The sequence below is a fragment of the Camelus dromedarius genome, chromosome 2 (genome assembly GCF_036321535.1).
Source record: "Camelus dromedarius isolate mCamDro1 chromosome 2, mCamDro1.pat, whole genome shotgun sequence".
Classification (NCBI taxonomy): domain Eukaryota; kingdom Metazoa; phylum Chordata; class Mammalia; order Artiodactyla; family Camelidae; genus Camelus; species Camelus dromedarius.
This window is the reverse complement of record NC_087437.1, coordinates 100264557-100408735: the sequence shown is the minus strand read 5'-3', so window position 1 is coordinate 100408735 and position 144179 is coordinate 100264557. Positions and strand designations below refer to the sequence as shown.

Genomic DNA, 144179 nt, shown 5'->3' with positions numbered 1-144179 from the left:
ACCAGATGTCTAAGACATCTTTTAAATCACACACTCACAGAAACAGAGACCTGAGTTACAATGTAAGCAAACAGGAAGAACCAGAGAAAATACACAGAGAAAAAAATATATATATATTACCATTGATATTTTCATGGAAGTAAGAGAAAATAGTTTCTCTGAAATAAGTATAGCCTGTTGCAAAAAAAAAATCAATACATAAAAATACAAGATATTAGACATTTTAAGGAGATCATCATTCTAAGTAAGCCAGAAAGAGAAAGAAAAATACCATATACTATCACTTGTACGTGGAATCTTAAAAAAGAACACAAGTGAGCTTACTTACAAAACAGAACAGACTCACAGACATAGAAAACAAACTTATGGTTACCAGAGTGGGAAGGGAATGGGAAGGGATAAATTGAGAGTTTAAGATTTGGAGACACTAATTACTATATATAAAATAAATAACAAGTTTATACTGTATAGCACAGGGAACTATATTCAATATCTTGTAGTAACCTATAATAAAAAAGAATATGAAAACAAATATATGTATGTATATGTATGACTGAAACATGATGCTGCATGGCAGACATTGACACAATATTGTAAACTGACTATACTTCAATAAAAAAAGAACAACAAAAAAATTTTAAAAATACAGTGACACAAATGAAAAACTCAATAGAAGCGTTAGAAGATAAAATTAGAGAAAATTCTCAGAAAGCAAAATGAAAAAGAGAGAAAATAATCAGAAAACTACAGAACAAGTTCGTAAGTTCTAAATTCAGATAAAAGGAGTTCTCAAGAAGCAGAACAGAGAAAATGACGGGAGAAAATTATTTAAGAAACATTTCAAGTGTATTTCCCAGAATGGAATGCCATAAGTTTCCAGAATGAAAGGGGATCCAGAGTACCTCAGCAATGGCTGAAAATAAACCACACCAGAGTCACCTCATCATGAAATCTTAAAACACAGGGACAGAGGCAAGCCTGGGGTGGAGACGGGGGATGACCACCTAAAAATACTGAGAATCTGAATCGCTTTGTGTTTTTCAACAGTACACTGGAAGTAGAAGATTGATGCCTTAAAAAATTCTGAAGGAAAATATTTCTCACCATGGATGTCTATAGCCAGCCAAACTATTAATTAAGTATGAGGGAAGAATAAGGACATTTTCAGACATGCAGGGTATCAAAAATTTTACATCACCTGCATCCTCTCTCAGATAGCTGCTTAGAAGCTGTGCTTCACGAAACTAAGTGGATAAGCCAAAAACAAACAAAAAAAACAAAAAAGAAGCCATAAGATCCTGGAGACAAGAACCCTACTGGGGAGAAAGGTGGAGGGAATTTCAGAACCCTGGTCACAAGCAATTCCATGATCACAGCTGTGTGAAGGCTCTAAGAACAGCTTTTCCAGATTAGGGCAGGTTAGCGTGCTTCAGGAAGGAGTGCTTCAGGAATATGCAACATCAGAACACCCTATGTGTCCAAACACATCAAGAGATATTAGCAATTGGTAGAAAGTTTCAATTAAGAATACACAGAAAACTATTTTTTTAATTAAAGGATAATTTTTTTTAATCCAGAGAAAACATATAAATCATTGTATTCTGTTAGGCATAGCTGTGAATAGCATTTATATCATGATAATAATGTAGTAATTTTGCTCTGATCCAAATTATGAAATAACTATACTAAAGAGATGAGAGCAAAAAAGAATGCATGTAGTGGGGTGGATTGAAGGCATGCAGACTAAAGAAAAATCATCATCTTCCAAAATGTGGTATTAATAGATAATGACCAAAACAAAAAATCAAAAATGGAAATATTAGCATATAATTTAGAAAACAGATGATCATATACCAAGAGAAAAAAACAAAACAAATTAAAGAACTGAAAGTGGTTGCTTCTGGGTATTGGGGCTCAAGGAAGGCTGCTCAAAACTTGCAAAAGTGGCACATTATTTTGAATTAAAGTTACTGAAGAAACAGCTGGTGAAAAAAAAAGTGGCATAAAAAACACTCAGACTCCCCTCTTTCCCACAGAAAGTGAGAAACAAATTTTCCATGTGAAGGTGTCCTCCCTATACTAGGAGGACAGAATGCATCCTTATCACTACAGTTAGGGAATTCAAGGCTAAGAAAGCTGCCTGAACAAACTGTTACTTTTCATTAGTTTGCTATCCCAAGTACAAGCCCTTTTTTTGTTAGATCTTCACAAATAATTGTTTCTTTGTCTAAAAATGGTATATTAATGATGATGTAAAATGATGTGACAGCCTGCTTTGGTCGCTTCAGGGGTCCTACTTCTATGAGACCTCTGTACAAATTTTTCTCCTGTTAACCTATCTTGTGTCAATTTAATTACTAGACAAGCCAAAAGAACTCAAGAAGGCTGGAGGAAAATTTTCCCCCTCCCCAGCAGCTGGCCAAGATACTGGCTGAACCCTACTCCATGCCACCTTTGAGGCTAGTCCAGCTGAGAAACCCCTGAATCTCTGGCAAAGACTGGCAGGAGGTAAGATTTCTTACCACATCAGCCCCCCAGATCTCTGCCTCCTGGACTAACAGGAGAAAATATTTATGGAACTGGTTTCTTGGACAAAGAAAATCTGGTAATAAGTATTGATCCTTATCTTCCCAAAGACAGTTGCTCTTTTTCTTTGTGTCTGTCTTGCACGTCATTTGTCATAAAGAGAAAAACCCATAGCTCAGAATGTAGGAATAAGCCCTAGACTATAAGCCTGCTGTTTGAGCCAGCCTCACAGATCCAAGGTCATGGTTCTCACCAGACTGGCAACTGTTTAGCCAAACTTTCCTGTGGGTCCCCTATGTAAAAACCAGGTGATGTTTCCCTTCCATCTTGTTCTACGCCCTGAGAGCTTGGCTTTGTCACCAGTGAGGATGTTCTCTCTGGTGTCTGCCATCCAGAGGGTGCACTCACTGAGGTGCACCTTGGTGACTAGTTGCACAGACTAGGGTTCTGAGACACAGAATCACAGACAGCAGCACTCTCTTTGTCCAGCCATGCAAGTTCTCTGGGAAATTTGTCATAAGGGGTCCCAGTCCATAAGGGGCCTTTGATATCTCAACCTTCGTTACTTAGTGCTGGAAAAATCCCATTCCAGGAGTGCTTGCCAGTGTCACATATTAGCAAGTTTGTGACTGGAGTTGTTTCATATCCTCATGAGAAACCGAGACACAATATTCACCACACCATTCTTACCACATGTAGCAGTGAAGGGCTTTTACTTAGATTAACTCTGGGAGTAAACTTTCTGGATCTTGTGAGGGTTGCACAGTCTTTTGTGAGAGGCCTCTTGCATCTTTGGTTAAGTCAAAAAAGTCTTTGTATTGTACCTAATTCATGGCTCAAATTTTAAAATGAAAGCTAAGAGATCTCGATGTTTGTTTGTGTATCTATGTATGTACCTGTCAGATACGATATTTTTCTAGCTCTATATTGCCAAAATTAACTCATAAATGAGCTCTATTTACTTGACTTAAAGCAAACAACTACTTATATGAATTAAATTATAATGGAAACTAACACAAATGTTTCTCAAGTTTGCATGATCTAAGGTTAATCTTTAGCAAATTAAAGCTAGTTTAAGGATGTTGGTTTAATTAAAACAGGCATATTTTTAGAGCTATTAGCATTGAATGTAATGCAAACATACAACTTTTATGTTATCTGGGTTTATTAATCAAATAAGCTCATGTTATAAAATTTATTAGCAAGAAAACTAACTTGGTATTATAACATTTTTACAAGTAATCTAAACCTAATTGTTGAAAAAAATTCAATTGATTTAAGTGAGATAAGTTTTTAGGTGAATTTTTTAACAATGATTTTTAAATGGTATATCTAGTTAAAAATAGTTACTCACGTCTCTTCGGTGACTCCCACTGTTAACAGTTTTTCTATGTTAAACCCCCAAAAAACAAAAAAAACAAGGATTCTCTATTTTATGCTTGATAATTTCCTGTGTTTGCTATCTTTATTAGGTTTCATTACTTAAGTAAACTGAGTCTTTTCAGTATCAAAAGAGCTAAAGCTTTTTACAAATATTTAACTTTCTGTATTAGCTTTCAAAGTCTTTGTCATTTTGGTTAAATGGATAACTAAGTATTGTTTCACGGTGACCTATGATTCTATTTGACCAAGTGGTTTTAAACCTATTGATATTTTTGACAAACTTCCCCAAATCAAATTCTAAATAAAGTCTTAATTTCCTGGAAATAATGGATTTTCTAGAGGGCCCCAGGAACATGTAAAAAGAATTGTTTTCTTTCCTTATAAAAGAGATATTAAACTAATTAGGCTTATTTGGAATGTTAAATTACATGGGAAGCATTGTCAAATAAGTGATGATAAACCTTCTTAGGCTACAATATATAATATATATAGTATGGGCTTACAATATATAATACAATATTTTATTGTATGGGTAAATGTTACTAGAGATTGTATGAAATTTCTAAAATTTGGATATGTCCTGATACAATGTTATCAGCCATAGTCTAGTTATTATCTTGAATGTTGTATGCCTCAGAAATAACCAAATTTCCTTGTTAATTGCATTGTCATGGATTCTCATCAAGATCTTTAGGCATGGAAATTTTTAACTCTTTTATCATTTGAACAGTTGTCATTTTACTCAGATACTTTTAGAAAAGCTTCCTGCAAGTGTGTTTTGTCTTCAGAGGAATTCATGGAAAGGAATCCAACAAGTATTCTAAAGTACAATTTCTGAGAGTTATCAAATCATACCACTGAACTGGGTAAAAATTTACAGAATTTTAATGAAAAAATCAAATGTCTTGACAAAACTTCAAACAAAATATCAAGATAAACAAGAATTAATTACATGGGACTGAATGAACTGAGGAAGGTGACTTTAATTTTTTGTGATTTTTTTTTTTACTTGAAACATTACTGATTTTTTTTTTAATGTTTTGTTCTCCAGATTAAAAAAAAACTGTTTACCTCTTTTCTCTTAAGCCACCAATGACTTAGAGCAATCTGGTAAATTATAACCTTTGTAAGCAGAATATCTTTTTCTCTCTCATTCCTCCAGAATTCAGACTAATATGAGTATTCCTATTTTCATGACAATATAGTTATTAAAATAATTTCTATAAGAATCTGTTCTCCTGATAACAGAATACAATTGGAAACACTGATTGTATTGCCAAGGCTTTACCTGGAATGTGATATCGGAGAACATGCGTAGACTCAGATATGACCACATAACTTTAAGGAACTAAGACTGACTTCATGGAGCCAATAAAGCCCATCGGGTAGTCGGCCTGGCACCTTACTTACAGGGTTCCCAGCAACCTTCCCAGGTGTGTAAGGAAGGTCACTTCTTGCAGGCCCAGGAAACTCAGGATGTTTTGGGAACCTCAGGAAGAGAGGAATTCATTCAAATCTATAGGTATTGCAGATGAAGTCTGAGGACAAATATTTGGCTTGGCTTTTTCGCCTTGAGAGACTATTAAAATTCAGTCTAAAGATTCCTTATGAAAAGTTTCAGTGAAGCAGATTTTTTAAAAGCCTATACAATCAATCACTATTTTTGCTGAACTTATATAACTAGGCCAAATTTATTTAATCTAGACTTATTTTGCAAACAAAGTGGTCTTAATTTGGCTACCTTTGGTAAAAATGGAAGTAATTTTAGAAAGAAAAAATACGTTTCAGTAGAAACTATAAAACACACTTGTGGATATCAGATTCTAGTTCTATTATCTTTGAGATTTTGTTTTCTATCTATAAACTGGACTGAATTCTCAATTATTTTAGTATCCTCTAATATTTAGCTACAACTCTTGAAACTAAGTTTTCCAATTTTCTCCCATCCTTTTGACTTGGAGTCATTCAGAATTAAGACTACTCTTTTTCCTGAAGCCCTGCAAACTGAAGCTAGATGACTTGACATAAACTTTAGAGAAATAACCACAATAGCTCATCTTAAAGCAATCTTCATGCCTGTTCCTGTAAAGGCCACTCAAAGTTTGCCTGAACACCTGATAACATCATCAGAGACATGACGAACTGCGAGAGTTGTTTCAACCCTGACATGTAGAAATCTTGACTAGCTGCCCCTGGGCTCAGAAATTGCTTTACAGTTGACTCCAACCATTTACCTTTGTTTTTCTTTTGTTTCCATAGACACAACTCTTATTAAATACCTGATGGCTTGTGCAGTGTATTCCTGACTTTGGGAGCCCACCTGCGTCACCACCTCCTGAAATGATTCTAACTGAACTGACTTATTCTCAGGACTAAGAAACTGACTCAATAAAATGATAGGGCAATCCATCAGCTCAGCTTTTAATATGTAAACCTTCCAAGGACATTTCAGAGGAGAGAACTGTTGGGGTTCAGGGCAAGCCACCTCCAAATATGCCAAGTGACATATTAATTATTTTGTTTTGGGGGTTTTTTTGGAGGGGAGGAGGTAGGTAGATTTTTTATTTATTTTTTTTAATGGAGGTACTGGGGATTGAACCCAGGACCTCATGCATGCTAAGCATGTGCTCCACCACTTGAACTACACCCTCTCCTCTTAATTATTTTGAATTAAAGTTACTTGAGAAACGGTGGGAAAAAAAGAAGATATTAAAAAACACTCTGACCTCCCCTTTCTCCCTGAAAGTGGGAAATAAATCTCCCATGTAAAGATATTCTCCCTAAACCAGGAGAACAGAAAGCATCCTTATCATCAAAATTAGGAAATTCAAGGCTAAGAAAGCTGTATAGACAAACTTTGTTACTTCCTCATTAGTTTGCTACCCCAAGTACAAGCCCCTTTGTATTATTAATTGTTTCCTCTGTGTAAAAATGATATATAAAAAGCCTGCTTTGGTCACTTTGGGGCTCCTACTTCTATGAGATTTCCATATGTATGAATTAATTTTTTCTCCAGTTAATCTATCTCTTATCAATTTAATTATTAGACCATTCAAAAGAACTCAAGAAAGTTAGAAGGGAAACTTTCCCCCTCCCTGACATGAGTAATAAGAAAGACTAAGATTTTTTTGCACCTTCCTGTTATTTTTTTTCTTTAAATTTTGTGCAACTATAACTTTGTTTTTTTTTTAAAAGGAGGGAAAAAAGGTATAGGGAACAAAATACAAACCTGCAGTCCAAGTGTATGAATGACTATTTGTGTCTCAGAGAAATTTTCAAGCGATAGCATCATGCACAAATTCCTTTCACCCCTCCCCACCAGTGTTGCTATCTCTTCTAAGATTCCCATAGGTTTTCTGTTTTAGGTAACGATTCCTGTCTCCAAATTCTTCTATTCAATTTCTCTTTGTCCCCTCCCATGTTTCACCTGCCTGTATTTCTTCCTTAGAAATATGAACCTAGTGCTTCTAGATAGTTCTTTATACTTAATCTGCATCTCTAATTATAACAAAGTTTTTGAGAACTAGAAGTATGTCTTGTGCTTCTTTGAAAACCTAGCACCTGATTCTATTCTTGCAATGGGATGAATATATATAAATATTGCCTAGTGAATACTTACTGAACATACATTATGCAATATAGTCACTTTATACATGTCCCCTAACTTAGTGCTAAAACAACTCTGCAAATGGAGTTTAATAATTGTCATTTTACAGATGAAATGGGGAAAAGAGAAAAGGCAGGAAAAATTTCATCATAACGCTGAGTATAAGAAATATTACATTTCTTTATTTTGTTTAAATGAAATTGAGCCTCAAAGCAGCAATCAACTGACAGGAAATTCCATTTCAGTCCTTTCTGGACGACCCTCCTCCACTCCCATTTCCAAGTGATACAGAGGTCGGGGGTGGGTCTGTCAAAGGAAGGCTTGTGGTCCCCACTGGTCCCCAGTGATAGGCTCATTATCCACGCCACATGGATAAGCTTGAACAAGAGTTTCTATCATCTCCATTCCTGAGACCATGGCTCTCAGAGGCCTTCCTCCCTAACATCCTGTAGCAACCCACCCACTGCGAGTTAACAAGTGGGACCTGGGTGGGCTACCTTCTTTAGAAACCACCCAAAACTCTTTCCTCCTGCTTGTCTCAAAGAAGTGCTGCCAGTAGCTCATTATATCTCCACCCCCAGCACCCACCAAAGCCGTTCTTTCTTCCACTCTGGCTGATGGGGTATAATTCCCTCAATGAGTCTAATCTTCCAAAACAACCAAAAAAAGAGAATGAAGCTAGCCTCTGGCAACATCTGCTTTCAGCAACCCAAGTTCCCTAGGGCAAAGAAACACAGTGGTTCGGCTACTTTCCTGGTCTGGGAAGGGGAAAAAAAAGCCTCTAGCGTGAAAACAGAAGTGCAATTTCTTTTTTAATTGTACAGGAAAAAATATCCTGACTCCAATATAAATACATATATAATAGAAACATAGAGAAGTAAGCCTTTATATAATTATATTTATAACATACACAGTTGAATGAATGCCTGTGTGAAAAGATTTTCTCTGTAAAAGCAGTAACGTTTATTACAGTGACCTGTCTCATCCTCAAGCCCTCTACTATTGCCTTTGAACCACATTCCAAACCCAGGGAAAAAACATGTTTATAAAACTGCAAAGGTCAAGACCAGTAATGGAAATTGATTTTATATGCTCAGTGGAGTGTTTTTAAAACCATGGAACAGTCTAAGGGAAAAGAAATCTATTTAATTACTCGACAGTCTTTTGTAGTCCATTAAAAAGGCTCCACAATTGTCTACCTCTCCTGAACCAACTTAACATAAATCCCGCCCATTAAAAAAGCACTTCTTAGAAACTGCACAGAATGTGCCCTTCTGAAGAGGTGAAAACTCCAGAGGATGAACTCTAACTGAGAATAATGATTCCTACATGAAGACAAGCTGCTTCCTTTAAATGTTTTTAATGAGGCAGAAATTTTCCCTCGAAGCTCCTGCCCAATACCTGAGTAGCGGGTCTCTTTGAACTTGAAGTTTTCTCCCTTCACTCTCTGTTTGATGAGAGGATGGGGAAGAAATCAATAGCCTCTGCTTCAGAAGCAATTATGGTGTGATTTTTTGCCTTTATTCTTTTTGAATTTCAGTCTATCATGGTCCACACTAAAAATCTCTTTGCCATTTTTCAAAGCAAATTCATGATAATTTGAAGTATGATTTTACTGTTATTACAACTGACTGCTTTTTAAGTTCTTACCATTTCAGGTAGGAAATAAAGAAGAATAAAATGCTATATAGATTAGATTTAAGAGGCTGTATATCTGAATAACTACTTGGTTATACAAGCAGGTGTGATTTTCTTGATAGGTCAGTGCTCAAATGAGTCTCCAGGCACAACTGTTTTCCGGCTGGGGAGGTCAGACTGCAAGTCCTTCTAAAGATCATTATGTTCGTTAGATCATCAGTTTAATTAATTCCATTTAATTAAAGTTCTTGTATAAGTGTATAGTCAAGCACTGTTGTCTGGAATTTTGGTAGTCTTTCTATAAAGCCATAATTAATTAATTATGCATTAACTATATAGAATCTATTCAAGGACAGAAACTTAGAGATAATGATTAATGGTTTGTACTACTACTACTGGTTTGAAACAAATTATATTTCAGATTGATTTATAGCGCCCTCTTTCCATACTAACAAGTCTTCAGTGTATCATAGCTGTTATGTCAAGGTAGATGCTCGTCTAAGGCTACTCACACATTCTTGTCTTTCACCTGATTCCTTCCCTTGCAGCCAGGGTCAGTCACAGCTGCTTCCCTCAACTAGTCCTAAACATGCAAGAAATTTGCATTTTTTTTTCTTTGAGACTGTGGTTTCCAGCTTTTAAAAAACTTCAATAATGTCTATTGTTCTTTTGAAATTTGTGTTGTTTTTTGATATGAGACCCATCTCAGCCAACTATCTATGACCTTCTGTAAGATTCTGAATTACTAGGTAAGTTCTCTTCTCCATCTGTGACAGACTAATACATGGAAACACAAAATAAATCCATGCCCTAATCCCTGGAACCTATAAATGCTACCTTATCTGGAAAAGAAGTTGATCTCATTAAATTAAGGAATTTGAGATGAGGAGATTGTCTTAAATCACCTATGTGAGTCTTAAGTGCTGTCACAAGTGTCCTTACAAGAGGGAGGCAGAGGGAGATTTGACACACACACAAAGGAGAAAATGATGTGAAGATAGAGAGATTTGAAGGTGCTGGCTTTGAAAGATTGGGGTGCTACAGCCACAAGCCAAGGAATGCCAGTAGCACCAGAAGATGGAAGAGGAAAGGACTCGATTCTTCCTTAGAATCTCTGGAGTGAGTATAGCTCTGCTTACACCTTGATTTCAGCCTAGTAGTACTGGCCTCCAGAACTGACAGAGAATAAATTTCTGTTCTTTTAAGCCACCAAATGTGTGGCATAACAGAGCCATAGGAAACTAATACACTATCCAATTCTTGACTTTCATTCTCTAAGACTTGGTCATCTATATAGTGCCATGAAGTCACATAGAAAGCCAGTAGAGAAGGACTCATAAAAGCCCATGAATAGTCTCAAGAACAAGAGAGTAATCAGATATCTCTAAATATTACTAAAAAGGTTGAGATAGAGATTTTAAAGTGCCTATTGGACTAGACAAGTTACAAAGTCTTTAGTAACCACAATAGTTTCAATACGATGGTAGGGGTCCATATCCAGTAGATTGACCAGTGAATGGGAAGTCAGAAAGATGAAATCAGTAAGGATAGAAACAATTTTCAAAAATCATGTTTGTACACAACTGGTGCTTTAGACATACAGCCTAGGGCCCACAAAAATATTTTAATTTCTTTTGGAATCAAATGAAAATATCAGCTTTCAGGCCAAAGAAAATGTTTTTGTATGTATTAACGTATTTATCTTTATGTAAGTACAATTGTAAAATATAAATGTAAATTTTTTTTTTTTTATGGAGGAGGGGGGCCCATGAAGGCAAAAATGCATTGGGCTTATGAAAGTAAGTCAGTATGTAGTCCTGCCTAGGAAGGGGCAGATAATATAAGAAAAAAGAGAGATGTTAAAGGTGGCAACTAAAGAATGTCACTCGCTGTCTGGTTCTACAAGAATTAAGTCATTAGCCAGTGAAGTTGCTGACCTTCAACATACTCTGAAAGGAATTCAGGACAGAGATCAGGAATGAGGCACTCTGTGCTCTGGGAAAACTGAGAGAACAGAACTTCATAGTTAGATATTTTCAGGAGAAAATTTTATGAACCCCAATTCTTGCATTTTCCCATACTTTAGTGCTTTCCTAAGCACTAAAGTCATTAACAGAGATAATCTGTTCCTTGTGAGTAACAGTAGCCTTCTACCAAGATGTGTATTTGATTGCATGTACCCCTTTTCCAAAATCACATATATGCTGGCCTCCCCTCTTAACTGTTTGGAGAAGTTCCTTAGAGTTACCGGAGAGGTGATCTTCCAGGGTATAGTCTCAGTTAGTCCCCAGATAAAACTGAAACTCACAGCTCTTATATTGTGCATTTTTATTTCAGTCAACAAAGGTCAGATTCTTGATGAAATTATTTTGAATTTATAGTCAAATTAAGACAGCAAAAGACTTAGAAGGATAAGAGATTGTGATGAAGGCATGTGATTTGAGAGTTTTAAGTTTTCAGAAATGGAGAAGGGTCTCACAGGTGATGAGAAGCCCTGGGATGTGGTGATGGAAGGTGGAAGGGAGGTGGCTGTTGTAGCAAAGGAGATCAAGGACCATGGTAGGTAGGAAGCTGAGAAGATCATTAATGCTGAAGTGATCCATGATGGTAGCAGAAGTTAGAAAGACTAGGATTTTAGGTGGGCCAAAGATTTATGTATAAAAATAAACACATAAAAATTGAAATACTGTAAGAAACAAAGGGAAGTTTTTTTCTTAGTTGACATTTATTGACAATTCAGTAAGTGGAATTTTAAGAAGCTCCTTAATAAAGTTTTATAATAATGAAATATATTTAAGGTATTTCTTCTGTGAGTTTATATCTATTTGTATTTAATTGATGTAATTGACATATAACATTATATATCATCTATAAAACATTACATTAGTTTCAAGTGTACATCATAATGATTCAATGTTTATATATACTGCAAAATGGTCACCACAATAAGTCTAGTTAATGTCTGTCACTATATATAGTTATAAATGTTTTTTCTTCTTGTGATGAGGACTTTCAAGATCTACTTTCTTAACAACTTTCAAATATTCAATACAGTATTATTAACTATAAATCATCATGCTATACAGAAAGTTTCTGATAATCTCAAAATAGGAAATATATAGGTATGATATAAAATATGCAAATTATAGAGATTAATAAACTAAACATATGCAAATACAATTATTTTGCATGACAGACACCAAAACAAAAAATGAACTTAATAAATTGGGAAAAAATATATTGCAACTTGTATTTCAGTAGAGGTCTATTTTCCTTATTATATAAAGACCTGCAACAAAACAAAAGGAAAACAGGTGGAAGTTTGTACCCAATTACACTGTGGTGGGGGATCCCCATACTACCAAGCAAATCTCTGACACCAAATGTGTGTTCTTTTATAACTGCAACTCAATTCTGACACTATCTACCTGGAGGTAGCATCAGATTCCACAGATTAAAGTTTCAGTCCCACAAGAATGCCCTCCACTTCAGATGCCAATCACAAGTTCAAGTTGTTCCCTGTGCTTCTGACCTCCTGACTATAAATCAGAGGTTCTTACAACTCCATCCTTAAGTTTGATTAACTTGTTAGAGCAGCTCACAGAACTCAGAAGCCCCATTTACTCACTTGAATACCAGTTTATTACAAAGGATATTAAAGGATACAATCAACAGCCAGGTGAAGAGATACATAGGGTGAGGTCCTGAACAAAGGAACCCTGTCTTTATGGAGTTTGAGGCCCAGCATGGTAGCACATAGAACAGTTCTGTTTAACCAACCTTGAAGTTCTAGAAACCCTCTCTTTTTGGATTTTGATGGACACTGCATTACATATGCATGATTAAATAATTGGTCATTGATGATTAATTCAACCTCTACATGGCTCTTCTCCCCTCCCTGGAGGTCAGGGAAAAGGATTGAAAGTACCAACCCTCTAATAACATAATTGATTCTCCTGGCAACCAACTCCCATTCTTAGGTGTGGACTAAAAGTCATCTCATTAATATAACAAAATATACTTTTTATCATTCTCATCACTTATGAAGTTCCAAGAGTTTTAGCAATGTGCCAAAAAACAGGACCAATACTGAAATATATATTTCTTATTATAAATCACAATATCACAATGGACAAAAGAGATGGCCAACAATTCACAGAAAACGAAATACAGTGTTAAACATTTGAAAAAATGCTCATTCTCACTCAAAGAAGGAGAAGCACAAATTAAAATTCTAATGAAATATTTTCAATTATCAAATTGGCAAAGGTGAAAAATGAATAAATTATGGTATTGGTAAGGATAACGGGAAACTGACTATTTCCAACATCACTGATGGGTGTGTAAATCCGCACAAAGCCTATGGAGAGCAATTTTGTCAATATCTACCACAACTTTTATAAAGCAGATAATTTTGACCCAGCAATCTCATTTCTAGGAACTAATGTCACAGATAACTTGCAAATATAAAAGGTGACACAGGTAAAGTGTTATTTATAACAGCTTCATTTGCAATAGTAGATTTTTTTAAAGGAAAATTTGTATGTGCTGATGATAAAAATTATTTAAAATACTTTATTAGTACTTATCAATAATTACTTTAAATGTCAATGGAATAAATACTCCAATCAAAAGACACAGGATGGCTAATTGGATTAAAAATCAGACCTACCTACATGATGCTTACAAGAGACTCACATCAGACCTAAAGACACACACTGACTGAAAATAAGGGGATAGAAAAAGATATCTCATGCAAATGGAAACAGTAAAAAAAATCAGGGTTAACAATACTCATATCAGACAAAATACACTTTAAAGCAAAAATCTAGGTAGGGAAGGTACAGCTCAAGTGGTAGACCTAGGTTCAATCCCCAGGGCCTCCCCTAAAAATAAAGAAACCTAATTACTCACCCCCCCAAAAAAAGTCTATAACAAAAGACGAAGAAGGGCATTATATAATGACAAAGGGATCAATATGACAAGAGGATACCACACTGGTTAACATATACACACCCAACACAGAAGCATCTTAGCATATAAAGCAAATGTTAACAGACATAAAGGGAGAAACTGACAAGAATACAATAATACTAGAGGATTTTAACACCCCACTTACATCAATGGAAAGACCACCCAGACAGAAAATCAATGAAGCAAGAGTGGTCTTAAATGATGCAATATGCCAGTTAAAAATAATAGATATTTATAGGATCTTCTATTCCAAAGCAGTATAATAGACATTCTTTTCAAGTGTACATGGAACATTCTCCAGGACAGATCACATGCTAGGCCACAAAACAAGTGTCAATAAATTTAAGAGGCTAGAAATTATATCAAGCATTTTTTCTGATCATAAGAGTATGAAACTAGAAATCAATTATAGCAAGAAAAATGGGAAAAGCATAAACAGTGGAGACTAAGCAATATGCTACTAAAAAACCAATGGATCAATGAAGAATTCAAATAGGAAATCAGAAAATATCTCAAGACACATGAAAATGGAAATACAACTTTCCAAAATGTATGAGATACAGCAAAAATAATTCTAAGAGGAGAATTTACAGTGATACAGGCCTTTCTCAAGAAACATGAAAAATTTCAAATAAACAACCTAAACTTCCATCTAAAGAAATTAGAAAAAGAAGAACAAACAAAGCCCGAAGTCAGCAGAAGGAAAGGAATAATAAACATCAAAGAGGAAATAAATAAAATAGAGACCAAAAAAATAATAGAAAAGATCAAGAAAACCAAGAGCTGGTTCTTTGAAAAGATAAACAAAATTGATAAACTGTTAGCCAGGTTCATTAAGAAAAGAGAGAGAGAGAAACAACAAGGTTCTACTGTATATCAGAAAGAATTATGTTCAATAGCTTGTAATAAGCTATAATTTAACATTTTATATACATATATATAACTGAATCACTATGCTATACACCAGAAACTAACACAACATTGTAAATCAACTATACCTCAATTTAAAAAAAAGAAAAAAAAAAGAGAGGACCAAAATAAACAAAATAAGAAATGAAAGAGAAGTAACAACTGATATTATGAACATACAAAAAAATCATAAGAGAATACTATGAATAGTTGCATGCCAAGAAATTGAACCACTTAGAAGAAATGGAGAAATTTCCAGAAATATACAACTTTCTAAGACTGAATTAGCATGAAATAGATAATCTAAACAGATAATCAATAGTAGTAAAATTGAATTTGTAATTAAAAACCTCCCAGGAAACACAAGTCCAGGACTGGGTGTCTTCACAGAGAAATTCTACCAAACCTATTAAGAAGAGCTAATACTTATCCTTCTCAAACTATTTCAGAAAACTGAAGAGACAGGAACACTCCCAAATTCATTGTACGAGACCATCATTACTATGATACCAAAACCAGACAAAACATTACTGAAAGAGAAAATTATAGGCCAATATCTCTCATGAATATAGATGCAAAAATTGTAAACAAAATATTAGCAAATTGAATTCAAGAATCTATTAAAAGGATCATACACCATGATCAAATGGGATTTATTCCAGGTATGCAAGGATGTTTCAAGATCTACAAATCAATCAATGTGATAAACCACATTAACAAAGGAAGAATAAAAATTACATGATCTAACTCTCATCAAAGCTAGTTTAGAGGGAATATGTCCCAACATAAGTAATGAGTACTATATATAAAATAAATAAGCAACAAGGATAACTGTAAAGTACAGGGAAATGTAGCCATCACTTTGTAATAACTTTAAATGGAGTATAATCTATAAAAATATTGAATCACTATGTTGTAAACCCAAAAGTAACATAATATTGTAAACCAACTGTAGTTTAATTAAAAATAATAAAAATGAAATAAAATATTTTAAGCAAAAAAGGGAAAGATTTCAGAACATGTATTACAGTGCATGTAATATCCTACCATTGTTTATTTCTAAAAAGCCAATAATTTAAATACAATATGCATGTATTTGTGTATATGAATAAATATGCATATATTCATATCTGCACACGATTACATTTGCATAAAATATCTCTGGAAGGATGCACAAAAATTGGTGATAAACATTGCTTTCAGAGATGGGTTCTGGGGGACTGAAAGACAGAGGGAGAAGATAATTTTCATTTCACATTTTTTTTCATGAGGAACCACTTGTCAGAGTCCTCAGTAATCATGGAAGTGACCCGATTAGTTAAGGCAGCGCAGAGGATGTTAGAATTGTGCAACACACAACTCAAAGAAAGAAGACTTTTTGGATATGATTGGAGAGTCAAGGTTTGGAAGTTACAGTGAAGGTCTAAGTGAATACCACCTTCTGGTCCAGAGATACAAAGAAAGAAAGAACGGCTAGCATCTTTAAAGAAAGCTGCCTGAACAGTGATGATGTCAAGGAAAAGCCAAGTTTACATTAGGACAAGAACACAGTGAGTTCCGAGAAGAGATTGAGGGTGTTGTGGAGAATAGAAAAAGATTTCCAGAGAGCAGAGAGGGTTGTGAGAGAGGTCAGCAGTGGGAAGTCATGAGAAGATGATTCAGAGAAAAAAAAAGCACAGAGCATGAAGGAGAAGAAAATAAGAAATGCCTGAGGAGCCTGCATTCTAGACCTCAGGGTAACTGGCATGAGAGGCATGAAAGGCATGTACAGCTAACAAGGTTCTATGGTTTCGTCAGTGTCAGTCTGGGCTCAGGGCCTGAGTGAACCAACGGCGTTAGCTGGTGGCCCAGTCTGTAAGTGCTGAGATTGGCACTGGCTAGAACCCATGTGTTCTCAACTATTTGGCTGTGGTCTTATTCAACAGACTCTACACAGTGTCCCTAATAGAAATTCAGTAAAAAAAAAAAAATTCTGTGCAGCCACGAAATTCAACTCTAAGTAGTATTAGCCACCCCTAACAGAGGGCCTTTCCTCCCAACCTCATCATCAACCTGAAATTTCACTTTCTGACCTATTTTTTCCAATATTCCCAATCACTCACTATAACTGAGCTTGCCTTTGCCTTCACTGAGACCTACACTTTTACCATTACCTCTCTTTGAGGATCTTAAGTGAGTAGAACAGAAATTAGAGATCATCTACCCTAGTGGTGCTCAACTTTGGTTGCTCAGTAGAAATCATCCAGTTGTGCAACAGCGCAGATGGAGACTGAGGGAACTATGCTAAGTGAAATAAGCCAGAGAGAGACAGACACTTACACATGGAATGTAAAAACAAAACAAAACTCTTAGAAACAGAATAGACTGGTGGTTGCCAGGGGTGGGAGTTTGTGGGTAGCTGGGTAAAGCTGGTCAGAAGATGCAAACTTCCAGTTATAAGATGAGTAAGTTCTGGGAATCTAATGTACAGCATGGTGACTACAGGTAACAATACTGTACTGTATACATGACAGTTATTAAGAGAACTTAAAAGTTCTCACATTAAAAAAAAAAGGTAGCTATATGAGATGACAGATGTATTAAGTAATCTTATTAATGAATGTGGTAATCATTTCACAATATATACATATATCAAATCATGGCTTTGTATGAACACCTTAAACTTACAGAATGTTACATGTCACTTATATCTCAATAAAGCTGGAAAAAAGTCACCTAACATGCTTTAAAACAACAACAACAACAAAAGCCAGGTATCTAAGTCACACCTCCCAATCTGATTTAATTGTTCTAAGATAGGAACCAAGAATAATATTTTTTTTAAACTTCCCCAGGCACGTTTATATATAGCCAAGGTCGAGCACTGATTTACTTCAACACTTTTGTTATAAAGATGAAGGAGCTAAGGGAAACGGTCTAAGGTCTACTACCTTAGAAACTGAAGGTAGGGGGGACCCAAGCCTCCAGACCTAGTGCTCATTACCCTGCATCATGTTGCTTTGACCCATGATTCTGTCCTGTCTCTCAGCCTCACTAGGATCTTTACCCAACTTTAAGGCACCAATTAAAAATACCAAAATGTGACCAGCATGACTCCACATACATCCAGCTCCCAACTCCTGTGGAGGCCCAAAGCTCTACTTCTGTTCCACTGTGCACTGTTGCTCTGCATTGCTTGAGGAAGTTGCTGACTGGTGCCAGTTGGCTCCTTAACATATTCATGCTATCTAACCTCAGCGTGTCCTCATCCTGCTTGGCCATCCTTATTTCACTCTTTTTGTTCCTTGTCATGTCACCCAGAGAGGCTGTGACAATTCATTCCTGTGCTCCTTGAATCACTTGCCTTAGCTCACCTCAGCAGATTAAACCATCTGAAATTAATGTTTCTTCCCTAGCCTCCCCTCTGCCTGAAATCACCTCTGTGTTTTCATTTATTCTTTTTACAAATCTAACCTTTGCCTGTGATTAGATTTAGCCACCCCCTCCCCAACTTTTTTTCTGTAGTACAGGTTCTGCTTCCTCTTTCTCCAGTCAAGCATTTCTTCTCTACTGTCTCTTCCCTCTCAGAGAGGGAACTTAAGAGTTTTTCCCAATCCTTCCCTTACAATTACAGCCCTATTAAGCTACTAATTACCACCCATTTTTCTTTCTCCGCTTAATTTTTCTAATGGATGGTTTACAATCACTCCCTCAGTGTTTCTACCTCTTGTCAGTAATGTGACTTCCATCATCCATCTGCTGAAACCATTCTCTTATTTATACATGCTGGATTACTTGCCAAAATTAAGCCTTATTCATTGTTCTTGCACTGAGGAGCACTCCCTTTTTTTGAAACTTTCTTCCCCTTTTTTTCATTATATTGGATCACTGCATTCTCAATTTTGTTTCCTCTCTCTCTCTCACTCTCTCTTCCTCTCTGTCTCTTTCTCTTTCTGCCTCTGTCTCTTCTGGCTCTGAATTTTCTGACCATACCTCAGTATGTCAATCTGTGGCTGTGGACTAGCAATACTGCTGTGACCCAGGAGCTTGTCAGACATAGAGCATCTCAGACCTACTGAGTCAAACTCCATATTTCAGTAGCATGTCCAGGTGATTCATATACATGGTAAAGCACCAGAAGCATTGCTTTAAGGTTCTGCCCTTGGCCGTTTTCTCTAACCTTTGCTCACTCTATTCTTGATCTGATCCTAAACTCCAAGTAGCCACTCTAAACAAAAATCCCAGATCTATTCCTCTGACCATGAGTTCCTTCCATCCTTTACACCATGCCTGCATTTTCAACAAGCTTTTGAACATCTGCTATGGGTATTTAATGGACAGAATTTCATGTTCAAAGGAAGTCTTAACTTCTTCTCTCAAAACTATTCTTTCTTCCCTATATGAATAGATGAACTCGCCCAGGCACCTGGGGTTATCATTTTTTTTGTTAACTTTGATTCCTTTTCTCTGTGACTGACCTTCAGACTATAAAGCATATAATCTTAATTGGTTCCATTCCTTGTCTTTTGCATTCCTATTACTTAACAAAACATAGGAGGATAGGCAATGATAGGTAGATAGATACATAGATAGACAATTGCTTATTATGAGTTATGAGCCAAGTATTCCTCTAAGAGCTTTGCAAATATAAACTCATTTAAACCTGCCTTTGTTGGACAATAGCATCTAATTGTCTTGCCCTCTTTTAAACTCTGCTCATTTTTTAGCTAGATCTCTGCTGTTGCCCAACTGCTCTGGTCACCTGCTTACTTCTACACTCTCCTCAATCAGGGACCATATGACAAAAATTCTAATTAACCTGTGTGTAGTGCTTTATAGTTCACAAAGTAATTTCAAAAGGATCATCTTATTTAACTCGCACAAGAAAAAAAAAAAACTAGGAGCATGGTGCTATATCTCCATTTTATAAATAAGTAAAATAAGATTCTAAGTATTTATATGATTTTTTCAAAACCAACTACTTACACTTGAAATAGGCTGAGGTAAGAAGTAAGCTGACTTCTTACACTTATTTGGTGCAGCTGTCTCTTCCTAAAGTACAGAGAGCGCCTCCTCTTAACAAAACAAAGTGAAACAATGTTGATGTCTTCTGATCATCTACAGAATGATGCAAACCACCTTTCCCCTTTAACTCCCCTACACCCTGTTCTACGATTACTCACTGTTCCCAAAATGTTCCAGTGCTTTCCAGATTCAGCTTCTGTTCACACTGTTCCCACCACCTGCAGTGCCCTTCCCATCACCATCCAACAAAGCTGACCCCAACACTCAAGGCCCCGCTCAAATGGCCTCACCTCCATGAAACCCCTTCCCTATGACCTATGACAGGCTGAATTAATGTATGCTTTCTCTCTTTTACCGAATCATTTAGAGCATGGTGAATCAGAGCATTGCTTCTGGAGTCCAAGCGCCTGGGTTCTAGGCCTGACTAAGCCATTTACTCGGGCTTCTGTTCCTCCTGAAGTGAGAATGACAGTAGTATTCAGGTCATCAGCTTTGATGAAATACTGGGCATAGTACTGGACACAGATATACAGCAGTGACCAAACCCATGAGGTTTCTGCAGCTATGAAGCTTCATTTAGAGAAGGAAATAAATAACAAATGAGTAAAAATAAATGTTTTACATAATTGTCATCAGCAATGGCCATTAACAATTCCCAGGAACTAAAAATAGAATCTGGGTAATAAAAAAGTCTAACCTTTTTTTTCTTTTCTTTACCCTTGTGCCTAGTATAGTTTCACTTGCTCACAGGGGGCTGTGTGCAGAGGCCTCACACCCAGCTCTTCAGACCAGAGTTCTTAGTGCAGAACCGCAGCACGGAGACCTTCGAGGACGGTGCGCAGAAGCTGCTGTGAACGACGTCACTGCGCAAGATGGCGGCGGCGGGGCAGAGACACGGCGCCGCGCTGCAGTCTGGAGCATGCGCAGTGCAGCTGCGCCCGACCCGCGAGAACTCCACTCCTCCCTCCCTGCTGAGGAGGCCCCAGTGAAGCAGCCCCGCCCACCGCCCCTCAGGAGAGTTCCCACCCCTCCATTCTCTGATCAGAGAATAATGTTTTCCTTTGCTTCTGACCCCAACTCGATATTGTTCTATTGACTTCAACAACACTGGGCAGAAGGACCGTTGCTAGGAATCCACTCAGAAGGGTCAGTAACATAATGTCTTAGCTGATCACCTATTTAAAGGCCCTGTAAGAGAATGGGGAAATGAGCAGGGCTGATCCATTCAAAGTGCTGGAGGAAGTGTCCCAGGTGTAGCAAACAGCAAGTGCAAAGGACTAGAAGAATAAAGGAAACTGAAATGTTTGCAGAACTGACAGGTCCTGTAGCAGAAGCACAGTGAGTGAAGGAAAGAGGAAAATGAGATAAAACTGGAGAGAGAAACCAGGTGCATAAGCTATGGCAAAAAATTTTATTACATTTGAGTTATAATGGGAAGAATTGAGACACTTTAAGTGGACAGACAAATTTTTTGTCCAGTTTTTGTTTTTAAAAGAACGGGGGGGGGGTATAGCTCAGTGGCAGGGAGCATGCTTAGCATGCACGAGGTCCTTGGTTCAATCCCCAGTACCTCCATTAAAAAAAAAAAGGAATGCTCTGGGAAAGGAAGAAAAGAAGGGTGGAAGGGAGGGAGCTGGGGAGGGAGAGAGAAAGAAAAGAAGGAGGGAAGGAAGGAAGGGAAAGAAAGAAAGAGAGAAAGATGGATGCTTCAGCTGATGTTTGTAGAAATAAAACAACTATGTTTACATATTAGCACAAGGGCAGGTAAGCACTTACTGGTGAATTGTATCTTCCCAAAGTGCCAGCATCAATATATCCCATCCCACACACTCCTCTTACAATATGGTGTTGTCATTCTGATGTCAAGAGGTGAGGTCTAGGTTCCCTTCCCCTGAATCCAGGTGGGCCTATGACTAGAGTGATAATGATATCATGTGACTGCCCAGGTTAAGTCGTAAAAGGCAATAGAGCTTTGACATTGAAACCCATCCACCATGCTGTGAGGAAGCCAAACAGCTACAGGGAAAAGCCACATGAAGGGGTTCCAGCCACTGCCCAGTAGGGATGCTGGTAACAGCCAGAACCAACTTCTAGACACCTGAGTGCACCTTCAGATGATTCTAGGCTTCAACTTTGAGCCACTCCAAGTGATGCAGAGAGACTCTGTCCCTGCCAAACCTTGCCATAATGCAGACTTGGGAACAGCTTAAATGTTGTTGTTTTAAATCACTAGATTTTGGGGTGGTTGGTTGCATAGTATTAGAAAAATGAAAGTGTTAGTATTAATATCATATCTGTTAATTGCCTATCCAATAGCATCTCTTCCCTTCCTTTTTAAAAGCAGAACCCCAATTTTCTTTGGAAGAGCAAAATAGCCCATTAACAAAAACTCATTCCCCTAAATACCTCACAGCTAAGGGTTGACATACGATTCAATTCTAGTTAATGAAACGTAAGTGGGCATTTACTGGTTAGGGCTTCCAGGAAAGCTATTGTATTCTCAACAAAAAGGGACAGACTCAGTAAATAGGTATCTTTTGCCTCCACATTTCCCACCTTTTTTGCCCAGAACTTGGATACAAAACGTGGAACAAACTTGCAACAATAAAGATAAAGGTCCAGCTTTATGGGTGTGCAACCCCATGAAGTTGCGCAGGACCCTGAGTTGTAGTTTAATGTTCTGCTGGGGTCAACTTGAACTGCTTAATATTTGAACAAGATTCCACCCCCCTGACACACACACACACACTTTTCATTTTGCACAAATTACATAGCCAGTCCTGGTCTGTCACTAAGAAGAGCTGGAAGTTAAAAGGAGCCTTACTAGAAGAGGAGGCCAGACTTTTGCCCTTGGTGCTTCTTGCTAACATGAAGAAAATAACTCAGTTTCTTGCTTAAGTCACTGTAGCAGAACTCAAGGTTAATGATACCCTCTTCAGCACTCTCCCCTGCTTTCTTAGATTAGATACAATAGTGTATCCATGTTTCCCTTGTTAGACTGCTGTAATCTACACAAGAGACAAGGCATTTCTCACTGACCTGTGTGTCCTCTCTGAACTTTATCTTTTCTTTTCTTTTTTTTCTGGTGGGTGGGGGTAATTAGATTTATTTAATTTTAAATGGAGGTATTGGGGATTGAACCCAGGACCTCCTGCATGCTCAGCATGCACTCTGCCAATGAGCTCTACCCTCCCTACGGTCAAACTTAAGAACAGAGCTTTCATTCATGGGTGTCTCCTAAGACTAAGCGCTATGTTAAAGACAAGACTCTGCCTCAGACACATAAAGAAGTTGTTCCATATAAGGCATTAATTAGAATGATAGCACTGACACAGCCTTAAGGGAGAGTAGGCGAAGGAAGTCAGTCAACAAATGTCTGATAAATGTAACTGTGAACGATTACTGTCTCCTCAGGTTTGCCATCAGTCCAAGAATGGCAACTTGGTATGTGGTTGTGTTATACCTCTTTACAGCTTGTTTAGGAAGCCAAACCTATACATGCTTATCCTTTTTCCAGGTTTGGGGATGGTACAACTAGCCCCCCATAGCTGCAGGTTCCACATCCACAGTTTCAATGAACTATGGATCAAAAATATTCAAAATAAATTCCGGAAAGTTCCAAAAGGCAAAATTTGAATTTGCTGTGAGACAGTAACTATTTACATAGCATTTGCATTGTATTATGTATTATAAGTAATCTAGAGATGATTTCAAGTATAGGGATAAAAAAAGTACTATATACAAATATTACACCATCTTCTATAAGGGACTTGAGGATTTGCTGATTTTGGTATTGGTGTGTGGAAACTCTGTACCTTCCACTCAATTTTGCTGCGAACTTAAAACTGCTCTAAAAAAAAGTGTTTTTAAAAATTAAAAAAATTAAAGTTTTTTAAGAAGAAAAACTAAAGATATTTTCTATAGTCATAATGTATCACCTTTAAGTATATTTTACAAAAATACTTCTTTCCTTTTGGGGATTTTCTTGCTAGATTTGACTTGTGTTCTTTTATTTCTTAACCATGGAAGATTACATATTATCTTGGCAGTGAATTAACTGAGAGGCAGTCAGGAAAGGGTTTAACTGCTTGGCCTCTGAAGTCAGACAATTCGGCCATATGAGTTTGGGTTTGAACCTCAGTTTCCTCACTTGGAAAAGTGGAATAATAATAGTCACTGTGTTATAGGGTTGTTTTGAGGAGGAATCAGTGAGGAGATTTAAGGTACCCTGTACATATTGTGTGCTGAATAAATATTAGTACAGTGGACTGTTATTGATTCTGGCAATTCATAATCCATTCCTTCCATGTGTGGTAACCACATCCCTATTTCCCTTCAGAGCAGTATCTCTGCCAATCTCAGATCACGTTGTTTGTTGACTCTGCACCCCACTGAACTCCAGGTCGCAAAACTGGACACGAACTAGAGCCAATCAACTCATCACATTTCCCAGGCCAGGCCAATTCGTTTAGGAATGGGCAAGCAACCCAACTCAGGCAAAGGATACAGGAAGACTTTTGCTGAAACTTCAGGACAGAGCAGCCACTCTTTTCTGGTGGCCTTAAGGCTGCGAAAATGTAAGGTCTGGGGCTGCTGTAGCCCTTTTTAACATCACAAGAAGAGAGGATGTCTGGGAATGGTGCCAGAGAGAAGAGCAGAGAGCCTGGGAGAGAGAAAGTGGGCCCCAAAGGCATCACAAGTCCTTGTGCCTTTCAGTTACATGATCATACAACCTCCCTTTTTACTTCAGCCAATGTCGGTTGAGTTTTCTGTCCAAGGCAAGAAAAGAGTTCTGACTCAGCTATTATTACTGTGATGTCATGAGAGCTATGATGAAATTGTTATTGAAAAGATGATGTACATCAAGGTTGAAGAGCATAACTGAGATATAATATTTTAATTACTCAAAATTATGCCAACCTGACAATTACTTTTGCAAGATGCAGATTACTTCAGAAAAATAGAAGGGAATTTCCTCAACCTGATAAGAGGTAATATGACAATCCTATAGCTAGTGTCATATAAATGGAGAAAGACTGAACACATCCCTCCTAAGATGGGGACCAGGGCAAAGATGTCCACTCCCATCATTTCTATTCAACATTGTACTGGAGGTTCTAACACTATAATAAGATAAGAGAAAGACATAAAAGTAAACAGATTGGAAAGAAAGACACAAATCCCTATTTATTTACAAATGACATGATCATCTATGTAAAAAATCCTAAGGAACCTACAAATAAGCTACTAGAACTAAAACTGGGTTTAGTAAGATGGCAAGATTTAAAGTCAATATAAAAAAAAGTTGTATTTCTGTATATTAGCAATGCAAAATCAGAACTGAAGTTAAAATTTACCATTTACAATGGCATCAAAAATATGGAATACTTAAGGATAAAGTTGAAAAAAATGTTTATGACTCATACAGTAAAAATTACAAACATAGCTGAGAAAAATTAAAGAACAATTAACTGAATGCAGAGATAAACCATATTCATAGATTAGAAGACAATATTGTTAAGATGTCAGTTCTCTCCAAAATGATCTATAGATTCAAGGCATCCTAGTCAAAATCCCAGCAGGCTACTTTGTAGAAGCTGATTTTAAAATTTATATGAAAATTCCCAAGATTCAGAGGAGCCAAAACAACTTGGGGAAAAAAGAACAAAGTTAGAGGATATTTGGAGTTTATTAAAAGTATTTTTCTAGGAAGTCATGTCTAGGAGTATAATTATTAGATAAAAGGCTAGAAACATCTTTAAGAAAAACCAATCTTATTAAAGTAAATTTTGCAGCTCAAAACCCTTTTACACTGGCAATATTTTAAAAGTAAACTAATAGTTGTCAAAATTTGAGAACTGCTATGAGTCCATCATTCATACCAGGTGAGAATGAAATGGGACAGGGTGAGGGTGTGGCAAGTGAAGTATATGGTGGACAGGAACAAAAAATCTAATTTACCAAGTAAATTAATATAGTGGTAAATTTACTAATACATGAAAAGAAAAACATCCCATTATACAGAAGATATTTTATAAATATAACTCAAATATAAATATTTGATGCTTATTAATTATGCTTTCATATAGCAACGAGTAATAATATCAGCTTTTGGAAGCTCCAGGAAATGCACTGAACTGGGAATCTGCTGACCTGAAACTTTAGCACTGGGTCTATCATTTATCAGCCCTTGGGTGGGTCACTTAGCTTAGATATTTTCAAAAGGAGGTTGTTGAAGGAAATAAGTTCTAAAGGCCCCTTCCAGATTTGTGCTAAAAATTCTATTCAGGCCTTTCTGTGGTTTTTTTCTTTCAGTGTTATTTTGAGATAACTTCTATTTATTTCTTCTCTGTACATGGCAACTCCTCATAATTTGCATATTTTTATTAAAGAACATTACTATAGAATTGTTGTGGCTGTGTTCAAGGAAAGAGAGGCTTCAGAAATGGTTTTCCCTTCCACCATCCGGGACCAGTAAAGAAGGCATTTAGTGTGTCTCCATCTTTGATTATGGGTACTTCTATTTTTGATTCTTTCTGCCATCCTCCAATATGTGGTCTCTGACAGATTACATGCCGGAAATACCTCTACAGATTTCTAGAGAAAGCTAGAGTATTGGAGGATATATAAGTAAACTAAAATAGGCGCAAGATTCTAAATAAAAATAACTAGTCCAACTGACCTTTCGCTAGCTACATCTGAAACGCTCCCTAGATACCCTAGATATTTTTGTAAGTCTGACTTACTGGAAGAGCTATTGTGCTTATAAGGCTCTTAGTCCAAAAAGAGCGTCATTTAGGCTATCTCCTTTTAGCGTATAAAGCCAGAATTCAAAAAGATTTGGAACATGAATGAAATTTTACAAAGTCTTAAAAAATGCTTTGTCTTTCAGCTGTGATAGAATGAGGTTCTCCTACCTTATTCTGCCCCAGGCAGGTCCCAGACGACAGATCCTCCCATAAAGGACTCCACTATCATGCAGAGTTTAAGAGAAGGGAAGTCTCTCCTCTGACGTTCATAACCCTGGGTTCATGACCTTTTGAAATTTTCCTTCGTATTCTGTTAACTTTAGTCCAGAACATACATACCATCAGACCAAAAGACCTGCTAATCTTTACTAGTGTGTGTGAGGTCACTCTGAGATACAAGCTTCATATAGTTAAAGAAAGTTCCAGGTATGGTCTCATGGTCTCCAATTACCTTAGCACAGGTTTAAGGAATTTGATCTAAACGTCGGGACCATCTTAACCATAATTAGCCAGAATTTAAGCTCACTCCTTCAACACCTTCATACCTACAGACACAGGTTTTGACCCAAGTCCATTCCTCTTTATTTATTTATTTATTTATTTATTTATTTATTTATTTATTTATTTGGTGGGAGGAGGTAATTAGGTTTATTTACTTATTTATTTTTTGATGAAGGTACTGGGGATTGAACCCAGGACCTCGTTCATGCTAGGCATGTGCTCTACCACTGAGCTATACCCTCCTCCTTCTTTTAGTTTTAAGTAGAAGTTATATCACTAATGGCCAACTGAATTGCCAACTTGGCTTGGGTCTCTTAAGTATCACCCTTTAGAAACCTTGACCAGTTTGTCCTAATCTCCTTTTAGCTGAGCCTCTGTATCAATATGCAACTCTGTTACTCTGCTTGCTTTCCTTATCTGTTCTTTTTTATAATTCTTTCCATCCTTGATGTTTCCTAAGGCTGTTAACTCGCGTTGTATTCTCTTAGGGTTCCCTCTGAACCCTTAAACTTTGTATTTCACAGATTTTTAAACTCAGGCCCCAATTTTAACCTACAGACTGTAAAACTCTTCACTCTTGAAGAGATGTGTGAATTTTTTCAGTTTCAAATGGTCCATTCTGAATCTTTTTACTATGTGGTATTGAAACTGGAAATAAATAAGTAAATAAATAAGTTATTTATACTGAAATTCTCAAACATAGTTACTGCTTCCTGTTGAAATTTTCCAAATTCAGACATTTTTGAAATCGTGTGAAATAAATCTCATCTTCCCTTTATTGTCACCTTAATCAAGTGCTGACTAGTCTATCATACTTGGGAGTGGTTAAGCAGCACAAACAAATGTCTTTAGCTTCACTCTGTCTTAGATGGCAGTAATGTAGAGAAATGTACAAAATGAAAACAATATCGAGTGAATTTTTAAAAAAACTAGAATTAATACTGCCATGTTGCTCTCACCAGGTCTCTATGAGAATGGATATTTAATATATTTCAGTTGTTGCTGGAGACTGCATTGATTACTGTACATTAAATTTCCAAAGTAATTCTGGCAGTGTTCTAGTGTATTTGGAATTCATAAACATTATTTCATTAAAAAAGAATACAAGTTGACATCTGTGAGTGCTATGTCACACTTGAGTAAAAATAAAGTCAGCTGCTGCCTGGCTGCAGCAGAACTTTTATTTGACACTTTCAAATACTTGGCTTAAAATGAAGTAGTGTGCTGGCCAACAAAAAGCAAAAGAGCGTGGAAAGCAGTGGGGTGATGAAATTGGTAAGAGCAAGACATTTTCAATCCAACTGTTTTACTTTATAGTCTAAGACTATAAAAGCAACAAACTGTAAAACTATAATAAACCATTTACCATTGAATTCTACATGATTCTACAATGTGTCATGATCTATCCTTTTCTCAAGAAAAAATTTTTGGTTCCATATTTCAGCCAAAGAACCACAATGCCAAAGTAACAATCATCTATTTAGTGGACTTAATACATTCTACTATTCAGATTTCCATCATCTTCTTAGTATAACACTGATCTTTCTACAATTATCATAACATGTACACTTGATACACTTTATGTCTCCATTTTTCTCAAATGGTGTATGGGAGCTGGGGCAAGGCCTTATGTTTCTCTGCATCATCTCTCTCTCTTTTCATTTCTGCTTCCTTTGTCTTCCTGATCTATGCCATTCATGTCACTTTCTGCACATGCATTCCCTTTTCCATATCCTTGACAAATCAAGTTCTCAAACTTTAAAGAGTATAAACTGAGAAACTTTTTCAAAATGCTGATTCCCAAGCCTCCCAACCACCTCTTTCCAATTCTGATTCAGTAACTGGTCATCTACACTGTCATGAGCACCACCCTCCCTGTCCCGTGATTCTGACACAGGTGGTCCAGGGAGCACACATTGAGAAAATACTGCTCCGTTATATATAGTACACGTCTTCTTGCTTGCCCTTGGGCTCAAAATAATATTTTTTGAAAATCTGTTTTAATTCAGAAGGATAAGTATCCTTGCATTGACACAGATCTAAACTAGAAAACGGCTCGGGAGGAATGGGAAACTCTAAAATAGTCTGTCCATGTAATCAAAAATAGGGAAAAAAGGGGGGAGGGGGAAATGCATAGGAAACCAAAGAGACTGCACTAGGTGCTGCCTGATGGATCAGCTGCAAATAAAAAAGACATTGGCTGAAACCCTTAACAATGTTGAAGGAAGTCTAACTGTCAGGATAAGCTGATAGTTCTCAAGCAGCTGTTTACCTAAGTTCAGAGAAAGTGTTCAGATCCCTGCTCAGCACAGCTGGAGACAGACAGCAAAACCTTCAAAATTTCATTTCGTACATTCTTTGCTCCAAGGAAAGCAACCTTAAACAAGAAAGAGCAAAGCAACACCATGGAGGGGGTGGGTGGTGGGGGTTAAAGAAAAAGAAAGAATGGTAACTTTGAGGGGATTCATTTCTCTGATAGAGAGTCATTTATAGATTGAGAGTACACCATCGATCATCTTTGAAGAAATATTTAAAATAAGAGAAGTACCAAGAATTTGCAAATAAAATATATATCCTGATTTCGAAAGAAGGAAAAAAGTGGATTCTGAAGACTACAGACCTGAGCTCTTTCAAGATTTTAGAACAGAGTTTTTAACAGCTCGTCAGCTCTAAGAGATGGAAAAGATGAAAACTTTGAGCTAGGTTAGGTACACCAAGGACATGAATGCCAAGCTCCTTGTTTTCTTTTATGATAGATGGGAAGACACTATAGAAGTTGCAACTAATGATTTCAGCAAGGTGACAAACTAAAGATATTCTTATGAATAAGATTTTTTTAAAGTTGTTCTGTTAGGTAATTCAGAGTTAGTTGACTAATTTCTCTTATGCATGATTAACGGAGTGAGGTCTCCTGGGCTTTTTCGGTGATTTTCATTAATTCAACAAATATTTATTGAACATTTTACCATGTGCCAGGAACTGCTGTAGGTAGTGGGAAGCCAGTGGTGAATAAATCAAAGTCCCTGATCTCAAGAGACTTGGTAAAAGGAGACAGATAGTAGACAAGTAAACACATATATTCTATATCAGGTAGTGGTGAGAGGAAGAAAAAGAAAAAGCAGGTTAAAAGGGGGAAAAAGTAGGGAGGGGTTTCTTTTAAAGGCTGGTCAGAGAGGCTAGTAGGATCTAGTGATAACAAATTTTTAGAGACCTGAAGGAAGTGATGAAATAAGCTGTATAAACATCCAGGGGAAGAAAATTCCAGGTAGCAGGACAGCAAGCATATGAGCCCTGAGATGGAAGCATGCTTGACCAAGAGGCCCCATGATAGGCAGAATAACAGTCCCCCAGAGATGTCCATGTCTTAACTCCCAGAACCTGTGAATTTGCTATATTATATTCCATGGCAAAGGAACTTTGCAGATGGAATTAAAGTTCCAGAACTTAAAACAGATTATCCTGGATTATCCAGGTAGGTCCCATCTAATAACATGAGCCATTAAAGGCAGAGAACTTTCTCAGGCAGCAAGAGAGATTTGGCTGAGAAAGAAATTAGAGAGATTCCAAATGTGAGAATAATACCACACGTTGTTGCTGGCTCTAAGATGTAGGGTCCCCTCAACAAGGACCAGGGAGAGGCCTTAGGGAGCTAAAAGCAGCCCTAGCAGACAGCCAGCAAGGAAACAGGGACCTCAACCCTATAAACATAAAGCATGAGATTCTGCCAACAACCAGAAAAACCAGCTGAACCAACCCAACTTCTGACCTACAGAACTATGAAATACTGAATTTGTATTGCTTTCAGCTGTTAAATTTATGGCAATTTGTGGTCTTTTGTTATGGCAGCAATAGAAAACTAACAGACCACGACAATGGATTGAAATGAGAGGAAAGTGTAATAGGAGATGAAACAACAGAGGTAGGAAGGGTGGATTAGAAGAAGGTAAATGAGGGGGCAGCTCGTGTGGGACCTTGTAGAACAGTGTAAGGTCTTTATCTTTCACTATGGATGAAATGGGAAGTCAGTGAGGATTTGAGGCAGGCATAACATAATCAAACTTATGTTATAAAAGGATCACTTTGAGTGACCCTGTATAAGAATCCAGTTAGATGGATGTTGCAATAGTTCACACAACAGTATAAATTTAGGAAAATTGTAAGAGAGAGAAGATGGTCAGATTCTGGGTACATTAGGCTGGACTATAAAAAAATTGCCATTTGAGTGGGTCAAAAAAGTAGAAAATCAAAGGATAAGTCAAGAGGATTTGCTCATAAATGCCATGCTTGGGAGAAGGGAGTCTTTGTTGACTCCAAAACCATTGACCTGAGCCAAGGGTAGAAGAGTGATACTGAGATAACAAACAATGGAGCAACTCTAGAGGGTGGTTTGAGACCAGGGGCAGGGAAAGGTTCAACTTGGGACATACTATGTATTAAATGCCTATCAGACTCCAAGTGGAGATGTTTATTAAGCTGTTAGCTACACAAGTCTAGAGTTCAGAGGCTTGTCTGAAGCTGGAACTATTAGTTAGGGAGCCCTCTCACAGCAACGGTGTTCAAAGCCATGAGATGATGAGTTCAAACACCACAGAAAAGAGTGTAAAGAGAGAAGAATGGTGCCTCTTGGCTTAGCTCTTTTTGAAAATCTCTCTTAGATTATATTTTTTTAACCTGATTTGTAAATACAAATATATGAGTAATCCTACAAACCAACATTTTAAAAAATATTTAGTTATGTATTTAATCAATTATCTGTCATAAAAATAATGAAATTGAATAAAATCTGTACCATCACAGAAAATCCAAAATAGTCATCACTTAATTTGCACTCAGTTTTCCAAATTAAACACAGATCATAGAGCTGAAAAAGCCCAATGAAATCAGCATAAGCTACACACCCATATCAAAAGACTAGTAAATAATATAACCCTAAGATGTTTTAACATCCTTACAATTATGTACACTTTTCCATAACATTTATGCTAAACATCTGGTGAGGAGTATTATTTTTCAATTCATTTCGTACCTCAACACCATGAGAATTTAGTATTTACATGTCTGCAGTTGAAAACAAAAGCAACACCTGCACCCCAATGTCCACAGCAGCACTATTTACAATAGCCAAGACATGGAAGCAACCTAAATGTCCATCAACAGATGACTGGATAAATAAGTTGTGGTATATTTATACAATGGAATACTACTCAGCCACAAAAAAGTAATAAAATAATACCATTTGCAGCAACATGGATGGCCCTGGAGAATGTCATTCTAGATGAAGCAAGCCAGAAAGAGAAAGAAAAATACCATATGATATCACTTGTATGTAGAATCTTGAAAAAAAAAAAAAGACAAATGAACATATTTATAAAACAGACTCACAGACATAGAAAACAAACTTATGGTTACCAGTGGGGGAGAAGGTGGGAAGGGATAAATTGGGAGTTCGAGATTTGCAAATACTTATAGCACAGGGAACTATATTTGATATCTTATAGTAGTTTACAGTGAAAAAGAACATAAAAATGAATATACGTATATTCATATATGACTGAAGCACTGTGCTGTACACCAGAAATTGACACAACATTGTAAAATGACTATACTTCACTTAAAGGTAAAAAATAAAAATACAATAAAATAACAGAAGCAAAACAAAACAAAAAATTACCAACCCAGCAACTTTATTCTACTCTCAGTTTCCTTCCATTACATACTGTCTCCATTGTGTGTCAGTTTGTTGCTCATGATATAGGTCATTGCTAGCTTATTACTCTCACTAACTTTCCTTCTGAAAAAAAATGTATTGGTGAGCACTTTAAGCTAGTATGAAAACACTAAAAAAAAAAAACAAACACTTTCTCTGTCATAAATCTTTCTCTCTGTATCATGACTATCTCATTCTTTGTCTTATTCCCTCTCTGAGAAAGAGATAAAAGCTCTTATTTATACACCTATATGCTATATAAATATCTATATGTATTACAAACATACATCTAAATGTATACCTATATATATACTTCATATATATAAAACTTTCTGTATCAAGAAGAGTTGTTGAAACCTTCCTATAAGATTAGAAAAAAAACCTGACCTGCTGCAATTACCTAAAGCGCTAAAGCACCAAAGCACCTAAAGCACTCCTGTAAGCACAATTACAAAATATTTTTGCCAATCACATCACAAACAATTATTAATGTACTAACTTTAGTTCCATGTTTTGAGCTTCTCCTAGGCTGGGTGTGGGATGGGAACATGCTCTGTATGGTAACATCTCATTGGGTCATCTGCTGACAAAGCAGATTTTTAAAGCTTACCCATAATCACCCTAATTAAGCCATCAAGTGTCAGGACTTGCTGTGTGAATTTGATTAGTTCTAGCCATCTCTGTGGTGCAACTGATGTTGCTGCATCAAAGGAGTGACTCTGCCTTGGAAGCAATTGCTTTATGCTTATGGCCTCTCCCCCTCCACCTGCCTGGACTGAAAAAGTAGTAAGGAAGGTTTTGGATGCTGCCCTCAAAGTCCACGAAACTCCCTTTCAGCTGGGAGCCCAATAACATCCAAACCCTTTTACATACCTACATCACATGCTATTGCCTTTACACCTTTTTGTGGCACTTCATTTATAATACAACTTGTAATACGTAAGGTAGATTGCTCACGTTTCTATCTTCCACTAGATAGTGAGCAACTTATTTGTTCATCTTTTGATCCTCCTCTCTAATGGATACACTGTCCCAGTTACTCGAGAACAAATATTTGACGTGGTTAAGCAGAAGAGGGCAACTGAAAACCAACATCCAATCTTCCCTTCCCCATCCCCACCCATTCCTACCAGCACACAACTGACTGAAAAGAGCAAAGAAAAACAAAAACAAGAGTATTTGTTTTCTTATCGAAAGCATGTTTTATGATGTTCACTAAGGGATTTAAATTTTTAAACCTATGTACCATAATGCATTAGAGGAAATACTACTGAATGAAGGTCATTGGAATGGTTAATCTTACATGTCAACTTGGCTAGACGATGGTGCCCAATTGTTTGGTCAAACACTAGTCTAGATGTTGCTGTGATTGGTATTTTGTAGATGTGATTAACATTTACAATTACTGGAGTCTAAAGGAAATTACCCTCAATAATGTGGGTGGGCCTCAATCAGTTGAAGGTCTTAAGAGTAAAAAATGATATTTGCCAGAGTAAAAGGAATGCTAGTCCTCAAGATCGTAACATAAAAATCCTCCCTCTGGATTTTGGACTCAAGACTGCAACTTCAACTCTTGCTCAAGTTTCCAGCTTGCCGGACTGCCCTACAGATTTCAGACTTGCCAGCTCCCACAATCGTATGAGCCAATTCCTTAATATAAATCTCTTTCTCCATATATATATATCCTCTTGGTTCTGTTTCTCTAGAGAACCCTGACTAACACAGTAGTGTTTCTAAGCAGTCATTTCTTTTACAATATTTCTGAATGTTTAGCTAAATGAATATATCTATATTCTTACTTCTGTTACACTGAATAAGGGTAGGAGTTAATATAATACTTACTAATAGATGTCTGTTTCCCTGCTGGTATGAAGAACAAGAGAGTGTTGTCAAAGGAACCCGACAACAATGGCACCTCTCCTGGCAAGCAGAGGAATCATATACCAGAGGATTACAGTATGAAGCTCTATTTGAGTCCAGAGAGTACAGCCTAAGTAATATAGTGCATACATTTTCCTAAGCTAGTTCATACAAATTAACAAATCCTAACCAATTGCCAACAAAGAATCTGAGAAGTCTATCAAAACATTTTCTTCCAAAAAAGATTGGACATAGTTGGGGCAGGGAGGAGGATTTTAAGAGTTAACGCAACTCAAAATAAGAGGTTGGTGTGCCCATTTTCCATTGCCTCATTCATAAGAGAGTTTGTGTTGTGACTCCTGGAAGTCAGTTTAATTTCATGATGTAATGGAGAAAATAACGAAGATTACAAATTTTCTTTATGCTTATTTTTCTTAAACCATTGCCAGTTTGTGGATATTTAAGAAATTGAAGCAAAGAAAGTAAATTTAGTTTCTTTTAATTTAGCCAAATAGTCAGGTCCTGGAAATTTTTGAAGAAATATACTGAAGTGTTTTTAGATTTAAAAAGTCTTAAATCTCACTTGGTAGACCTCCAATGGCCCCCAAAGGCTGCATACTTTCAACTGATATTACATAACAGAACTCTCTATCCTCTATAAAAGTGATGGTTTTGTATTCAGATTCAAACTTGACACGTGGATTGAGAAGATGGAACCTGTGACTTCTGTTTTCAATGCTGAACTTCTCTAAGCTCAAAGGAATAACAGATTTGAAAGAGTTACACAGTTATATAGTGGAAAATAAGTCCTAATTTTGGAACCCATTGACAGATTTTGGTGACTGTGGAGTTGGGGTCTCTGTGACTTTTGGATACAACCATATGATGTGTGTATAAGCCCCTGCCCTATTCAGGTGGCTCATTTTCAAAACAGCTTGTGTTAAAAGCAAGCTATACCTATTAATACAACCTTAGTGAACATTTAGTGAACTTAACTGTGAAAAGAAATCAACTGTGAAAGGAAAAACACGTATTAATGCATAACTGTTTGTATCAGCTCTACGTCCCTCTTCCTCCTCTCCTAAAGAGGAGGGTCCTGCATTGCTAGACCAATTCTTTTGAGCTTTTGTGATTTTGAATCAGGAGGAAAGAGAGCTGACAGGAAAAATCTAAAAGTACAAAGCCAGGACTAGAGAAGAGTAAGGAGTTTTAAAAGACAGAGGTACACAAGCAGCTTCCTTGTGTGAGAACACTAGATGAGAAAGAAAAGTGTTTAAGATATGTTGTTACTTATTGTAAGATATGTTGTTTGTTATTTATCAGCTTCACAGTGTTCAGGCTATGAGAATTTTTTTAAAAGTTATTTTGAAATTAGGTTTCAGTTACTTGCTTGTGCGTTTTGAATATGGTACTGCTCTTAAGACTGGACCATGTGGGTCACAGATTCATAAACATCACATAAAATACTTATGTTGAGCTATAGACATCTTTGGACAAATTTTGAGTAATGTTTGTCACTACCTCGCTATTTATGAAATCAGAGAGAGAAAAGCCTTCATCAGTAAAATAACGTCAGATTATGAGATTAGAATGAAAACAGTTTCAATTATCTCTTAGAACAGACTAAGGTGTAAATATCAGTAGCCTCTTTAAATTGACCAGTAAGTAGCTCTCGGCAGAACAGTATACTTTTTTATTTACTTATTTTCTAACAATTAAAGTTTATTGCACTGGTTTAGGAACTGTTTTCTACTGCTAAAAATATTAGTGTTTTAAACTGCGAAAATGATATACTCACCATCCGTAATATAAATTTAGAATATTCATACAACCAGGCTGAAAACATGCTCCCAGGCCTAGTGGGCAGTGAAATTTCTGGTCAATGTATAACTTGAATAATCAGTTCTTGAGTAATTTCCAATGTCTTAGTTGGAACCAGTGAAAACCAGCTCTCTTTTAATCAAAAAAAAAAAAAAAGTATAAATACCTTGTATTTTTCTGGCCTGTCTGATGTGTTAAAGTGCTTTCAGAAAACTAACATCATGATGCCAATTCAATATAAAAGGTTGGAAAGATGTTCCTCCTTTTCTTCAGAAAGTTAGTGTACCTTTTCCGTATTTGCATTTGCTCAAAGATTAAGCTTTGAATCTGGAAGTGCTTGAGTAGAAGTGTCTGGGAAATAGAAAGCTTGGCCTCGCGAGGAGTCATTCAGCCGGCATCCCTGGAGCCCCTCCTTTGTGCAAGACACTGTACTCAGTGCCAGGCTGGGACACAGCAGTCACCAGGAGGGAATCCTTGTTCTGAGGGGAGCCACTGGCCAGGCCAGGAAGGGCCCAACTAGGATTTTTGAACAAACTGAAGTATCACAGGGTGGCTGCACAGTTAACGTGCCCCTACTTCTTACAGCAAGAAGATCAGTCCACAAAAGCCAAGTCTCCCTTCCGTCTTACCCGTGTAGCCTCTCACACCCCCGCCCCCAAATCCCCGGGTCTAGACAAGCTGGAGCTGGAGCTGGAAAACTCGCCCTCCCTGCCGGCCGCAGGTAGGCAAGGAGGCAGGAGAGGGGGAAGCAGAGGCCCAGGCAGCAGAGGGGAAGTGTTCCACACGACCCCACAAGGCGCTGCAGCAGGTAGGGCGGGCCGGCGAGGGTTCGCTCGGCCCTCAGTGCCAACCTCTCGAGATGAGTGAAGCCCGCGCCCTGTGGGCCTCGCCGTCTGAGTGGAGAATCTGCGCGGCGCATGGCAGGGCTGAGGGTGCGTCGCGGCCCGTGCGGCTAGGCCAGCGCCTCGGGGGCGGGCCCTCGGCGAAGCCCCGCCCCCGGCTCCTCCCACCAGGAGAGCGAGCCGGTCCCGCGCGGCGCCAACCCTTTCCCAGGTCATAGCCCCTCCCCTCTTCCGGGCCGCGAGCCCCCCGCGCGCAGCTCCTGGGCCGCGCTCGCTCGCTCGCGCGCGTCCGCTTGCCCGCCCGCCCTCAGCGCGCGCTCGGTCGCCCGACGACGCGGGAGCAGCACGCGCCGGACGAGGCTTGGAGGTCTCTGCTGCCGAGCGTGACCCACTGAGGCGGCGCCCTCGGTTCCCGGCCCGGAGACGGTCGGGGCCGCCGATTTTGTGGCCTCAGAGCGGCGGCGGCGCCGGCGGTGAGAAGACTGGGCCGGGAGGAGGAGGATATGGCGGGGCTGAGGGCATCGGGAGGAGGGTGGTCCGAGCGCCCTGGCGGCCACGTCGAAGACTCGCGGGCGGGTGGCGAGCGGGGGAAGAGGGAGGAGTGCGGGATCCAACCGGCTTGCATCGGCTCCGGCTGGGCGTGAGGGAAGGGCCGGGGACTGAGGGGGGCGGCCCGCGAGGCTTTCCGCGGGACCCTCAGCGGCATCGTGACTGAGGAGACGCGCCTCGAGGCTCCTGCCACGTTTCCACCGCGAGTTACCTTTCGCTGGTGGTGGGCGACGGCTCTGCGCCTCCCCACCCCCTTTCCGCGCCCGGAGGGTTTCTGGAGCCGGGGATCCGGCCGGGTGTCTCGGGGGCTCGCGCCTGAGGGGAGCCCGGTCCTCGAGCCCAGGACTACCCGGAGGCCGGAACCTGCCCGGGGGCGGCGGACCGGGGGGCGGACCCTGCGAGGCTGAGGGGAGGAAGGGGATGGGGTTGCTGGGCCCGGCCCCCTTAACTCGGGAAAAAACCGCGATTTCAGAAGTTGGACGCGCATGCAGGCCGTTTTTCCAAGAGTGGGTGGAGATGTTTGATGCCTATTCACCTAGCACTTCAACCCAAGCGCGGGCTCTGAGCCGCGGGCTTGGATTGTTTTAAAACGTCCCCACTCCCGGCCCCGTGGGAATCCTATCTCTCGGGGTCCCGAGCCCGCTTGGCATCGCCGCCGAGGCTGGTCAAGGGCTCGTCACCCCTTCCGTCCCCCGCCCGCTGTCGGAATCCCCTCTTCCTCAACCTTAGGAAGGTCTGTCAGGAGAACTACTTGTTTCTAGAAACGGTCGCGATTAGCTTTTCGTTACCAGGAAGGGAAAAGTACAAAGTTATGAACTCCTGGAAGGCAGGGCTTGGTTCCCCTTGGCGTCTGTGCACGCCGCCCTGAGCGGCGGAGCCAGTGAAACAAAGTAGAACTTGAGCAGCCGCCGCGGTGACTACGTCCCAGGATGACGTCACCGTGCGATATTTAAAATGGGAGCTTTTCGCTCGGAGTGTGGGTGGAGGAATTGTGGCGACTTACTCAAGACGCCTAAGGTCTACTTCGCCCTGCCTGCTTATGGTTTCTTCCTGACTTTGTAACTCCCCCCTCCAGGGGTACCCTTTTGGTACTCCTAGAATACTGACTGGTGGGGGTGGGTTAAATTGTCAGCTGTTCCAGGCATCATTCCTTCAAACTGGAAAAAAAAAAAACTAATTCCATATGACTCATCTTGTGTTACAACCAAAAGCAATCACTAAGTGGTTCTTTCCTTCCTTTCTTCCTATTGTTTTTTGATATGAAACAGAAGGGAAGAAAAAGGAAGAAGGAAAACAAAACCCCAAACTTAGATATGAAAAACATAGTTGGCGAGTTTAATGAATGAAGAGAATGAGCTAGTTAAGGATTGAGTACATTTCTTTAGTGTGGTTCCTTGTTTTCTTTTGTTGCGTGGAGGTTAATGTAGTTCCATCAGCAACTTTCATCCCAAACCATATATTAAGTTGCAGTGGGTTTTTTCCCCCTCGTCATAACTTAGTGGAGTATAAATATAGCTTTTATAAGTGAAAATGGCTGACATTTTTTCAGGTGAAGGCTGCACAGCAGTTGTGGATGGCTGGGGTTGTATGCTGCTCGGTACCTGCTGCCGGGTAGCTGGCCGTAGAAGGTGGATTTGGCATTCTAGGGTTCCAGGAGGAAGGTTTGGGTGTCTTCCCATCTAGGATCAGAGTGACTAGGGCTGCTAGCACACCTCTCAAATAACTATATAGAATTTATTTCACACTGAGATTCCTTGTTTGAATTTGCACAAGGAGTAAAGAAATCATTATGAAGACAGACTTTTAAGAGCAGGTTTGAGAAACGAAAAAGGAAGCTAACAGAATCAGCTTTTTTTTTTTTTTTTTAATGTGGAAGAACACAAACTATAGGCTAAATTAGGCAATTTTTACACTAAACATGGCAGGGGCTGTATGCCTTTAATAATTGGCTCTAAAAAAGGTGATGTTGCTTAGTAAATGCAGCATCTGAATAACTCCAAGTTACTTACAGCAGCCAAATGAATGAGCTCATTGTGTAAAGACAGAATATACATCGAAACAATCCCAGTACAAGGTTTTTGCTTTTATGGATTAATCAGTGATAAATCAGATCTGACATTTAAAAAGAGTCCTTGAGGCAATTCCAAAATGCAGCTGAATCTCTGCTTATTTCTTTTAGTTTGGTTTTCTGTGGATGACCCTGAATTTCCACTCTCTTAAATATGTTTTGATAGACCTTTTTTTTTTTTTTTTGGTCCTTTTTTTTAAGGTAAATATATCTCTGTTCCTGAAAGGCGGATTGCAGAAAGTCAATACTGGATTTTTTTTTTCTTTGTGTATAACAGCTTTATTGAAATATAATTCACATACTGTATAATTCGCACATTTAAAATGCACAGTTCATAGGTTTTAGTATAGTTACAGAGTTATACAACCATCACCACAATTTTAGGATATTTTCATCACCCCAAAAGAAAATCTTATACTCACTAACATCACTCCTCCTTCGCCTCCATCCTCCTACCCCCTAAGCCACTAATCTGCTTTCTGTATACATAGATATGCATATTCTGAACATTTCATATAATGGAATCATGGAATATTTGGTCTTTTGGCTTCTTTCCCTTAGCATAACGTATTGAAGTTTCATCTATGTTGTAGCACCTGTCAGATCATTTCTTCTTGTTGCTGAATAATGTATCACACTTTATTTGTCCATATATAAGCTGGTCAACTTTTAGTTTGTTTCTCCTTTTTGGTTATTATGAATAATGCTGCTATGGATATTTGTGTACAAGTTTTTGTGTGAACTTATGGGTTCATTTCTCTTGGGTATAGTGCTAGGAACAGAATTGCTGGGTCATATGGTGGCTTTTTAAGAACTGCCAAACTATTTTCTATAATGGCTCTACAATACTGGATTTTAAAGTGGACTTTTTTATGTTTTAAAGTACAATTTATTTTCATAGAATTTTAAACTTGAATTATTGTAGCTAAATATTGACACATTTAGTAAAAACTATATAGTGGTATCGTTGTGCTTCTCTTTGAATGATATGTCTGATTTTATTTTAGCTAACAGGAGCAATTTGGTGTGCTCTCTTTATTGAACTTTACAAAATTAAGTGATAAGATTCTTAAACAGTATTTTATAATAAGGTCTTTATGGCATAAATAAGTGACTGTTCCCTACTCCAGATATGAGCCAATGAAACACAAGATAAAATTGGAAGGAGGGAGGGAGGCTATAAAGGAGAGATATTTAGGAGAGCTTTATCTTCCAGTTTTGATATTTTGTTTTTTTGAGAAAAACTATTCTATCTTTGCAGGGAAAGATGAAGAACGAAATTGCTGCCGTAGTCTTCTTTTTCACAAGGCTAGTTCGAAAACATGATAAGTTGAAAAAAGAAGCAGTCGAGAGGTTTGCTGAGAAATTGACTGTAATACTTCAAGAAAAATATAAAAATCACTGGTATCCAGAAAAACCATCAAAAGGACAAGCCTACAGGTAAAGGATTAGCTTGGACAGTTGTATTGGACTAAGTGAAGAGGTTAATCGGCTTCTGAAATGAGTGCCAGACCAGAGGACTAAGGGTATTCAGTCCATGCCTTTCAGTTTAACTGCAAAATACCAATCTCTGGGGTGTCTCTATTTTTCCCCTGTTCACTTTACAATACAAATATTTGTTGTTGGAGTCCCACTGCCTGGACTTGGGAGGCCAGTAATGTAGGCTTATGGGAATTAGTCTTGTGGTCATAGTGTGGCTTCTAAGTATGTTTCTTTATGTATCACGAGTATGTATTCACAATTCTAGAGGACTAATTACATGTTACATGTTTTTGGAAAAAAAAGTTTTTTGGTAAATGAGAACTAAGATTATTAGACACCTAATATATTCTTGACGCAGGAATAACTTGATTTGTACTATACATACTATTTTATAGGTGAAGGTAACCTACCTATGTTTCACAATTGATAAATACTAGCTTTGAGATTTGAACTCAGGTCTAAATTCTCACAAGCTTTCTGTATTCCACAGTCCAAACACTGCCTTGTCTATGAGAATGAAAGCAGTTCTCACTCTCAGCTATCTTTTGTACTCTGGTTTATAAGTTACATTTACAGCTTTAAGAAGAGCGGACTCCTGCAAAACATGTCCTGGCATGCTCACTGCTTAGTATTTATGTGACTACTTGGGAACCTGAGTTGAGAATGTTCTGCTAAACTCAGATGTCAAACTATGCCCCATTTGTGGATGTGACCAAAAAAATAAGTAGAACAGTTATCATTATTATGAATACAGAAATTCTTGTATTTATGCATATTGTTGCCTCCAGAGATTCCACAAATTAGCACTTCACAGTAAAAAGAACTTCCTTTCAGTCACTGAGCTCTTACAAGTGTGAGACTATTCAAGAAGTGTATAAGGGAGGTAAAATATGACTTGTTTAGTTCTCATTTGCTAAAAGCCAGGTGAGCATATGATCTGTTGAAAAGAAAAGAATCAAAGTAATTGATGTATTTTCCTCTTCATTTTTATCCAAAGAGTTTTCCTAGTATATATTGGAAAATGTGATGAGTGAAAGTACAATGTGGATGTTTTATATAAAACAGACTCGAGTTAATTACTTTTTATCCTCTTAGTTTATTCTCTTAATTTTTATCTGCTCATCTTCATTTCTGATAGAGTGAACAGCTTTTGTGAATTAGAGCTGTTGAGGCTTTGTACACTGATGTAATTGACATTGGACAAAGGCTTTTGGAAGTGCCAAGCCACTGTACTATTACTGAAAAAGGAGACACTGTCAGGTAAACGCTTAAAGGTCAGACAGTGTACAGTTTCATTTCCATTAATTGTAAAAACTTGAGGAAAAAAAGTTACCCAAACAGGGTTAAATTGGCATGTGATCAGAAGTATCATCAGAGTCATTTTGAAGCCATCTTTGAAGTAGAAAACTATTAGAGGTAGGGTGGGTTGTTTCTTTTATAATAATGAATGAACTGTAGGATCAACCAGAGTTAGTAGACTCTTCAGTCCATGGAGAGTAGCTTGAAAGTGTTCTTTTTCTTCTAAGTGTTTGTAAATTTGTATGTTTCTCTGCAATATATACAAATAAGGGGAATTTGGCATTATTATCAAGATCTGTAAAAATATTCATAGTCTTCGAAAAGTAAGTCTCCTAAAATCTATTCTAGAAGCATAATCAAAAAAATGCAGACAAATATGTATGAATATGGATGTTTCTTAACACTTTATAATTGCAAAAAATTGGAAAGAACTACACTGTCAACATTAAGTAAATGACAGACTATTTTTATGCAACTTCCAAAATCTTTTTTTGAAGAGTGGTTAATGGGTAAGTAGTCACGGTATCTAGAGTGAAAAAACATCATAAAAATATGTAAGGTATGTAAATTTTGTTGAAGTAGAGTTTCTATTTAAGCATCTGTATTTACATATTTTTTTTTAAGCTTAGAGCCTACATCTCCTTCATTGTAGTTAACAAAAACACATATACCTAGGATCTGTCTCCTTACCTTTAACTGCTTTTGATCCTGGGACACATAAGACTTTTGAATCAACCTATACAGCATTAGAATGTATTAACATAGGACCATCTTATAGAGGGGAACAAAGAGTATCTTACATGATTTTAAATAATTTTTTTACTCTGAATTTGCTAAATTGTTAATGGTGATACTAAGATAAACACAGGTATAAAAGGATGTTGTTTAATAAGATGAGCTTTGGAGTCTGGTGGTCTGGTTCTGAAACCTGGATTCACTACTTTCAAGCTGTGTAATGTTGGGCAAGTTATTCAGACTCTCCCTGCCTCCTTTTTTCTTACAATAGGGAAAACAGTACCTAACACAGATGATTGTGAAAATTTAAAAAGTTAAAAAGCTCATCGCAGACAGTGCATTTTTTACAATTGAAAGTTTGTACAACCCTATATTGAACAGGCCTATCAGCACTTTGCTTACTTTGTGTCTCTGGGTCACATTTTGGCAATTCTTAACAATATTTCAAACTTTTTCATCATTACATTTGTTACAGGGATCTGTGATCAGTGATCTTTGATGTTATTATCACAAAGACTCACTGAAGGCTCAGATGAAGGTTAGCGTTTTGTAGCAATAAAGTATTTTTTATGGGGGGAAGGTATAGCTCAAGTGGTAGAGTGCATGCTTAGCATGCATGAGGTCCTGGTTCGATCCCCAGTGTATCCTCTAAGAATAAATAAATAAGTAAACCTAATTACTTCCCCCAACTAAAAAAGTAAATAAAAAATAAAGTAGTTTTAATTAAGGTGTGTACTTTGGTTTTTAGACATAATGCTATTGCACACTTAATAGACTACAGTGTAGTGTAAACATAACGTTTATATACACTGAGAAACCAAAAAATTTGTGACTAGCTTTATTGTGATACTTGCTTTATTGCTATAGTTTGGAACCAAACCTGCAATTTCTGGTATGCCTGTACATGCAGACCATGTAGGAAACTCTCTGTTGCATACTAACCTCAAAAAGAGTTGTTGTTGTTATTATTATTATTTAGAAATATGTATTAGCTGTTACCTAAGGAGACCTTTTTCACTATTTTAAATGAAAATTGAAACCAACCAGTAAAATAATTAAACTTGAAAAATTTAAATAATACATTGATCTGTTGATGTTATTATATTTAGTAGTATAATTGATATTTATCAATTAACTTACATTTTCCTTATTTTAGAGCTTTGAGTCTAAAGAATTAAAATGACTTAATCTAAATGCACCTAATAGTACTAGTACTCAGGACTAGTACTATAAAACCTGGCTTCTCTTGATTAATTTCTTAGGTGTAAAGCAGTAAGTACATTCATTGTAGCTAACATTTCTCTATGTAAGCAGAATGCTTATTTTAACAGGTATTTTTGCATTCATATGGAGAGCCATCTCTGAGTATTCCATTACGTAACCTGTTTCTTAGATTAAAAAAATGGAGCAGTCTATTAGTTTAGAAATTTTTTTCAAATATTTTGACAACTTAAAAAAAAAGGAAAACTCTTGTGTAACAAGTTAAATGAAATAAGCCAGTAAGACTTTTGGATTATATTTTAATCTTAAGTATGTGATAAGAATGGCTTTGTGTCCTTGACTAATTCTATACTTAGAGAACAATCATAGTTAAGGCAAAGGATACACTTAATGCTTATTTCATTATTTTGGATATGTAAGCAAGGTAATGACAGATCAAAACTTGTCACAAGAATTTCCAAATATAATTTGAAATGTTGGTTGAAGTCTGGTTAGTTGGAGATTTTGTTATATAGTAATTTAGCCTATTAAAACTTTCACCTTTAAAGCTCTAAGTAATTTCCTGCAACTTTCATACTCCTTGCTCATTTAATATACATGTGAAGTTGAGTAGTTTTTATGTGAAATGAGGTAGAGCCAGTTCTAGTGATTTCCCTGTGCTCACAAAGATGTCCTCTTCCCACCAGGTTAGGTAGTCTTGATGTTGCTGCTCCCTCTTTGCCTTTAGTTCACATTTATTGATACTCCTGGATTCTTTGCCATGGTTTATTTTATTTTATTTTTTAATTAATGCTGGCAGATGCTAATAAATACAACATATTTTCTGATTAAAATTTATTTAAAGCTGTTAACATTACTCCACTTTGTTGCAGATGCATTCGTGTCAATAAGTTTCAAAGAGTTGATCCCGATGTCCTGAAAGCCTGTGAGAACAGCTGCATCTTGTACAGCGATCTGGGCTTGCCAAAGGAGCTCACTCTGTGGGTGGACCCATGTGAGGTGTGCTGTCGGTGAGTTCTTGCGTTTGGCAGCTGAACAGATAACCTTATTGGAACTGATCTTATGAAATTCTCTCAGGTGCTACCTGTATGTGTATCTTTATGGCCAGGAGCTTGTTGTTTGGCTTTCCCAGATGTGAATTTCGTCAAGTATTCTGATAGTGAAAAACTGGTTGCATTCCTGTTTTACAGCTACAGAAACTCAAAAACTGATAGAGCAGCGTTTTTTAAGAGCTTTACCAAGAAGTTTATTGTAGGATTTAGACACCTGTAGTCCCTGTAGGTCAATTGTCTTCTTTCATTGGTGGTGCCTTTCTCTTTGCCCTCTTCAAATTAGGAAAGAAGCTAATCCCAAGTAATACTGGATAACTTTTGGTTGATCTCTTTTTCTGTTTGCTTCTCTTGCTTCCTTCTCCCTTTTTGGTTTTTAAGTGACTGAGTGATATTTTCATGGTGTTATTTTCATAATGGAAATTACTTCTCATGAGCAGAATTGTAAAAGTAAGTGTTAGGAATGAAATCTGACTGAACTTTGTTCATTCTAAAAACACTTATTGTGGACCAGGCTTTCTTAGTTGTGGGGTTTTTTAAAAATGAAAATGACACTTCTACTTTCAGGTAGCTCGAAGTGTAATAAGGGAGAAGAAAAAATAAGCAGATTACAACAGAGTGTGATTTGTGCTATAATAGAAATATGTACAAAAATGCAGTGGTTGGTGGTGGAAAAGAGAGTTACTCCCTCTACTGGAAGTCAGAAAAGACTACAGTCAGCCCTTGGTATCAGTGACTGATTGGTTCCAGGACAACCCCCCTCCCCCCCTGCCACCGCGCCCCCACATATCCGGAACCAAAATCCTTGGATGCTCAAGTCCCTTACAAAATGGTGTAGTATTTGCATATAACCTACGCATGTCCTCTCATGTACTTTAAACCATCTTTAGATTACTTATAATACCTAATGTAATGTAATGATATGTAAATAGTTGTAAAACCAGTGTAAATGCTACATAAATAGTTGCCTTGAATTGAGAAAATTCAAATTTTGCCTTTAGGAACTTTCTGGATTTTTTTCCCCAAATATTTTTGATCTGTGGTTAGTTGACTGCACAGATGTAGAACCCATAAATACGGAAGGCTGACTGAATTGAGTAGATGATAACTTGAACTGAGTGGGAAAGGGTGAATTGCAGTAGACTAGATGATAAGTTAGGAAGGACATTTCCAGTCAGGAGGAACAGCATGAGGAGATACATGAAACTCCTCTGTGAGTGATTTTTATAGCTGTTCCTTTAGGGTCTTTCTCTTTTGTTAGAGGCACAATTTACCCATTAACTGTAGGAACCCTAATATGTTCCAAAGGTTATCATAGCCTTTGACCTAATCTCAAACAATGAAATTGGAGGCAAAGACATGTTGCAAAAATACATGGTTATGCTGCAGCAATTTTCTGGACCACCCTGGAGCTGCTTGATATAAGCTGGTGGCTTATATAAGCTTATTGCTTTGGGAAAATGGTTACAGGTAGTAGATTCTCCAGCACTTCTTTCTCAGGAAAAGGAAGAGTGAGTTATTTCAAGTTTGGTCTAAGGAGGGCAAACATTTTTAGATCCTGGAACTAATTAAAGATTTACCTTAACGCCAGGGTCAGATTTTGTAGACTTCGTCCACTGAACCCCAGCAGAAGACCTCAGTATACAAGAAATAGCGGTAACAAAATTACTGTATTGAATTGCTTACTTTTTTATGAGGCTCACGCTATGATCCTGATTGAGTCTTTTTTTTAACTTTTTTTTATTGATGTATAGTCAGTTTACAATGTGTCAATTTCTGGTGTACAGCACAATGCTTCAGTCATACATGAATATACATATATTTGTTTTCATATTCTTTTTCACCTAAGCTACTATAAGATATCGAATATATTTCCCTGTGCTATACAGGATAAACTTGTTTATCTATTTTATATATACCAGTTAGTATCTGCAAAACTTGAACTCCCAGTTTATCCCTTCCCTTCCTCTTCCCCCCTGGTAACCATAAGTTTGTTTTCTATGTCTGTTGAGTCTGTTTCTGTTTTATAAATAAGTTCATTTGTCTTCTTATTGAGTCTTATTTAACTCACAGTTCTTTAAGTTAGTTGTGTAGTATTTCAGGCCAGAAAAATTAAGCAGTGTCTGAAAGGGGATAGTACAGTTGGCCTTCCATATCCAAGGGTTCAACATCCACGCATTCAGCCAACTTTAGTTCAGAAGTACTTGGGGGAAAAATTCAAGAAAATTCCAAAAAGCAAAACTTAAGTTTGCCTTGTTTTACAACTGTTTACATATAATTTACATTATATTTACAAGAATTTACATAATAAGTACTTACATTGTATTAGATGTTATAAGTAATCTAGGGGTGATTTAAAATGTATGGTGCTTAGGGTGTATGCAAATACCATGCCATTTTATTTAAGGTACTTAAGCATGCACAGATTTTGGTATGGGGATGCTGGTCCTGGAACCAGTTCCCCCAGGTTACTGTAGTGATAAAGCTACAAAAAAAAAAATGACACAGTCCGACATTGAGACAGGAACAAAAAAGCTAGAGTTGACTGAAATGTATTATCACACCATCAAATAATGAATATTTAATATCAACGATCTTAAATCACTAGGGAAAAGTTTCTGTATCCAAGGATGTTTAAGAAGTCAGGTAATTATATAAACATTTGGACATATTTATTTGAAATGGTTAAACTAAGTCTTGGTACCTGAAGATAAGAACTTTAATTAGGTGGACATTTTACTGAAGTGAATACTTTATTACTTGATGATGCCAAGTAATGAAAAACTACTGTTTCATCTTGTTAATGTAAGAAAATGTTTGCACTCAATAGCCTTCTAGTAATTTTATATATGATCCAAATTTTGTCAAAAATTGGCTATGGTGTGATTTTTTTCCACAGCTAGTAGAAATTACCTTCAGAATATGGTGCTCATCCAATGATGATAGAAACCCAGAAAGAAAGATGTGTTAGTGACTGGGTAGAGATGATTGCTATAAAATAGTAGAGGAGACTGAGATATTTATTAGTACTTTCGAACCACAACTGGAAATATTCTGAAAATTAAAACAAAGCTGATCTAGCATTTATATAATTGAATAAATATCTAAGTCATTAAAAATAATCTCATTGGTATACTAGAGACTAACTGAAGTTATGAAAAAAACTTGAAATGTCCTCAGAACATTCGTCATAGTCACAGTCAGGATAAAATATTGATTGGAAGGGTGCAAAGAGTTTTATATAATTGGAGAGATTATCACTTAGTGAAATATTTGAGAAGATACTGAATAGGTAACAGATCTTTCCTGTAAGGAAAAGGCCTTTGAATAGCTGGCAACTTTATTGTCTACTCACTATTTTACACTCTTTTTGTTTGTTTGTTTTTTGTAATTTCTATAATCTTTTCTTTTCCTGACAAAGAACATTAGATACTATTGATTTGCTTCAAATTAACTCAGTTGGCCATAATGTTTTAGTAGTGTGTCACTGAAAAGTGGAAAGTTTAAAAATTGTCCATTACTAATTCTGAGGAATTAACTACAATTCTGATGTTATGGTTATATAGTAAGACGCTTCACTTACCCTGAAGAGAAACCTTATACCAAAATACACCAAAATATTACCAGAGAAAAATGCAGAACTTAACTGAACTTGCATGTTGAAGAAATCTGAGTTAATAAAACTGATGCTTTGATCATTGGATGTCTGCCCTTGGTTAGGTTTCTGTTGCTAAAGAGGCAGGGATTTTTCTCAAATTTCCTGCCTTTCTGTTTTTCTTAAATTTTGACTCCATTAATGGGCAAGGCCTAAAGGTCTTGAAGGTAGGCCTAAAATATTGCTGGCATTAACATGTGAATTAACTTTTGATTGTATCAAAGTTTGTTGAGTCTTTAAACCTGGAGAGGACTGAGAGGTAAATTTCCATTGCCTAAAGCTCAATGCTAAGTAATCTTGAAATTATAGTACATGAATTCTTTGTTGTGAAGAACTCTCCCACTTGTTCAGGCATCTTCTAATGAGAATCACCAGCTCAAGACCAGCCACTATCCAGCTAGGAAACTAAGGCCTGGCGACATTAAATAACTTGCATCTGGTAACAGAGCTAGTTAATGGGGGAGCCAGAACCAGAAACATGTCCAGTGCTCTTTCTACCATCCTGTAGCAATTCCTTTTGTGAGATAGACTGAAAGAGAATAGAAAAGGGAATTATGCACCATATTTAGATTAGATTGCATTTATGGCTCCGTCCAACCCATGAGAATGGAAGACAGCACAGCTATATAAAGAAATAGAACTCACCTGTGAGACTACTTGATTTCCATTTAAACTTCCAAAGGCTTTTACTTTATTGTAGATATTCTGATTCAGAAATAATTTGAGACAAGAGTTATCTTGAAATGAAATTGACAGCATAGTCAATTAGCCCTGTTTTTCTACTGAAGTTGTTTTCGTGTTTTTTTAAACTTAGAATCACTTTGTTAACTTTACATGTTGTGTAAGCACTGCTTAACAATTCATTTCCTTTGTCCTAACAGTTACTAGAAATTGTTTCATAGTGTTTGTTGTGCAATCTATTTGAGTGGGTTTGTATGTTTCTCCTTTGTTCTGTCAGTGAAAACTCCTAGTTTATTTTTCCCTCATTACAGAATTTGTTTTCCTTTTTTTTTTTTTTTAGTAACCAATAGCCAAAGTTACATATTCTACTAATTATTTTTCTTAGATCAAGGCTTTAAAAATGTATTGGAAGGGTAAAAAGACTCACTTATTTTTACTTTTTAAAAATTAAGATGAGAGGTGAGCATTATCACCAGAAGCTCTATGAAATGAGTAGTATAATTCAAGCAAAATCTTTATTTTCCTCAACAGTATTTTTTTTTTTTTTTTTTTTTTTTTGGTTTTTTCCCTTTCTTTACCCTCAGCAGTTGCCTCAGTTCTCATTTTTGTCAATGTGGATGCAGGAAACATAGGCCCCTTTTTTATTTAATCGTGGTAAAAATAAATCCCATAGGAAATGTCTAGTTATATTTGTAACTTGAATTACTAGCATCTACATTACAAGGGTCAGTTAAAAATACATTAGAAATTTTTACTGTACAGCCAGTTTCAATGCTACATACAAAATGTAATCAAAACAATCCATTTTTCTTTGATATCTTAAACTATTATTGTTAGAAGGAATAGAAGAGAAAATTGAAGAAGAGGATGAGGCCACTTTTATCTGTACTTTAATAGACCAGTAGAAAATTGTGGCCTGCTGTTCATGGAGCTGGGTTAGGATACTCTATATGTAGAATCAAGTTCTGGGAGGGTTCCTTCTTTGCCTAGGACTGATGGCATGTCCAGACCTGTTTAATTGTTTTTATGGACATTTCTTGCTTTGTTGATGTGACTTCAAGGTTTGTCAGTTTTGTTTTTGTTTTTTATTCTTAGATATGGAGAGAAAAACAATGCATTCATTGTTGCCAGCTTTGAAAATGAGGATGAGAACAAGGATGAGATCTCCAAGAAAGTTACCAGGGCCCTTGATAAGGTTACCTCTGATTACCATTCAGGATCCTCTTCTTCAGATGAAGAAACAAGTAAGGAAGCAGAAGTGAAACCCAGTTCGGTGACTGCGACCCCCAGCCCAGTGTACCAGGTAACCATGAAGTGGCTCCATAGTGAAGGTTGTGAGCAGGGCTTACCAGGTCTTTCCAGGTAGTCCTGCTCATGTTGCCCAGGTTTCTGATAGGAGATTCTGGATTACAGTTCTAGCCTTTCTGCCCCAAAGGGAAGTTCCTCTAAGATGAAAATAGGCATCCTGAGTCATTTTGTCAAAGATCTGCTTTACTACTCAATAAATAGGATAAATATATTTCAAAAAGAATAGAAAAAAGTCATGACAATAAAACATTCTTGATCTTTTAAAAATCCTTATCGCATTCAAAAATAGTCATTCATTTTATTTGTAGTCTTTAACACTTCCAGTTTGTACGTTTGAACTTTGTTCTTTTCTCCCTTTCTATGATTAAAGAGAAACCTCACTAAATTATACTCCAGTTAACTTTTCACTCAAACCAAAATATCTCTCTTCGCTTTAACATTTGAAGTGATATAGTTACCATGCATGCACTTAAAGATTCATTCAGTTATTTGTTATTTATACCCCACATACCAAAGAACATTTTAATATACTTTAAAAAATTCTTAACACAAGAGTACTCTTCAACAGGAAATACATTTTAAAGTCAAAAAATGAAATCTTTTGAGTTGAGCATTATTCTGTACGTGTACTTTTTTTTTGATTTTGAGTCTTTGTAAATATACCTATTTGTATTGGTTTGGCCTTAATTAGACATAATGAAACATAGCAGATTTATGGTAGGGTTTGATTTGGGCTAAAATGAGAACTTAGACCTTAATGAGTAGGAAATTGGGATCAAGAGTGAGAAACCGAAACTTTGAATTCAGCAAAAATTTATAAAATGAACATCCTTTCAGTATAACTTAATTTTTGAGTTCTTAAAATGTTTTTCAGTTATGAATTATCCTTCCTAGGCTTACAAGGAAGATTAGTTCTGAAGATAACCATATTCTTAGGAATATATATATGTGTATTATAAGATAGCATATGTACCTACTTACAAAAAAACAACTTGGAACAGTATAAAAGAGTATAATAGTGACAAGTCCCCTTCTCCCAACCACAGTCCTGTGCCCTTGCTTGGAGGTTTTCATTACCAGTTATTTTTGTGTTTCCTATATAGATAAGTAAACATAATATTTGTATTCAGGGATCATTTATAAGACCATTCCTATAAATATTTTGGGCATTTTTTTCCTCTGTGTGATATGTTGTATATTGCGAATTACCGTTGTTAAATTGCCTGGAATTCATTCAGATGTGGCAGTTTTATCTCAGAATTTTATTTGTTACTTAGCAAAGCAAGAATGTAAATCCCAATTTAGCTGATTACTGCTAATTTTTTACAAGTAAATTGACCTCTAATTTTTAGATTTTCTTTTAAAATTAAATTGTATTTGTTTCCACCATATTGAAAGACTGTTAGGGTGAAATTATAATAGAAGAACATGAAAACTGAAGTGTCTTTTATGTACTTTTAAAATAAAACATTTCTCCTTGACATTATATTTACTAACAAAATATTTCATGACAGAGAAGCATAGCTCTTACAGTCACTGTGTAAAAGCTGATGCAAATGGTCCACTTTTTTTTTTTACCTATTCATTTTTTTCTTCTTGAACCTGGCATTACCAAGAGCTTTTAAAATGAGGTTATCAAAGTAAGGACAAAAAAATTCCTAGCTTCTTGGGGTCTTGTTCTCTGAGGAGTCTTTGTGTTTTCTGAAAGGAACCCCTAGAGATAGTTCTCCACTAATTAATAAGTAAAGTTTATGTCATTGCTCCCCAAATTAATCTATAGATTCAACTCAGTATCAATCAAAATCCCCAAAGGCTTTTTCCTAGAAGGTGACAAATTGATTTTGAATTTTAAAGAGAGGAGAATCACATTGGAGGCCTCAAACTAATATCAAGTCATTATGTTTATCGAGTACTGTGGTAATGGTTTAAAGATAAACAAATAGTGGAACAGAATAGAGTCCAGAAATAGACCCAAGTGTGTACAATTTTTTTTTTCAATAAAAGTGCCAAAGTAATTCAGTAGGGGAAGTCTTTAAGAACTGGTGCTGAAACAATTGGATAATCTATGTAGAAGAAAAAAAAGTGAGCCTGACTACTACCTGACACATGCACAGAAAAATTAATCTCAAATGGATCATAGACCTAAACATAAAAGCTAAATCTCTAACACTTAGAAGAAAACATTGGGAGATACCTTTATTATTTAGGATAGGCAAAGGTTTCTTCCAAGGGATACAAGAGGGTGGAGTTGATTGCATCAAAGTTAAAAATCTTTGCTCATCAAAAGAAACCATTAAGAAAATGAATGAGCAAAAGCATAGGCTGGGACAGAATATTCTCAGTACATATATCTGTCAAAGGACTTGTTTCCAGAATATACTTTAAACATCACTACTATAAATCAGTAATAAAAGACAAATGATTCAGTTTTAAATAGTGGGCAGAAGATGTGAATAAACACTGTACAGAAAAAAAGTCATGTAAATGGCCAGTAAGCAAATGTAAAAGGTGTTCAACCTCATTTGTCATCAGGGAAATGCAAATTTAAACTACAGTGAACACTACTTCTTCCGGAATAGCTAAAATTAAAACGTTTGACAACAACAAATGTTGGCGAGGAGGTAAACAGCGGGGTTCATAAACTTGGTAGGAATGTAAAATGGCACAGTCACTTTGGAAAACTGTTTGGCACTTAGAAAGTTAAATATGGACCTGCCCTATAACCGAGCACCTCCACTCCCAAGTATTTAACAAGACAAATGAAAACTAGTATCTACAAAGCCTTATGTTAGAATGTTTATAACAACTTCTTTTCCATAATAGTTTAAAAAGGGTGTGGGGGGACAACCCAAATATCCATTAACAAGTGAATGGGGGGAATTGTCATATGTTCATTCTTACAATAGAATAATAGCAATAAAAAAGAAAGAATAATAAACACAATAAGTAGACCTCAAAAACATTGGATTGAGGAAAAGATTTGCTAGACACAGAAGAATATGTGCAGGATGATTCCATTTATATGAAGTTCACAAACAAGGAAAACTCAGTCTGGTGATAGAAATCAGAAAAGTAGTTGCCTATGGGATATAGGCTTAACTGGAAAAGGATAATGTAAGCTCCAGAATTGTGTCTATTTTCTGACAGTTTTAAAAGCTTATCAGCAACCTAATACGGAGAGAGATGAAAAAATTCCACTTCGCTACTGGTTTGTAGCATTAAGTCAATTATTAGTTTGGACTCTTGAGTTCTTCCTTATTTCCCCATTATTGTAGATAATCAAGAATTAACTATACTATTCACTGTAGCATTGTTTCGTTTGTTGTTGTATATTTTTTTGTAGTAAAAAGACTGAAAGCAGCTTAATTATCCCAGCAGCAGAACCCCAGTTAATTTAGTTATGACATAATCATTGCATTACTGTCTAGCTGTAAAATAACAAAAATGGTCATTATGTATTGACATGAATGTCTTTGAGATGTATTTATCAAGTGCAAGAAGCAGTATACAGAATTGGGTGGGTTTCAGAATATGTGTATGTAAATGTACATGCAACTGTATTCATAGAATATCTCTACAGGTAATCAAAAAATTAATTAGTGAAAGTTGCTGCTGAGAAGGAAATTGGGTAGCTGGTAACCAGAAAGAGACTGCACTGTATACAGTTTTGTACCTTTTGAATTTTCTGTCATATGAATGCAGTGCTGTTATACAGAATATAAATTTTAAAATACTTATGCTACGAACAGATCAGAAATCAGAGAACTCTGAAGCTCTTAGTCACACAGCATAGCATTTTGAGCAGAGGTCCAAAACTACTGATAACATTTTGAATAATACGAACTTGATGTCCCACTTGATTTATGGGATAATCTAAGACTGATGTTCCAAAGTGCTGAACTAGCTACATTACAGTCACCTGTAAAGTGTCATCAAAATACCTGGCCTCTATTCCTAAGATTTTGTTAATATTGTTCAATAGACCAGGCCTGGAGCATGAATGTTTTGTGTTTAAAAGCTTCTTAGGTGACTCAAAGCCAGCTGTGAAAACCACTGGTCTAAAATATGAGATGTCTTTACAAGCTTCCATTCATTCTGTGTTTTAATCTTTTCTGACTGAAATAACTAGTGCTTGTTTTAGTGTGCTGTGTTTTGAGTTCATTCAGTTTCATTCATTTAGAAAACATTGATTGATGGATCACCTGTTATATTTGAGATTTTTAACATATATAGACTTGACTGTAGGAATGTCCCTTAGACCTACTCTTAGGGTTGTGGGTGAGTGATTTTGTTTCTCTTTAATGAGTAATGTGGAAGGTCACCTAGTTTTTACATAACACGTGACTAATTTTACCTTTAAATTAACTTGTTTTCTCTTCCCTACAGATTTCAGAACTGATATTCCCACCTCTTCCAGTGTGGCACCCTTTGCCCAGAAAAAAGCCAGGAATGTACCGAGGGAATGGCCATCAAAGTCACTACCCTCCTCCTGTTCCATTTGGTTATCCAAATCAGGGAAGGAAAAATAAACCATATCGCCCAATTCCAGTAACATGGGTACCTCCTCCTGGAATGCATTGTGACCGGAATCACTGGATTAATCCTCACATGTTAGCACCTCACTAGCTGCTTTTGATTTTGTTGGTGTCATGTTGAGAGAAGGTAGAATAAGCCTGACTACATATTAAAAGTTCATACTCAAAGTAGTAAAGTTAGATGGGCCAAACTGTCAAACTTATTTTTATAGAGAAGTTATTGAGAATAATCTTTCTTAAAAAATACATATATGCACTTTAGATATATTGATATAGTTTGAGAAACTTTATTAAAAGTTAGTCAAGTGCCTGAGTTTTTAATATTGGACTTGAGTATTTATATATTGTGCATCAACTCTGTTGGATACGAGAACACTGTAGGACTGGATGGTCTGTTGTAGCACCTTTGAGCATTTACTTTATGGAGAGTATGTAAGTTATTTATACACAAGGAGAAATCTGTTTTATGTCATTGTTTAGAATGCGTGAAATCATGTAGTTGCAAATAAAAAGTAGTTTGAGGCATGACAATGTGTGTTTCTGTTCTGTGCATACAAAAGAAGAGGAAAAGCAAAGGGGGTATTTCACTTCAATGTGTTTAATTAAATATTTAGCAATGAATAAACAATGTAACAATTTAAATTTTTCTTTAAAAAAATTAATTTTATTAACCGTACCTTTCTGAAAGGCTACAGGATCAAAATACTCATGTAAATAAAAAGCCTAAAATTTGATAGTAGTAGCTTATTGAAAATATAATCAAATATCTTTCATCCATCAAAGTCACAGTATGTAAGATTTTCCTAATCAAGAATTTGGCCCGTACAAATTTTGATACCTCTGACTGACATGCCTAGTGCCATTGCATAAAGCGGAAAGGTTCTTACAGTCTTACAGCTGCTATCATCTCTGTGCTTTGGGCTTTCTTTCAACATGTTACAGTCTATTAGGTCTAAAAGCCAAATAGTATAATACTTCAGATTCTTCAGTAGTCCTTCATATTTATACCACTGTAATGCCATCAGTTTCGTAAGTGTACTTGAACTACAAAAAGAGAAAAAGACATAAGAATTTAGATTTTTTTTCTAAGGTAAATTTTTTAAAACTAAGATCAATGTGTTTTTGCATTACTCACGTCTTTAAATTTTTAGTCTTAAATTATTTGACTTAAATCAGAAAAAAATCACAACTTGCTAGTAAATCATTGAATGGCCTTGGCTGTTAGATATTCCTCTTGTTTTCTGTTAAATTCTGTTGGAAGTATAGACTACCAGAAAAGTGCACAAATCATAAGGATACATAGCTCTCAAAGGTTTGAAAGGAAGTGGAATTTAAAGTGTTTACAACCTCAACAGAAAATTTATTTTTAAACCTTAGAGACTTAAAAATATTAATGTTAAACTGTACTCATAAGCCATATGCACCTTTAAACCTATTTATTAACTATAATGTCTGCTTTTCCTGAAATACATTGTGGATGCCTATTTAAACTAGAGCATATTTCCATAGGGGTAGCTGGCATCACAAGGGAGATAAGTTTTATTTAAGTTTGAAAAAAATTTTTAATTGTTACTGTTCCCTTATAGGTCCTAGAGAGTTTTGTGTGATAATGGCAGGCTTGTGGGCAGTCGTAAAGGTGGCAAGTTTCAAGTATTTTTGTCATGGAGTTAGCAGGTAGCATTTGTTCTGTTAGTTAGCTCATGTCTTAGTTACAAGCTCGTTGGGGAGAATCAGAAGCATAACAGCCATACTGTTGAGGAGGGAAATATTTTTGGCACAGACCTAGTAACATAACTAGGCCTTTCCACGTTGGACCACTATAAAATCTAAATCTTACTCATTAGTGCTGACAACTAAATAGCGGAGTGCCTTGGAGAAAATGCTAATTTTCAATTTTACTGCATGTTAGACTTGGTACCTGTATTAACTATCCACTTCACATCTTGTTCCAAAATTTATTTAAAACAAAAGAAAGCTCTTATCAATACAGCTTTTTCAATGCATTCCTAATGAAATAAAACCATTTTTCTTTCAGCAGCTGGGTCTTAAAGTCAGTCTAATAAGTATGCAGTTCAAACGTTTGTTTAACTTTTTAAATAGCAATTAGAACTCCAGGAGCTGTAACATCTCTGTCTCCCTCAGGCTCTAGGACTTCTCTAATGAAGACAAAACGTCGCTGCATAATTTCAGCTTGAGAGCCTTATCAGGCTGGTTCAAGCAGGAGTGGCATGTGACTGAATGGTGATAATTAGTTATAATTTTTCATTTTATGTTTGTAGTTACAGCTGCAAAGCTTCTCTAGAGGTTAAATTTGGACATGGGACTATTTAAAAGAAAAAATATAAATTTGTAAATTCTATTAAATTCAAATCAAATATTTTCTGGTTTTTTAGTATAATATTTATCTCAAAGTACTTAACTTTTTAGCAAGTTTCTATGATTTCAAACAAAGATAATAAAGCATTTAGGTTGACTTCTACTCAGCTATTACTGTTAAATGATTTCTTGCTTGATGACTGGGGGAAAAAAAAACTTAAAAACACATGTATTTATTTACCTTATCAGAGAGACCATTCTATCCCTTTTACAGATGATAGTAAACAATAAGTTTTTAAAATTTTATTGCTATGTGCCAACAACTTTTAATTCTCATAATAACCTCCTGGGGAAGTTAACCATTATTATCCCAGGTAAGATAAGAACTTCCAGAGAAGCTAAAAATTGGAACATCTGTTCAAGAAAATACTATGGAAAATACCATGTAGACACACACACAAAAGTAGATCATTTTGTAATGACATGGAATAAAATGTTGCACGTTGGGAAAATATTGCAAGTGGAGAAAGAAAAATGTTACATCTAGAATGGTGCTAATATTGTCTGAAAAAAGAAACACCAAATTGTTAACAGTAGGTAGTGTTCTCAGAGGCAGGTGATGAAGTCCAGGTCGGGGAAGCAGATACAGAGAAATTTAATGCTTCTACATTGTACATTTCAGTCTAGATATTTATACTGACCATTATTACTTGGTAATTGGAGAAGTAAAAGGACTTTTTTTTTTAAAGCACTCAATTTAAGACAAGGTCAATGGATTTATTTTTAGCAAATACAAATACTATACATCACTGATAACCAAATTGCATATGTTTCATGGGCAATCTGGTACATTCTGAATTAAACCATTGCAATGAGGTCACAAAGTTTTGTTTGCTGATCATACTGTGTCTGGAAGAAAATATTCCAAAATAATAAATGCTTGTAATAGAGTGGTATAGACATAATTCTCCAGTGTTCCCAATGATACACATTAATTTCATGACAATACTTTAAAGACAATACTTTAAAATAGCACTTTGTGGGAGAAAAGTTCCTATTAGGAGTATTAAATACCTGGAAATTAACAATAACAGAAAGGAGTGAGTCCCACAGAGGAGAAAAATGTTTTAAGAATTTACCTAAAGTAAAAACTGACTGGAAGAATACTGCATATTTCTAAATTGACTCAATACTATTAAAAAAGACTTTACCTTTCAAATTAATATGTAAAGCCAATATAAATCATAATTAAAACCTTAGTGAAATTTTAGTGGAACTAGAAAACCTAATTTTAAGTTTACATAGAAGAATTTTCAATAACCAAGAATTTTTTTTTAAAAGAACAATGGACAGAGTGTTCTTACGTAAATTATCAATATATACTCTAAGGTATAACAGGAGTGCATTAATACACCAATGAAATAATACAAGTGCAGAACCAGAAACATTTAGATACAGAAGTTTAATGAGTGGTGAATGTGGCTTTTCAAGTTGAAAATAATGCACCAATAACAAATTAATAGTGAACTATTTGTCTATGAATATTGTACATGTATATATTTTATTGAAATATAGTCAGTTTACAATGTTGTGTCAATTTCTGGTGTACAGCACAATACTTCAGTCATGTAGGAACATACATATATTTGTTTTCATATTCTTTTTCACCATAAGTTACTTCAAGATACTGAATATAGTTCCCTGTGCTACATAGTATGAACTTGTTTTTATCTATTTTATATATAGTAGTTAGTATCTGCAAATGATATGCATTTTTAAATTCTTACTTCAAGCCTTCAAATTCTTACTTAAAAATAAATTCCAGGTAGATTAAAGATAAAATGTAAAATATGAAACTATTACTGAGAGGAAATATGGAAGGAGATATTTCCAAACTTTCAGCTTAGGAAAATTTTCCCCACAAAGATTGATGTTTTGGAATTGAAGAAAAAAAAAATTTAAACTGCGTATCAAAAGACATAAACACAATTAAAAGATAAACTGCAAAGAGGGAGACATTTTCCACAAAATGTTTAAAAGAAAATAAATTAATATTCTTAATATACAAAAATCTTCTACATATAATTAAATTATTTAGCAGAGTCAAAGAAATACAAAGAAATACAAATGGCTAAGAAATTAAAAGATGTGCTAATGGCACCCTAATGACAAATGAAATAAAAGTTGAAACCACAAAATACCATTTTCACCTAGCAAACTAACAAGCTTTGAAAGATTATGGTTTGCAGTCTTTGTGGAAGGCAATTTAACAATGTCAAAAATGTTTTTAATGTGTATATTCTCTTACCCAGTAATTCAAATTCTGTACATATAGAAAGTAACCTAACAAAGTAACAACGTAAAAAAACTAATGTACAACTGATGCAGCCTTATTTGCCATAATAAAAGATCATAATTCATTCACACTATGTAAGACTTGATCGAGGCCAATAAAAGAATGATCTGTATCTTCTGATGTGGAAAGATGTCCACCAAATTGCATGAGGGTAAAAATGGTACAAAAAGTGAGGATAGTCATAGAACTTAATAGGTTTATCATGGATGAAATAAGATGATTAATATAAAACACTCCAATATACAAAATATCCAATGCTTAATAAATTGTATTATGTTTACATAAGGTGTATGAAGGGTGGAAACAGGTACAAAAAGTGAGGACAATAGAACCTCTGGATTTATCACAGGATAATGTTAACCACTGTAGTTTACATGGATGCATAGATATATAAAGTATTGTATCTAGCAAAATGGAATTCCATTTGGCAGGTCCTGTAACTTCTTTTCATTCTATGATAAACCCATGTGTGTTCTAGCAGTATCCTCACCTACACAAGGAAACTGAGTCTCGGAGTATTCAAGTTAAGTTGTCCCTGATGACCTAAGCCAGCAGGGCTTCAAACCAGGCAGTGTGACTCCAGGACATGCTTTTAAGAGCAGGACTGAGGGTTGGAAAGATAGGCTAAACTGTTTACAATGGCTACCCTTAAGCGGTTAGTAACAGTGTGTAAGCACTGGCTTTTGTTTTGTGGGGTTTTTTTGTTTGTTTGTTTTGTTTTGTTTTTTTGTCATTTAGAAAGCAATAGAATAGATATTTTAGTATTATTCTCTCAGACTGGATTTCAATGAAAAAGAATCAATCACATTATAAGAATTATTGACCACAAGAGGGCATCACATATTCTTTTTCCAACTTACAAGCTAAAGCTTGTAACTGTAAATAATCTCCCTTCTCCATGAAAAGTATTAGTGGTTAGTTTAAATCATTGTTTTCCCTATGCATCTACATATAGAAGTGCCATTTGTAATGGAGAATAATAAACGTGTGCCACAGTTATTATATATAACACTTACTCGATAAATTTTTGTTAATAAAAAATATGTAATATCTAATGAAAAATATACTTATTTAGAAAAAATAAAAGTACCTAAAAGCATAGAGAATAAGACCATTAAAATTACCTGTAATCCTTGCAGCAGAGATAACCACCGTTAATATTTTAGTGGATGGGGGATGTTTAGAGAGACTTTAACTTTGTATATTCCTATACTGTTGTTTTATGAAATATATTCATTTTACAGTCTCATAATTTGAAAACATGGGATATTTTCTTATGTCATTGATTTTCTCCTAAAACATGCTTTTTAACAGTTTCATGGTATTCATATGTATGTGCCTTAATTGACTTAACCAATCTTTATCATTAGATATGAAGTTACAGACCTATTTTGGAAATTTTTTCCATCATATAACTAAATATACACCTCTTTTTTGGGGGGTGGTAGCAGGGAGAGGAGTATTCCTTTCAAGTCCAGAAATAAATGGGGGCAAATTGATATTAAAACTGCTAACTTTTTTGAATTTACATATAGAAAATCTATAGACGATAAATATTTGAGAGTCAAGTTAATAAGTAAAGCTGTAAGATTTCAACAGAAAAATATTGTTTCAGTCACCGGATGGACATTCACGTGCAAGTAACCCCTATTTTACTTAATAATGGCCCTAAAGTGCAAGGGTAGTGATGCTGGCAATTCGAATATGCCCAAGAAAAGTCATAAAGTGCTTCAAGTGAAAAGGTGGAAGTTCTCGACTTGAAAGAAAAAAATGCCAAGCTTGCTAAGATCTACAGTAAGAATGAATCTTCTATCTGTGAAACCGTGAAGGAAAAAAATCTGTGCTGGCGTTGCCGTCACAATTCAGACTGCAAAAGACAGCCACGGTGTGTGGTAAGTGCTTAGTTAAGATGCAAAAGGTATTAAGTTTGTACACTAAGCTACTTTGAGAGAGACTGCATTCATATAACTTTTATTACAGTATATTGTTATAACTGTTCTATTTTATTATTAGTTATTGTTATTAATCTCTTATTGTGCCTAATTTATAAACGAAAATTTATCATCGGTATGTTTGTATAGGAAAAACAGTACATGTATTACCTGCAGTTTCAGGCATTCACTGGGGGCCTTGGAATGTATCCCCCACAGGTAAGGGGGCACTGCTCCATCTTCTCTACCACACTCTCTTCTCTCAGAATGGCAAGGCCATTCTACCGTTCTCTACAAATGTTCTCCCTGTTGACAGTTCCAGGACTCCATGAGGGAAAATGTCCTACTTAGCAACATGAAAAGAGCACAGTGCCAGTAGCCAACATTCAACTTGGAATAGCGAGTGACAACTGACCTAACACGTGACCACATGTCTTCTTTTTCGAGTGCAAGATAACTCATTTTCCCCATGAGTAGTTTGCACTGATTCCATAAAACTGCTCTGGGAAAAAACTGCACAAACCTGAAGAAACCAAAGATATATTATGAAGAAATACACTGTGATGGGGATACTTGTGGCAACAGCTTGATGTGAACACAGCCAGAACTGCTGCAGTTATCACCATCAACAAAGATTACTGAGAATCTATTACATGTCGGACATTTAGACGTAAACATGCTCAACCTTGGAGAAGTCTGACACCTGCTTAGGGAGAAGAGACAGACAACATGAAGACAGGTGCCCCTCAGCTTCCTCAGAGGGAGCAATTGCAAGGAGAGAGCAATCAGGCTGAACCAGGAGGATGGTTTAGGAAGGATCAGGAGTACATGGTGAGAAAAAGGTAGGACCATAAGCAGTCAAAGAAAAAGGATACCTTGGCCAAGAAAAGAAGTATATTTCATATCATTGAGGATCCCTTTTCTGTGTTCTTATTAGATCCCCTCCCCTGTTCTTCACCCCAAATTTCCTAAATTTCTCCTCTTTCCTCAGTCCTCTTACCTCCTAGCTACCCCCACCGCCCACCCTTCCCAGGGTATGACCTCACCTCTACGGAGCAAAGTGAGATCGTCTAATTCTATCCTGTCCCCGCAGCCACAAACCTATCAGATCTGCCCCAGTCTCCCTCCCTCTCTTCCCTCAGTCTCTGGAGATGCTCTCCTTGCCCTCTCCAAGTTAATCCCACCAACGTTCCGTTTTGGCTCCTTCTTGCTTCCAGAACCATCCTCTACAGCCTCCACGCTCCAGCCTCTCCCATCCTCACAAACAAGCTAACCTTTGCCCTTCCCTAGTTACTGTTTCCTCTCACTTCCTCCTTCTCTTCATGGCCAAGAGTCTTGAGAGATTAATCTACATAGCTTTCAAACTGGGTCTGATGAATCAGGCGTCTCAGGTGCTGGGGGGATCAGATGACGAGACGAGCAAAACCATGTCTTTCATATAATTTGGACACTGTAGGATTTTGTCTGCGCGAGGCATGGTTTTACATGCTAACTGTATTTCTAGGTTTTCCTTAGATCTCATTCATGCTTCAATCCACTGCACTAAGGGTTGGCCCAACCATTCTACCAGAACTGGTCTGTCATCGTGCATGACTTCATTCCCAGAATTGTTGCTTTTTCAGTCTTTTGTGCCCCAGGGGGCTGCCTGCAGTTCTCTTCTCATTCTCTGTACTCTTTCCTGAGTGATCTCACCCTCTTCTGTAGATTTTACATATGCCTTTGGCCTAAAAAGGCCAGAACTTCTCCTTTTCCCCTTACCAGTTTCCTCAGATTGCGGTCTGGAGATCATCGCATTTATAAAACGTAGCTTGTGAAATGATCTGTGTGTAAGAAACAACGAACTAAACAGTGCTTTCACTTACATCCCAGAATTAAATTTGCCCTAACATCCATTGGTTTATTACTTACGCTTTTAAATACCTGTGCTCTTAAAGAAAGGGAAAAACCTGTAGGAATGCAGTGTTACATATATCAGAATTGGAAACAACCTCTAGGTCCAAAAATAAGAAAAAAATGAATTATGGAACATCAACTTAATGAAACATCATAAAGCTATTAAAATGGAGATATATGTTATATATATATATATATATATATATGTATGTATGTATATATACTTCTAACAACAGGTAAGACACGTACAAGTATGATACAACATCACGTAGGAAAAAAAAGGACTAGAGGACCTTCACTTTAGAAATACATGTATACTTAAATATACTAGAAGAGACAGAACAGAAAGGTTTTTGGTAGCAGTATCATTTGAATGAAATATTTTAAAATTTACTATTGTTACAATGCTGTCTTAACAAGGAAACAGGTTTTTCCCCCCCCAAAATATTGCACCATCAAGTCAGATGAAATCAAATTTAGAAGATGCAATGAGTTAAATGTATTTTGGCTTATAGAGATGGTCACTACTTTCATTACTGGTAAGTATTTCTGCATGACACATAGAACAATCCCACACATCATCATGTACTGGTGCCTGTTCTAAACTTTTAGGGATAATCTAAACATGAAGGAAATTTAATTATACGTACATATATTGGTGCTGCTTTTGATTGAACAGTGACAGAGAAAGTGGGTACCGCCATTTCCTTTCTTCATGCTGAGTACCACCTCACTGAGACCACTGCCAAACTACTCTATAAACCCCAAAGGCAGGGTAACCACAGATCTTACTGCCAATTTGAGACACTTTCTAGAGCAAAAGATTAACTGCCATTTGTAATTACAGTGAAATAACAGCCATAAGGCAGAACTGTCTTGAGAAAACCAGGATACATTCACCCAATCCTATAAGATACAAGGTAAATATTACTATTACAATACAACAGCAGCGATGCTGATGACAGCAGCCAGTGCTTACAGAGCACGGGCACGGGCCAGCCTGTGTGCTGCACATGTACCGACTTATCAGTCCCAGAACAATGCCACGAAGTAGGTTCCATTACCCTCATTTTACTGTTAAGAAAAAGGAGGAGAGAGGTTAAATGGTTCGTCTAAGGTCATCCAGCTAGAACCAGGCAAACCGTCTCCCAAACTCATGTTAGAGTATCATCCTGTCTTAAGTACTGATGAAGGGCACCCCCCACACACACACACACACTTTTAAACTGATTGCATTTAATACCAAAATAAAATATGTTCAAGCAATGGATCCTTGATGGGTATTTTCCCCTCCTCCCAAAGCAGCAATCCCCTAAAAAATAAAAATCCAAATTTGAGGAACAGAAACTCTTCAAAATACCAGAAAAGACTTCTCAACAGGAACAGCAACAGAAGGGGGTCAGTTTTTCCAAAGTTTCCAAGAATATGCTCTCTACTGGCTGGCAACACTGGACTTCCACAGTGTCAACCCTTTTACACACACACACACACACACACACACACACAATTTTCCCTCTTTCATTTTCTTCCTATTTAAGTGAAGTGTCTGATTTGGTTCGCCACTCAACTTTATCAACATCACTTACTTCATAGTCTCCAGTGTTTTCATGCTCAGCCCTCACACTGTACATGCATATATCCATGTATCTACTCAACATCTCCATTTATGTATACAATAAACTTATCAAACTCAACATGTTCAAAACTGAACTCCTTAGCTTAACTTTCAAACATGCAAGGAAACAGGGCTCCAATCTCCACCTTTACTTCTCTTTGTCATGGTCTATTCTTTTGTCTTTAAAATCTATCCTCATGCTTCTGATGGTCAAATTTTTATCTCCAGCCTTGAGTTTACTGTTTAGGTCTGGGTTCATGATTCACCTACCTACTAACATCCTCCACAGATTCTAATAGAAACAAGACTCAATGTCTTAAGGTTCCACTCAGTTGCTCTAGTCAGAAACCTAACATCCATATATAACTGAATCACTTTGCTGTACACCTGAAAGTTACACAACATTGTAAACCAGCTATACTTCAATTTAAAAAAAAAAAAAACCAAAAACCTAACATCCCTTCACACCCCATGGCCAACTTACTAACTTTTGAAAATAAGTATTCAGGATAAACTGAAAAAATACACACATACAATTGCCTATATATGTGTAAAGCATTTATAGAAGGATAAATAAGAAATTGATCATACTTCTCATTATATATTTGTATCTTATGAATTTTGTTCCCCATGAATAGATGACCTATTCAAAAAAATTTTAAGTTATGTCTCTTGAAGGGAATTCGGGACAGAAACTGAGAAACATGAGTGAAAGGGTGATTTACATTTCACTCTCTATCATGTGCATTATCTACTTAAAATATTTAAAAAACACTATTTCACAAAAATTATCTTATAAAAATGTAGAATACAGAACTTGAAAAACTGTTTCCCTGGAAAAATAGTTTCATCTTGCCAGCAAGATTCATAAGAAAAGACAATTCGTAGCATTTCCTCAACTACTTTTTCACTTGACGAGCAGATGTGAAGTTAATAGTGTATTACGGGGGGAGGGTACAGCTCAAGTGGTAGAGCGCATACTTAGCATACACAAGGTCCTGGGTTCAATCCCCAGTACATCCTCCAAAAATAAATAAGTAAACCTAATTACACCCCACCAAAAAAAGTGTATTATGGTCACTCCATATTTGAAATAAATATTCTTCTGGGGCTGAGGATTACAGAGACTGAGACCCATGAAATAACTATGTTGGCATAGTTACTTAGGTGCTGATATTTTTATTATACCACTAACAATTAAGGAAACTCTCTGTGCATGTATTTCACACCAACGTTCACTATTTTATTAGGCCTTTGTCATAATTCCCAATCATTGTCACTGTTAATAGATTGAATTGTGTGCCCCAAAATTCCTATGTTGTAATTCTAATCCCCAGGACCTGAGAATGCAACCTTATTTCAAAACAAGGTTGTTGAAGATAGAATTAGTTAAAATGAGATGATCAGGGTGGGCCCTAATCCAACAGGACTGGTGTCCTTATAAAAAGGGAAAAGTAGGACACAGAGCCAGACAACACAGAAGGATGGTGACGTGAAGTGACACAGAGAAAAGTCAGTCATCAACAAGCCAAGCAGAGAGGACTTCCCTCACAACTCTAAGAAACCAACCCCCTCCGAACAGAACTAAAAAACGAATTCAGTAAAGGTGCAGGATACAAGATTAATGTACAGAAATCTGTTGCTTTTCTATACACTAACAATAAACTATCACAAAGAGAATTCACACAAAAAATTTCCATTTACAACTGAATCAAAAAGAATAAAATACCTAGGAATAAATCTGAGGAATGAAAGACCTGTACTCTGAAATACTGTAAGACACTGATGAAGGAAACTGAAAACAATACAAATAAATAGAAGTATATCCCATGTTCATGGATTAGAAGAATATTTTTTAAAATGTCCATACTAACCACAGCAATCTGCTGACTCAATACAATCCCTATCAAAATACCAGAACATTTTTCAAAGAACTAGAAAAATAATCCTAAAATTTACATAGAACCACAAAAGATCCCAATAGCCAAAGCAATCTTGAAAAAAAAAAAAAAAAGAACAAAGCTGAAGGTATCATACTCCCTGGCTTCAGACTATAGTACAAAGCTACAGTAATCAGCATGGTACTGGCACAAAAAGAGACATATTGACCAATGGAGCAGGATAGAGAGCCCAGAAATAAGCCCACACATTTATGGTCAATCTACAACAAAGGAGAATATACAATGGAGAAAAGACAGTTTCTTCAGTAAGTGGTGCTGGGAAAACTGGACAGCTACAGGTAAAAGACTAAAATTAGAACATTTTTTCACACCATATACAAAAACAAACTCAAAATGGATTAAAAACTTAAATACAAGACCAGAAACAACAAAACTAGAAGAAAACATAGAACACTCTTGACAAATTGTAGCAGTATTTTCTTGGATCTATTTCCTAAGGCAAAGGAAACAAATGCAAAAGTAAATGAATGGGACCAAATTAAACTTAAAAGCTTTTGCATAGCAAAGGAAACCACCAACAGAACAAAAAGACATCCTACTGAATGGGAGAAAAAATTTATAAATGGTAAGATGGATAAGGGGTTAATATTCAAAATATATAAATAAGAGAGCTCTTACAACTCAGTAGCAAAAAGACAAACAACCTGATTAAAAAATGGGCAGAAGACCTGAATAGACATTTTTTTTCAAAGGGGACATACAGATAGCTAATAGGCACATGAAAAGATGCTCATAATTAATCATCAGTAATGCAAATCAAAAACCACAATATCATCTCACACCAGTCAGAATGGCTATCATCAAAAAGTCTACAAGTAACAATGTTGGTGAGGATGTAGAGAAAAGGGAACCCTAATGCACAGTTGATGGGAATGTAAACTGGTGCAGCCACTATGGAAAATGGTAAGGAGTTTCCTCAAAAAACTAAAAACAGAATTACTATATAAGCCAGCAATTCTACTCCTGGGTATACGTCCAGAGAAAATAAAAACACTAATTTGAAAAGATACATGTGCCCCAATGTTCATAGCAGCACTATTTTCAATAGCCAAGATATGGAAGCAACCCAAGTGCCCATCAACAGATGATTGGATTAAGATGTGGGGTGTGTATGTGTATAAATATGAACTATTACTCATCCATTAAAAGAGTGAAATTCTGTCATTGTAGCAATGTGGATGGACCTAAAGAGTATTATGCTTAGTGAAATATGTCAGAAAAAGACAAATACTGTAAGATATCACTTATATGTGGAATCAAAAAATAATACAAATGAATGTATATGCAAAACAGAAAGAGACTCACAGATAAAGAAAAAAAAAACCAAAAACTTGTGGTTACCAGTGGGGAAAGGGAAGAGGTGACAGGGGAGATAGGAGTAGGGGATTAAGAGGTACAAACTACTATGTATAAAATAAACAAGCTACAAGGATATGTCGTAGAGCACAGGAAATAGAGCTAATACTTTGCAATAACTTCAAATGAGATATAATCTATAAAAAATATTGAATCACTATGTTGTACACTTGAAATATTTAATACTATAAATCAGCTACCTATACTTCAATTTAAAACAAACAAAAAAAATGCAACCAACCCTGCTAACACCTTGATCTCAGGCCTTTAGCCTCCAGAACCGTGCGACAGCAAATTTCTGTTGTTTAAGCCACCCCATTTGTGGTGCTTTCTTATGGCAACCCTAGCAAACTAACACAATGACACACAGAAATTAATTGTAAATGACTACTCTTTTCAGGAGACTAATCATTTTGAAAGACTTGGAAACAACTGACAAAATCCCATTTTTTAAATTAAAATCTTCTAAGAAACGGTGTGTTGGTTATCTCGGTAGATATGTCTAAATTCTGGTATCAAGAAATATTAGTATATTCAAATTAGGCAATGATACCTGAGCATGTAAGTTTTTGGGCCTCATGAAAGGTGTATTCAAATATTTCTGGAAGTTTGTGAGGCCCAAGAAAATATACTCTACCACTAATGACTTAGCATGGAAACCAGTCATCTGAGCAGGATTTCCTGAACAATTGTTTCCCAAATTTGAACTATCAAAACCACCTGAAAGAGAAACAGAGCCACTGACCTCACCCCAAACCTACTCAGTCAGAATCTCTGAGGAGGGTCTTAGACACTTATTTTTCAATATTTCCTCCCCTCTCCACGTTTGCATGACAACGAGGTTGGTGTTTGTGTTGGCTCCTATTGAGTCCGGTCAGTCTTCATTTGTGCTAGTTAACTTTTTAAGCCATGTGCAGAATTTTCCCTCACCACAGTCACTCACCCTTTCCCTTGTGGTAACTGCCTTTTTGGAAGAAACCAGACCAGCTGTCTTGCAGAACACATGACGCAGGCTTGATAAATGCATACGTGCTCCTAGGGCCCGCAGTTTCTTTCCTAAAAATTCATTTGGCATTTAGTGAACAATACACAAGTGAGAGTTAGGAACTGGGGATACAGGTGAATAAACCAGCTTCAAACTCATCAATGAGGTATAGTAAGCATGTTAAACAACTAGAATGAAAAAGGTTTTGTGTCGTGAGACCTGTATCGTATGGGCAACGTCGAGGGCCCAGACACACCTCTAATTTAGCTTGAGTGTGGGGCAGCAGTGTGAACAGGAAAAATGCTTTCAAGGAGAGTGTTTGGACTGACCCCTGCAGGGCAAATAGGCACTGGGCAGGTCAACAGGAGAGGCTGCTCTCTGGCTGAGGGAAGTGCATGTTCACAAAGCTGTGAAACCACGGCCACTTGGCTTTGGAGTACGGCTCTCACGAAGGTGCACCTAGAGGTGTGGGGAAAATAAACCACTGGGAGATGTGATGGTCATGAGAGACCTCTTCCACCAAGTCAAGATGATCTGGTTTTTAGTATGATCATATTTACACTTTAAAGCAAGCAAGCAATCCACTAGGACTGTGGACAGAGAGTGACTCAGGGAAAGACTAGTCAAGGTCACGATGGCTTCTAGCACTTGGTTGGGACGGACGTCAGGTGTTAGGTCGGATCTTCTCCCACCTCTCACTCTCCACAGCTCAGCAGTGAAGCGGGCAGCATACTAAAATAAACAAGTTTATACAACAAACAACAAGCACAGCACAGGGAACTATATCTAATATCCTGTAGTAACTTATGGTGAAAAAAGCATATGAAAATGAACGTATGTATGTTCCTATACGACCGAAGCACTGTTCTGTACACCAGAAACTGACAGAACATTGTAAACGGACTATACATCAATTAAAAAGAATACTAAAAAAATAAAAAAAAGCATACTGATCAAGGCCCTGGTCTGTGGTTAACTAGACTGCAATTTATTGGTTCTTCATTAACTTGGGAAATTATTTTCTTCCTGTGGTTACCTTAGTATGACTTTTTTTCTATGAATAGTTATCAAATTTAGAAAAATCATTTAAGCGACAGAAGTGTTCTAACAAACCTCATTTGATTTATACTTCAGAAATACCAGCAAGAAAAATTAAGCTGAGTTCCTAAAATTGGCTTCCTGCTCTCACCATTGCCATTACTGCATTTAGAAATTACATTTGTTTGTGCCTTAGACTTAAAACTCAACCATTTTTATTTAACAAATGACTTTATACTCAATTTTGTCTCAATTTCATCAGTTTTGCCATTTGGTATTTGTAATTAACCAGAAATATGATCTGGCCTTTAGAGCTATAAGGTTAAAATAAAATATGATGTAAATTAAAGGCATTAAATTGTACTTAGTGGTGTCACTGAGCATATTTTACTGTAATCATGAATCTTTGAAAATCCCTGTATCACTATCAGCATCCCAGGTACCAGGTAGAAATGCAAAGAATTTTCACCATGATATCAATTGTCTCTCTTTAAAACCTTTCCAACATTCCCTGTAATGTGGGTATTTTCATCCCCATTTTGAGCACTGGGAAATTGAAGATAAGTAAAGCATCTAGTTACAAGTGGTATTCAGATACGTCTTGACTCCAAAGCCTACAAAAGCTTTTCTCCTTTTAATCTCTGAATAGAAAACTCTGCATTAGTATAAACCAGTGGTTCTCAACTGGGGGGCGATTTTGGCCCCCACCCCAGTGGCTACTTGGCAGTGCTGGAGATATTTTTGGTTGTCACATCTGGGGATCTGGGGGGGCGGGGGGACCGCCACTGGCACACGGTAGGTAAAGGCCAGCGATGCCACTAAACATCCTGCGATGCACAGGATGGTCCCCCACAACCAAGAATTACCCACCCCAAAATGTAAAAAAGTGCCAAGGTTGAGAAATTATAGGATAAACAAAATACTTCTCAAAATATCTTGTTACAAAAGCATTACTACCCCATCCTGGTTTTTTTCTGAAATCAATGTTTAGAGTCGAAAATAGCTTTAAATATACGTAGATGTATGTGTATTTAATATGTATATATATGCATGCATAGTTTTTAATGCATCTGAAAAACTCCTGGAGTTTATACTGTAAATTGTAAAATCACAGAACTTTGGAGGTTTCAACCCCAAATATATTATGTTACATACTGACAATACAGGCACAGGACTGGGGAAATTTACGGTATATGTGTTTGACAGGTTTTCATTGGTGTGTGATTGTTTTGATGTTTATTCTGTTTAGTAAAAGATGCAAAGGGGGTGGGGAGTGGAAGGAAACTCAAGACCAGGAAAGCAGGGAGGAACAGCATATTGAAGTTTTATGAAGTAGACTTTTTTTAAAGGCACAATGAAGCCACACCATCAGGCAGAAAACTGCTTTCTTGATTTTATTTTAAAAGTACACAAGCTCACAAAACTAGAGCAAGTTTTTTTTTTTAACCAAAATGTGTTCTTAACAAATCTCAAAATCTGCACCATTGGATATTTAAGCCAGAAACTTGAAATACAAAAAATCATTTTTTTTCCTGAAACTGACACTATCAGTTCTCTACTTGCGTATGTAAAGTGTCAAAATACTTCTCAGTAGTACAAATCTATCACAAAAATTCACAGGAATGAGAATAAGTGAATCAGTGAATTACGGTTCTCTTAACAGTTGTGCTGTTAAATAAAGCAGAAAACACAGAGTTCTTCCTTGGAACTCTTGGTGTTCAGGACCAAAACCAAACCCAATAGATGTTCGCCACACTTTGAAATTACAAAACAGTGTAATTTGTAAAACTGGATTTTAATTACTACTAAGAAGCCAATGAAGCAAATATTTGATACTGTTACCATCCATAAGATACACAGAACCACAGTTCACCAATTTATTTATTATTCTTCCCTGCTTCTGTAACATTTATAAGTAGAATTTGTGCTCAGTTATGGACCATTTTAGTGTCAAACAAGTAAAAAAAAAAATCCAGCTGCTGAACATGTTGACTTTATTGCAAGAATATCCAAAGGCATTTAAAATATTAAAACTTGCCCAGAACATTCATACTACTAAACACAGAAATATTATAAAGATATATGTACATATATATATATAATATAATGTCACAAGCCACTAAAAAGTTAAAACTGTGCCAACATTTTCTACAAACTACTCCTTACATGACACATCAAAGCATTAACCACAAAAAATACGGACTTTTTCTGTTCACACTGGAATAAGGCATCTGAAAGCCCTAAACACTGTGAAGATGAAGAGATTAAGAAAAAAACTTTAAACATTCACATAACTTCAATTTACATGCTGCACACACACAAAAAGACAGAGAATAGTTATTTTAAGAAGCCATACATTATAGAATTTGACATCCAACTTCATGCAATGAGTTCTTTATATTTAATCAAAATGTTTCCCTGCCCCTTCACTTGCTCCAAATTTCCAGAACTCAATCTTAAAAATTACCTTTTTGATAAAAATCAGGTATTTATACATACCAGTAATTTAACTGTGTTTCTTGAATTAATCTTCCCACTAAGACACGCTCAGGTTGTGTTTCCATTATAACAACTCCATGGCAGATAGGCCAAATGCAAAGGAAGTTATCTGCCTGGATTAACTGGTCAACATGATCAATAAGATTTTCTTTTGTTTTGGCCTTCTAACGGGGAAATATTGGTAAGATTGCCAATAAGAAAAAGAATACTGGTGATCTACATTTTCAAAGTACAGAATTACATTCTCTACAGCATCATTTCTTTCCAAGTTGTCCTGCATAACTCAAAAAAGATGGCGTCAAGTCTCCTAGGTATAAAATGGAACGGAAGCACTTTGCGTGCCATCCGTGACTCACGTTCGGCTCTGATGGAAATGCTTGAATAAAAATTTTTGTTGAATTGCTTGATGACTGCCAATAATAATTCTAGAACAAATATTTGATCTCTAGTTCAATGGAAACCATCAGCGAGAATTATTTGGGAATTTATCAGTACTATCTGACTTTTGGATTAACTGAAATTTACATTGCGAGTAGCTGGAGGTGTACACCTAAACTGAATTCTGTCCTCTACACCCAACCACACCCAAAAGGTCTCTTCAGGTCACAGAGTCGCTTTTTATGAACCTGTTTCTCAGACTGTAGGTGGCTTGGACCTGAACCAGCAGGAAGCGTTTTTGGAAGAGATTCTAGTTTACTTACAGCCAAATCCTAGACTATGAACTACAAAGTCTAAAGGAAGGAAAAGCCTTACATATGTCTACTTTTTATAGTAACTTCTACTTAGATTGATCATCTTCATTATATGAAAACTGGGAATAAAGAGGACCAAAAACTTATCATTAGTGTTCGTGCTCGGTTATTTATCCTTATATCTTATAAATATTGTATTCATATAAAACAGACCAGATATCTGATATTCAAAAATAGTTATTGTTATAAAATCAGAAACACAGTCAAAGAGTGTTGGGATGTTGAAATTTTAAAAACTTTGAGTAACACAATCAGTTAACTTGCAGCCAAAAAGAACAGAAAAGAGGAGGCAAGACTGAGAGGAGGACAGATGGTATCACAGTGATGTGTTGTTAGCAACAGTACCTTCACCTCTAAGCACCTTTCAGGTGATAGCCAGCTCATAGGCACCAGAAATTCATAATAAAAATTAAATTACCCAAAAGGCACAGATGAAAATGAAAACACATGTATAAAAGCAATAGTATGTAATGTTAAAAATCTATTTAAAAAACCCTTCCAAATATGTAAAACTATACACTAATCCATGACACATTCAGCTTAAATTTACCATTAAAAAGTGTACACAATACTCTGCCTAGCCATAAATTCATGCCAACATTAATTTATAATGTAGCATTTACCACCACAGCACCCAAAGAGATGAAAAGAAACCAGCTCCCTACTAAAATCTAGGGAAAAGGTTTTAGTGCTAGTGAAGTAATTTATTGCCGACCTTATGTACTATAAAGAAACTGTTGGCTCATTCTACTCTATCCACGCTCCCTCAGTCTTAAGGGAAATACAATTAATTCACTTTCATGTACTAAAACAGTATTTAACGTATTTGGCGGTTAGGAGTATTCCTGTTACTCCTTTTCCTTTCATTTCTCTCTTCCTTTTTTTTTTTTTAAGTCACTTCCACAAAACTAAGACAAACTTTTCAAAGCTCAACTTGATTTTCTGCAACTACACAAGACATGTTGGCCATACGATAGCAACAGTACATCCTCCCAAGTCTGAAATATAGAATTGACAGAGGACACTTACTAGTTTAAAAGTATATTTCATCATTCTAAGTCTAGGAAGAAAAATATCCTCCAGGAACTGCATTCAAGAGGGTAAATTTAAGATTATATTTCTAATATAATATACTACACCATCACGAAAACAAAACAAAAAAACCACACTGAACAAGGCGGGGGCATTAAAATTTAGAACCAATAATTAGGAAATTAAAGATAATCTATAAATGTCAAATAATAAATGAGTTATACTTTTTTTCCTATTACAAAAATATCACCTACAGTAGAGGGCCAGTGTTTAGCTGGGAACCGCAAAATACGACACATCTTTGACATAGCAGGTCACCATTATGAAGGCTACCGCGGGCTTCAAGGCATCGGAACCCTCATCAACAAAACCCATCCTCACCACTGCACTGCTAGTGTCGCTGCCGTGTGCAGCTGACAGCAAGTTTTCTGAATGAATCTGCTATATGCTCCTTTATTGTGGCATATAAAAGAGCTACTACGTTCCTGGTGCCCACAACAATCTATCAACCAAATACTTAAGAAGTCATTTCATACACAAGGTCTATGAATGACTTGGAACTAGTGATTTCTAGAACACTGTAGTGTTTTCTATTTATTAGACATAGTTCAAACGTTTAGAGTTTTCAAAGGAAAAACAAGGACAAACATAAATGTCTCAGTATTTCTGCTATGAATCTTTCTTTACCAATTTGGGGGGGGGGGGGGGGGAAGCCCACTACTGGGTCATAAATTAATTGCAAAAGGCAACCTAAAAATAACAGTAGAAATTATAAAGTACCACTTTCAGATGATTCAAGTATCAACTTAGTGTGCATGTAAGTTCACCATTTATTTCTTCACCTATGATTTCATATTCAAAGTGCTACATCTGACTTAAGCATTGATATCCAGAAACCTAAAAAATCAAGCTCTTACTTAGTGAACTTGTCCTTAGAACTTTAATGCCTTTACTATTTCAGTATAACCAAACAAAACTTTTTGTAGTGTAGTTCTTCAGTTTCTGTTTGACTTCTTTCGGATATATTTTGAGGCTGGTAGCAAAATTTAAAACAGAATAGGTGTTCACACTTGGAGAAGGAGACACGCGGGGAGCACAGGCGGCGGACACGGAGGCTCTACACTATGGACCCATCCTTGCTCTGTGCCGGGATCATCACGGGCACCGCCCCCATCCTGCTGAGATTAGGGGCAGCTACCTTAGCAGGCGCGAGAGTCGGACTCTGAGGAGCGCGTTCAAAGTCTTCGCTCGGTACTTGGTTATACTGCGTCTTGGAGTACCCCTCCATGTTGGAAGGAGACATGGATCCCAGGGATGAGTGGTTGCTGCCCATGTAGCTTCTGGCCGTGGACGTGCGGCTCTTTGGAGGCGGCACGTCTTCCCTGGAGAGCAGAGATCCCAGGACACGTTCAAAGAACAAGTTTCTAAAAACCTACAATTACGTAAGCTAGGAGTCGTGGGAAGGGCTGAGGGAAGATCCTCTATTTAAGCATTAAGTATATAAAAGTGTGTCTGACACACAAAAAGCAAGCACAAGAGGGTGCAATGCAGCGAGCAGTGTACACATCCAGAATTTATCATGTACAGTGTGTATCTTCACACATCACGAGATGTGGTTTGTACAAAAAGCGCAAGATTCCATAATGTTGTCTTACGAAGAACAAGCCTCAAATATTTCCATATTCTAGTATCACTGGTCAAGATAATCTGGTTACAGTCATGTAACACTTTATAGTCGATAAAGCACTAACATCTACAGGTATTTCTACCAAAGAAAAGAGAACAAGATAAAATATCCTTTTTATTTTGAAAGTTACTCATCTAAGACTTTAGCTGAAAATTTAGCAGATTGAAGTTTGCAAAAACTGGGAATTAGGCCTAAGAATTTTCACATCAAGCACTGACAAAGGATATGTATCTGAGTTACCTCTGATGCCCAGACCCACCAAATGTCAATTTCCAGTATTATTTTGGTATATATTATGTTTACAAGTTCTATAATCCAATGTGTACTTCCAGTTAAGATCTACTGGTTTGGGATGTTTGAAAAATAAAATCATATTACCAACAGTTTTTATTAACTACCTACGTCACTTGATACAATCAGGTCTTTTTTTTTAAAAAAAAAAAACAAAATCTTCATTTTTTTTGAACACTACATCCCTGTACTTTATTGGAAGAAGGTAGACAGTCTTGAGATAAGCATTCTGCAGTGGATCTTAAAGTAGGGCCCAAAATTGGTGGTGGAGGGAAAGGGCGCGCGCACACACAAGGGAGGTGGGTTGGATCTGCACACTTCAAAATGAAAGTAAAAACTTTCAAATGTGTTTCATTTAATTCTCAGAGGCAAATGTTTCAGATGGTTAGGAGAACTAAGGCTTCAGAGACAATACACTCGGTACATATCAGTCAACTCCTGTGTCACTTAATTACCTGATATCATGATGAACTTCCTTTTCATATTTTTTTTCTCTGCGCTTTTTATGACAGCAAAAGACGATAAGACCAATGAGCACGAGGGCTAGCAAAATTCCTATAACAGCTCCCGCAATTGTCCCAGCTCTGTTTGAAGCTAGAATAAGATGTTAGTAAGAAAGTAATTAACAGTAAAAACAAAAAACAAAACAAACCCTTCCATCTAGTCATACTGAAGGTAATGACACACAATGACAGACTGATTTCATTGCATATATTAACTTTAATAGACAAATTAATTAGCTTTTTCTGCTGGGGGGAAAATCCAGTAAAAACTTTCTTCTGAACTATGTAATCTACTTCAAGGATAAAAACAGTAAGACCACTCTACAAGACTTTAAGTTGGCATATAAGAATGTTCCAAACAGTCTGTACTTCCATTGGCTAGATATGGCACAAGAACTGATTTGGAAACTCTTACCTTCTTAATGTCATTACAATAATAAAGAAAGTTTAATTAACAAAATGTAGTACCTTTTTCCTTTCCATGACTTAGGAAAGCTAACCAAGCCACAGAGGGCTTTGCTCAGTCAGCATTCCCTGGCCCTTAATGTGTATTTGCCGACTGAACCACAGGAGGCTACATAAAGGTAATGGGACCACCATCACAACAACAGGAAGAAGACACTTACGAGGAACAACGTCCAGGCGTAGCAGACACTGATCAGAGCCCACTCTGTTTTTGACTGTACAGCTGTATGTCCCAGAGTACTCAGTAGTGGCGTTTTTTACGGATATAACAGGTGAATTCATTTCTGTAGGAAGAGGCGGGGAGGGACCAAAATCCATTTTTATACTATCACATTGCTGAGTTTTTAGTAAAGGCAAACCCTATCGGTTTGACGATACAGGTAAAAAAGCAAGGCAGAGTGAAGCTAGATGCAGAACAAACTATCAGTGAGATACATGCATGTCTCTACAATGCAAACAATTGTGCCTCCAGCTCATTTATACCAAAGCAAAAAAGTAATCACGGCCGCCTCAGTCAGGTGCACTGAGTCTCCGCTGAAGCAGAGTCACACTGATTATAAAAAATATTCCACGCCACCAAGGCTCTTAGGCACAGCAGCAAGATATGCAAACCTGTTTCATCCCTCCAGATGGAGGAAACATAGAAAGTTAGAAGGGGTCATACAGTTTGGCCTCTCAGTTTGATAAAAAGAACAAGATGCAGAGAGAATCCTGGTTAAGACCACGGCGGGGAGGGTGGAGTATGGTATCAGTTTGAATAACAGGTCAATTATAACAAACAGATGAGTGATCAGATTTAGCCAATTTGAATCTTTCTGGTTAACGTCACATAGGATTTTTTTGTTTGGTTTTACAGACACACCATGGGTAAATAACCATATCTTCAACGTGAATCCAGACAAAACACTTAAGATCCAACTCTTGTTATAACGTAGCCACTAATTCATGATAATGAAGAGTTTCCATCAATATTACCATCAATTAAATATATATATACCAAAGAAATCAATTATAAACCGTAAACAGTGATCATTATAAAAGTACCTCTTCATTTATACTACATGACACTAAGCTGTCATTACAAAATGCTGAGTAAGTCCCATGGAATCCTGATTGTTCATATTACACAAAAAAGGGGAAGGCATTTGGAAATTAAAAAAATATACACATACATGCACAAACCCTACTAGATATAAGTCCAAATCAATGGCAAACAGTTCAAACTGTACAATCAGCAGTACCTGCTAACCATGAGGTGGGCAGTTTCTGTGAGTTGGACAACTTTTGCCATTCATATCGTAATGGAAGTGAACCTTCTTTTGGTTCACATTTTAGTTTAAAGTCATTTCCAATTTCTTCTGATCCATCAACGTAACATCTTGTACCTGAAGGCTTAACTGAGAAAAAGAAGTAAGTTATAACTTCATATAAGAGGATAGAATGTATGTTTATAACGATAAACACGCAGCATGCCGCACAGCCACGGACTCGACATCAGGCGGTCCTGGGTTCAGAGCGGACAAGACTGAGAGACTACATACAACAGGATGTCAACACTAGGTGGCTCAGCTTTATCCAGCACACAACAGGCAAGAAAGAGCTCAGGCAAGCAGCCACTGCAGGAGGCCAGGCAGCATCTCGGGCGCGGCTCCGTGCCCCTCCATTCCATGGGGCACTTCTGAAAAAGCAAGGGTGACGCAGGCTGGGCTGCTTTAGGCCCAAGGAAGCGGCCCCTCCATTCCTAACCTATTCTTCTACTCCGAGCTTGTCACGCAGCGCGGCCCTCAGGGAGTACGTGCGGTCACACCCCTCTGCGCACTGTTAACCAATCAGGGGGGTTATAATAAATAATGCTGGTAAGAGGTACGATTTCCTAGTGCAGGAAGGACCAATTAACATTCTACGTTTACACCATCAATCCAAAACCATCGAGAGCAGTGTTACAAAAAGGCAGATTTGAGGTCATATTCCAGGTCTCTCTGCGCAGCTGTTTAGAGCAGCTGCTAACCTAGTGTTGGTGTGGGGAGCAGGGTAACACCCTGGCACTTCATACTCCTCGGCTGAACTGTGTCAAGGCATGCTACACCTATGATAAAACGAACACATTTTAATCATGTGGGCTGATCACTTTCAACATACGCCCGTTAAGCACCACTCCAATCCTCTCCCAAGCAAGTTCCCTCATGCTGGTTGCAGTTGGTCTCACTCCACAGTCCTGGCCCAGGCAGCCACTGATCAGAATTCTCTTGCTATAGATTAGTTCTGCTTCTTCGTGAGTCATACAAGTGGAATAACACAGTATGCACTTTCGTCTTGTTCGTTTATTCATTGTAAGGCTTCTGAGATTGATCCAACTGATCTATGTTGTTCTAGATGTAACAGTTCATTCTCTTTTATTGCTGAGTTGCATCCCATTGACTGACTGTAGTATAAATTTGTTTGTTCATTAATGTACCGGTAAATGCTATTCCCGTTTGGGGGGCTAGACTGATGAAGAGCAGGTGTGTAGCCTGGCACTGTGAGGAGCTGGGGAGTGTCACTGGATAAGGGGGGAGGGGGATGCTGAAGGATTCTGAGAGTCTTCAAGAAGCAGAGATCAGTTCTGAATCTGATGCCTTTTCTGAGGCAGGATTAGGAGAAGCAGGGATTAAACTGGAAATGAAAGCCATCTAGGAACTGAGGCTCTAGTAAAGGATGAGTGGTGCAAAGTGGGTCTGGGGGCCGCAGAGGGGAGACAGCAGTAGCCGACCGGTCACTAATGCTTCATGACCTTGGGGGAGACATGTTCCCTACACGCCCTGCAACTGGCGCTACCTGCATCGCTCCCCCCGGCCTGGTAAACGGCAGGACTTTTGCTTTTTCAGTCGGACGTGATCTTCATTCTTCCAAGTCCTGGATGAGCTTATATTCTTTCACTACTATGAAGAAACGTGAATGAGTTTTACAGTTTTGCACTATAACGAACATCACTGCTTCAACACTCATGTAAATACTGGTGTGTATGTTTTCCTTTCTCGGTAACTGTGGGGTCATATGAGGTAAGTGGATGATTAGCTCTGTAAGAAAGTGTCAGACTGGCCAAGTGTCGGCCATACCCAGTGGGGCACCTTTAACTGAGGCTGTTGAGGCTGTCAGTCATGACCTCACATCACACATTTCCTGATAATTCTTAAATTTGATTGGATGTTTCTGTTACTACTGTATTCTTCAATAAGGATCAACACATGCATTTAACGGCGTTGTTGACTTTCCTAAGCAAATCTGTTTCTTTTTCAGATTGATCAGCTGCCCTGCAGACTACGCCTACTGGATTTTTAAATCAGTTTGGCAAATTATTTCACACTCTGAGTCTTCAACAAAATGAGCCTCGTTCTCCATTTCTTCAAATTACCAATAAGTCCTTCAGTACATAAACTAGCAGTACGTGAGACACTGAAGCAATGCTCTGTACATCAAACATCTACTGGTAATACAATATTCTATCCCTAACCTTCCACTTTTCTACTCTAAGTGTGTCCCTTTCCCATATACCAAACATATCCAACAATGCACAGTACTTAAACTGGCTGCTCAAGAAATTCAGGGCCCCAGTGAATCTGAGATCTCAGCATACTCCGTCCTCAACAGAACAAGATCTTCCTGACACTGGTTTCTGAATGTTGCTTTTAGAATGGCCCACCTGCTTTCCAGTGGGAGGAGAGTGTGCAAATTTTTTACATACCAACCCGAAAATTATCACAAGGGGAAGATTAACTCAATGCAAGGAACTTTGCTGGATTAATAGAAAGGGTAAAACCACAAAGGGAACACAGATAAAATTGTATCCTCTTTGGTCTGGGGTTCCAGGATACCTGGCCATTGTCCTCAGAACATTTGCCACCACGATCATTAGCAAAGCCAGCAGTCCTTCTCAGGTAAGGGTACATGACTGTCAACTTCTACTTGGTCAATGTCCCACCAGTCAGCAATGCTGTGCTCCATGCATGTATTGCACAAAATCATCCTTGCATGCTAGTGGCCTACCTCAGTCTACAGGAAACACACTCTAAATCCCTACATGGGACAGATCATTCTTTTACCATCATGTCATCCACCCAGGAATGCTATTTTTCCTTGGTTCAAAACATGCTGACTCCTGGCGAAATCCATGCATAGACGCTAAAGAAATCAATGGGCAAAAAGTCTGAAGAGGAACAGGTATTTGTATACTCTCAAAGTGGCTCCCCCAAGGCATTTTTTAATTCCAGAAGGAAAAACAGTAATTTTTAAAGTGGAGAAACCCATCAGATAAAACTTAAACCAAGTGATCATGATTAATGACACAGGACATCATGTGTCCCTTGACACAACTGGAGGAGACTAAGGAGATGTAAATGCAGTGTGGATCTTAGACTTGATCCCAACACAAAAGGACACAAACAGAAAGCTATGAAATTCAAATAAGGTCTGTAGTTTAGTTAATAGTACTGTCCTAACATTAATTTCTTGGTTTTGGTAATTGTAATAAAATTTTCCAAGACGTTAACATTAGGAGAAATCAGATGATGGATATATTATCATGAACTCTCTAGTATTTTTGAAACTTTTCTATAAAACTATTAAAAAGTTGGGGAAAGTCCTCCTCTGCACCAATGGCTTGCAAGTCCTACTGTTGACTGAGTCACCACACATGCTGTTGCCACTGTGTTCTGGCAGTGTGGCTGTAGTCTGAGGGCACCATACACATCTGGGAAACTTAAATGCACGAGCTCTCCTCTTCAAAACAACCCAGTCTATGTAGAGCAAAAGGTCTCAATAATAGGCTTTTTCAGAGTAATGAGGGAAGGTGCTAGTTATGCCGCCATCACATTAACCCTTTATCAGTTCCTTTCGTCATCTTCACCCCCTTTCAGCTTCTTATTGACCAGCACCCATGTGCACGTCTGGTGTATCTTTAAGAGCACAACGGGCCAAGCAATGGAGCACGTTACAGCAACCTGCCACCCCTCACACCCAGGCAGCGACACGGTCATCCTGGTTCATGCCTGCACAGCGCCCACGGCTCAGTGAACCCCATGGTGGCATCTTCAGATTTCCCACAAATGAATCAAAGTAGGACACAGATGCTGTGCAGCGAGCAGGCGCTCCACCGGACCACCGCTCAGCCTGGCCCCTAGAGGGCACTGTACTTAATCTTTCCTCCAGATTGTCTAAGGATTCTCAGAAAAATCAGATGAAGCTTCTGTCCAGCTCTCACTGCCAACTGAAAATTCTGGTGTTTTCACCCGCAGCAATGGTCATGACGCAGCTGAAAATATGGGAGAGAGAACTACAAGAAACTCTCCTCTGGCTCTGAGACAGCCTTGCCAGGTCAGAGGATTAGTCATCCCCACTTCCCCTTTTCTCCCCTTACCCCTCATTTAATCCCTCTTCCTCCCTGGTCTGAACTCAGGGCTTGCTTGGACATGGTGATCCCCTAGAGAGCTAACAAAACAAGTTGCTGGGTCAAGGCTTTCCACTGATCCAGGCTGGGGAATGAGATGTTGGGGGCCTGAGGTTTCATATAAAGGGCCCTGACTCCTGGCCAACAGTCACGACTGCTGCCTCCAGTGTGCCTGGCCACAGGACATGCCCCACTACAGTCCACCTCCATTCCCTTCTTTTTGGGATATGTGCTGCCTTGTGCTGTAATCACCCCTTCAGTTGTCACCTGCAAATTCAATGCAGAACCTGGTCTTCCGGGATCACACTCAATCACTCATACACACACACACACACGCACACACACACACTGAGTGCCTGTCTACACCTCTTCTGGGAACACATGCTAACCGCATTCCTCCCAGTGTACCTGCCCCCATCAAAGAGGGATTTCACAATAAATAATTCCGACAAACATGTATAATCTGCTTGGTACATCATGAACCAGTTAAAGTTCCATATGTATCCTAACTCAATGCTTCCTGGAGAGCAGTGTTTAAACATATAGTCAGGGTTATAATCCCAGGTCTGCCTGAGCCTTGGGTAAAAGTCCAGACAAGTTATTAAATTTTATGTGCTTTCACATTTATAAAAAAGGAGGTGACCTCATGTTTACTGACCGTACACACGAAAGGCTAGAATTTCCAATGCTACCATATTTCTCTTCCTGGCTCCTTGTTCAGGTTCGCTTGCTTTCAAACCACAGGAAATATTCTGAATGAGTTCCATTTAACAAAGAGTGCCTTTTTCCAGGAACTTCTTGTGTGTCCACTCAATGACATTGCCAGGACACTGCCTTACCCACCAAGACACCCTGAAGTTGCCACTGGGGTGCACAACAAAACTGCATTCCTGTTCCTAGTCTCTACCTGCTCTGATACTCATTCTTCAGAAGAGAATGATACTCATAATGGGCCTGGAACCCAACACACCTGACTCTCATCAGTTCTCTGAAACAAATGCAATGAGGTAGACGTTAATGCGGGGGAGACTCCACCAGATGAGTGTGGCAGGCAACTCCAGCAAGCAGCATTTCCCACATAAAGTGGGTCCCTAAAGGTCCCCCCAAACCTGATACCTTAGGTGACAGGGGAAATTGACTGTCACAGAACAGAGCTAGACAGTTGTGATTTTCTACATGGCAGCCATTGTACTTTTGTGTAAAGCCCACCACAAAAGATTTTAAAAGTATATTTATGAACAACACACCTTTCAGTTTTTCAGTTTGCAGGCATTAGAGTGCTTGTGCATGACCACATCTAGAGAAGGATGATACACTTTGCAATCTTGGACTGTTTACAGAGCAGTTGATATTTACCACCTTAACATCCTGGAGAGCTACATCCTATTGACCATCTGTCTCATCTCCTCACTTTAAGGATGAAAAACAGTGATGCTCAGGGAGGTTAAATGACCATCTGAGGTTTAATGGCCTCATCCCAACTCAATATTCCTTCTACCACATTCCATTTCCTTTGTTCTGAATTCTCCAATTATTCATCATAAAAAAAATCACATTTATTCTTTGGGAAATGCAGTTTGAAAAACCTTAAAGCTCACAAAACAAACAATTTTGAACTGAATGAGACTACATAAAGATTTAAAGATAATTAACTCTTTTTATGTTTCAAAAACGTAGGCTGAGGCCCAGGAAATGAAGAGGTTCTATTTACTTCTCAGGGCAAATCGGAGGATGACACACAAAAAAACCTGGATCTTCTAACTCCTGGCTTAGGGTTCTTATCCTGAATCACAGAATTTCTTCGTTTTCTTTCAAATTCCTCCATGAATTTCACAAAGAAGTTGGTCACATTTTTTTCTATCCAAAAAAAGCAAGTTTTATGCTACTTGAGGACTTCAGAATTACTTCAGATATTTAAAATTATTACTCTGAAAAACTAAGCTTTGTCTCACATAAATGATGCTGTGACCACTCGCTCTGTTAATAAGTAACATTAACATAAATAACTTACCAAGAACTGTAAGCTGAATCTTCTTATTTCCAACACCAGGAGCTTTTTTCACTTTGCACTGATAGGTGCCAATATCTGACAACTGTAAGTTTGTTACGTTTATTGATGCATCACCAGATTTGAGATCACTACTTGTAAAATGTACTCGTCCCTTCAGATCTTGATAGTAGTCATCATAAATTTTGTCTCCAGAATATAAAATAATCTAAAAGAAAATCAAAATAAGACAGGGAGGAAAACACACAAGCAAGCAAGCAAACCCTGTCTCATTAGGAGCTCTGGGTACACCATGGTACTGTGGGATCAGAAAAAAGAATAAGGACACAGTGACACGAGGAAATCTATAGTTATGCAAACCACAGATCAAGAAAACAGGAAGAGACCAATATGATACTTGAGTATGGTCGCACACTGCCATTTTAAATGGGGAAACCAAGCCCCACAATGATTTAGCAATACAGCCCTACATCAGAGTGATTGGGTGAAACTGGACAAGAACACAGATTTGTGATAACACTATTTTTCAGCTGCCTCAAGAGGATGCAGTTAGCCAATCAAGTGTGTAAAATCAAGTACATACCAACACTACTACTCCCCAAAAAGGGCTCATGATAATTTACCTGTGGAATTTAACAACAAAACATTCTTTGGTCTTCATATACTAAGTTGGGGGCACCTGAAGGTTCTACGCTCTAATAGATAAGATCATAAAATAAACCTCTTAAGATGTGTGTGTCCAGCCAGGTTAACAGGACCTTTCAATTAACCTTCTGTGACTAACAGCAAAGGCCCTGCCTAATTCCACTGAATTTTCTGAACCACTGTTACAGGATTTGATGGAAATAACTAAAGGTTAGATTTAGAGGGAAAATAAATTCTGTTAAACTAGACCTGGAAAAGAACTATAATTGTTACCTCTGACAATCACTAAAACTAATTTAACAAACTTTATAATCTTTAATTCGCTAATGAAATCCTTCATTGTGGCCATCCGAGACCAAAAGGCCAAAGAGCGGTGGTGTGGCCAAATCAGAAAACAAGACTGCCAATAATTTTTTATCTGAGATGTTTACTGTGAACAGTGAAGCCGGAACTGGTGCCATCTACAGAAATTTCTCCAGGGCATGGACCTGGGTTCTCCTATTACCACCTCCCCTACCAGCTGACCCCACTCCTAATTCACTAGAGTCTTTATTTATATATTAAGTGTCTGCATGGAGGAAGATGCAATACCAGTTTGCTAAGTAAAAAAAGCAGCAGCTGAAGGGGCCACGAGAACTTCCTCTGTAAACACAAGCCATCACCGCCTTTGCTCCACCTTCCCCCACACTCGCAGGTCAACAGCAACACGGGGAACTCCTCCAATGAGACTGTCTCTTCCTCTGTATTAAGTACCGGCTCTCTTGTGAAAAGCCACAAAGTTCAATCCATTGTACTTTCAGTCCCTCATTTTGCTATACACACACTTTACTAGTCTTTCAAGGAGGGCCTGACAAATAAACTGTCCCCACTGTTAGTCATTTTTGTAAACTATCTTAGTATTTTCCCATGAAAACAATCTTATAAACGGTAGTTAAGAAATGGGGAAGTAACATTTACCAGGGAATTTTGATTTCTCTTCAAAACCCTGCCAGGATGGTGGCATTATCCACGTTGAACCTTTAACCTGATCACAACAGGGAATAAGAATGGAAAATTTCTCCAGCCCAGTCCCCTACCACACTGCCTGCCAGCTTGAAAACACTAAAATAAGGGTTTAGCTGGCATTATAATGCAGCCAGAATTCTATGTAAGCATCCTCTACTGCATCAATCTCTCCCCCAGCCTTTCTGTCTTTTATTTTGGTCTCATTTTTGCTGTGTTTTAGGTTAGAGGCTAGGTTTCCCACTCAGCACAGAAGTCCCGCGGGCAGCGAGGCTGGGCCTCCCACTCAGCACAGAAGTCCTTGGGTTCTCCTTGCATGAAGGACACACAAGGCTACAGGACACACTGCACCTTTTGGTCTCTAGACACCCCTTGTCACAGGGCTTCACCCATAAGTCTTAAGCCAGAAGAATTTAAGACCCATGCTCTCAGAGAGTGGACAAGATGGTGAAGCAGAAGGATGCTCTTAGCTCACCCTCTCCCACGAATACACCGAGACAGACATCCACCCACCCATTCACTCAGAACACCTCTTGAACTTTGACAGAGCACTGCCTTCTTCAGAAGACAAAATTCGTCGCCAGCCTGATGTTCCTCAGTTTACAATGGGGGTACGTCCAGATAAACCCATAGTATCAGTGATGATAAAGCAAAAGCCCAGTAGTGATTCAGTTCTTACTATGGTCTACGAAGTGCTCTAAAATTCTATCATCAATGGAAACTTCCCAAGTTATCATATGGAACTACCCATCCAGTCATGGATTAATCCCCACAATCAATGACCCATTAGTGCCAATTTCATTCAACAGACATCCCTAGTGCCTGTTATATAAAAAGGTTCTCTGTTACATGCCGTTATGAAAGTTGAAAGAAAAAATGAGTAAGACCCATGCTCTCCATTCATACACCTTAATCAAGGACCCAGTCCTGGACTCTGAAGAGGGATGGGCACTGCACCGGCACAGGAGTCGGGGGTGTGCAGGACCTCAGGTAGAAGCCTGCATTCAGGGTGCTGGTACTGCCATGGAGGGGGGTGGGGGGAGCAGACAGTGAAGAGCAAGACAGGAGAGACAAGGGTATCAGGCTGAGTATGAGTCAGGCTGGCACCAGAATTAGGGCAATTATCCTTGAAGGAGGTGACCCTAATCATTTACAACTTGGGAGAGCTCCTTCATTTTTCTGTCACAAATACATCATGGACAGATTGCCTGTACTTGCCAAAAATAGTTAATTACCTAACTGCACTGATTCAGCCATTAAATGGCTGGATAACCACTTCTTTAATATAGATCGTAAGTAAAAATATATATATATATATATAAAACAATATTCTTCTAAGTATTTGAACTTGTTTTTCCTCCCTGGTCTAATTTATTAACATTGATTTTTGTTTTTAAATTCAATGTCAGATGAAGCTACTACGAAGCATTCTCAATTAAATGAAATATTCTGGCACCATTAAAAGGCAAAGTGTGATACATGTATTTGCAGATGAGGTTGAAACCAAGTCCCATAGAATTAACAGAAACTGGTGACTAACAGAAATTCTTGTGCTAGTCCTACAAAACAGCATGTAAGAAAACAGCTAGTTAAAAACCCCTCCACTTGTCCCCTGCCTTAATTTTTGACTCCTTAACCACCTTTATAGATAATGCCTCTGACATTCTGGTCACTATAGCAATGGGAGAGCTAAGTTGTTTCCAGGAACTTGGAGTTGGCTCCTGTGGGACCAACGACCCTAAAACTGGGCACGGGCGGGTAACCAGGGAACAATCTTCTGACGTCAGAGGGGTGAAAACCCCAGCCTCAGATCACGTGCCTCATGAAAAAACACGTAACTCAGATTCACCTGTACAAAACATAGATTACCTCACCTTTTCCCTAACTCCAATCACCTTTCCCTATGCCTACGAGCACTCTGCTGCTTTGTCTCACAAACATCTCAAACCTCTTGCCTTTAGGAAGGCAAGGCTGAGATTTGTTCTTCTGCCTCCTCATTTGGCCGATTTCTGAATAACTCTTTCTCTGTTGCAAATCTCACCATCTCAGTGTCTGTCTTGCTGCACGTTGGCCAAACGAACCTGGATCAGTAGCAAGGTTGTCGGGCAACTTTTCTCCCTGGTGCTCCTTTTGGCTTTTCAAGTTTTCTACATTAGGCTCTTATTATTTTGTAATTAGAAAAATTCTACAGCAATATCGTTATCTGTTGGTATCCATGGGGCATCAGTTCTGGACCTCCCCCCTTTCTCCTTCCCCTCCTCAGATGCCAGGAGAGGCAGCTGCACGTGTTCGCGTCCCTCATATAAGATGACATACGTGCATATAACTTACATGCACCCTCCCATATACTTTAAATCATCTCTAGGTTACTTATAATGCGTAACACAAAGCAAATGCTATGTAAATCACTGATGGCACGTGGGAAATTCACTTTGCTTTCCGAAATTTCCTAGAATTTTTTTCCCCAAACATTTTCAATCCACAGTTGGCTGAATCCATGGATGCAAAACCCAGATACAGAAGGCCAACTGCTGTTTCACTTAAGAAATTCAATGTATAGGGTATTTAACTTGAAAAAATACAGAAGACTCTAATAACATGTACCTGTGTTATTCTTAGACGTGTCCCTTGTGCTAATAATGGAATCCTTGTGCGAAATTTAAAAACTCAGTTCTACCTAACTTTTCACGAAGTCTGGTTTACTCGCTGTCCCCAGCACATTCTGCACTTTCCGGCCAGGCTCTCAGGCCTGCTCCACGTGCCCCTCCCCTGCTCCCTGACTCACACACACTTCCGGATCCAGAATTTCAGAACGTTCACGTCCACAAGTTCCTCTTCTTCCACACAGCCTTCTCTAAGAGGTGTGGTGACCTTCTCTTCCTCTGAAACTGTGGATCACTTATCCAGTTTGCTCCATTACATATGTGCCCTCGCTTTCCACCAGAGCAACTGCATTCCTTACCCAGACGGTAAGCCGAAGAAGTCTAGGGCTTTCTTCACGGCTCCCATGTCCCCCCACCTATGTGACCAACACAGTGACGGACACCTAAGACAAGTTTCCCTGCCATCTGCCAAGTGAGCAGCACGCAGCACACTTACCACCTGATCCACCTTCTGATTATCAGCTGGAGATAGCAGCCACTCAATGTCCAGCGGGCCCTGGTCTTCTGCACCAAGGGTAAATTTGCATGGCAAATAGGCAGTTTCCCCTTTGGCCTTTTCAATCATCTGTTCGGGAGTAGTGATGCTCAAACTTCTGGCGAAATCTAGAAAATGAAACACGGCCTCAGCACCTGTGTCAGGCTGGCAGGACACTCAGCACACCTCAGCTGTTCAGAGGGAGTATGGGATGCGGTGGAAACAAGATTCTATTGGGGACCAGAGTAATGAAATTCTAATTCAGCAGTTCCCAGTCCTTTAAGTTTGTGCTTCTGTAGAAATAGAATGACAATATTAATACCTATCTTATTCAAAACAATTTCCTTTCAAAGCACTGGGAACTTCCCAACATTGTATGGAATATAAGCTTTCCTATGTGAAATATAAGAGCCTAGTAGAGGATTTCTGTTATCCAAGCAGATGTTTAAAACTGAATCTGCTAGAGGCTCTGAAAGGTCAGTTGTGTCGCACTGATTCAAGGCTACATTAATTCACGCTTGCCATGGTGCCAGGAACACACTGGGAAGGCTTGTCACTGGGACACATGCTCATGAATTCTGACACATTTTCTGCCAAGGCATCGTTAATTCCAAATTTTTATTAAACTTCGTTCTGTAACTTTCATTGAATGATTAAAAATATTCCTAAACAATAAATTTTGATGACAATTCAAAAAGAGAGGAAACTGTCACAGTTTATGTATTTTTAAATGTACCAAGTAGTTGACCTCAATATTATCTTTAAGACATGTCTGTTTATCCCTATTTTCTTTCTGAAAGTCATTATTTTTAAAAGATTATCTTAAAATTTCACAACTTATTCTCAAAATAGTACTCTATGAAACTTCCATTTAGATCACAATTAAATAGAGAATTAATGCCAAATGGCAATATTCGAAAAATCTGTAAAAGCAAAAGTAGATGTCCCGAGCCCCAAACAAAAATTCCAACATAGATTCTTCCAATTGAGTTTATGAAAGAGATGGCTTAAACCCACTGCAACTCTGAAAGTCTCCTCAGGGCTAATGCTTTTCTGTAACAAAACTAGTATCTTTTACGTGCATAAAAGAAAGAAATTAAGCTATGAACAAAATATCAAGTTTAGTCAATTCATTCATAAAATTAAGTCTATTTGCTACATCTAATAAGACTGCAATCTGAACAGCCAACAACTTAATATAAAATGCAAATTTAGTTTGTAAATGAACTATCAGGCAAAACTTAATTTTTTTTCACTATTTACACTATAAAAGTTTGCACAGCATTAGTCTGTCAGTGTTTTCCTTGTGATAACCCAACAGTTTCTTTTGTGTAATGTATGCAGATCTGAAGTTTCAAAAACACAGTTTTCGTTCAGCAGCTCTACTATTTGGACCTCTACATCACCCAACCCTGACATTCAGGGCTGGATGATGACCTGGAAGAGGCTTTAAGCACTAAGGTTATGATAAGCAGAGCCTGTCTCTCCTCAACCACACACCCCCCACCCCTCTGCCTTCCCACCCCACAGCTCAAACCATAAAAATAAACACAGAGCAAAATTAAAAGAAAATCCAAGTCTTAATTCTCCATAATGACGGTTTTGATGCTGGTTTTCAAATGATAAACTCCAACAAGAACAAACCAAAATGAAGAATTAAATTACTGGTCATCACATGATCCTTTCCATTAGTCCTTAGAAGAGGCTTAATATAACGGACCATCAGTTGTAATAAAATGTTAATAAGGCTGAAGCCAATAGATTGAGAATGAAAAGAAAGTTAGGTTACACACAAGATCATTTACATTTAAGCACCGTCCTAAGAGTTTACCACATTTAAGTGCACTCATCAAATAGCAAATTACAACTGGACATGGACTCTCTGCAGGCCCTCCCCTAAATCAAAGGCTGGCCTTGTCTGGCCAACAGAACGTAGCCTGAGTACTGCTGCACCAGTTCCAAGGCTGGGCATCAAGAAGGCTTGCTGCTCCCACTGTGGTCCACTGGGACACGGGCCACCACGTGCACACACCACAGGAGAGAGAAGTGAGAGAAGTGAGGTGTTGGACCAGCAGCTCCAAGTGCGCGGCATGCAGCCCCCCAGGAACACCAGCCTGGACTCCAGCCCCAGAAGCCCGGGCAGGATGGTGAACTCACACGTGAGTTAAAGCCACTAAAGTTTGTGTTGTTTTGTTACACAGCAAAGATTGATGATGTGCCATCTAAAGCCACTGATTCAGCCCAAACGGACTACTTACCATCTCCACAAAAATCCACACTATGCCAATCTTCATTTCATGTCCACATTTCTGTTTTAAATGATATGATTTGATATTCATGTGTATAATCTCAACTATCTGTCCTGATTAACATTCAAGTCTCTGAATAAATACATTCTATCATTTCTAATAATCTCAGTTCCATTCCTACGTCGCTCACTCTGGCATCCCTCTACATCTCTAGCCTACAAGGACTTTTCTTTCCGTCTTCCTAGGAATGCTCACAGTGCCTTCCTTTCTGCGGTCTCTCTCACCCATTTGGCGCTCAGCGTATACTGTCTTTTATTTTTTCCCTTTTATAAATTTGAATTGTGAAGTTGACTCAGGTAGGCTCCACGGTTTTTGTCATATATTCTACACATCAATGCGCTTGTCTTCTTCCCATATTACCTTGTATCTTTACGTGAATTTTTAAAATGAATGCCCTGATTCACCATTGAATCATTAGCTCCGTTAGGGTCAGGAGAAACTGCGGGTATCTTTATCTCCTGTTTGTGGTTCCTTGCACATTAGTAGAAAGGAACTGATGACTGAATTATAAGTTTGATCAATTTAAGAAATGTTGAAAATGAGCATTCATCTGCCAGAAGAGGTCCTGCTCCTTGAAGATTTCCTGTCCACAGCAACTACAAATGTTGTCTGCACTTAATTTGTCTGAGTATGAACACCTTACATATGAAGTAAGGTAAGAACAATCTAAGTACAGTCCAGAATGAGAATTCCATTTCAAAATGAATCCAGAAACATCTCAAAAACACGAAGGCAAGAACGTATGCGAGAATGAAAATTTGCTATAAAAGCAATTAAAGTTTCCTGGTTTCTCTGTGCTTCTAGAGTTTTTATTTTATAAAAATCAAATCAAATTTAAAAGGCCATCAATTAGACATCGAGATGACTAAAAGTTCAAATCCTCTTAATCCATGCTCTCAGTACTTACAGCACAGTCATTAGAATAAAATGTAAGTTTGTTTTCATGATAGTATCATTCTTTCTTGTTTGATACATTAAAATTACTTTTCTCTTAAAAGTATCTGAGGAAACATTTATTTACATGTGTATGAAAATGACCTGGATAGATAAACTGTTAGCAGTTACTTTTTTAAAACTGAGATTTAAAGGTGAGCTTTATAATGAGATTTTCTTAATATGAATACTGCTAAAGACATTTTAAACAGATTTCTAAATGGCTTTCAGTATTTCTTTTTCCAAAAATGTTTAAAACATTCAGCTGCTCTTCATTGCGCTGCACTAGAAATGAATTAAAATCTCAAGATGGTACAAAACAGTTATTGGGTCTCCTAGCAACGCTGAAAGGGCCTCTCTGCACAGAGGCATAGTTTCTCAAGTGTTGATGTATGCAACAGTCACAAATTGCAGAAGACAAAAGGCAGACATTTGGTCTCACGCAGTGTTTCGGGATAGTCTTTCTTAATGCTGCCCAATTCCATTTATGCAGCAAACTGAGTTATAATTTAACATGCAGGTTCAAACATGGTCTCAAAACTAAATCAAATAACAAATCTTGTAATTTTACTCAAACTTCTATCAGAGTGTGGTGAAATACAGAGCATGTGATCAACCACGAGGACCTGCAGAGTCCTGTTAGTAAGTGCCCAGCACTGGATTATGTAAATAAACAAGCTGAATCACGTCCCATTTTGTCCGTGACTGAAATAACATCTCCCAGTTTTCTACTTGTTTCTCTAATCTCTGAATTCCAAATCTCTTGAGTCTGCAGAGCCTCTCTTCTGCCCAGTCTGACCTTTATCTGAGCAGCAAAATGACATGAGCTCCTTGGAGTATCTTTTGGCTACGAGGCTGTCACCTTCTGCTAAGGCCTTAGACCTGCTTCTCCCCTCAATGGAGCAGCACTGGAGATAAGGCAGGGCACATCTTCTCCAGAAGGCAGGCAGTGTTTGGAACTGATAAACTGCCTTATATTTCTTTAATTTCAAGTTTAAGTCACATGTTAACCTAAATGACCAGAATGGTCCTCAGCTATCTTTCCCTTCTGGCAACCTTAAAATCAAAGGAAGCTGGACTGTGCTCATGAAACTTTATGGTTGATTAAAAAAAAAAAATAAGTAAATGTGTGGGAACTTTCAATGAGGTTTTGACTGAGGAAAGCCATAAAGAAAAATAGAGAACACAAAAGCGATGAAGAAAAACACAAACACTTAACTATATTAAAAAAATTCAGGTTAGAAAAAAAAATCACCATTTAGCTTTCAATAAAACTTGCTGTAGGAAGATTTTCTGCTCTTCTGTCACTGAGGAAATGAAACAAAAAGAATGGTGTGAAGCACGTTTTCCATGTATTTACCCATATGTGGAGCCTGCCAGTGACGGGATAGGCAGTTTTTGCACAAAAGTCCTGAATTCCAGCAGTGCTGGGTAAGGTGCTTCCCCCTGGGCAGAGAGAGGGGCTCCTACAGCTCTCATCTAGAGACCTAGGCAATCAATGAAGCACTTCACTACAGCAGAATCAAAGGGCATTCGAGCAATTCTGGACCCAGGTAAGCAGGTCACAATTCTGGGATACGCTGAGGAAAGCAGAGGCAAGCAAAGTTCACAGGCCCAAGTACTTCTGCACAGGAGAATGGAAACAGAAAAGGCCACAGAAGGCCCAAGTGTTGGAAACTGACTGCAGCACACACGGAGTCCAACTTACTGTCAACACAATCAGAGGCCTGTGAAACGTCAATGTGCAAACCCACAGGACCTACTATGTGCAAGTACTCTGTAGTAGGATGACATCTGAAAACCACCCCCAAAGTCCAACAGGCGGCATCTGAAAACAACCTAAACACCTAGTAACAGGCAGGAAATTAGGCTAAGAAATCCAAGCTCCTCTACCTAGGACAAAGAACTAGCGAAATACACTAGACCAGAACTAGTCCCCTCCAGCAAAAAGACCTTAATAAAATATGGCTCTGGCATAGTAAAATCAGTTCCTACTCACAGTAATGGAAGCTGGACTGATATTTACCTGATGGCAGAGATAGTCACCTAAGCCAATAAGATCTTTCAGAAAGAACATGACCTTTAACACATACACATGTAATAATAAATATACAAATGTAATAATACGGTGGGGGGGGGGCTGTGCAAGGAACTGAATAGTGTCCCATCAAAATTTCTGGTGAAGCCCTAACCACCTCCACATGACTGTGCTGGAGATAGGACCTTTAAGGAGGTGATTATGTTAAATGAGGTCATGAGGGTGGAGCCCTAATCCAATAATTGGCACCTCCTTAATATAACTTTAATGTTATGATTTATAATAAAAAATACATTATTTAGTCTGTGTCCCAGTTCCTTGCACAGGGCTCCTGAGTGATAAATGTGTCTTTTGTTACGATAATGAAGTGACTTAAGAAAATCCCTAAGCAACCAGGGGAACCAATCACTCAATTAGAGGATTGGAACTTCCGGTACCCCCCCTCCGCCCCGCCCCATCCCCGGGGAAGGAGATGGGTGAGGGGCTGGAGATTGAGATCATTCACCAGCAGCCAATGATTTCATCAACCATGCCCTGTAATGAAACTTCTACAAAAACCCAAATGGACAGTGTTAGGGTAAGAGAGCTTCTGGGCTGGTGGGGAGAGCAGCGTGCTCAGAGAGCATGAAAGTGCCATGCCCTGTGCCCATACCGTGCCCTCTGCATCTCGTCCACTTGGCTGTGTATCCTTTTAAATAAGCCGTGATTAAGCTCTGTGAGCCGCCCTAGTAAAGTAATCAAACCTGAGGAGAGAGGAATTGTGGGAACCTCAGACAGACAGCAGGTTGGTCAGAAGCACAGGCAACCACCTGAATCAGCATCTGATTCGGGGCGGGGTGGACAGACAGGTGGCAGTGTTGTGGGACTGACCCTCACTAACCTGTGGGAGCTGACCCTATCTCCAGGCAGACAGTGTCCAAGCTGAGATGAACTGCAGGACACCTAGTTGGTGTCAAAGAATTACTCGGTGATATGGGAAAAACAACAACAAAACCACACACATCAGAATTGGTGCCCGAATCAAAAAGCCTCAAATCCAACCATTTTTGCCTTCATCCAGGCCACAACTATCTCTCAGGAGGACTCAGCCCACGTCCTTCCCCGCATCCACCCCCTCACTCTAACCATCTCCATGCTTCACCCCGAGTGTTCTCTGATCGTTTTCTGAAACACGTCTGAGAACCCCTGCCCCACACTGATTGCCGCTGTGCGCCCCAGGCAGTTCTCCATCCTCTCTCCCCACTGAGCACACACACTTTACAACACTGCCTTCCCTGCTCCGGCCCACCTTTTAACCTCACTCTTCTTACTTTGGTCTCAGTTCAGGCATTTCCCCAGAAAACGTTCTTTGTGTCCAGACATGGACTGAATCCAATATTGCTCCTCAGGCAACTGACGAGGCCTCCATCCTACGCACTCTTCCTGCTTTGCTGAAGCTGCTTCTTCACCGTGTGTCCTTCTGCCCTGTACCTTCAGTAAATAGTTCACATTTGACTTAGAAGCCGAAGCTGCTTGATTATCATTGATATCCTTCAGCATAGCAAATTTTCCGGTACTCAGCTTTAAAAAAAAAAAAAAAAGAAAGGAAAAACTCACAGGCACAAGTAGCACCTTCGCATAAGAGAAGGGAAACAGGATCCACCAGAAATCAAAGCTGTTCCATTTCAAAATAGTGGAGAAAGGTTAACAAGATGCATTATTGCCAAAAATAGGTGAAAATGAGTTAAGACCTTTCTCTTTCAAAGATGGAACCACAACAGTGAAAGCATCCTTCTACACTGGAATTTGACACAACATTGTAAAAAATGTTAAAAAACAAAAAACCAAAAAAAAAACAAAACAGTGAAAGTATCCTGGCCTGGGACCAATCACTGAAGAAAACCAAAGAAATCAGAGGAAGGGAAGAGTAGATTAAGTGCACACCTGTGGAGCACCTAGTTTGCACATGTTTCCCTTACCTAAATGGCCCACTTTCTCCCTTGCTCGGCTTCCTCCCACTGAAAGTACCTGTAGCCATTCATCAAAGTACCTCTTACCTGTGGCCTCCTCCCAGATCGCCCACAGGCAATGTTAACTGCTTCCTCCTCTCTGTTACACAAACCATTTCTCTACTAAAGGTAGTTGTTTACGTGCCCCTACCCTTAAGCACAAACTTTCACTTGCTTAACGGGGTCCCAGGGTTTCATCTCTGGAGGGCAAAGTTCCAAGCCTTAGTCAACAAGCCCCTAGACCTGCCTTGAACAAAATTGCTCAGTTCAAGTGGAGGCAGGAGCTGGGAGCAGAGGGGAGGTGAAGGAGCTATTTGAAAGGGAAATGAGGAGAGGACCATGAAACCGTGCAGGGAAAGTAGGGAAAGAGGGTCATGGGAAGACTGCATCTACGGAAGGAAAGGAAAGGAACAATGAAACCCAGACAGGAGACACAGCTCAGAGGGAGCTGAGCAAGCTCCATCCGGCGCTGACAGGAGCAAAGACTGATGCTTATTACTTTATTACCCACACCACAAGAAATGTTAGCAAATCTGGTAAGAAATTAACATGTGGGCAACTTTATATGTAATTATGTTAACATGAGTGAAATAGGACATGAAAAACTTTTGTGAATATCCTAAAATCACAACTAAAGATGGAGAAGTTGCTTACCTAGCTCTTAACTATCTCTAGAATAATAACACGAAGCAAAAGGAAAAAAATGTTACACGCCGATGTGTGGTTTCTCAAAATATCTGGAGTTCTTCCAAAGATATTAACAAAAAAAGAAAATCTAGAAATAAAAATAAGAATAATCTAACTTTACATTCCAACAGTAACACTGAGTATTTCTTTGGTTTCTTCAAAATGGGTATGTTATAACGACCTTAATGTCAACTGTTTTAAGAGTTTATGTGATATTGACTTTAGTGAGAAATGTCAAAGAATGTCATAGAGATGACTGTTTTAAATGAAGGAGACATTCAATCGTATCGCTGAGTTTAGATCATAAAATTCAGGAACCTTCCATAAAAACACAGTAATATGCAAAAATGATTTATTAGAATAATGTTGAAAAATAAACTGGGCAAATCAGGAACTGATATGTTTAAGGGATTGAGTAATTTTGTTGTGTGTGTTTGACAACAAAAACTACAGATCGGATGTCTGGGTTAGCAAGCAAGTCACTGGGATGCTCTAAACCCTGTGCAAAAAACGCATGCCAAGCTGTTAAGATCTATTTAGATCCCTTCCTTGACCGCAATTCCAAGCTGCCGATTTCCTTCCATCAGGGAGCTGTTTTGGAATTACTTGTTTGAGATGTTTAGAAGTCACCTAAATAGTAAGTGTTTCTTTCTAGAAAGGAAAAGAAAAATATTTTAAATATGTTAATACTCATTAACTCCTCCAACTAGGCCCTTAAATACTGCTGGGGAAGAGAAGAAAACATTTACAGGAAGGGAGAAATCATGCTCTTTGCTGTCTAGGAGTTTTAGTTGTTTAATTCCCACGTGTGCTACTCAGTACAGTATGTTAATATGTACTGAGAGCTAAGAGCTACAGTCAGGTAAGTTAATAACAATGACAAATGACATTAAGTATATACTTACTTCCTTTTCTATGCTGTTTTTCATATCAATTCCCAGCTCCCCAATGACAATCAGAAATCAGAAAGCAGGTGTCCAGGAAATAAACTGAGCTGGAAATGGGGAAACCATCATCCCAACAATAAACAGTAACTAATAGCGACTGAGTACCTAGAATGTGCCGGGCACTTTTCAAAACATTTTATACATATTAACTCTTTCAATTCTCATAACGACTTTGAGGGAAGTACTAATATTAGCCCCATTTTACAATGAAGACACAAAGACACTGACAGGCATCTAAGATACTAAGAGAGTAAGCTTCAAAGCTAGGCCAACTAGCTCCAAGTCACACTCATTCTGCAAGTAGAAGTTCACCAGCAAAGACCCTCAGACAGAGATTTCATTTTAAAAATCACTATAAAATAACAGAGTGAGTACGTAATTAGACCCCATTCCAACCACTGTGGTGCAGGAGGGTTTGGAATTTATATGCTATTCCTCTCCTATACTAAATTTCTAAGGAGACAACATTTTAGGCAGCACATGGTTCAGGAGTTTGGGTGGACCTTCTTTTAAACAGAAAAATCATACCAGTCTAGGATCTGTTGTCAAGTTTGTCACAAAAAAAAAGCTCTTTCATTTTGGACATGTTGCTTCTCTAGGGCTCAAACATAAATTAAGGGTGTTGAACTAAATTATCTATTTCAGATCTAAATACGTCCAAAATTTAAACCAGCAATCAAGAAACCAACGAGAAGCCTTCCCCTGACATCCATGCTCAAAGGCAGCAGCAACAGCTCTGGGTTCACCTCACAAGTGCAGACATCTCTGAAACACTAGTGGCCTGCATTATGGAAGCAGTTCTGCCCATGAACAGTGAGGGCTCTAAAGGCAGATCTAGGTTCGAGTTCATAGTGAGCTCACCAAATGCTGGGCCCTGTGAGTATTAATGTTTTCTTCTTTAAAATGGGAATTAATAGTAAATAACAATGCTTATTAATTTGCAGGCATTAAATAAGATAATGCATGTAATGCTTAGACCAATTCCAGCACAACCTGGTATTATCCTTCCAATAAACAGTATCCAGTATGACAATTCAATGTCATCTTGTAAGCCTGTCATTCCTACTAGGATATAAACCTGTGTAGTGCTGTTTTAATATTTTATCCCTCACATTTAGCAGTGCCTTCCATATAGGGAGAACTCAAAATCTGCTATATAAATAAATGACACTGACATGTATCTACTAGGTCTGGCAATCAGAACCTCATTAGTACAGCTTAACATCAAAAACCAGCAACCCAATCAAAAAATGAACAGAAGACCTAAATAGACATTTATCCAAAAACACCCAGATGGCCAACAGGCACATGGAAAGATGCTCAATATCGATGATTAGAGAAATGCAAATTAAAACTACAACGAGGTATCATCACCTCACACCAGTCAGAATGGCCATCATTAAAAAGTCTACAAATGCACAGGAGAGTATAGCTCAGTGGTAGAGTGCATGCTTAGCATACACGAGGTCCTGGGTTCAATCCTCAGTACCTCCATTAAAAAATAAATAAAGGAATCTAATTACCTGCCCTCCCCTCGGAAAAAAAGTCTACAAATGAATGCTAGAGAGGGTGCAGAGAAAGAGGAACCCTCCTACACTGTTGGTGGGAATATAAATTGGTGCAGCCACTATGGAGGACAGTATGGAGGGCCCTTAAAAACCTAAAAATAGACTTACCATATGATCTAGCAATCCCATTCTTGGGCATATATCCAGAGAAAACTATAATTCTAAAAGACATACACTCCAATGTTCACAGCAGCATTATTTACAACAGCCAAGACATGGAAGCAACCTAAATGTTCATCGACAGATGAATGGATAAAGATGTGATATATATATATGTACACACACACACACACACACACAAAATGGAATATGACTCAGCCATTGGCAGCAACATGGATGGACCTAGAAATTATCACATTAAGTGAAGTAAGTCAGACAGAGAAAGACACATATCATATGATGTTACTTATATGTGGAATCAAAAAAAAAAGATACAAATTTTAGCTGCAAGCCAAAAATACTCACAAACATAGAAAACAAACTGTGGTTATGGTGGCGGAGGGGAAGGGGAATAGATTAGGCATTTGGAATTAACAGATACACATTACTGTATATAAAATAGATAAATAACAAATTTATGCTATATAGCACAAGGAACTACATTCAATTTCTTGTGATAAGCCATAATGGAAAATAAACTGGAAAATACATGTATGTGTGTGTGTATATGGATAATTGAATTGCTTTGCTGTACACCTGAAACTAACACTATAAACTGACTACTCTTCAATAAAAGATAAGAATTAAAAAAAAAAAAAGAATCCAATTGCTGACATAGACCAAATCTGATTTAGTGAAGGCTTGGGGGTGGGGGGTGGGCGGAGAAGGTTGCAACAGGATTTTTTTTAATTGAAGTATAGTTGATTTACAATGATGTGTTAGTTTCCGGTGTACAGCAGAGATTCAGGTATACATGTAGATATCTATTCTTTTTCAGATTCTTTTCCATTGTAAGTTATTACAAGATACTGAGTATAGTTCCCTGTGCTATACAGTAGGACCTTGTTGTTGCAATAGGATTATTTAACTACAGAGGTTGAGGTGTACGTGAGTAGAGACAGAAGTGACTGCTGTTCTGAGGAACACGGCTCTTAAGAGCAGGAGAAAAATAGCAGAGTGTGATGTGTGGTCAAGGAAAGGCTGTTTTGAATGAGAACTGTAGAGCATGTTTATAACTCACAAGGAAAGAGCAAGTTAAAAACACATATAATTCTCAAGGACCTAAGGATCAAAACCCCAGAAAAGAATGAGACCTAGAAAAGAGGGGATAAGGCAGCTGTAAATAAGACTCAAGGGAAGGACTAAGAGGACCGGTACAATTATGGACAAATCTATACACTGAAGCACAAGAAATTAAGGGAGTTTGTACCTGATCGCCTCCATCTCCTCCACGACAAAGGAGGCAGACAGCATTTACTTAGAATAAAACAGGCAGAACAGATGTGGGTAGAGGAGTTTTGGAGACAGTTTCAAGTCTGAAACAGGTGAGGAGGAATGGGAGAAGTGAAGGACTGCAAAACGGTGCCACAGGTCCAACGGGGATGTGACAGCGGAGGAAGCTGAGCAAAGACACACTGGGGTTTATCATACCCTTCTTTCTAGCTTTATATTTATTTAAAATTTTCCATAATAGAAATGTTAAAAAAAAAAAATGATGTGGCACTACACACCCACCAGAACAGCCAAAATGAAAAAAGGCTATGATGAGGATGTGGAGCAACTCTCATGCTCTAATGATGGGAATGCCAACTGGTACAACTAACTTCGGAAAACATCTGGCAGTTACCTCCTACAGCCAAACAGACGGATAATCTCTGGGACCCCAGAAACTCCAACGGTAGTTAGAGAAGTGTATGCACACATGCACTAAAACACAAGCCTGAGGACATCACAGCAGCGTTTTTCACAACAGCAAAAACTGGAGGGAAAAAAGCGTCTGTCAACAGTAGAACGGGTAAATCAATGGTGGGAGAGTCACACAAACAATAGAACACCATACAGCAACGCAAATGAATAAACTACAGCTACACAGCATGAATAATCTTACAAACACGACAGTTTAAGTGAAGGTTACACAAAAAACATATACTGTGTAATTCCATTTATATAAAATGTTAATGTGACCTATACTATTGGAAACCAGAAGACAGTAAAGGAAGTGACTGCAGGGGCGTGAGGAGACTTCTGAGTTGTGGGTTATGTGTTATTTCTTGGTCTGGGTGACAACTGCATAGATGTGTCTGCTTCTGATAATACTCTCACCTGTACACTGGTGGATAATGCTCTAAACTGCATGCTTTCCTGTGTATGAACATCATGCTTCAAATAAAAGGCTTACTTAAAAATGAAATTTAAAAGAGCTGAAGGAACTAGAAAAGATTGTTTTAGTTTTGTCTTTGTTAAAAATATAATGTCCTTAAACAACAAGGAACGACTGTAGAGCACAGGAACTATATTCAATTCCTTGGAATAACATAATAGAAAAGGATCTGAAAGGAAAAAAAAATGTGTGTATGTATATGTATAACTGAATCACTGTGCTGTACATCTGAAACTAACATTGTAAATCAATTGCACTTCAATAAAAAATTTTAAATACATATATACTATATATATAAAATGTTCTTAAACAACAAAGACCTACTGTATAGCACAGGGAACTATATTCAGTATCTTGTAATAAGCTATAATGGTAAAGAATCTGAAAAAGCATATATATATGTGTGTATATATATATATATACATATATATATATACACATATATACACACACACACACACAACTGAACCAACTTTGCTTTACACCTGAAATTAAGACAACACTGTAAATCAACTATACTTCAATTAAAAAAATACATATATAATGTTTTTATGCTTTACAAAGTACTTTAAAAAAAAAAAAGTCTAGCCAAATCAAACAGCAAGAACTATCTCCCCAACGTACACCAGCCCAATGCATCAGCCCATGAGCAGAGGCAAAGAAAGTGGCTGTAGGACTGATCTACATCAGAGATGGGAGCTGACATCTGACAATGGGACCTGGGATTAGTGAAGAAAACATCGTTTAAAGTAATCGGAAGGCCAGAAACGGGGTGGAAGAGTAAGAGCCCAGAGATCTCACTGACAGCAAGAGAGTGTGACGGAAGTTTGAGAAAGCTGGGAGGCAGTGACAGTAGAGTTCAAGATTTCAGAGGAAGAACTAAGTATAAAGAGAGGGTTGCCTAAACGAAATGGATAGAAAATCACTGTATCTGAGGTCAAGGGACTGTGGTGTAAAGATGTTAGAAAAGTGAGCTATAGCAGGAAAATCCTAAAATGCCAAGATGCTATGATATGGGGGTGGGAGGGCTGTAGCACGAGGCAAGGCATTTTTTGGTCAATGTGGAGAAGCAACCAGAAGTCTGATATAAGCAGTGGGCAGGAGTCTCAAGGGCTGAAGGGTTGGCATACAAGGTGAAGGGGAAACACAGTCTGGAGAGCCAGTGGGCCCCCAAGAGAATAAGCAGAAAATCACATGGTTTTTACATCACATGGCACATCTGCTTGGATCCATCCCCTGCTCTGCTGAGTACTCCGCACTGAAGCTCGCCCACAGTACTGGAATGGTGTCCTCTTCGTGTCCCCTGAAGCACCCACTACAGGGCCTCGCCCACACGTACTTACTATTTATCTACCCCCAAACTTCTTCCACAGGAATTGAGGTTCTGTATAAGAAATTTAGTGTATAATTTATAAACCAGGACCAGGGAAAAGTGTAAATTATAATGTAAAGCCATTACACATTCAGTTAAGAATGTGAACATGCAGATAGGCTTTCTGTATTTGTTGAACTGGATTGTGACCCATCTCTTCCTCCCTCCCCTCAAACACACAGACACAGACACACTCGTCTCAGGAAAGCATTCAATTTCATTTCTGATTAAAAACTAAGTCTCAACCTTTCCTCAATCTATGTAGTATATTACCTTCCCCACATTCTCTAATACAAAGATGCTAATTTCAGAATTCTCTGGCAAAACAAATGCAAATAGAGTATTTTGCATTATGGGTAAAGCAGATCCGTTGCCATGGTGAATATTTTCATCACCTTCATAGAATGGTATGTATCACTCCATTTAAAGAAATCTGCCTTTGCCTCCTTGCTCTAAAAACCTCAGGCTCTGTTCTATTCCTTTAATTAACATGAACAGGAAAAGTGACTACTTGGCAAAAACAAACTCAGGTGAAGTGTCTTATAAAGGTGGCATTACAGAAAATAAGAAAGCAAAGAGACATAATAGTAAAGCAAAAAATGTTATCTACATACGGAAAATCCTGAAGTTAATAAAGAAAAGGTTAGTTACAATAAAAAAAAATCATATCCCTGTTGTATGTCTACCTTGATTGCCTCAATCTTGGCAGTATTTCCGTTCAAATATCCCAAAATGAATTCACATTTCCCTAGTAATCATCACTGGGGACCCCTCTATCCTTACTTTCCATCTCTCCATAAATGCATTTACTTTCCTTAAAGGCAAGTTAAAAGTATTATTTTTGTCCATATACTTGTTTGGTCTGCCTTATACCTAAAATGCAAATGCCTATAACTATCTTTATTCGATAGTTATATTTTTTGTGTGTAACAAATCCTCTGATGATTACAAGAAACTAGTAAGAAACAAGAGACTTTAACTTGTTACCAACAGGAATACAATGTGACACAAATAATTATTTAAGATAAAACCTCAAGGAAGCAATTCCAAAGGCACATCCCATTTGACAAAGCTGTTTTGGTGGGCAAATCACACTCATGCTATTTTAGTTAGTATGTTCTGAAACTAGATATAAAGGAAAGTGACTGGAACAAAAAGCTCCAAGTTGTAGACCTGCGCTGACCAACAGGATATCTGCTAGCCACACATGGCTACTGAGCAGGTGAAATGTGGCTAGAGCAAACTGAGATGTGCTATAATTTAATTCTTATTAATGTTCAATTTGATTGCATATGGAAATAATATTTTGTGTATACATTGGGTTAAATAAACTATATCTAGATTAATTTCACCTTTTCTCACTTTTAAATGTGACTACCAGAAAAATTTAAATGATATATGTGGCTTGCATTGTATTTCTACTAGGACAGCACTGTCTGGATCAATGCCATAATTTACTGGATTTAGGTCTTGGCTTTACGACTTGATTCCTATAAAAAAAAAACATAATGTATCCTTCCTACTCATAGTGTCAGGAGAGTGGATTCAAATGAGATGTGTCTGAAACTGTCTTAGAAAACACACTAAGATCACATTTCTTGTCCAGAGTTACCAGTTCATTCTAAAAGTATCAGATTTCACATTGTACAACCAAGTAGGTTAAAGAGCCTTCTCAATTCTTACTGTAGAATTATTCAGGGCACAAGACACTTGAAAGTTTTTGTCTGGTCCATTAAAGAAAAAGCCCATGGGAATTGACCTGTATTCAAGAGTTCAAAGCACTCCTCACTGGGGAATCAGAGTCACTCTAACAATTCAACAAAGACGTGGCTCAACACATTTGATTCCACTGTAACCGCGTATTCCTTGAGAGCATTTTTATCCATACAGCCAAATCATCCTTCCTTTGGAGAAATCTATAAAACTCTCATAGCACATCCAGCTATACCATGGGAAAGTGAAAAAGTAACCATGATTAGTTATGTTGCTGCTTCTTGAAATCTAAACAGTTTTATTTCTTATAAGCAAATGAAATCAGTCATTCCCATTCCAACTTGTGAAATATTTTGAAAGGGCAAAAGTGATTTAACAGTCTCTAAAGACATATGCATTGTATTAATAGGCATAAACATTGGTTAATTTGACTATTAAACCATTTTCTCACCAACTATGAAAGACAAATTGAACCATGTCACTGATCTCACACCTACCCTAAAAATAGACTGTTATTATCTCACCCGCTTACCCTACTTTTCCTTATCAACAGAGCAGGCAATAGTCTTTTACCAGAACGCTGCCGATTAAAATAAACTGCAAATACTGCTGTGTCAAGCTCAGGCCTTTAAGGCTTAAACTTTAATTGGCTAACTCATTATTAGAAGCCAGAAAGGAAGGGTGAGTCAATGAGGGGAGGGAAAGCCCACAGAAGTAGTATGTCCCTCTAAGTCACCATTTTGCCACTGAATGCAGAAACATTTTCAACTTCCTACACATTTTTCTTTTACATAGAGACAGCAATGGATTCAACAAAGTGCACAAATTACAAAGAAATACCAGTAATAGAGCCCCAAGAGATCACCAAGCCACGAACTACCAGCTTCCAGGACAGATCACTTCACTGTGCCAGGGTGACATTCTCCTGCCTGCCTCACTCCACCATCTCAGCCCCACCGAAGAAATTAAACAGAAGATAAAGCAGAGAGCCAGAAGCTACTGCTCTTTACTTCTCCTTAGCATCACACTCCTAATAGAAACCAATTCAATTCCAAAGCCAGTCTAACAATTATTCTGTATCATTAGATTTGTTTTCTTTAAAAATGCAAGGTAGATGAAAGTCAGTGAGATAAAGGCATAACCTCATTTTAGTTAGATAATTTCAAATTATTTCCCGGGTTACTTTAATAATTAATTACTTTAATAATCATTAAAGTTCACATTCACTACTTGCTGACCACCAAATGGAGCAAATCAAAAGCTCCCAATCTCCATTCTTGCTGTTATTTAATTACACCTGAAAATGATTTGTGTAGGACAGCAGAAAGGCAGAAAAGGAGGGAGGGGGAGAAGAGGCTGCAAACAGGAGATTCAAATACCTGCCTAGTACATCTTTCCCCATTTATTCACTCACTTAATCAGAGGCCAATTAGGAAGCCATTTCAACCATCTTAACAGATGATGGTATAAGGCGAACTGTGAGTAGAGGGTTACAGTGACTTAGAAGCTGTATGTAAGCTGGTGAGAGAACAGGACAAGTAGAGTAAGGTACCCAGATTCCTCCCTGGGCATTTTGGTGCCTCAAAATGCCATTTAATGTGAGACGGGACAGTGGTGTATTGACAGGTTCAACAAGTCTAAGCAAAGATGTCATGTGTGTGGTTTGACATTACGGGCAAAGCTTTGAGAGAGTGGGACTAGAAACAGACTGGAAGCTGTAAGGACATAAATGGTAACTGAATCCAGAAACTGACATTTACAGCACACAGAGAACGTGGGCCCGCAAAGAAAAATGAGGAATAGCTCAAGGGGAAAAGAGGCTAATCAACAGAGCCATTCTCGCCGAAAGGGCTGGGCTAAGAGGCTGAAGGTGCAACGTGTCCACTGGATGCAGCCACAGTGGCCACTGCAGTTTCACAGGAGTAGAGGAGGGAGGGTCTCAGACTGTAAAGGAAGAAAAATTCCTGGAAATGAAGGAAAATAATGGAGTCAGCAAATGCCGGCAACTCCTTCAAGAAATCCAGTGGAGAAAAGGAGAGGCCAGGCCGCACTGAAGGAGGGGCAGAAGGGCCGAAGGCACATGAGGGGTACTTCAGCTTTGTTACAGTTGATGGGATCCTAAGGTAAGGGATGGGATAGGAGAGTGATATCCTTGAGAAGCTTTGAAGGTTAAGTCCAGGAATGAGTGTAAAGAGGAACACACTGTTTTATGAAAGAACGATCACGTGAACACGGTTCTAAGTCTGGGTAGCTAGAAGTTAGTTATCTGCCGGCTTCTCCCATGGACTCTGCCCCCTTGGAATTAAGGCCATATGTGCAACATGCACTATTAAACCAACCGCAAGTGCAAAGTCATATCTTATTCTCTACTTACCTGACGCCCACTCAGTCTATTAAAATCTAGCTTTATTCCCAGTACAGAAACTGTCCTCCCTCTAGAATCGATAACTACTTGAATGATCTCAATAACCTCCTAATGTAACACCCATTGGCCTCGTTTCATCATCAGTTTCTGGGACACCTTCATCTTCTGGTTCTCCTGCATTCCTTATCACTCTTTAGTTCCCAGGTTCCTCACCTCCTGCCTCCTTGTTAGAGGGTGAAGTTCCCCAGCATCACATTTCACTTTCTCTTCTAGTCCTGCCTGCTTTTCCTGGTAACCTTACACAGCTGCCACCTATCAGCAGTCATTCGCAATTCTGCATCACCCATCTTTCCCTCTCTCCTGAGATCTAATCCTTCACTTACCAACTTCCTACTGGATATCTATCTTTTACTTCCGTTCCTCTCAGGCACCACAAATACAACCTGGCCAAACCTAAGCCCACTGTCATCTCCCTAAAACTTGCTTCTCTTTTCTTTATTTCCTGTAGATTCCTGATGTCACCCACCATCCAAGCAAGCCAGAAATCGTATCACTTCCCTCCAACTTCTTGCCTCTCATTCAGTCAACCAGATACCAGATTCCACTGCATTTCCCTCAAAACAACCTTCCAGATGAAAGGGGGAGCCCAGTGCCATTTGGCTGTGTTTCAACAGGGACTGCTTATGCCCAGGTCATCCCAGCTGGCTTCCTGCATTAGATCTGTTGGTTCCAGAACTGCTGCCAAGAGCTGCCCCATTCGAGAGAACAAATGTCAATGTACAACCTCACTCCTGTAACCACCTCTGCAAGCTTCTTAGTGCCACTGCTGGGGTGGGGGCCTTGACAACACATAACCTGACAGCGATTGTCTCCTAAGCTCCTGGCACAATCTTTACGTCTAGTGTAAACAGTAGTGACATCATGTGGAACCTGTTAAAATGCAAAACCTCAAGCTCCACGTCATACTTTCTTGTAACGACACAAGAGCACATCAAAAGTTTGAGAAGCACTCGTTAGATGATTCATATGTGCTGAACTTCTCAGCTCCCAAGATGCACCATACCCCTTCAGATCTCCATCTACTGGGAATAGTCTATCAAATATTTTGCATCTTGCAAAAATCCTGTACTACTGTAGGAACATCTAGCACAGCCAACAATATTTGAAAGACTAGATCATTTAATCAATTAATTAATGGTAAGTTCAGCTGAGTACCTGCAGGGCCGGAGGTACTCAAGTGCATTCAGGTGGAAGTGGAATGTTGGCGGCTGGAAATCGTGGCCCAGAATCCAAAGGAGAGGTGAGCTGGCAACATTTTTAAGTATTAGCAACTACTTGGAGGATACAGCGATGGATAGATGAAGTCGCCCAGGTTTAAGACAGATTGAGAAGAGAGCTACGGGCCAAATCCCGGGGTAGGCCAACATTTAAGGAAACTACTGTAGAAGGTAGTGGAGAGTAGGTTAACAGAGCAGGAAAGAACCAAAAAAGGTATCAAGGAGCTCTGAAAAAATACATGGATTTGGCATGTGGTTACTGATACTTTTGACAACTGAAGCAGGGAGGTAGGACAGAATCATGTGGTCACAGACAAAGCATAAGCTTAACTTCTTTAGCCCAACATTAATGGAATGAATAATCACTAGTGGATAACCTTTTTTGGATGAGGAGGGAGAGAGAGATGGAACTGACAGCCGTAACACACACATAGTCCTAGCGGCAAAGAGGCTGAAAACGTTCAGTGACACATTTGCTGAATGCTTGCTATCTGCCAGGTGCTATAAGCTAACATTGGGACTGACTGTAACAATGAACACAGGTGATGCCCCTGCCCTCTGACCTAGTGCAATGAGATGTATTGGGTAATTTTATGGAAACGGCAAAACAGATAAGATATGGAGCCAATGTAGGGTGGTTTGTCTTGAAGAAGCAACTTTTGCTCTGATGGTAGTATAGTGACAGGAATGTAATTAAGAGAGGCGTATGGAGGGGATAAAGTTCACATCTAATAGCCTGCATTTTTTTTTAAATATAGAGAATACTCCAGGTAAAGCAAAACAATAAACATTTCCCATTATGTCTACTGATATAGCGGGATCCCCATTCTTGACACATAAAGCAACTGAGGAACACAGAGAGGATAGGAACCTGCCTCCATTAAACGGCTAACAAATGGTTGGAAGAGCAGGATCACTGGCCAGTACTTTTTAAGTTTCACTCATGTTGGCAGTGTGAAAAGGAGCAGCACCCTAAACTTTAACAAGACCCCCAGGTGGATGCTGCTGGGTCTTGGACCACTTTAGCTTACAACTCCAGTGTTGCCCTGAATCCTGGCGTTCTCAGAGCGCCTGGAAACATTCAACTAAGATCAAGATATTAAAGGGTAATATTAAAAGCCTTCAGCATTTGGCACACAGTTAAAACAATAAAAGATTCTCAATAAATGACAGATAACCAATGATACAAATTAAGGATGTCAATTAGAGGTAATCAAAGGGGAAAGTGGCTGTTCTAGGGGCAGAACAGCATAGCAATAAGTGCAAAGATTCTGGAAGAAATTTGTGGCCTTGGCAATTAAGTTACACAACTACTCTGTGCCTTTATTTCCCCACTTGTACAGCAGAGACGATACCTAGGGATGCTAGGTACATTAAATGAGTAAAGCCCTTAGAACAGTGCCTGGCATTTAATAACTGCTTAGCCAAGGCTTTACTTTTTTACTACTGTTGCTACTGCTCTACCACTGCTGCCACTACTACTAGTGACTTGCTACTAGGTAGACAATAAAAATGCATTAAAGAGCTCCATCAGCAACCATAGTACACCACAAAACTCTACAACCCACATAGAGACATATCTAGAGAAAGATCTACCATTGACAGCACTGCATTTTTTAAATACGTAAGCCTCCATGTTGTTTTGCCAATCATAGAATCCAATCATGTTACTACTCAAATTGAGTTCATGGTAATGAATTTCTAAAGAGTCAAGAAGCCTCTGAAGAAATACTCAAAGCTGTATCAACTAGTTTCTCAGTTGTTTCCTGTGCTGGAAAATTAAACATAGTTGCCTTCCTTAGTTGAAGAGAACAGTCCTTTAAAAAGATGTTCACCGTACCCTAGTGTACAGTTTATGAGAATGACTCTGTATGTATCAAAATATCTTAGGTTGAGATTGTGCCTATCAAAGTGAGGTATCCAGAAAAAAATGAAATCCAGACAATTATCCTGATATACCTGAAAAAAAAAATCCTCAACATGGTTTATGTTTTTCCACTTCTCTGCTTTAGATGTAGCCTAAAACTTTTTTTTTTCATAGCAATGACAATGTTCTCAATTTCTACTTCATTTCAGCCCTTGATCAAAAAAACGTGGGAATGTATCATGTAAAATGGTTATTAACCCTTCATCTTTTCTGGAAGCTTTACTTTGGGAATTTCAGCCAAGTCTAAATGACACGTATTAAAAAGGTGGAGGTAATGCAATAGACTCAGATCAAAGATTAGACTTGTTAATAGAATGTTGATCCCATGAGTAATGCTCACGCTGTGGAATCCAACAATAGAATTAACATTTCAACCGGAAGCAAAGAGCCATCCCAATAGAAAGGGCCACTCGATCTCACTTTACAGCGCTTAAAAAAAATCATCCTTCCGGAGGCTACACGAAGTGTGCCTCTTAGAGTCCCACTTAATGGATTTTGTGTGTGTATGTGGGGGGGGAGGGGGGTGCGGGGGTGTTGTTAATGAATCTTTTGATTCCCAAATGAGACAAGTGCTTACTTCGACAAAACAAAGATCAGCTGGTTAAAACACTGACATGGAAACAGATCAGTTTTTTTAAGTGTCAAATGAGTATGCCTTCTAAAGGTCCATGCATTTTTTAAATGCCTTTTTTTCCCTCCCAAGAAAGGAGCAGTCGAACATATACTTGGCGAATCCTTTCAGAATTACCTTGTACAAGTCATCCTATCTTATCACCAAAATGAATCAAATCATTATAAACTCAAAACTGAGGTTACTAATTTAGCCTCTGCACTTTCCCCAGGGACTGCAGAAATCAATACTGCATTTTTGCAGGAACCTACTTTTTGATTTTCCACGGTCTACTTCATCGAGTTACCGTCTAGTTAACAGCTCGTGCCTGGGCTCGCCTCTTCTGTGACCAAGAAGGCTACAGTTCGTTCAGCGCCTCTTTCCTAGAGGTAGCCTGGACGATTTGAGGCGCTGAAAGGCTCAGTGTCCATTTAATCATGGCGTTTTGTAATTCAGCCTCCCCGCCTGGACTGCTCGACAGCTGAAAACTGGCCGCCCAAGGCTTTGAAATCGGGTAACCCTGGACGGAGACGACACTGCGGCTAACAACGGAGAGGGCAAGAGCAAATAAAGCAAAGCCTGCATCCGCGGCAAAGAATAGTCTGGGAGAGACGCCAGGCGCACCCGGCACGCCGCGCCCACCCACTCGCGCCCGAGGAGCCCTTGCACCGCCGCCCCTTATCCTGAGGCTCCGTCCCCCGCTCCAGTGCCCGCTGGGCACCTTGCGGGACTCCCTTCCCAGCGGCTCCACAGCCCGGCCGCGCAAAATCACCCAAGCTCAATTCCGCGCGCACCGCCGCCACTGCCGCAGCGCCCCCCAAAAGCGCCCGCCCCCTCCCCCACGCTTCATTGTTCCCGGGTGGCCGCAGGCAGCGAGCGCCCCCGGGCTGACCCGAGGGACCGAATTGTCCCCCACTCACCAGCGACTCCGCACAGGAGCACGACGCGCAGCAGAAGCGCCATGCTGGCGGCCCGGCCGTGGGCGACGACTGCAGGTAGGCGGCTCTCACCGGGGTCTCAGTCACCCGGCGCCTCGCGCGCTCCGGACTGGTTGCTGGCGGCGGCGGCACCTCGCAGCCCGGTCGCACCCCGCCCTCGCTCGGCAGGTGAAACACGTCACTTCCGGGAGCGGTGGAGCCCCGCGGCGAGCGCCGTCTCTGCCAGGCGCGTGGGGTTACCATGGCAACAGGGAGCCCCGCGCCTGCTGCCCCGGGGACCCTCCCGAGTGAGGGACTCCCTGCCCGGGGCGCTCGGGCGTTGGGGTGCGCCAGGAAGCCACTCGTCTCAACCCTGAGCAGGGATCCTCACCGGCTCAAAGCTTTCAGTTAAATCGGGGTTTGTGCACTTGGGGCGGGCCACCCCTCTCCCAGACTACTGGATCTGCCGCCGCGCCCTTGCTGAAAGGCACGGCACTGGACAGAATTCGCCCCCCAGACTCCGGACCCCGAAGGGCTGCTGAAGCCATCGGCCACGCGTGCACTGACCCCACCCTCCCCTCGGGAGAGTACGGGTGGGGCCTCCAGCCACGCCTCCTACCTTTAGAGGTTTGCTGTTGGGGCGGGCTCCCCCACCTAAGGCTCCAGGGGAATTAACCTCGGCAGCGTCCAGCATTTGCGCCCATCTCTTTGAGTCGATTAGTTTGATGGCGGAGGGTTAGAGAAGCTTTTCCCCATCTCCAGTAATGAGTAACCCCCTAAACTGCAGCTATTGATTTGGGAAATACCCGGATTGGGTTTTCCCTCTTTATATTTAAAGGTTATTCTAGCCCTGAATTGGCCAACAAGGACCAAAGGTTGAAAAGTGGGACCAAGTAATGACGGTTAAAGGCTTGTTGGCGGAGGAGGGGTGGCGGTAGCTGGGGAGCTGGGGAGAGATGTTAACTCTCCCAGAATTTCCCCGTCAGCCGGGCCATGCCGCTTCCACCTCCTGGTTTCCTCCATACTTGTTCTTGTGTCATTTTGCTGCTTGTTCTCGGCTGCTCTTTCCAGATAACGTTTATTTATAACTCCTGGAAGACTTCGGTGTTCCCAACAGTTCCTTATCAGGAGTGAACTAGAGAAGAGAAGCAGTGTAGTGCAGTGGTAAATTCTTGAGCTCCAGAATGAGGCAATAACTGGGCAAGTGACTTAGAAGCACCTACCTTAGCGGTAGCTGTGAAAATTAGATGAGATAATGCACTAAAGAATGCTTGGCACCGTACCTGTCACATAGAAAGTACTCAGGAAAGAAGAAGCTAATAAAAAATAACACTGGAAAATTCTTGTCATTTATTGAAGCAGCAAAGGAAGCAAACCGGTTATCAGTAAGACCAAAATTGCCCAACTGCAATTTAGCCTGGTGGTTTGCAACCGTGGCTGCACCTTGAAATTATCTGAAGAACTTTTAAATTAAAAAAAAAAAAAAATCTGGGAAACTTTCGTAAAATATCAAGACTTGAATCCCCACTCCAGTGATTTAACTTGTTTCTAAGTGGAATCCTTCCTAATCTAAGGAGAGTCCAGAGTAGGGACTTCCTACTAGTTTAGGAAACAGGAATTCTATTGGATATAATTGAAGGTATAAAATATTTGGAACTTAAATTTTGTATACCACATTAACCTTTATGAAATTAGAAAAGATTAGGTATTAAAGTTCATATCTATTTCAGACCTTTATGAGAACTTTTCTCGTATTAATCACTTTGAAGCAGCACACATTTGTTATAAAGTTGCTACTGTTACCGGGAAAAGGGAAATAAGAATTACCTCGGTTCTTAATCACCCGAAAAAAAAGAATTTTTGATGAGAGACAAAAAAACGTGATATAAGCAAGATTTTTATTAGTGAAGTAAAAAAAAAAAAGTGAAAGATAGTACACTCCTGAGAATTGAGAGCAGGCCAATCCAAGAGAGGAAAAAATGGTACTGTTCCCTCGCTTTCCCTGTTTTTATATCCTGGTTTCCTGATTGATTGATTGATTGATTGATTGATTGATTAACAGCTCAGGTTTCCTGCTCTCTGGCTGATTGACAGCTCAGGTTCCTTGTGTTCTGGTTAATTGACAGCTCAGGTTCCTTGTGTTCTGGTTAATTGACAGCTCAGGTTCCTTGTGTTCTGGATTGTTCCTTTCCCCATCCTCTCCCCCTGCCCACTGCTCATTATCTAAACTACCTAACATTCTCCCCTCTAGTCATAGGACCCCAAATCTTTGGGACATAGAGGGCGTTGACTGCTCTAGCTACTTCCTGCTGATCTGGGACAATGATGAAACTCACTGGGGTCCCAGACTAGCTGGCTGTCACTGGGCAGGTGGTAAGCGAAGGGTCAGTGTCCATCAAGGGGCTTGTGTAAAAGCTGTCTTGGCTGATTGGTTGATTACCTCGTTGTATAGCCATTTAAAGTTTGACTCTAGACAAGAAGAAACACATTTTATAAGAAGGCTGAAAAGGTAGAGGTCAAATATGTATTGCTAATCCTAGCCAAGGGGTGAAGAGGATAAACAAGGGTCTTAGAATAACTGATAACCTTCTGTTGAGCTGCCCAGAGTCCTGCCTTAACACAGATTAAAATTGATCTCTTTCCCACTTTTGGTTAAGGTCATTATAGTCCCATCCAGGGTCCATTGGGGAACAGCTTTTTCCCCTATGGGGTACTTGTCATTAGATAGATGTAGACTGTCTGCATATTTTCTGGCTTCTCTGAGAACCCTTTCCTTTTCTGTGTCAGATAGTGTTTGGCCAAGGAAAATATTAACATCTTCCCAGGTGAGACCATTAGCTTGCCAAATTAGTCTTAATTTGTCTCAGCTCTACCAGAGAAAACGGCTTATATATAAACTGTGGACCAAATTTTCCATGTGTTTCTACCAGGGGGCAGGTCTTAGCTATCAGCGGTAATGGAGGACCTGAAGGCAATGTCTTTCCTGGGTATTAGGGAAACACAGGGTATATGGCAGGGAGAGCAGAGGAGGACAGACGTTTAAGGGAGTCCTCCTCTCAAGGAGGTGTTAGGGATAGCAGGTTGCTGATAGTAACCATGGCCAAGGTGGTTATTTTGCATTTCCTTAGGAGACTATTGCTGTCCCTTAGCAAATAAAATATCTGGATATATGACATTTTAGACCATTTGCCTGTGTATTGTAGAAGAGATCAAGCTGGAGCAAGGTGGTTGAATTTATGCTCCTATTTATGGGCCATGCTTTTGGCTAAGATATCGCCCAGGGGTGTCCCAGCAGGGATCAACTATTGGTTTTTCATCTGAAGGGCAGGATACCAGGGGGAAGAGGGGGTGGTCTTCAGAGCTCAGCGTCCTGAGGTGAAGCCCACAGGCTATAGTCTGACATCTCAGTCTTCTGCCTGTAGCCAAGAGTACCCTGAAGCAATGGACCAAGGAGAGCCTGGTGTCTCAGTGTCATTGGTCTGCAGGAGGAGGATTTGGCATCCCAGCCTCCTCTCTGGATGGTGAGGGTGGCCACAGTCTTACCATGAGCTGGGAGTCTCCACAGTCCAAGGAACTAGTGAGTTTTAACCCTGTGAGTGGTTGGTGAGCTGGGAGCTAGAGAGCTACTCAACTGGGATAGTTGGAGAAAGGGGGAGCAAAAATGAGTGAGTTCAGGTTAGAGGGTCCATATGGAAGCTCCTGAATGGGGAAGGCAGCAGGAGAGGAGAACTTGAGCTAGAACTCGAGCTAGAACTCCAGCAGCTCAGTTTTCTAAGGTAGAGATGTTTTCTTGCCCGAGCAAGTGTCCCCAGAGGGACATGAAGCCAGAAAGGAGTCAGAGACATTGCAGCCCATGATTACTGTCCATGGTGGTGTTTTCTAGAAAAGGCCACCAGGGACAATGTTACTCAAGCCATGTATGAAAGAGGTGGCCAGATACTTGCTGGCCGGTGAATTAGGCAAACAGGATATGGTTATAAGTTCCCAGGGCACCGCAGGTTGAAATAGTGGCAACAAGGGCATGGCCCCAGCCGCATTAGGAAACTGAGAGTTTTCTTTTAGGTCAGAGAGTAAGTTAATAATAGCCCAGGAGGGAGGCACCCCTGTCGGGACCATAGGACCTTGCGGTGACGAGTGGGAAAGAGAGATTGAAGGAAGCTGGGTTTTTTTTTTTTTTTTTTTTTAAAGAAAACTGGATAGCACAGGTCAGAAAGCAGAAACAAGGATCCCCAGCAAAGGCTACAGACCAGTATATAAAGATGTTGAGACAGGATGGAAGGGGGCAGGGCACAACCACTCAAGGAATGACGAGCAAATTTAACACCAAAATGGTGGAAGATTCAACTCCTAGTTAGCCTTGAGGATTAAGAGGTTTGACTTCTAGTAGACCTTGAGCTTCATTATATGCTCATTGTAACAGGGTGATAAATAACATGCCCGCAGGCGCCATGACAGCCCGAAGGCTAACTGCAAAAGGCCAAAGAATGGGCGGTGGCCCAATCCCTGGGAATCCCAGCCCCTTCCCCAGGGCAGTTGGAATGGTCCCACCTGTAGGCGTGTGAAGCTACTGAGCCCATATAAAAACTGGCAACACCTCGCCTAGTGGCCTTTTTCACTCCCTTCTCTTTGGAGACAGCCCGCGCTCTGTCTATGGAGTGTGTACCTACTTTTACTTTAACCTGAGCGCCAATTCCCTCACTTCTTTCCTTGCCTTTCTCTTGCCTTACACTCTATGCAGTATCTCTCTAAATAAATCTGCTTTTACTGAATTGTGGCTCGCACTTGAATTCTTTCCTGACTTAAGCCAAAGACCCATACTTGGCGGGGCACGTGCCAGGGCCTCAACTGAGACCTGGGACATGGCCTTCCTCACGCCCCACAGCCATTTTCCTGCATCAGTGTGAGTGATAAAGTAATTGGTATACAGGCCTGGTCCGGTATCTTGGGTCAGCTGTCTACCTCAGATGTTGTCTTATTCTCTTCCTGGTTTGGTACTTTCTCCCTTGTTTGAACATTGTTTTAAGGTGGTCAGTAGTCCTCTCTGTAGGCCAGTCCAGTGTAAAGGCCAGAAGTTATTAGTTTACTGTGCTTCTAGAGTAAGCCTGGTTATCTCCAGTTGGAGCTCCATGGCAGGCGGGGCTGGCAGGGGTCAGAGCGCTCTGGGGCAGGCGTGCATGTGGCTGGGCATGGGGGAGGCGGCACATGGCTGCAGTGACTGGCTGGGCACGGGATCCCAGATGGGCCACTCACTGCTTGACTGGTCCAGCATTGCTTGGAGCTCCATGCCCTGTATCCTCGCTCCATCCTCCACAGCCATCCCTAAGAGCTTGTGCTCCACTGGCCTCGGGGAGGGAGAGGGAAATGAAGGAGGAAAGATTAGGTTTAAGCATGTGATCCAAGTCATGGCACCAAAATTAATGTTACTGGGAAAAGGGAAATAAGAATTACCTCAGTTCTTAGTCACCTGAAAAAAAAAGAATTTTTGAAAGACAAAAAGCGTAATATAAGCAAGATTTTTATTAGTGAAGTTAAAAAAAAAATGAAAGATAGTACACTCCCGAGAATTGGGAGCAGGCCAATCCTAGAGAGGAAAAATGGTGCTGTTCCCTTGGTTTTCCATCCTGGTTTCCTGATTGATTGATTGATTGATTGATTGATTGATTGACGGCTCAAGTTCCATGCGCTCTGATTGATTGACAGCTCAGGTTCCTTGTGCTCTGGTTAATTGACAGCTCAGGTTCCTTGTGTTCTGGGTTGTTCCTCTCCCCTTCCTCTCCCCCTGCCCCTCCCCCTGCCCAGTGCTCATTTCTGTCTAAACTACCTAACACTACCTTGAGTGTCTCCTCCAGTAGAAATCGAACCCACCCATCAGGGTCATCCTAACTGCTTACTACAGGAAATTGTTAGCAATTATCCCAAAATATTTCCATCCTAATCCCTTTCCTTCTGGTAGTTTGATTTGCAATCCTTACCTTTTGCCTCCTTCTATGGTTAGGCATCTTCATACCTATCAATCCCTTCTCTTACTCTGAATACTTCTAGAAGGCCAAAGGCACATTATTCATCTTTGTTACTCTTGAAAGCACAGCCTGGGATAGGTTCTCTAGGATCTGTTGAGCTCAATATATGTAATTTATGTATCAGTATCTTCACATATATTATTGCATGTTGATATACATGCAGTAACTCACAAATTGTATCTTAATATATTAGCTTTTTAGAAGGTACTTCTATAATGTCAATTTTGTTACCCCAAAACTGGACTCACTTCTTGGCAGCTGTCGAGCCAAAAGATACAACCAAGCCAAAGATCTGGAGAAGGAAGGCTTTATTACCTACAGCCCAAGAGAACACCGGGAATCTTTCTCAAAGCAGTGTCTCCCCAACAGCAACATTGGGGAAGTTTTAAGATAAGGATATATGCACATTCATGAAGGGACTTGAGCAGAGGCGAGTTCAGCATAGAATTGGGGCAAAGATTGACTGAAGTCATAAGGGTCATCATCATCTTTCCTTCTTCCACCTGGATAACGGGTCTTAGTTCCTGTAAAACTCAGATATGTATCAGGTTGCCTTGCATATCCCTTGAGGACAAACAAGGATTCTGATTTATCGCTGAACTACTGTTAATTGACTGCTTTTCCTTTGTTCCTGCATTCCCTCACCTCCCTTAAGATCATTAATTTCTGAGACCTGTTCAAGGGCAAAGGCATCGTGGCCAGTAGACCACAAAATGGCTTAGGCCAAAAGTGGCTTCTCTTGTGTCAAGAAAGCCATCCCTCGTTCTCTTTTTCTGAGAACCTCCTACCCTGTCTGCTTACAATTTTACAGAATGTCTTCTACTTTTTTAGATTCCTGAGCACAGATTTTGCCAAATGTATCATCTCTAAGATTTAAGTAAATTTCAAAGAAGCATTTTATCTTATTTAGCAAACTTTTTTAAAAAAATTACATTAAAACTGGGTGGAAAAGTTATATGAAGTCATCTTTAGACTGAGGTTTATGAGTACATTAATTCAGATAAACAGTAGCTGAAATTATGCAGTAATCTGAAACTTCTTAATGACACTTGAAACAGCTTTTGTGGTTGTTGTCAGCTTGGAAATTATGTCTCATGGAAGCTACAATGAGATAATCTCTTTAATTCTGGAACATTCAAATACTGATTGCTTGGTATCCTCAAGACAAGCTAACAAACAGTGCACAAACATTACATGAATCGCCTTTTCTTAGTAAGGTCTTGTTACTGAAGAAAAAATCTTGTACTCGATGCACAGTGAGGCCAAATAAACCAAAACTCTGGCATTTGGAGCAGAGAAAGGTTTATATTGCAAGGCCAAGCAAGGACCGGTGGCTCACACTCAAAAAACCCGAAGTCTCCAATAGTTTCTGGGGAAACAGATTTTATAGATGAAATTTGGGATGAGGGCTACAGGGTGTGTGGCTCTCTTCTGATGAGCTGGTGGTGAGGTAACAGAGCAGAGCTCCAGGAATCTTGTGCTCAGTTTGAAGTTGGCATCCTCCACCTGGGTGGGGGCCTTAGTTCCCACCAGAACTCAAAGATATTGTTATGTATATTCCATGAGGAGGAACCAGGACCCTGCCCCAAGCCTGCACTATTGTTTCCTCCCTCACCTCTGCGCTCCCTCCCTTCCCTGATTAGCAATTGTTTGGATCTGCCTCTGGAGCTCAGGGAAGGTCAAGGTGTTTGAATGAAGCCTATTTCTTACAAACAAGAAACAAGGAAAGGATTTGTACCAGGGAGGATCCCACAGGATCAGACTCTGCTTCAGGACCAAGCATTCCACATTGTATAGCATCTAAACCAGCAGAGAAGTGATTCCTGATCCATCAAGAAGGTGCTAATTATAGAGACATAAATAACCATGGTTAATATAGCATCTGTCCTTACAAAGATTTCCCAAATTAATGGATTTGTCAACATACCCACAGATGATTAAAACCCTGTGATCACATGCAGAGACTGATTTATGCCTCAGAATTAAAGGATTTTCACCTCTTCCAAGCCTGGAATATAAAGGCTTGTGAAGCAAGACATCTTCTTTCCCAAGAATGATAATGCTGTTCTTAATAAGAAGTGAAGGTTTCTCACTGTTCTGCTTCCCTTACCAATGTTGGGGAGGGGAAATTTCCCTTCTTTCCCTTCTTAGTTCTTTTGTCTGGCAATTAAAATGACGTAAGGCAGATTAAGAGGAGAAAATCAAATGTATTATGGGCACACAGGGAAGTCTCATGGGAATGAAGAATCCCAAAGACAGCAAGGCAAGGTGAGGTGTATGTATATATACTGGAGGTGGGGGTCTGAGGCTTCAAGGGAAGTAAGGTAATTTGCAGGAAGATAAAAAGAGTTAATGTTTGGTAAACAAATGTTTGCTGCTGGGCCATCCAAAGACAATGGGACACAGAGAGGACTTTGATTAAATGGGCTTTGCTAAGTTCTTCCCTGTCCACCACACCTAATACTTTACACACCCCGCAAGTGATAGCTTCTTCCTAGGACAAACCTATCTTAAATTCTGTTAGGCAGTAAGAGGAAGTTCAAAGGTTTTTTCTGAGTCTTTTGGGTCTTGATTGTTTTCAGCTCAAAATTACCCTAATGCCAGAAGAGGCACATCCTGGGGCAGCCTCCCCTTAGCACCATCACTAAGAACATCGGTTTTATGAATTAATACCATCCAAGTCATCTGTTTACCCCTAAGCAAATGGACTTATAAATATATATGTTTTTAGTTTTATATCATGTGTGTAATATTTATAAATCAACCCTTAGCCAGAGACCCAGAATTTTTTTTCAAATTCCTAATAATGCAGATTCCAAAATGAACACATAAAAGTGATACATTTATACAGAGTGAAATTCAGAATTTTATTGATGGCCTTTTTTTAATGTTTAAGAGTAATACCTGTTTCTTCCAGTTGCTTTCCTCTTGCCCTGTCCAAAGAACCTCTTTTTACCCACTCAGTCTTATGCCAGCTTACAGAAGGGCAAAAGTGGGATCTTGGTGTTTAATTTTTATTTTATTTTTTCAGTAACTCTGAAACAATCACCCTGTTTTTGGTGTCACCTTTATCCCACTCTCAAATGTGCCTTAGGTGACCAAATCCTGAAACTCTGTGAAGCTTCCTTTGAACCACTGCTGGCTTAGAATTCAACTTTCTTGAGTTCTTTCAGTCTTTAAGCTTTATACATCTGCTTTTCAGTTTCCAAAAATTTGTGTTTTTCTTTTTTTTAACATCTTTATTGTGGTATGATTCCTATACAGCAAACTACACATATTTCAGATGTACAATTTGATGAATTTTGATAGATTTATATACCAATGAAACCACCATCACAATCAAGATAGCTAACATTTCCATCACTCTCCAAGGGGTACAAATTTCGGATTCCCAATTTATCTCTTCCCACCCGCTTTACCCCTATTAACCATAAGTTTGTTCTCTATGTCTGCAAGTCTCTTTCTGTTTTGTAGATAAGTTCATTTGTGTCCTTTTTTTTTTATATTCCACATATAAGTAATATATGGTATTTTTCTTTCTGGCTTACTTCACTTAGAATGACAATCTTCAGGTCCATCCATTTTGCTGCAAATGGCATTTTTAATTTTTAATGGCTGAGTAGTATTCCATTGTGTGTATGTGTGTACATATGTGTGTGTGTGTGTATATATATATATACATATATATATATATGCCACATCTTCTTTATCCAGTCATCTATCAATGGACATTTAGGTTGTTTCCATGTCTTGGCTATTGTAAATAATGCTGCTGTGAACACTGAGGTGTATGTATATTTTAGAATTAAAGTTTCCTCTGGATATATGCCCAGGAGTGGGATTGCTGGATCATATGGTTAAGTCTATTTTTAGTTTTTTAAGGACCCTCCATATTGTCCTTCATAGTGTCTATACCAATTTACATTCCCACCAACAGTGTAGGAGGGTTCCTTTTTCTCCACACACTCTCCAATATTTGTCCTTTGTCGACTTTTTAATGATGGCCATTCTGACTGGTATAAGGTGATATCTCATTGTAGTTTCGATTTGCATTTCTTTGATAATTATCAGTGTTAAGCATCTTTTCATGTGCCTATTGGCCATCTGGATGTCTTCTTTGGAGAGATATCTATTTAGGTCTTCTGCCCATTTTTTGATTGGGTTGTTTGTTTTCTGATATTAAGCCAAATGAACTATTTGTATATTTTGGAAATTAGTCCCTTGTTGGTCGCATCATTTGCAAATATCTTCTCCCATTCTGTAGGTTGTCTTTTCGTTTTGTTGATGGTATCCTTAGCTGTGCAAAAGCTTTTAAGTTTAATTAGTTCCCATTTGTTTATTTTTGCTTTTATTTCCATTACTCTAGGAGCTGGTTTGAAAAAAATATTGCTGTGATTTAAAAAATTTGGTATTGTTTTCTTCTGTCCTGTTATCTTTGTCCTTGTACCTGGATGGAGGCCCCTTGAAAAAATCCATTTACAGTAATTTTTTTTTCTCACAAGCAAGTTGTTGATATGAATGCAGTTTTTTTTTTTTTTTAATGGAGGTATTGGGCACTGAACCTCACTAAGCATGTGCTTTACCACTGAGCTATACCCTCCACTCGCCCCCCTCCCCTACCCCCGTTTACTGTAATTTTAATGAGATTTTTCTTTGGGAGGAATAGAGGCAAATGCACGTGTATAGTTCTCCATCTTTATTCAAAAATCTTCCCTCAATTCGGGTGAAATGTCCCCATGCGTAGTGAACTTTTTAAAGTCTATAGAGAATTAATATCTTTACCCTTCTCTAAATAATACAAGAATCTTAGACTGGTTTAACACCTATCAAATCCCTCTCCTAATTTATTATAATCCATTGTTTTTACTGTATCCACTTTATGATTATATATTGTCTTTTTTTTTTTTTTTTTTTTTTTGTATAGCCGAGGTTTAATTAGACTTGTCTTGTGGAAAGGCAATGCTGCCTGTCATTCCAGTTCTACAAGAACTAAGCTGCCCCTCCCCCTAAGGTGCGCCCTTAGGGAAATTCAGGATGGAGAAAAACAGAAAGCACTCTGCACTTTGGATACTAGCCCTATCTGGTTAAGATAGGTGTCTAAGGAATAATTTCAGTGAGCCCAGACTCTTGCATCTTCCCATATACAGAAAAGCTCTAAAATCATTAACTTGAGACATCAGTTTTTTATGACTGGCAGTAATCTTTTGATGTTTGACTGCGTGGCTTTTTTTTTTTTTTTTAAGCTTTTGCTTAAAAACATCTATATATCCTGGCTCCTCCCTTACTGCTTTGGAGCTGTTCCTCAGAGCTACCCAGGCTATAGGTCTCAGTAAGGTCCACAGACTCTAAGGTTGTACTTTAGTCACTAGTCTACACATTCTTCACCATTTCTTCTTGCATCTCAAACCACCTCTGGAATAATTTTCCTTCTTCTGGAAGTATATCCTTTAGTGAGGATCTCTTTAAGGTAAACTTTGTTTCTGTTTGTCCAAAAGTATCTATTTTGCCCTCATTCTTAAAAGAGTTCTTGGTATCAAATTTGGGACTTATCGGTGCGTTCTGTCAATGCTTTCAAAATACTATTTCCTACTCATACTTCCAAATGTCTCATATTTCTCTAAGCATATTAGACACACAATATATATTAGGTGTGCAATAATTACATTCTTTGAAATCTCTGTGTCATTTTATTTTTTGTTCATACAGATTCTTGCTTATGTTAGGCTTCTTTTTTCATGTTTTATGACTATTTTTTTTACTGTAGGCTCATGTTTGTGGAATTTATCTGTGTGAATTGTTTGAGAGTTTTAAGTGCTTTCCTTGAGAGAGAATTTGTATTAGCTTCTGCCAGGATATTAGGGGCACCACCAATCCAGGAAAAATTGAAAACAGATTTTGGCAGTAAGTTTATCAGATGACACAGTTGATGTAAATTTGGCTCAGAAACTGGCATGAGGAAGGGCTTGTAGTTACAAATTTTCAGTGAGGTTCATGCCTCTCATCTCAATAGTCCTTTTTTTTTTTTTTTGAGTAAAGGTAGATTTAGTCAGAGAGATACATACTCCATAGACAGAGTGCAGCCTGTGTCAGATGGCAGGAGAAATGCAGTGAGGTGTGGGGGCTCAGTAGATTCACACTCCAAAGACAGAGTGCAGGCTGTCTTACTCAGAAGGGAGAGTGGCCTCAATAGGCCTTTTAAATAAAATAACAATCCGGTGCTCTGTAGGTTAGGTATATGGAGAAATCACACGACGTCTTCCTTTGCTGATAGCCGTCCAGATTTGTTCACTTAGCTGGCTCCATTCAGTTTGTTGAATCACCTGAAAAACATGATATTTAGTTGCTTTTGTGAGATTCTCTAGTGTCTGAGTAGAATAAGTAAATCTTTGTCGAGGATTTCCTCAGTCATTTTTCTTCAAAATTCCTAAGTGAGGCATTTCTAAAGCCACATTTTAACTTTCACAGGCCCTGGGTATTTTTGCCTTTGTGAACCCCTTCCATCATTAAAAAACATTTTTTTAAATTGTCTTATATGGCTGTGTTGATATAAAGACAAATTTAATCCAAACTAGATCATATTATTTCTTCTGATTTTAAAGGAACTGAAAACATTTTCACAGGCCCTGAGCAAGCTGCCTCCGGGCTTTGCTTGTCTCTTCCTACCTCTCTCCACCCCAGTGTCAGTTGTTCTGATGATTCCAATAATATTAAAGGTTTTCTTTGAAAGGAAAAGAGAGGAATCAGTTTACAAATTTCTCTCTCATCTCTGTCTCTATTTCACTTCTTTTGCCAAAAGTCTAGCCTATCCTTAAGGTTATTTCATCTGCCATCCCTTTTCTCCACTTTTCCTCTTGGGCCAGAACAATCCATAAAGTACTAAATTGTCCTGTACTAAAGAAAGAGAGAAGATATTTATCTAGGGAAGAAAGTTTATTGCTTATTTTATTTTAGCTCTTCCTTCATCTCCAATTCTATATTTAATATTTCAGCTTTAAGGTGTTTTTTGTTTGCTTGTTTGAATGAGAAAAAAAAAAAAAAAAAAAGGACAGGCGTTGTAAACCAGGAGCTTATGTCCTTTTTTCAGAGATTTTACCCCAACTTTGGTGGTGACTTTTAAAAAGAAAGTTAAACTTTGTGAGAACTATCATAGTTCTCAGGAAGAAAGTTCTGTAGTGGCTTTCGAGAATGGATGACTTCATGTTTGCAGAGTGCTCTGGGCACTTTAGATCAAAGATGCTGCGCTTCCCCAGCGTTAAACCCATTTAATTTATACCCAGATTATACATTTAAATATCACAGAAGTGGGTGAAGCCTCATACACTTTGTATTTTGCTGGTTTCCTTTTTGGCTAGAGGCAGCTGTCTGTCTGATAGGTAATAACAATGCTTTACATTTATAGGCTGTATAACATCTTTCATCCAAGGAATTCAAAGATCTCAGCAGCTGACTCATTGTTCCCTACAATATCTCCCAGCACTTCAGATGACATGCATGGAGGCCAACTGGTTATAGGTAAAGAAACTCGGGTTTTGGAGGCATGAAAGTGTTAACAAAGCATCCCAGGGCTGCTTCGGAGATGGAATTCAGAGTAAGTCTTTCTTTGATTAGACCATAATCACTAGCACCCATTCCCTCCCCATAGTGTTAGCTCTTTATGGGCTTCCATTACGTTTATGGTAAAGATAATACTCCTTAACTATGAAGGGATTAGCTCTTACCTGCCTCTCCGAGCCCATCTCATACTCCTTACTCTCCCCCTTGGCTACAGCCACTTTGCCTGTGCTGTTCCCTCTGCCCGGAACGCTTGACTGTCTCAAGTGGGTATCTCCTAGTCATCCTTCCTGCTCCCCATCATGTTCCTCCCTAGGGGACCCCTGGACTAAATCAAATTCCAGCCTTACTGTTTCTCCAAGTATGAGGCATCGCCCCGTCAGAGCACTTGTCACACGTGCAGTTTTATACTTGACTGTGCCAGGGGATTGTTTGGTTGATGCCTGTCCCACTCCCCTAGTTTTCCTTACTGCTGTAGCCCTCACATCTAGCTGAGTGCTTGGTGCTAAATATGGCCTCAAAATATATTTGTGGACTAAGTTAATTTAGATTTTAGGAAGAATGTTCTTTCAGAATTTGACCCCAAATTCTGAGCTTCAATTTGGAATTATAATCCAGAAGAAAATGGTTGGTGTTCTAAGTCATTATTCTAACATACCTGAATAGGAAAATTTGTACATTGTTTTAGCAAGTTAATTCAAGCTAAAACCATTAAAACTCTAGTAAGCTGACAAGAGACAAATCAGGGAAATGTTGAAAGGGGGCGATCTCATAAAAACTGTGATTAAGAGGGGCTTCCACAATTTAATACAACGTTTTATCTCTGGTCTTTGGAAATCTGAGATTAGACAAGAAAGCCAGTGGATTATTTCCAGAGCAGGAGTCCCCACTCGAACCCCAGGAGTGTACTTCTCTCTGTATTTCCCTGTAGTTTTCTCACTGTGGTTCTCTTTTCTGGACATCTGAGCAAGACTGGGAGAAGACTAGATACATTCATTCAAGCTGTTTCCTGGCCTTATTGGAGGGCTCACGTCTGAGACGCATGGAGAGCTGCTGCCAGCAAATGCCACAGATGTACTGACCAGTTGCTCTGGTGAAACACAGAGTGGGCAAGACTCTCTCTTCGTGGTGACCACTTTGTATGGAAGCATCAAATCACTGTGCTGTGTGCCTCAAACTAACGTAGTGTCGTAGGTCAATCATACTTCAATTAAAAAATATTTTTAAAAGTATATACCTAAAGTTGAGAATCTTCAGAAGTCAGGTGTGTGTGTGTGTGGTTGTTGCTTTTTGTTTTAAACAGGGCCTGTCATAATCCTATCAGTGTTTTGGGAAGAAAACTCCAGAGGCAGAACCGAGGATGGATCTGCAAAGAGAGTAGGAAGGAACAAAGGAAGGAGATGACTGAGGAAATTATTGTCAATAGTTACAGTAAAAGCTGGTGGGGTCCCAACTCCAGCTGTGGCAGGAGGGAGACTAGGGAGACATTGTGGAGAAAGGACGGGCAGGATTTGAGCCCAGCTGGGTGTGGGCTGTGGGGAACAGGAAACAATCGGAGCTGTCTCAGGTTTCCAGGCTGGGGATTCGGTGGATAAGGTGCTATTAACTAAACAGGGACTGGAGGACAAGCAGGTTCGGTGAAGTGTAAATGTTAGGTTTTGGGCGCCTGGGGGACATCCAAGTGGAGAAGCCAGAAAGAGAGACGACCTGGCTGGAGAACCACATTTTGGAACCTAGATTACACTCCTTTGAGGAATTAGTGGGTTTTTTTTTTTTGTATTGGTGTAAATCTCATACTAGCCACGCTGATTTCCTTAATTTCCCTAGAAAACACACAAATACCCAGTTAGACTGTGGTGTTCCTGATAGAGCAGATGAAACGTCATTTGTAAGAATGGTTCTATGAGAACCCGCATTCACAAAGCCAACTCAGCACCCAGGGAAGCAACTTCTCTCCCTCAGGCATAGACTTGGGAGTGAGGCTTCTTGGCCAAACCTTATTCTCTTCCCAGGAACAATGGAGCATAGAATGTTTAAGGGCAAGTTGCATGTATTACCATGTGGAACTAGTATAGTTTTCGGGAGAAGGGACTACATTTGCATTTAAAGAAATGAGAGGGAGATCTTTCAGGTAGGGATGAGTGAGCTAGCATGGAGAGATGCTGGGGGATGGAGTGGAAAGTGGGAGTGAAGGACCCTGGTTACAGTTGAAACACCTGTGGCCCCAGGCAACTTTGGCGACCTTGTTAATGGGTTTGGGAAGGTAACAGCTGCGATATCCAAATATATGTATTTGGCCATTCAGATGACCAAAATGTATTTCTCATATGTATTTGGTCTTTGTCCACAGTACCTGGCTCACAGCTCCCAGAACGCTTGGAATCTTCCTAAGCAGTTAAAGCAATGGGAGCATCTTTTGTTACAATATTTGGTCTCGTGTTCAGAGGAATAGGGTGTCTTGATTTTCATAACAAGCTCCTTTCCACCATCCCTGGGTTTATGATAATGAGGTGACTTACGGAAATCCCCTGAAGATGGTGGGGGTGGGGTGGCTGGTTGCCAGTGAAACTATCTGTGAACAAAGGATTGGGAATTTCAGTCCCACCCCCTGATTTCTGGGGAGGGGAAGGGAGTTGGAGGTTAACTCAGTCACCAACAGCCAGTGATTTCATGACTCATGCCTGTGTGATAAATCCTCCATAAAAATTCAAAAGGAAGGGGTTTGAAGAACTTCCTGGTCGGTAAACCAGAACCCTTTCAAGTGCCACCATGCCAGGCCCCAAACTCCGTGACGACAGAAGCACCTTTGTTCAGGACCCCGCCCTGTGTATATCTTCATCTGACTGTTGATTCCTACCTAGCCTTTGTAATAAACCAGTTTTGCTGAGTTCTGTGAGCCACTATAGCAAATTAACCAAACCCAAGGAGGGGGTTCTGGGAAACTGAATTATAGCCAGTTGGTCAGAAGTACAGGTAACAGTCTGGATTTGTGACTGGTATCTGAAGTCAGCTCTAGTAAATTAATTGAACCCATGGAGGGAGCCTTTGGAACCTCCAATCAATAGCCAGTCAGTCAGAAGCAAGGTGATAATAAGAGCTTGAAACTGGCCTTTGAATGTGTGTTTGTTTGTTGGGGGTAGGGGGTGGTTCTTGTAGGACTGAGCCCTCAACCTGTGGAATCGGATGCGCTATCTGGGTAGATAGTGTAGAGCTGAGTTGAGCTGTAGGACACCCAGCTGGTGTCACAGAATTGCTTGGTAGCATACACACACATCAGAATTTGGAATAGAACAAAGGTGTTCTGCTAATCGGTAACGAAGAAGAGAAGAAAGGTGAAGTGATGGGGGTGCCCAGGGGCAGTGGGGGTGGGGAGGGAAAGGCTGATCTTTGGACAGCCATTCATAGGTATATAGGATATTTCTAATTTCAGATTGCTAGTAGTGAGAACAAATTATCCCAACTTACAGCTTGAGCTCTAAAGGACTAGGAAACTTGTAATGTTTTTTAAATTGAAGTATAGTTGACTTACAATGTTTGTTAGTTTCAGGTGTACAGCAAAGTGATTCAGTTATACATATATATATTCTTTTTCAGATTCTTTTCCATTATAAGTTATTACAAAATATTGAATATTGTTCCCTGTGCTATCCAGTAGGCCCTTGTAGGTAAAATTTTTGATAAAGGAGGAGTTTTACCATTGTGCAGATGGGCAAGCTGTCAAGGTAATCTCACTTGTCTCACTTTTGTAAATTTAAAAGTCAGTTAAACATTCTTTATTCAAAATCCCTTGAAAGATTTAAGATTTAAAAATTTTTTGTCATTTAAAAAAGCATTCTTGGGAGGAGGGTATAGCTCAATGGTTGAGTGTGTGCTTAGCATGCACAAGGTCCTGGGTTCAATCCCTGATACCTCCGCTAAAAACAATAAATAAACCTAATTCCCTCCTCCCCACAAAAAAAAATTTAAAAAAAAGCTTTTATGTCACTGCTGAGCCTTGTGGTTTCACTTTTATGTAAACTTTACTGCATGTAAAAGTAAACTGTGTTTAAGTTTGGTTTTGTTTGTTTGTTTTCTATTTCCCTGGTGCTGCTATTGCTAAGCAAGGAAGGACCATTGGGAGAATCACTGAAAGGAGATTAATTTCTGTGTCAATAAGTCAAACAAACTTCTGATTTTGCAGGAGATGCTGGGAAGGGTTGGGCATGGCAGTCAACCCTTTGGAGAAACTTAACAAAAGTAAGGAAAGAACACTGAGGTATATTTAATATGTGTTTATTTTAAAAGTATTTAGGTAGCTCCAGTTTATAGCATTTTAGTATTTGTGTCATTGTGATAGAGATTTAGTACACTCTGGCTTGACCACGTAGAAATGCGTTTGGTGCAAAGATTCGACTCTGTTAACATGATGGGAATTTTCCAGACTGTCCTGTAGATGTGCTAGGTCCTATTTTTTTTTTTTTTTTGAGCTCTTTATTTCAATATTCTATGTTTCCTACTTTCTTGATTAAGAAAAGAAATGGATTTCTGGTGAAGACTCCCGACATATCCCATATGGCTCTTAACAAATGGCTGTCGGCTTCCTGACATTCTCTTTGTGTAGATGCTCTTTCATGCACTAAAATTGCTTAATGGACAGGAGAAGAATCAAATGGACAAACATTGGCAACTCAGATAGAAACTCAGATGACAGCTCAAAATGGATAACTAGGTTTGGTCTGCAGAACCGCAAAAAGCCATCTGCCAAAAGACATGCCTGCAGATTCCAGGGACTGACTTCTTAGAATGCTACTAAGATTCTGATTAATTTCTTAAGAAGCATGAAAGCCAAGTAATCATAGCAAGAAGGAAGAGTCTTGATTCAAGTTAAAAAAACAAATAAACCCAGGGGGAGCGTATAGCTCAGTGGTAGAGTGTATGCTTAGCAGGCATGAGGTCATGGGTTCAATCCGGTACCTCCATTAAAAATAAATAAATAAATAAACCTGATCAGCTTCCCCCCAAACAAACAAACAGCCTCCCCCCACCAAAAAAAAAAAAACCCCACAAAAAACAAATAAACCCAAGTAGGGTGTAATCTTCAATAGAATGAGGAAATGAACACTTAACCTCCTGTTTTCTAGGTCAGCTCCCCTTCCACTGGTTTTATTTTTTTCCCTCAGGCCTCAAAGGGCTACTGAGAATTTTTAAGAAGCCCAGAAACCTAAAATATTAGGAAGAGTAATTCATTTTCCCCAAAAATTACCTCCAGGGCGGTATGGAGTGTGGTGTGAGTTTGGATACAAAGTAGGGTCTAATGTAAGCACTACAGAAGTGATTAGCAAATCGCAGGCAGATTTCCAATGATGGATGTAGGTCTAGGCCCGTTGAGCAGACACTCTGATTTTAGTGTTGGTTGGTTAGTGTATAGATGACCCAAATGATAGCTAGAATGGATTATCTACCTGGGAACCAACAGGGCAGTGGTTTGACTTGGGCTGACCCTGAGGTACAGATCTCAGTGTAGGCTTTTATTTAGAAGGTGATCCCAGGAATCATGAGCAGGGAAGTGGGGAAGTGGGGTACCATGGAAGACAGCCAGTAGAAGGCATGTTGATGAGCAGATTGACTCTGTGAACAATGATTTAATCCTAAGGGGAGATCCTGGAAGATTATGTAGAATAAATCTGAGAGTTGTCCCATTTGATGGGTGAGGAGCTGGGGTGGTTTACTTACCAGCTCTCATCCGTCAATGGCTAAAGGCTCTTCCTGGGGATATTAACTCTCCAGCATTCCCCATTGGTCCTTTAAGGGTCTAGCACATTCCTAGACCTGGAGAAAGCCTTTAGGCAGACAGTCAGTCATTGGCTTTTACCCACAGGAAATGTGTGAACAGTAAATGCTGGATGGATATAGGCTAGGCACCTATAGCATCTGTTACATGGTTCTTAAGTTTTTTGGGCAGTTATCAGTCACTTGGAGAATTTGACTAAAGTTATAGATCCTTTCACTAGAAAAAATAAGAAGTGCATACATATATACATGAATTTTGCATTCAATTTATTGGGAATTTGAAGTTCCACTTGAAGTGCCAAAGAGTCTCTGTCTTGGGGGATCTATGCTGATTTAGAAAAATTTTACCTTGTCTTAGCACTGAAAGGTAAATACAGAGTGATTGGGGCCAGCAAGGGAATCATCTATCATGGAAAGCCTTGTGGAAGAAAGCATTTTGAGGTAGGAGTAACAAACTCCAGACTTATATTGAAATACCATACTCTAGATGGAGGTATGGATTTCATTATTAGCAGGACTCAGTTGTATGAAAGAGGGAGACCCAGCAGGTGGGTCCTTGTAGCAGATGGCATAACTAAGATATTGTAAGAATGTTGTAACAGAGAAATTCCTAGTGACTGAAGAATAGTATTGCTGTAGACTAACTGTGTTATCCCAAAATTCATATGTTGAACGTTAGAGAATCCCCAATGTCATGGTATCTGAGGGCCTTTGGGAGATGATTAGGTCATGAAGGTTAAGCCCTCATGAATAGAATTGTGTCCTCATACAAGACACCTCAGAGACCCACTTCACCCTTTCCACTATGTGAGGGCACAGTGAGAAGAGGGTCATCTTTGAACTAGGAAAAGGGTCCTTGCCACACACTGAATGTGCTTGCACCTTGATCTTGGACCTCCCAGTCTCCAAAGCTGTGAGAAATAACTATTCGTTGTTGAAGTCACTCAGTCTGTGGTATTTTGTTAGAGCAGACCAAACAGACTAAGACATGTATCTTCCCGAGGGGGGAATTGTGAGCCTCAGTCTGCTTCTAAAATTTCTATAGGAACAGCACAGTAATCTATTTCACTGTACATTTTGTTTGCAGAGTAGATAATGCAATTATATGGCCCCATCTTCAATAACCGTAAAAAGATATAAAAATAAAAAATTTCCTCTAGGTCCTGAATGCCAGTCATCTATACTTTCTCCAGAAATAGTAACTGTTATCAGTTTCAAGGACAGTAGTATCAGTGGCAATACGAGTTTCAAGCACCACAGTACTGAGGGTTGTGGGAGGGAGATTACCAGTACTTAGGAAAATGAATCATTATTGAAACAGTACCCACAATTGCCATGATGTCATTATGACTCAGGAACAAAGGCCAACATCATGAAACCAGTAAATATAGCTCTCCCTGCCTGCTCCAGGTCGAGCAGAAGGCTTTTGGGTTTACTGGTGAGATTTCAGGCACAGACCTGGCACATTGGGATACAAGGGACATGAGTACTTTGTCTCATTGCAGTGGACCTGGGGTCACTGGATCTCTCTTGTGGGTGGGTTATGCCTTCAGGTGACCCAGTGTTGGTAGCATGCATTTCCTAGGGTCTGGTATACCACGGGGGCCTAGGCAGGCAGCCGTCTGGTTCACTGCTGAGACAGAGGCTTTCTCTTACACAGAAGCTGGTCAGTGTAGACACTGTAAAACAGCTCTTGGAGGCATAAGAATTCTGTGTTTTTGTTTTCCAAGAGGACCTGCTGATCGACAGGAGAGTAAATGGTGGCACCATGTTTGACCTACATGGTTTCCATGTGGTTCCTGAGTAACTAGGGATGAGTGGAGGGGAAGGGGCCATGAACTATAGGTTATGGGCAGAAGCTCCAATTTTGGGGTGCCAGGGATATAGGTGTTTCAGAAAGTTAAGCTAGAATATACTGGGATTATTCCTATTTCTTAACTAATTTAAAGAAATGAATTATGGCCACCCCACCCCCACCCCGAAAAAAAGAAGGAGGAGGAGGAAGTGGAGGTAGAGGAATAATTGTCCGTAATTTCAGCTTCTTGATCATCTGCTGGTGCTCATGGTCCCTGAGAATCTGTTTCAACCAGAGCCTGACTTCCGTTAAGTAACACAGCAAAGTCTCTAAGGTTGACCTGATGGCCAAGGAGTTTTGACCTTTGATTCTAAGAGTGTGTGTGTGTGTGTCTGTGTTCAACAAGTCTGATAGTCCTGTTAGGCCTGAGTCATTTAGGGAGAAACGTGCACTCTGGAATGAAAAGACAGACCTGTGTTAGTTCAGGTCCTTCAAGAAGCAAATGGCAAGACAGGGTTAGAAGTGCATGATGTTTCTGGGGGAAAATCCCTGTGAGGGAAATGGAGAGAGAGGGAACAGGGGAGGCTGAGAGATCCTCAGACCACAACACTGATCTGACTCCCCTGAAGGACAGAGGGAAGGAAAGAAGGGTGGGTGGGAAGAGTCTCAGACTGTAGTGCAGTTCAAAAGTTTGGGCAAAGCCAGTGGGGAGCCCTCAAGCCAAAGTCACCAGGTGAGGAACGAGCCTCCCTTTATCTCCCTACAACATGGGGCCATTGGCTGGAAGCAGCCTGTGGGCAGCTTGACCTGGGAACTGGTGGATTCAGAGCACAGCACCTGGGAGTGAGCCCAGGACTCCTGTAGATAGGGCTGATTTCACAAATTTGAAAATATCTGTAATGAATTTGGATCAGAGTTTGGAGTATTTCAGGATGATAAGAGAGGAGAGGGGGCGCTTTAGGGAATAACAACAGCCCAAACAACTGACATTTATGTATTATGTGCACCATGTTAGTTGCTAAGCTCCAGATGATCAAATCATGTAATGCCTGCAATGACACTGTGAAGTTCTGTATTATTTCAGTTTGAAGTGGTAGAACTAAAATTAACTTAGGTGAAAAAAAAAAGAATTTCTAGAATTTACCTGCTCACATAACCAGGCTGTTTCAGAGCTGGGATTAGAGGGAGGCAAGTGAGGTAGGTAATGCAAGTGCAGAGTAGGATCCTGTTTTTATTTAATAAGTTAATTTTTTTCCATCATGGTTTTTTTTATATTAATTTTGATTTTTAAAAATATCATTTAAAATACTGGGTTTTTTTGATAACTGAGTTTTGTTTGCATCCCTTTAAATTTCGCTCCTAAGATGAGTGCCTCACTTGTCTCACCCTAGTCCCAACCTGCTTCAGGCATGGCTGAATCCACAGGTTCAAATGAACACATCATGACTCAGCTAGTTCCTTTGACTCTGCTTTTTCTTAGTTCGATTTTATTTTAGCTAGGCGCCTTCTATATGTGGCTTTCAGCATTCATAAGTCAGAGGGAAAGAGACACATTCTTGGATTTTTGCAAGGACCCTGCTTGAGTCCATCTGAAACCTAGGGCATCCTGGAAGAATTTTAAATTATAAGGTATACTCCAATCCAGGAAGACATTTAATTTCTGGATTCTTATTGCTTTCTTTTTGGAAACTCAATCTTTTTTAAAAATCATATTTATAGTTTACAAAATTCTCACTGGAAAGCAAAACCAGTTTTAACTAACTTCACATATTGACTAGGTGAGAAAACCAAAGTATCTTTCATTGAGGCAGCATTTTTATGGGATAATAAATTTCTATTTGTGCAATAATAACATATCAAGGATATCTTGTTAATAGAAGAAAGCAAGATGCAAAACCATGTCTGTCATAAACCACCGTTTGTGTGAAGTACAGTATATGTATGTGTGTATGCATATGATTATTATTTCTGGAAAGATATAGAAAAACACTGATCATACTTATTGCTTCTGAGGATGGTAGTTGGGTGGCTGGGAGACCATGGGAGAAAAACTAAGTTTTCACTATATAGGGGGGAGGGTATAGCTCAAGTGGTAGAGTGCATGCTTAGCATGTGAGAGGTCCCGGGTTCAATCCCGGGTAACTCCTCCAAGTGGAAATCAATGAAGAAACCTAATTACCTCCCCCTCAGAAAACAAACAATACAAATTTTCATTGCATAAAACTAAGTGTTCACTGTATAATATCTTTTGAATTTTGTACTGTGTGCATACATTATCCATTCAAAAATTTTAAAATACTTACTTTTTTCTTAACAAATATGTGATAGATACTGTTATAGACATTAGGTATAAATTAGGGAACCAGACAGACAAATTTTCTGTGGTTCTGGAGTACATTACCAAGCCCTGATTTGGTAGAAAATGCAATTCATTATAAGATCCCCGGAGTGTAATACGGGATGTCAAAATGGCATGATTTTGTCTAATGTTCATTATTGATGTGGAAGGCAGTTTTCACTTTTTTACTCCTGAATTCTTTTACTCAAAATGAAATCCCTGCTGCAGTATAGACCCAGGGATGCTAGAGTTTTTACAAGGGATGTCTGAGATTAAAGAGACAGAAAACTAATGTTAGTTGACAATGGCAGTCTGTCCCCAATAGTAAATGCAAAGTGGAATTCATTACTGACCCCTACCCCTGGTAATAAATATGGTGGTTGTGTCAATAATATTAAGAGCTACACAAATGTTTAATAAACATTGGTATCCAGAATTCCTGGAATGCCTGGGTGTTGAGTCAAAGAAGAAGTATGCTAATTTCATGAAGTCTCATGTTCTAGGGACCAAAGAGTTAAGATTACCTTAGGTTACCATGGCGGGAGATAATTCTGTAGTTATATGGGAGCACAGCTTCCTCCAGGAGTTTTCAGGATCTCTCCTTGCTACTCTAGAAGGCCGGAGGTGGTCATGAGTGACAGCAGGAGCGAAGGTCTCAGAATGCTTGTGCTAGCCTAGGTGATGGCGATGGGTGCTCCTCCAACTAGGAGACCTTGAGAAGCATTGGGAAAACTAGTGATTCAGTGAGGATGAGTAGAATTATCTCCTGTTTACTTCTCTGCTAAATCCCATTCGGTCCAGTTCCTGGGATTTAAAACTTTAACTCCAAAGTTTACTCATTGAATGTGTCAATTCTTGAAGGAGCTCAAGGGCAAGTGATAATTACCTTCTATGAACATGGTAACAGTGATACAGTTTACAGAGTCCATACCTAACTTGGTCAAAATCTGCAGTGCTTCCAAGATAAACATCAGGAGAGGATGGAGGGATGTATGAATATGCAGGAACATAGGTTATGTGAAAATCCTGTCACCGAGGCAGGAGGAGGTGCCATCACCCTGCCAGCTCATCCCCCTAGTACAGAACTGCTCAGCTGCCGGTGCGGCTAGATTTGCTTCTTCTGATAACCTCTCCCTGGACCACTTGCCTTGCAAGTCTGGAAGAAACAGCTTTTCTACCTTCATCTTTTTTTTTTTTTTTTAATATCATGGAATTTACTAACATGAACACAATTGCTGTTAATACGTTGGCTATTCAAGTCTGCCTGGACTTGTTAGAGGAAGTGTATTTAGTTTCAGTGTTTCCTCACTTACCGTTTTAAATCACCATAGGTTATTCTCTAACATCTATGTTACTATATCAGAGAACTTTAGACACAGAGAAAAGCCAAGAGATCAGTCTGTCTTATTCATTTCTCACACATGGATGCTGAGGTTCAGAGCGGAGAAAAGGTATGAATTTTTCCCTATTCAAAGAAAAATGATTTTACTAAAATTACTTGACGATTTGGAAAAGTACATGTAGTTAGTTCACTTTACAACAACATACCCAAATGGATTAAATAATTAAAAAAATAAAGTAATAACCAGAAGAATATATACATGTATATGTATGTGTGTATGTGTATACATACATACATAAGCTAAAAAGATCTGTCCTACTTTTGGTAAACTTTATTGAAATATAACATATGGAAAAGAATACAAATCATAAGTGTACTGGATAAATTTTCTGAGTGAACACTTCTTTGTAATTACATAAAACCAAAGGAAGAAAACATAAGGAAAATGATAAGTTTGACAACACAAATATTTTAAAACATCTGTATGTCAAAAAAAAAATGTCAAACAAAATTACAAGCAAAAATGACAAACTTGGAAAATGTTTGGCAAATATATGACACGGATAATTACGTTAATATTTATTTTTTCAAAGTAAAAAAAATTAAGAAATTTGAATACCCCAGACAAAAACATCAGTAAAGTATACATAAGAAGCAATTAAATAAGTGGGACAAAAAGAATCCTTCCCTAGTAACTAAAGAAATTGGCAATACTGGAAAACATAACACTCCATTATGGAAGGTGCTGGAAACAGGCTTTTTGTATGCATTTCTTGCAAGAGTACAAGTGGAGTGTAAATGTAGGGTGGAAGGTGGGGGCTGTGGCTGTTTGCAGTTTGAAGTGCTTATCATGAAGCTGAATGTCTATAAGTACTTCTACTCAAAAAGTCTACTTCTAGAAATTTACTTGGAGTTAATAATAGTAAAACAAATGAAATAGCTTAAAGTGTCCAAAAATAGGAGTTTGGTTTAACAGTAGAGCTATATGATATGATCTTCAGCCATTAAAAAAATCACAGAATATTGAATAACATGAAAAAAAATTGCAATATGTTAAATGAAGACAAATTGGAAAACCAAATGTATGCTCAGAACCCAGTTTTTAAAATAAATGATGTACATGTATATGTGCTGAAAAAACACTGGTAGGTCTTGCATCAAAATATGAAGAAGTTTAAATATGAATGAAGAAATACAGATGATTTTAATTTTTCTCTTTGTGTTTTTCTATATCTTCCAGGTTTTCAGTAGAGAGAATTAATTTTGTAATAAGAAAAAAAAATATGCAATAAAAATAATTTTTAAATGTTCTATAGCGTGATTGCATAAAGTCCATAACCTAGGCAGTAAAAATTTCCTTTTATGTGCTAAATGCACACAAAAGAAATAAAAATACTGATTCATTTCATCTTTGTCTAAAAGTGTTAAGAAATTTTATACTCATCTTTAAAGACATACATGATATGGTTGCCTCTCTGTGGTAAAATCCAGAATCTTGACAAACATTCAACATACCACATCAGGATGAATTAAAAATAACCACTAATGAACAACCAAGGTATTAGTCTTGACAAACAGCAGAGAGAATACATTCGCTTAGAACACTGACTAGATAAAATATATTGAATTATCAAATGTATCAAATTACTGTGATATCTCAGCATCATTTGAAGGTTTTCACAGAATTACAAGCATATAAATATTAAGCTTTTACTGACTTGCCAAATGGGATTATCTGCCAAATTTATGCCCTAAAAAGGCATAAGTACGTAAGTGTTTTCTTTCTTTTCTTATGTGAAAATGTTGCCACTCCCATCCTTGTACTGGTAGAGATGGAAAAAATCACCTCTGAGTAGATCATTAGGTCTTTTGCATTCTAGGAGGGCGTGGGCGATGCCCCAGAGAAAGGTAAAAAGAAGTATTTAGTTTAAAGCTAGCTTCTGAGCTAAGCTGTGGGACACCATTTACATCAGGACCCCAGGGGTCTTCTGGGAGGGGAGGGATAAATACTCCAATCCTCACCCCCCAAGTTTTCTACCTGAGGTTTGATTTCGGGTAGATTTATAGGTTTGGACTAGGGTGGCCCCAACCAAGGCCCGGGTGCAAGTGATGCAGCAGGGCCTCTGAAATAAGATGTGGGGCAAGGAGCTGGCTCTGACCCTAAATTGAAAGGAAAAGCAAGGCCTTGGAGGAGCTACCCTAAGGTCTGTCCTGAACCAGGTCTCCTGGGGCCTTCTACTCCTTGAGTTGCTATTATTATGAACAGAAGAGACCACCTCTTCAAACTCTTACTTGGGATTCTGGACTCTGAAGGAATGCCTGTTCTTGAGGATCTTCTGTGAATTTTAAAGGGCTCTGTGTCAGCAGTTCTAACCGTAGAAATCTTGACTTGGGTGTTCTGGACAGAGACTCTGAATATGGGGGAGAAACTCACTCCTTTGCAGTAGTCAGGCTCTTAGAACTGGGTGAGAGAGACTGCTGCCCGGGGTCCCACACTGTAGAGGGCCACACATGTCGCAAAAACAGCCACAAATAAATATTTAAGGAACACATAGGTATCTGCTACGGACTGTACATTTGTGTCCCTCCCAAATTCATATATTGAAACCCTAACCCCCGACGTGATGGTTTTTGGCATCATCACATTGGTCTTCGGGAGGTAAGTAGGGTTAGATTAGGTCCTGAGGGTGCTGCCCTCAGGATGGTGTTACTGAACTAGGTTACTTTTTGACCTGCAACAAGCCAGAACACGGAGACCCCGAGGTTTGCGCCAAGAGAAGCTTTATTCTCCAGGCAGCCAAAAGATAGGAGATGGAGTCTCAGATCACCCTCCCTGAAGGCAAGATGCTCGGGGTGTTTATGGGATAAAGAATAATGCAGCAGGGCAGTCTGAGGCTTGGGAGCATGGGGAGCATTTGGGAAAGGTGAGTGGAAAAAGGTGCAGCAATCATTGTGCGCAGGCGTAACTAAGCTACAGGTCTCTGTACATTCAAAAATGGAGGCTCTAAGTACGATCAGAGGGTGGAGTTTTCTGCCCTCTGACGTCAAAAGGTCGCCTAGCGTACACTCACGCATGCCCAGTTGGAGGGTCGATGGTCCCATCCAGTCTCAACCGGCTCAGCTTGAGCTAGACACAGCTGACGTCAAGTTCCCGGACAACAGCTCAGGAAAGCATCTTATTGTGTAGGCTACCTGCCTCCTGGAGGATGTGCAAGTCTTAAAATGACCTTGATTCTCAGTGAAGACAGGTAAAATGGCAGTGGGATCAATGCCCTTAAACAAAGAGGAGGAGCCGGGGTTTCTGTCTCTGCGTGCGTCCCCACGGAAGGCGTTGTGAGGCCGTAACTGGGGAGAGGTTCGCCTCACTGAAAGCCTGACGTGCTAGCACCCTGATTGTCTTGGAGTTCCAGTCTCTAGAACTGTGAGAAATAAATGTTTGCGGTTCAAGCCACCCAGTTGATGGTATGCCGTGGGAGCAGCCCGGACTGCCTGAGACCGCACCTTTATCGCGCTGCCTGTGACCCGCTCAGTATCCACTCCAGTGGCCAGCGTCATTCAGGCCCCAGGACAGGCTTCTCCCATGTCTGCCGACTTCCTTCAAGCTAAAGGCTACCCGTGACCACATATGAAGGTCTGCAGGACTGCTGCTGCCAGTGTCAGAAAAACACACTGCTCTATGGCGCCAGGAGGACTCGTCGAGCGGGAATGCCCAGGTAAGAGAAAGGACGGGTTGCCCAGTCCTTCCAATCAGCTGGCACGAATGCAGTAGATCCTTGCTTACTAAAGGGGCCTTTTGCAGTCAGTGGGGCGCTTGCATTTTCTTGCTTCTGTTCATGCTCCCCACTGTGAGTACCTGTCCGTTTGGCATCACGTGGTATACAGAACAGTGGCAAATGAGGTTGAAGAATCCACGTTACTTTTAAATGTGCGTATATATGTCTGAACATACTGACATGGGATGATTCTTTGTGTTGGTAACTAGATGGACATTGAATGGTAGAATGATGCTTAATTTAAAAAATTAGTACAATGTAATTAAATTTCCAAAAGGTTAGTAAATATTCAGCATTTAAAATAATGTTGATTTAAAATTGTGATATTTTAAAATTCTAGTTTGTATTTTGCCTTTAATTTCAATACATCTTTAAATATTTTTGAAAAATGTAGTTTTCATTATTTGGTTTTTTACCTTTATTTTAATTTCCATATTTTGATGAAAGTATCATCCAGTTTTCTATACTTTGAACTTTAATCATCAAATTTTGAACACTTTGGATATAATTACATTTAAAAAATTCTTGAGATCATTACTGTTAATTGATCACAAATTATAAGAGTGTCTTTATAACAACAAAATGCTTATTTTGCTGAAACAAGGATGAGAAAAATTGACATAAATAGTAATATATAAATTAAATGTCTGTTTTATTAGTGGTTCAAACATTAAACAGAGTACTGTTATTTCTCCTTCTCTTCCTCTAGCTTCTTGTATGCATAAAAAAATCATAGACTAATGATGAATTATCTATAATTTCAAACAAGCTGCGTTTTGTCCTCATTAACCAGAGGTTTCATATCAAATAAATTTTAGGAGCTTGATTTACCAAAATTATTCTGTGAATGCTCCTCTGATTTACAGTCCTCTTTCCAAAATAGATACCAAGGCAAAGTATAGAAAGGAAGCTTAGTGTGGGAAATTCAGATAACACCTTTAGGATGCATATATGATGTGCAAGCAAAAGGAAGTAGGTTCAGTTATACGTAGGTCATCTCTTTGGTGTATTGTTTTTTCGGCACACTTGGAACCCAGTGTAACCTGCAGCTACATAAATCTGTCGACAATACTTCTGGGGGGAATGTAATGTGTGAGTGTTTGATGGAAAATATTCAAGGTATATTCAGAACTTTACAAATAACAAGGTAGGAATCCTATGTTGAGCTCTTCTTATGTATTAGCACTAGGAAGAGTTTTATGTACATTATTTCCTTTAATTCTCACTATGGAAGGTACTATTATGAACTCCATTTTACAGAAAACCAAAGCCAAAGAGATTAATTAACTTGAATAGATCCTACAGGTAGTAATTGGTGGACATGAGATCCAAACCCAAGCAAACTTCTTCCCAAACGTTTACTTTTGAGGATGGAGTTAGGCCCCGGGGTTGTCTTGTCTTTCCAGTCCTGCCTCTACCACTTACTAATTGTGTGACTTCAGGAAAGTTACTTTCCCAGGCTAGGTTTTCCTGTCTACACAATGGGACTAGCAATAGTACTAACATTGTAAGGTCACTGTGATAGTGTAAAGAGACAGTGTAACTGCAGTTCTTAGTAAAATGTCTGGTGCAGAGTAAGGGCTCAATAAATGTTGGTTGTAACTATATTGTAAACTACTCAA

General features: G+C 38.8%; 2 protein-coding genes across 4 annotated transcripts; one reads left to right on the top strand and one right to left on the bottom strand.

The window, feature by feature from the left end:
* The first annotated feature begins 37750 nt into the window (after positions 1–37750).
* On the top strand, positions 37751–56634 carry BTG3 (BTG anti-proliferation factor 3). Its single transcript, XM_031458074.2, has 5 exons — positions 37751–37994; positions 41400–41578; positions 45748–45885; positions 51356–51563; positions 55955–56634. Exons 2-5 carry the CDS (start codon positions 41406–41408, stop codon positions 56192–56194), a joined length of 759 nt encoding a protein of 252 aa, XP_031313934.1. The 5' UTR covers positions 37751–37994; positions 41400–41405; the 3' UTR covers positions 56195–56634.
* An 84-nt stretch (positions 56635–56718) lies between these two features.
* On the bottom strand, positions 56719–114114 carry CXADR (CXADR Ig-like cell adhesion molecule). 3 transcript variants are annotated; one of them, XM_064496530.1, is made up of 8 exons: positions 113973–114114; positions 90960–91126; positions 86217–86421; positions 80025–80180; positions 78945–79067; positions 78271–78409; positions 77036–77219; positions 57048–57147 (listed from the first exon to the last, which is right to left on the bottom strand). In XM_064496530.1, the coding sequence occupies exons 1-8, from the start codon at positions 114013–114015 to the stop codon at positions 57106–57108; spliced, it is 1059 nt and encodes a 352-aa protein (XP_064352600.1). In that variant the 5' UTR covers positions 114016–114114; the 3' UTR covers positions 57048–57105. The 3 variants fall into 3 exon arrangements, with proteins under 3 accessions (XP_031313928.1, XP_064352600.1, XP_031313919.1); XM_031458068.2 differs by lacking the exon at positions 77036–77219 and having other exon boundaries at positions 56719–57147; XM_031458059.2 differs by lacking the exon at positions 57048–57147 and having other exon boundaries at positions 72934–77219.
* Positions 114115–144179: the final 30065 nt, after the last annotated feature.

Coding starts and splice junctions, on each gene's coding strand:
- BTG3 (XM_031458074.2), top strand. CDS start 41,406: ATGAAGAACGAAATTGCTGCCGTAGTCTTCTTTTTCACAAGGCTAGTT. Junction 41,579..45,747: donor TCAAAAGGACAAGCCTACAG/GTAAAGGATTAG, acceptor ACTTTGTTGCAG/ATGCATTCGTGTCAATAAGT. Junction 45,886..51,355: donor CCATGTGAGGTGTGCTGTCG/GTGAGTTCTTGC, acceptor TTTTATTCTTAG/ATATGGAGAGAAAAACAATG.
- CXADR (XM_031458059.2), bottom strand. CDS start 114,015: ATGGCGCTTCTGCTGCGCGTCGTGCTCCTGTGCGGAGTCGCTG. Junction 86,422..90,959: donor ATCAGAAGGTGGATCAGGTG/GTAAGTGTGCTG, acceptor ATTTTCTTTTAG/ATTATTTTATATTCTGGAGA. Junction 79,068..80,024: donor GCCCACCTCATGGTTAGCAG/GTACTGCTGATT, acceptor CTCTTCCTACAG/AAATGAATTCACCTGTTATA.